This window comes from Pelecanus crispus, chromosome 5 (assembly GCF_030463565.1).
Source record: "Pelecanus crispus isolate bPelCri1 chromosome 5, bPelCri1.pri, whole genome shotgun sequence".
NCBI classification, from domain to species: domain Eukaryota; kingdom Metazoa; phylum Chordata; class Aves; order Pelecaniformes; family Pelecanidae; genus Pelecanus; species Pelecanus crispus.
The window spans coordinates 74,527,944-74,672,122 of NC_134647.1; the positions used below are offsets into that span (position 1 = coordinate 74,527,944).

Consider the following 144,179-nt stretch of genomic DNA (forward strand, 5'->3'; position numbering starts at 1 on the left):
CGCTGTCCACAATTATACAAGTAAATGATTTCAATATGATGCAAAAGAGTAAACAAACCCTTACCCTGCAATTGTTCTAGGCACTGTGAAAGAACAAATAATCATTTTGACAGGTAGACAGAAGACAGGTCAAAGTGATCTGCTGAAGGTCTGCCTTCAAGAAAGGTCAGCAATGTAAAGCTTCTTTCTCCTTTCTTTTCTTCTACCTCCTTTCCCTCCCCTCCCTCCCCCCCCCCCCGCCAAATTTCAGGGTGACCCAACAGCATTCACAGATATTGAGCTAAAATAATCACTGACGTAATTCATAGCAAACCACTTCATTTCCAAGGCAGGTGTTGCAGAAATATGTGATCTTTTCTGTATTTTTTAAAGTATGAAATCCCCTTGCTTTTGCATAATGATATAAAAAACCATTGCCATCGTATAAAAAAATTGCAATAAAATACACTCTGAAGAGTAACTTCTTAGAGGGGTGGTAATAAGTAACTTTCCTCTAAGATGGAAAGTTTGGACACTGGAATGGGCGGTCCAGCTCACCAACTTTTTCTTTCTGCTTCTCACTATTGCAAGAGGAGGTCCTGTGCTGTTAAAAAAAGGTACATGGTTTGAAATAATAATCCAGAGCCCTAAAATATGGAAGGTAGCTTAAAAAAATCATGCAAATACTGCAAAATATTTATAGAGATATCTAAATATATTACTCGCCTATCTTTATATAAATAATACATTTTTTATTCTTTTAAAGTATGTCCTGTCGCTTTTCTGAAAATTCATTCATGTTCTCAAGATTTTGTCCTCCCCTAGGCTATGAAGATTGGACTTTTCTCCCCTCTAATGGCAGCTGGCACCATGCTGCAATCATTGCTTTCCAGCGGCTGGCCTTTTTAGCTGGTATGTGGACCGCCTCATCCTGATCTGGGGACAAGGGGCAGTTGGGACGCTTGTTCTGTCACTCATGGCCTTGTGTGATTCATGGGGGATTGCAGCAGGAACCGTGACAGGGAAGAGGCAGCTCCTGGCCACAGCGTCCCGGGAGCAGGGTGGTGGCTGGAGGTCCTGCCGCCCTTCCGACCAGGGCTGCCACGTGGGGAGCGGAGGTGTCAGGGCACACTGATGGCCTGGTGCTGGGCACAAATGTGACACGTGGTCCATTTCTGCGTGCTACAGAGGTGTGTTCCAGGAGGCGTCACCAACCCACACTGGAGACCTTTGTATTCTCGTAGCCCTCAACTATACATTTGCTTGTGTTATTATTTCTCATGCTAGCTGGCTTAAACTAGCAAGGGTAATTCTAGGACAAGCTACAATTACAATTTCTTTATGCTGTGTAGACATGACCTTTGACTATTTCATTGCAACTGGCTTTGGATCAGGGCCTGCAGCCAAAGCTGTGTCGCTAGCATAACATGCAACACTCTCTGCAGAGCCTCCAAGTATAAGCCATCACCTCTCTGATCTAAAATACACATAAGTGCAATGAGCTGGGAGATCCTTCAGCATTTCACAGCATACAGAAGAGATTTCTTAACAAAGATTTTCTGTTTGCAGATACAGAAATACACAGAGGGCCAAGTTCTTAGCTTGCCTGAAGCAGTGAAGTTAATGTGTGAAGAAGGGACGAAACTCGGGGGTGTGTGCGCATGCCTGGGAACACACCATTTCCATGTGCCACTTGGTAGTTCTACGAGGATAGATCTGTGAAGGAGCTGGAAAAACCTGACGAAATGGTTGTGGCTTTACAGTCCAAATTAGGCTAAATGACAGCTATTAAAAAAGGTGACTTGAGCATTCCACATTCTGTTGCTAGATAAATTTGGGTCCTGCCTTTTACATACAGCTCGATGGCAAATTCTTATTAGTAATTCATACCTACACCAGAATTACAGTTCTGAGTTTGTGGAAGAATTGTGGCTACGACTAGTTCAGTAATCAGAGAAATTGTGAGGGCTATGTCAGCGTCTCAGCTTTATGCTCAACATAGAGCTGTCTGGATCAGCGAGATTCCGCCTTCAGCTCTTCTGTGCTGTGCAAACGGGGGAGCAGCCTACTCTGACTCCAACACAGTGGGTCTGGCAGAGGAGCAGCGCAGCTACCAGTGCATTGAGTATCACTGAAGCTATCGGCATCAAAAAAACAATCCCAAAAATCTCTCTCAAAAGCAACTGCCCTGTCAACCTCTACATAATCTGATTTATCTGTCACACACACATTGGAAAAGCATCAACCCATTAATTTCAACAGGGTCAACTTCACAGTCACTAAAAAGGGAGTGGGACACAAAGAATAGGTTTTGGTCAGGCACGGTACAATATTTATGACCTTTTTTCCCCACTAGTTATGCTACAAAAGCATTTTATGTGAGTAGATCTCATTAGACAAGCAGGCGTTTGCAAAACATTGCAAATGCAACAGAGTATAATGAGTACACTTCCAGAGAGGATATTCTAGTACCCTCCAGGCCTTGATTGGGCAGCTCATTTAAACATCAGGTTAAATCCTGTTAAAGTGAAGTGCCTTATAGAAGTTTTTCAGCAGTGCTTTTAATGGCTGTGAGAAAAATGACGGGAAACAGAATGAAGTCAGTTCTCATTTTCTCTCCCGTTTTCAGCTAGCCACCCTAAGACACCGTACTCTCAATTTTTTTTTTTTTTTTCCAGACACATGAATTCTGCGTGGACTCGGAGGGAAACACATATTTCCTCCTCCCTCTCCCGCCAAGCGCCACGTCCCCCCCATGCTGCCCCACCGCCATTGACTTGTACCATTTTTTTGGTGCCTCCGGCTGCATCTGGCCCAAACCTGGTGTCCCCTCTGCCTCCCCATCCGCTTTGGGCCGGGGTTTTCCGCCGGGACCCGCTGTGCCCGGCTCTCCCCCGCCGTGCCCGGGCCGGGGCCGCTCCTGCGGGCCCCGGCAGCGGCGTCCCCGGCAGGTGGCACTCGGGCTCCGCCGCCGGCCCCGGCCCGCCGGGCAGCCGGGCAGTGCCGGGGCCTTTGCAAACCCGGATTTCACCCCCGGGGTGGGGGCGAAGCGGCGTTTTCTGTGCTTAAATTATTAGCAGCGTCTGCTGCGAGCGCCTTGGTGCCGTGCAGGGGAAGCGACGCCGCGCCGGCGGCCCGAGGCGGGCGTGCGGCCGGGGTGGCCGCCAGGTGCACCCCGCCTGCAAGGAGCCGGGGCTTGCGTCTGAGCGTATGCAACATCACAGCAAACCGGCGCAGAAGCAGAATTTAAAACGTAGTTCGCACCCTCGGGGGAGATCTCCGCGTCAAGAGGGGACTATATGTGCATGCTGTAACTCCTGTTAGTGTTGATGGGAATTATGTGTGTAAATCCCCAAATCCCAGCGTACAAAGATGAGAGTGTCCCTGTAAGGGTCTGAAATACGCATTTGGATTAAGCCTGACGGTTGGGAAACTCATAATGCTGTGGCTGTTATAAATTTATACCTACCAGGACTAAGTTTCACCTGAAACAAGAGCCTGAAGTGTTATTTGTTCCAGCAAATGATTTTGTTAGATGTGATAATCAGCTCACAGCAGGACTGCGAGAGGCTACTCAGATTGTTGACAATTCTGGGTCCCACCCAGCTTCAAGCAGCTTCTGAAGCGGCTCCAAAGGCCACAGAGGGGGCTCCCAAAGCTAGCTCCTCAGGGAGACGTGGCCAGGGCAAGGCTGTCTACAGCCACTTCCCAGGACAACCCTTTCCTGGGGGCGGATAGGAGCGACTCAGCAGAGGTGCTGCTCTTCCCAGCCCCTTGTATTTTGCCAGGTGGATGAGATTTTTTTTCTTAGGAGCTAAGTGCCTAAGACACAGTCTGAGGTGGAGGAGGAGCTGCAAATCAGTTCTCCTTAACTTACTGGGCTACTCTGTAGTTTATTTCAGGAATTATGTGACCTAAGGGTACGTCTTCCATTAGCATCACCTTTGAATCAGGAAGGTGCCTTTCACAGGGTTTTTTGTCCCACATTTATCATCTTAACCTCAGATCAGATTTAATCCCAGGGTATCCCTCCTATCAAGGCTGCACATTTTCCCTCGGGGCTGGGAGGAAGGAAACCCGGTCCTGACCCTCATGTGTCAGCAGCTGCGTCAGGTGAGTAGTCGTAGCACTGGAGGAGGGATGCCATGGGGTTGGGGGGCTCCTAATGGGGAAACATGTCTAAAGAAGCCGCTGCTGTGGCTTCAGCCTGCCCTATGTCACCTTCATCACCTTATTATATGGCCCAACACCTAAAGGGACAGGAAAGCATAGAGGACAGGTGTGGAGGGCCGGAGCCAACAGTGAGTGCGTGGCAGGGAGGGGTCCCCTTTCCAGGGGTGTCCAGCTTACGTGTCGCAGGGATGCAATGGTGCTGGGTGCCAGCATGAGCCTGCGGGCCACTGTGTATAGGGACTGCCACAACCATGGTGGGAAACACCTGCCAAACAGCCCCTCACTCCTTCCCACTCTGTCATATTTTCTCCTCCTTCCTGTCTCTTTTCATGTCAGTGCCCAGACCCTTCATTCCCCTTGATTAGCCCACTTGAGAGCAGCCATGTGTGCCCTTTAATCCTTTGCAGTCCCGAGGTTAGGCTGAAGCAGACCTGCATGTAACACCACCCTTGATTTAAATACCATTCACAGAGACAGGGAGTTGCTTTATTCTGAATGATTCCTTAATCTATTGAGTTATTTGGAATAGCACAGTTAATTATTTTTAAACCCCACTCTCCTACTTTAAGCCTGGGTGTGACTCCAACAAATTCACTTTCGAATCTTGTAATGGAATAGAAGTATTGCCAGTCCTCATTAAAAACACTGCAAAAGCCACAGCAGCGGCGCTGCGTTCCTTGTAATGATTTGTTTCACTGATAGATCAAACGGCCTGTTGACAATGGTTGACTGCAACCAACGGCCTCTTCTAGTAAGATAAAGAAGTTGTACATTTTATTGATTATAAAGCAAATTAGGTTTTTGTCCCTTTAAATTTTTTATTGGCTACAAAATGGAGGACTTATGCCTTTGAAATTGCAGCTTGCCATGACATTACAATGAATTACAATCCTAACCTATTCACGCTTCCTCAAAGGCCTAACCCATTTGCCTGCCTTGCAAGCATGTTGTAAAATGCCCCGCATTTACATACATATTTTCAGGAGCTTTTTATTCAAGAACTGCAGCAGACTCAAGAAAGGGAAAGGGCCTGAATGGGCAAGAATTCTTGAGATCCTGGAATTTTAAGAGTCTTGCAATATCTCATCACAAGCTATGAGCTTGAGGCAGACATTTTTGGATAAGGTTCTTAGTTTTTCATTACACAGGAGGTGAATTTTTTAATCCCTTCTAGCTCTGAAGATCTATGTTCCTGAACATCCTGGGAATGGCTCATATTGCCAAAGTAAATCTAACACTTTCTAGATCAATACTTAGGGTCAGATCTTATAGAAGCACATCAAGATGCTCCCTAAAGGCCAACCACCGAAATTAGGACCCTCAAATCTTCTTGCAGCGTCTCTCTTGCAACCCTAGATATCTCCCTGCCTGACCCCAGGCTGTGCAGGCACCTCCAGCTCTGCCTGTGCCTTTGCACAGAGCCGAGCAGGTACATCCCCATCTGCGGTGATGCAGTGCCCGAATGGTACCTAAGCCCTCTGCGAAGTGTTGTTTGAAGGGGGAGGCCAGTGAACACCTACGACTGTCAGGGCAGAGTGCCTTAAAAACATCACAGTGTCAACTTTACTCTCCTAACATAATGAGAGAAAGAAAGGGAGAAGAGAGCAATTGCTTGTCCCTTCCCTGACATATCTTTGCAGATAAGAAAGCCAGAGGACTTGACTCTGGCAGTAAAGCTGCACAGTTGAGACAACGGCAGGGAAGTCCTGCTTTCTGGTCTCTAGTCTCAGGGCTACTTCTGTTCTCTCACTTTTTCTGCCCTTTTCCTGTTCATACCTAGCAGCTGGACAGTATAAATGGAGTGTAGGGTGGGGGGGAAGAAAAAGAAAAAAAAGTCTTGGAAGGAGCTGTCAGAGTACAGGCTTCCACCTCCTGGCTCAGTGCACTTCCAAGGGGAGAGACATTCAGGCCCCTCCTGGCCCCATGGGTTTTTTTGCTTTCAGTAGCTGAGATTTGTCAGGAAAACATGCCACTACCCTGCTGAGTCCCATCTGACGGGCAGGTGTCTGGCAAACGCTCCTGAGAAGTAAGAGATGTAGATCTGAACCGTTACAGGAGCTGGAGCGTGCCCTACCCAGATCCACCGCTCCCAGCTACTAGGCACTTAGGTATAAGTGGATCAATGTCACCATTGCTGTGGGCTATGAATTAAGAGGGGGGAAAAAAACAACCCTTGCTCTGTTATTAAGCAACTGGATGTAGGTTATATCTCCCAAGAAATGCTGGATCTAGCACATACGACGGCAGTTGCCTTCCTAGCAATCACCTCTGCATCGAGATGACAGACTATGCCCATGCTCCTCCTTTTTCAACATTGTTCTTATATATGAGAAAATAGTACAAAATGTCAGATACCACACCACCCCAAAAAACATCACTCTGGACCAAGCATTTTATACATGTGACCCTTTGCATGTTCTCATTTTCAGCCTCTTCCAGTAAGGGGAAAAGCGCACACGCACACTCAGACACACACACAGTCCACAGCAGGTGACAAGGGACACTCTGTATTGGAAACTCAGTTTCCAGCTACTTTAGGGTGGGCAATTCATGAGCTGCTGCCTGCAAAGTGGCGAGGCACCACAAATGGATGCTACCAGCCTGCAACTACTGCGGGGCTTTCACCTCCCAGGGACCTCCGTCCCCACATGGAGATCAGCTCCCAAATCAGCATGTCTGGTCTATCAGTCTTCATAGAAATATTGCATTCTTTCCTAGAGTGGAGGCAAAACAAACAGAAGTTTAAAGTAAACAGTCTCTACCAGCAGATATTTTCCCCTTTTATTACATGAATTACAATGCCCTTCAGCCAGCAGAAGGCAGAGAAAGTTCTGCCAGGAAAAAGAGTTATTTGAAAAAGTTTACTTTAAACTTTTGTTTGCTTTGCTGCGTGCACACACACATACACACACACACACACAAAAAACAACCAAAAAAACCAACCCAAAACAAAAAAAGAGAAGAGAGACCCTTTCTTCTTCTACTTTAGTGCTAGGTAGAAAGAAAATGGATTTCTCTTTATTGACTGGTATACGGCTGGCAGAAGTAAAAGCAAGTTTCCTCATGGTCATGCCTCTGTGCTCAACCACAAGCTGGAAGTACATTGTGAGATATAAAGCAGGACTGTGCGGTTCATCTAGGACATGCAGACCAGTGGAAAAAACAAATATGAGCATCTCTGATCATTCCACTGATATTAACAAGCACAAAGCTACCAAAGCCAAGCAGCATCATTTTATGCTAATAAAACCGCTCAATGAATATTTTTCTTCTAAATCTCTGTCCTTTTTGTTATGAAGACAAAAGTTGCGGTCTGTTTTCATTTGCACTCCTGCAAATCTAGAGTAACTGTACGTCTGTTGGAGGAAAGCTAAAAAAGCTCTGTCGTTGGTTAGGACAGAAATTCTACATAAAAAGTAAAGTGGTCTCAAAACAACAACCATCATCTTTTGTGAAAAATGTTTCTATTTCTGATCAGTTCTAATGTTTCCATTTGAAACAGACTCCTTGATCAGAAGTTAATAAAAGCATGTCATGTGAAATATGCAGAGCACTTTATAAAACATATAAGAAAAATAGGGTTGTCTCCTGAAGACTTTATAACAGGCGGAATAAGAAAGAGAAAAAGAGACAAAGGAAGATAAAAAGAGATTTCTAGCAATGTATAAGCAAAGCGGGATAAAGCTGAATAGCAGTTGGATTAGTGCAGCATGAGTTTGTTTTTAAAGTACATCCCTTTTCTTCGCTTCCACCCTCTCCCGTCTGCCCCACGGCCCTGACCTTGTTCCTCCCCATTTCAAAAGAGCCGTCCCTCCTTATTTCCCTTCTGACCTGCATTCCTCACTGCTGGCTGTAATGTGGCGATAAAGGCACCAGTAAACCCAGCCAGCTTGCCTAAGATCAGAAGATACGGAGGGTGATGTTAGCAAATTAACTGATGGGTATAAAACAAAAGGGGAAAAAAAATTGTCAGGAAGCTGAGAACTTTTGAACCCATTTAAACAAATAAGTGGCAGAGGAGCAGGCTTGTCTGTCACAGGAATATCATCTGCAAGAGCCAAGCCAGGGCTTGGAAGCTACGACAACCAGATGCAGTGGCCGAGAGCAGCCCCTGGTAGGGGAGCAGAGCTGTTTAAGAAAGGGGTGTTCCTGCCTTTCGAGAGGCAGGACGCAATGGGACGCTCCCCGCTGGTGTTTCCACCCCTCACAGACCTGTAGGAGATACCCCCAGGTTGCTCCAGTCTGCAACACGTGCAAGGAGACAATGAAGCCTCTTTGTGTGCTCCCCGTATGATTATGCTTTCAAGGGCCCTGGGCTGGTAAAGACAGTGTGCTGTACTGAAAATAATTGCAGTAAGGCTTTGAGATACACACAGACTCATTTATTTAGTAATATTAACTGGCTTTCCTGCTTTTCCATCAACACTAAGAGGGTTAATACCTTCCTCCTGGGCTGGCCTCCAGAGATTTTGCTCTCTGTGGCTCCAGATGGCTTTCAGAAATCTCTAAAGTTTTGCTGCCCTCATTAGTGACAGATGTGGGAGTTATAATTTGAAATTTAGGTTCACTAAAGTAAAGCATTGTGAAATCCCAGGAACCTGCAGAAGCACTCTTAAATGCACCAGTGGTACAGATCACAGAAAACATGCTCTCGCGTAATGCTGAACAAGAGACTTTGTTACCAACAACATCGCTTTCCTTTTCCCCCTCCGCTTTATCTCAGACTTCCAGCGCAGCCTTCCCTGGGAGCCTCCCGCTTGGCTTTTTGCTGCTCCCCTGAAGCAGCAGCCCCCGGGTCTCGCAGCTCGGCGGCTCACTGCGGTGGGCACTCCAGTGACCGGCCTGGCGGCGCTTTCTCCTGGGCCGGGGCTTGCGTGCCTCCCGCCATCGAGCAGCACGGCGCCGGCCTCCGGCCTGGTGTTCTCACTTCCTCGTACAGCTGGAGCCGGGCGCTAATTCGGTATTGCTATCAGCCCTGCTTTTTCAGTAAATTTAGTTCAACAGGCACCTAAATAACCTGAACCAGAACCCGTCTCAACCACTGCTTTTGTCACGAAAGCGGACGGATTTTTTTCATTACCTCCACACAGCACACTTGAGAACCACACCCAGAGCACGCTTTCGTTACAAATTCCCCTCCATTCTTCCTGCTATAGAAAGGGGAGATCCAAAACGTGGCCATGCTCCTGGAGAGGGTGTTTGCTTTGGCAATCAGCCCGTAACACTCATCTGCAGAACCTGACAGGTGAAGCCTCCGAGGTCAGCCTGCACCGGCACTGCACAGGGCCAGGAGAAGACACTGTTGCTTCACTGTCAGTACATAAAGCCCTTCACCAGCAGCTCCCGTATGCAGAAGAGACATGGTACAACTGCCACTTGTAGCATCCTCCATCAGTATTGCTAGGACTTTGATCTGCGGGAGGAGGCCGAAAATAGCCATGCCACACGCAACCATTTCTGAAAGGGCTTGAAGTAGGTGGTACATAGTTGAGACAATCTTTTGGTCATTCAAGTAGTTAAGGTAACATTGACCACTTGGAAGGACAGCTTACTTTAAAACCTGGTTTTATGTAGCTGTGTACACTATGTATAAGTACAGAGTGTATTTCTGCTCATCCTTCTCAGCACAGACGTACAACATGTGCAGAGAAGAGTACCTCTGAGATGGATGCACCCTGAGGCTGCCAGATCCAGAAAGATGCTACTCATTTGTGGCCTACAGCATATGTATTCCATGCACACAGTTTCCTTCTGAAGAAAGCAATACTTTTAAAGGAGAAAAAATGCAAACAAACAAGACCATTCATGCCATGGTATAAGCAAGTCTCATAGGCTTACATGGTTTCATGGAAGCTGAGCAGAACCACAGGATCTTTCCCTTTTCCTCTTATTGCAAACTTTTTCCTGCTGTTTCTCCAGCATTATGCTGTCTGATTCACTAGCCTGTAATATTTTGGGCATAGAAGTGTTGCATACAAATCATTCATTAAAAAGGTAGCATATAGGATATCATTGGGAGTTGCTTTAAGATTCAGTTGATTTTTTTTTCAGTTTTGTTTAGCTTCAGGGGAGATATTCTTGCAAACTGTTACCATTTGGTGTGTCTCTCATTTTCTTAATAATCCATAAATCTGGTTGTGGTTTTTTTCCCCTCCTTTAAATGCCACCATCTCCTATGACCCATCACTATTCCCCTTTTCTTTTGTCAAGTTCAATTATTCAGACAGGGAAGTGTGTGGTTCTATAGATTATAGCCCTCAACTATCTGTTATGTCCCAGAATTCATTATTTCATTTTTTCCCCCCTCTTTGAAAACTTTACATATTTGGGTTAGGAGACACTCATGCCTTTGTTCTGTTACCCACCAGGCATCACCATTTTCACCCTCATATCCCAGTTCTCTCTCTTTCTGCCTCCCTGTTGCAGCACTGAGATCTCTTACTCACTGCAAAGTCCAACGTTGCACTCCAGCCTCCTCAGCTGTGTGTTTAGACTTGGGGCTGGAAGGCAACAGCAGGCAGGCTGTGGGTGTTGGGTGCACCACGGAGAGAAGGGCCTCTGGATAGGTACATCCTCATTAGTACCTGCCAGAGGAGGGTGGATACGTGGCTCTGCCCCATCCATTTGGAGAGGGACTGTATGCATCACTGCTTCTGAGAACAAGGAGTCAACCCCCAAAGTCTTTAGGAGTTATATTATAGGCATTAAGTGCCGATCGTAACAGCGACAAAGCACAGCTGAGCATAAGAAGGAAGGTTATCCTTCACTAGGACGTGCACTATAATTTCAGTGAGGATATACTTCGCTTTTCTCTGCTTCCACAAGACCCACCTGCCAAAGAGGTGCACAAGCTGCCTCTCCCTTAGCTGGCATCTATACTAAATAGGTTGCAGCTGCTACTGAATTCATTTAGGGCCTAACCCCTTGATGACAGAAGCCATGACTTGTGCACAGGAGTCTGATGAGCCCTAGCTGGGTATTTGCACATGGTATTTCTGCAGCTCTTTTATACAGCAAGGAACATATTTTCAGCTTAAGAAGTGTGACCTGAGCTTTCATCACTAACATAAATGAGCTGATACTAACATGGTTAAGGTGGGCATTTGTAAGTGTGTCAACAGGAGGGAAAAACCCCCCACGCATTAAGGAAGACAGGGATGAGATGAAATCAACAACAGCTCGGGAATGGCAAGAAAAACAACTTTAAGTTCACCTTAAAAAAAATGAAAAAGGCTCATAACATCAGTAAATGAAAAACAGCTGAACAAATTTCACTATTGATAATGAGCAAGAAACCCAGTGCTTGGGATCATGAGTTTATGCAAATCTATTATTACTGGAAATTGGCATCCTAAGACCCTGATCATGCAACACTTGCACATATGCTTAACTTTATGCACATGAGCAGTCTCATTAATGCCAAAGACTTAGCTGTGCATAAAACTGAGCAAATGCATGAGTGTTTGTAAGACTGGGATTTAAACACAAGGGATAGAAAACAAATTTACTGTATCATCAACAATTATTTCTGAAACCCATCAGAAGCCAAGGTGGTGCCAGAAGCCTGTTAAGTGTAGAAACATTCAAAGACAGAGAGGAGTGGGATTTTGAAGATTTCTGCCTTTAACTCAATCCATTAGGCCCAATAATGGTGGGCCAAACACAGGAGGAAAACATCCCCGCCCAGATTAAAACACAACTGATTATGGGTATTAGAGACATAGTATTTCCCATCACATTTTACAAGATAAACTGGATTGCTTCTTCAAAGCACAGATTTCAAACTTGGTTATTGTAAAAAAGAACTGGTTATAGTCAGCTTGGATTTGACTAAATTATTCAGCAGTGTCTCACAAAAGTCTTACAAAATTAATTTAAATGGTGTTAGGTTTAGGTGGATTCAGAGCTGACTGCAGTGTTTTTATAAATAGTTACAATAAATACAAAGGCTTACACTGAAGGGAGGTGCCTATTGCACTGCAGTGAAGGCTGATGGCTAGTCTTAGAGATAGTTTTAATTAGAATATTCGGTAATGCTTCAGAAAACAGAAGAGCTCCTTTATATTATGAAACCTGATGAAAATATGCTATTTCCTTGGGAATCCAAAGGAGTAAATACAATAAAATTTGAGTACTTACCAGCAAGACAAGAAAAAACAAAGAGCTGTAAAACAATGTCTGTAGAAGTAAAGCTTCTGCCAAATTTAAAGGGATAACTCTGCAAAAGGAATTCTGGGAAAAGTGCAACACTTCATTGGAAAGATGTAAAAATAAGGCCTCAGTAAAAAAAAAAAAAAGATCTTGTTATCAAAAATATAATCAGTTAAAATTCATGTTTATGTTCCATGATAATATCTGTATGCTCTTTAAGCTTTTTTTTGTTCCAGCTTAAAAAAAAATGAGTACATTCTCAGCAGCCAGTTTTACTGCTACTTTTTGTTGTGTGGTTTTTTTTCATACTTTCTGTTCTTTTCACCCAGTAGAATTGCTGCTGTCAATTTTGCTGTGTAACAGTAAAGTTGACGGAATTATGGTACTTTCTGTATGTCACATCTTGCAGCTGGTTTCAAAGCAGCAGTTCCTGGACCTCTGGGTACCATGCGTGGCCATGTATGTGACTCCTGGCAAAGTCCGGGTATTGCAAGGGCTCTTGGCTCTCCGTAGGGTTTGTTTGGGAGGGTTGTCATGGAGATACAGAGTCTGGAAAAGGCAGTAGGTCTTTCACATGGCTGCAGTCTATATGGACAGGCTGCCCACCACAATGGCCATGAGAGCTGAGCCGGCAGGGAGCCAGGCAACTTGTGAAAATGCTTTTTTAGCACATTTGCACTTGACATTTTGGTTGTGGTTAAATGGAGTATCAGTGCATTGATGACCAGCTGTTTTCAAGTCAGCATCCATCTTAAATGCTTAATTTTGTATAAAAATAGCTTTGGGAGATGACTTTGGTGAGGTAGCATCTTCACTTCTGCAATCTCACAGCACAGTAATGCTGTGTGTCCTGAATGTATGAGAACAAAGTGAAAAGAGTAACACACGCTGGACCAGGTTGCTGGCTAGGAGCCCTCCTCCTATTAGCTCTTTTTACAAAGGAAAGAAAGTTTTAACTTTATTCATGGGTTAAGTTTTGGCTTTTTTATCTCATCTATAAAGGTTTCAAAGAAGGAGGCAGGACTCCAGTGACTAACTGGCATCTGGCAAGAGCGTGATTCTGGACTGGGCTTTAAGGGACTGTCATGACATAGATATAAAAAGTGGTATTATTGGTGAGAAAAGTGATGCAGGAGGTGTAGCAGCCAGAGAAATCAGGCCTGCAAATATTAGTTCATTCTGCCTAATGCCACCATGTGCAACATTGCTTTATATGGCTGGTCAATAAGACGCATGAGTTTGAAATTCCTGGCTTCGGGGCACCACCATGTTATGAACTGAAGGACTGTGACAACTGGAGAGTGGATGAAAGTCTGAAATAAATTTGAACAGTATCTATGGTGTTTTCAATGCCTACCTGCTTCATTCCAGTAGGCAAAGAACACAGACGATCTGCTCATCAGCACAGCTCTGGCAGACTGAGCCTCCCAAAGGCTGTGATGAAAATTAACTCCTAAATGTTGCGGTTTCTTTGAAATACACTTCCAATTCTTTGAGGAAATAATTATTCCAGAATAAACCAGTCTTTCTTAATCCAGACCTTATTTATTATATTCTGAAGCACACCTTGAAATGCAACATTGAACACAAATTTCTCTTTGATTGGTTTAATGGAAACAATTTCTCTCTTCAGCAAGCACTTGTTTTCAGAGTGAAACCTTAACGTTTTACTTTTTACCTGTCTTGTCAATCATTGATGTATTTTTTTTTCCTGCTGGCCCCACCTGGAGATGTCATATACCTCTCAAAGTATGTAAGCTGAAAAGATGCCAAACAAAGTTTTTATTTTTCAAACCAGTCAACTAGTTACCAGTTGAGCTGACAAATCTGTCACAAAATTTTTTTTTTTGAAAAACAGTTTGTTCAGCTGATGCATGGAACTTGAGTGCAAGTTTGCTTAACAAAATCATAACTGATGCTCAACTGTTATTTTTCTGATTTGATATTTCATATCGTAGATTCATAGAACAATTCAGGCTGGAAGGGACCTCAGAGGGTCATCTCATCCTCCTTCCTGCTCAAGGCAGGGTCAGGTAGGAGATCAGGTTGCTGGGTGCTTGATCCAGTCTTAAAAACCTCCACAGATTTTAATGCAGCCATCCAACCTCTCTGGGCAACCCTTTCCAATGCTTGACTATCCTCACGGTGAAAAGGTATTTTCTTCTTAACTTGCTGAAACCTCTCTTTTTTCAGTTTATGTCCATTGTCTCTCCTCTCTGCTGGGTTGGGGCTTGTGTTACTAAGGGCTGTGACAAATAAACCCTTTTATTTCTCGTCAGTATTTGTGCATGCATTAGGGAGGACAATTACAATATCCTTCAGGCTCTAAGGCAATGAATCTAAACAAAATTTTTCTGCTCCTTATGTGCTGTATTAAAAGATGAAAACTCATCCTTGCATGTAAGGAAAACAGAGTTTCAATGAAGATCTGACCTAGAGACTGGAGAGCACAGTTTTCCTATGAAAGATGTTCTTTCATTAAAAAGACTATTGTAACCTAAACACTTCATGATATATTTTCTTTCCAAGGAACTTTTTCAATCTGACTGAGCATGCTGAAGTCATTATATAGTTACAAGAGATGCTTCTTTGTCCAGGCCAAGTTACTATAGGTTACATTTCTGCAGGAGATTAAAAATGATGTATTAGTAGATGTCCTTCTAAAATACTCTTTTAAATAACATGTATCTGCATCTTCCCAAGCCTGGAAAAACATATACAACAGCAAAGGAAATACAGCAGATAATTCAGGGCAAATAATATATAACCATGAGAACTTTTACCACTGTATTTATTTAAATGAAGGGAAACATGTCAAAATGTGAAAGTTAAGCACTTCAGTTTATTCACATATTTTACATTCAAAGGACCAACAGAAATAATTTTTTTTTCAGGAAAAAAGATTCCTCTTGTGGTTTCCAAAATTTTGACAGAGACATGGAATATACTTAATGAAACATGTCACTTCAGTGCATACAATGAAAGCCTTGTGTATATGGAAAAAAGATAAAAACCAAACAATTTTGATCATTACCAAAAAAAGGATTCCTTTAATATAAATAAAATTCAGAGCAGTGCTTTATTTTAACAGACAACACAACAGTGGGATTTATTAACAACTACATATTTACAGTGCCTCACTGGTAAAAATACTGGGCTTCATCTGAGATCCTAGACACTTCCTGAGAAGGCAATGTGGACTGAGGATTGCTCAGCACTTCACATAAGCTAGGTGCTAAAAGGGTGAAATTAAAGCATACTTTTAAAATAAGTAAGATGGCAAAGGTGGAACTGCTGATGCATTGTGTTTATGCCCTGATCCAGCAAAACATGCACCTCAAGTACTCCCTTTGATTTCAGTAGATCTATGTATGCTCCTAAGGTTAAACACAGGATAAGTGTTTCAAAACCAGGAGCCTCAGAGGAAGACGACTGCTTGACTCAAAGATGCTATGAGTAGAGAAAACTGCTGTAATTACCATTTTACGTGGTATGGAGGCACACGACCTTGAATTTAAATCTGTATTCTTCTGCATGGGTGATTTCTACCACTTTATTTTTAATTTGATCCTACAAGGTCTGGATTCCAAATATCTCTGTCAAGTGACAAACTTGTGAAAGCATCTTCTTCCTACAGCCTCCAAAATCATAGTGCCAGTTTAGCAGATCTCAGCCTTTTTTGGCAATTAAATAAAACAAGAACCAGATCTGTTTTAAAGTATTCACAAAATAATCTTTCACTTATAAAATGGCTGCCCCACCATTCTTGTATCAGATCTGACCTCAGCTCTTTAGATCTAAACAGTTCTTTAAAAGTTATAAAAATAAAGAATTGATTAATATACAAATATATATTTCAGAGTGATAAGAGAATAACATTAAACAAATTCCTTTTTTAATCTACTTTAAATTAAAAGAAATGTTTTCAAAAGTCTGGGCTGAAGCAGATCTTTATCTATTGACTCTAATGGAACCCATTCCCTGCAGATGGCCACATACAACTTAATGTAAGAAGCTCATTACTACAAAAAGACAGTGAACATGTTTCCACTAGCAAAGCAATTAATAAAATCTGCTGTGCCAGTTGTTTTTTGATATCCTGCTTTCAAAAACTGCAGATATTTCTAATAATAGAAACAAAACCTAAATCATGAAAAGTCTTGAGCTTCTTTAGAAATTTGCTTCTTTTCCTGGTCTTCATTATCCGTTTTGCAATAATCCACTTTGTTTTGTATACTGTTTGTACACAGCATAATATCGATGCTCTGTGTGAATGTGCACATATGTACAAAACCAGTCAGTAATTCAATTAAGAGATATGCCTGCTCACTGGGTCATTTCATGCTTTCACAATGCCATATTTTTCTGTAATATCCATAACAATATCATCTAGGTTGCTCCCTTCTTCCACTGAGATGTTCACGCATGTTTTCCTTCCATTTATCTCAAGCAGCCGAAACAGCAAGGGACATTTTTGAACAACCTATAATACTCTTCCTGAATCTGAAATAAAAATATTGAATTCAAATATGAAATGGATTTATTAATAGGTCTATATGTCTTTTAACTCATTTTGTACTGCTCCTGTCACTAGATGCTTTAAGGTGGGACTGCTTTTGACTTTAGGACAGGATGCTGAAGGAAGTATCATCTCAGGACAGTGTGGGTAGCGTGCATGCTGCTGCTAACCACAAAGATCGGAAGTGAGTTTTATTGCACCCATTGAGTTATTTCACTGGGTTAATGGCACTATAACCAGTTCTGCAGTTTTAAAAAATGTTTTTCCACATTTCATACATTGTTTTTAAAACTGGGAGAAAATACGTGAGAAGGTAAGAACGTTCTGTCTCCACTGAAAGCAATAGCAGGATTTCCCCTCTTTTCTCCTCTCCCCCATCAATGGCACAAGGATTTCCTCCCTTGCTCTGATAAAAAGTTTGCACCGTGACTCTGCTTCAGGGCTGGGCACCTGCCTCTGTAGGTACATGTGACTACCCGAGTCACTTCCCACAAGGAATGGGACACTTACCTTCCTAGACAACACGCAAAGAAATATGAAGATGAACATCCCCTGGAATGCGTTGAAGATTGTAAAAAGATACGCAGTAACCACAGATCCCTGTACGACATGGAGGACCCCGAAGATCCAGGTAGCCCCAAGGAGGAACAGGAGAGCAAGAGCGCCTCGGGCACAGGACCTAGACAGGAAGGGAACATTGCGGACAACATGCAGCCACGTGCTCTTTTCCTTCCTTCACCGCTTTGGATGGTGAATGCTGCCTGGGCAACTTTTTTACGGTTGCAAAGGCCTGAGGAGTGCAAATGCATGGGCTGCTCTTTAGGGTGTGCTGTAGCACTGTGGCACAAATTGGCTCACATAATCACTGCAAAAGAGCAAAGGAGTAAAACTGGAGGGCCTTAAAACACTGGCTTCTTTAATCTTCAGATATGCTTTCTCTGGTGTGCTGCAGCACCATATGATTTGATTTAAATCTACTGTTAGTGTAATTCCCCAAGGAAAAACATATGTCTGTTATGAAGCATTCCCCCACTTTTCCACCTCCCCCTTATCCTCCTCAAAAAATAACCCAGAAAAATGTACAGTATGCTCTTAGGTCAGTACATGTGCATGACATCAAAGGGTTCCCAGGCTGCCTCTCAGGTTCACTGCAGAAGACGGTGCCAGCTGTAAAACTAGACTTTCCTTCTTTCATTCTTTCTCTTTTAAAAAAAATTATTTTTGTTTTTAGAACACAAATACTCCCAAATAGTTCCTGGGTCAGCATATTGATGCTTTAATATTATAGGAACTGATTGGCTATGATTTTTTTTTTTTTTTCCAACATGCTGTAGAGCCCTGCGCACAGACTTGAGCAAATTACAGCATGTTGTCTTGGAAATGAAGCCACTGATTACTTTCTTATTCATTCTCAGCCCAGTCATTGCAGGACTTCCTTTGAACAACCAACATTTTTAGCACTGTTCCTCTGAAAATGAATAATTTTCAACTTCATTAAAACCAGCTCACCACATGAAGCTACAAAGGGTGAGGAATAAGAGAAAGTAATCAATCAAACAATTGCTAAATCCTAACTATAAATCTAGTGCAATGCATTGAAACTGCAGGAGTGTTCCTAAGCAACACAAACAGTAAGTTGTTTTCAATGTTCCCTGTAGTACACTTCAGCTTTTCCTGCACAAACGGTTTTCAAGGTCCCTATATATCAGTTTTAAAGAGAGTGAGCTGATGGAAAAATCATAGCAGCATGCAAAGTAAAAATCCTGGAGAGAATCCCTGTACCCCCCAATGCCACAGAAACACAATGTCCTACTGTTGACTTTTTACAAATAACATGAATGGCGTGATTCTCTTATCACCGTATTACTTGTTACTTCAAGGCAAATATTTTGGTCCCAATTCAGGCATAAGTTTTGAAATCTGGTTTGGCTTTCACAGAGGCTGTGGAAGGTACTTAAGCAAAAAAGGGCGATTACTTCTTTAACCTTGCCATCAGGCTTTACCCTCTTTTTGATACAGGCCACTCGTATTCCTCGTACACCTCTCACACAACCCCAGTGTTACTGTACAAAGTATTGCTCAATGGAAATAAAGATTGCAAAATCTACCTCCAAATCTATATGAGGGATAACAGAAAAAAAAAAAAAAATCTTTCTTTTTCTACAAACCTTCCAGAAAATTAAATTGTTATTTTTGAATACTCACTTTCATCTCTGGCTGTATTTAAACTTACAGAAGGTAGACTTTGTATTAAATGGCAAACTTACCTTATATTTTCATAACAACTAACTTCTGGCTTTAACATTGCAGTGTGTCGAAATACTTTATAAATAATCACTCCAAAAGCCAACAAATTAACCTGGGGGGAGTGAAGAAAGGCACTTTTAGTTCAAACCAGGATGCTTTTGAATTTCGGTAACAGTTACACATTTAAATGAAACAAGCCAGATAAAGTTTCTGTGTATATGAAACCTACATAATTCAGTGCTGGGAGGGGAAAAAACCCCACGCTTTTCTGATCCACTTCTATTAAAAAAATATGAGCCCTGTAATAAACACTGATCAAACAGGGCTGTAACTCTACCTTATCTCAACAGTGTCACTACCAACAGTCTGCAAATGTTCATTGATTTTATTGGTAAATCTTTTTGATTTCCTGCTGAGATTTTTTTTCCTCTAAGTAGAGATGTTTAAGAAGAGAAGAAGAAAAGAAAAGACAGGAAAAGAAAGGAAAAGGAAAGAAAGGAAAGGAAAGGGAAATGGAGAAAACCAAAAAAGCCCCTCCCCGCCCCTAGATTTTCTACTGTACTGTATCACATAAATATTGACAAAATGTCTGTCTCTTGTTGCTCAGTAACATTAATAACATCATATGTTCTGAGGTCTTTGGGGTGTGAAAACTTTCAAGTGGCATAAAAAAATCTTTGAGGTTTACACAAAGAATTTTTAAAAAACTAACTTTGGTTGAAAGGCTCCTTGCTGCGTATCCTCTCTTATATTTTATGTTTGTTTCATGGGTGAATAATTTCAGTATGGTTTTTTTTTCCTGCTTTCTTTATAATGGCATCGCTTTATTTCAGTTTGAAACAGAAAAAAGCAACTAAAAGAAGCAGTTTTGCAAATGATGCTCAATTATGGTTCTGAACCTCAGTTTGCTCGGCTAGGCTTCGCTGATCTTTCATTTAAATTTATACTGCATTCCTTTAACAATGTGGATGGGTTTGCTTTCTTGCTTTTTTAAAAAACTCTTATTTTCCTTTGCAGAATTTAACATCAGAATCTATTAAAAATGTTAGTAAATAAACCAAATTTTGGCTGGATGTCATCCAGATACTATTTGTTGATCCTTGGTTGTAATCCCTTGGTTGGTTCCTGTGGGCTTCCAGCTGTAGAATGAATAGAATTAATGTATTCCCCAACTTGTTTCTCCAGAAAGACTGTATGGTTTTCCTCCCTTCTTCTTTTTCTTTAAAAAATATTCCTCCAAAATGAAAACAAAAAGCTGCGGTAGGAGCATAGCATCACTTTAAAAAGAATCACTTTCATTTGTTAACACTTGTTATGTATGTCCTTAAAACATGTTTGTTGTGTCGGGGGCGAGTATGAGATATTAAATGCAGGTTCTGCTTTAATTAGCTGCATGCTCATACTTTAATACAGCATAATGTATTTACAATTTGATAAGACAGGAGATAGAGCTGATTAGCAGTTTAGGGAATTAATCCTAATACCTTGTATTTGCGCTGATCGTGAGAGCTATTCTGAAGCTCCTTACATTTAAAATTGTCATCTATAATATCTCCTAAACCAGCAATTTTTCAAAGTTAATTATAAGTCAGTCAACAGTTGTGGGTAATTATATGCAGACTTACTTTTTATCTTATATTTGTTGGTGAATAATATATCAAATAACTTAGTGCACACACTGTAATCTGCATAACCCACTAACGCACTTATTAATCTGGAAAAGGTAGGGTGAAATGTGATCAAAGTACCACGACAACGGAGAATACATGCTGCTGCTTCTTCAGAAACTGTTATCAAGCTTGCAAGCACAAACCACACGACCAACCTTCCTCTCCGCCGGCCCGTCACCAAGATCACTAATGTCAATGAGAGCCTTCCTGTTGCCATTAATAGGCTCTGTAAGAAGCTCTGTGGGCCAACCCCCTTATCCTTCGGCCACATACACCAGCTGCAGAACTGGAGAGGTTTTGCTGAGCAAGGATGGGGCGGGCAACGGACAGATGTGGGGCCTCGCGGCAGCAGACTCCGTTTCTCTTTTTCCCAGCAGGGTTCCTTTACACAAATGCTATTTACACTGTCCGTTGCACAGGATAATAGGATTTGGCCCTCTGCATTAAAGTAATACCCATTAACTATGATCTTTTCATTCATCAATCCATTCTAATGGGAATAATCTGTACGTATCAGGGGAACGGGAGAGGTTAATGCCGGCTTCTCGGAGTCAGCTGCCAGAACACAATTATTGTACAATACGTCTCAGGTAGCCTCACAGGAGGTAGTGTTACAGGGTAATGAGGGTGAGCTTAACTTCTGAAATACCCGGTCATTTCCAAGATTTATTAAAGTCTTAAGTAGTTTTTTGCCCCATTTTGAAGCATTCCATTAATAAAAAATATCTATAGTAAAGTGCATAGACTGCCTTTACACAATGTTCAGTGTCTCAAAACTTTTTGCTCGGTAGCTTTTAGGCAACGTAGTGTTTTTGGTTTTGTTTTGTTTTGTTTTCAGCCTAAGTTAGAGGCTTCTGGAACTGCATTTTGTTCTTTGGGGGACAAAATAGGTAACCACAAATTAGTTGGAACCATCCTGTGACACAGAAATGCAGCAAAAATTGAGGGAAAAAAATAACATGAACTCATGGGTAAATCCAGGAGAAAAAACCTAGCTAACGTGAATAATGTGTCAAGTGTGGCCTTCAGAGAAAACTGGTAATCCAACAGGTATCCTAAATTTTACATATTCTGCTTCAACCTGATACTCTGCATGTTCTTTGCTATGAACATACTAGTAGCCTCAGCTGTTTCTGGGAAACGTAAAGTAAAAAGTTCACGTTGGACTGAGTAGGGATACTGAGAAGTTGGACTGAGTAGGACTAAAGGGGAAATGGCCTTTATATAACTGATATCCCCAAGGAGCCATACTTATTTCAATAAATGGGATGGGACGTCAAATCACCCAAAATGCCTGGCCAAAGATACAACTACTTAAGGCATTAGAATTTGTATCCAAAACTGAGCTTCAAATGAGCAGAAATGGAGATAGTAGGCTGTAAAAGTCATCCAAAATATAGATAGGCACAAGGAATCCTGGATCCCCAAATCTTCCAGCTGGGACAAACTGAAGGACTTCTGGATGAGAGACACTGAAACATCTAAAAAGGCTTCAGCTGCTACTTATAGGCAAATATTGTGTTTTATACTTACTTTGGTTGTAATCGTGTGTTTTCATTTTTTTAATTAAAGCACAATCTTCAGATCTTGTTGAATAAACCTTCGATGACACTGTAATTAAGGCTGCCTTAAGGTGACAGGCAAGGTGCATGAGAATGAAATGGCAAGCGTAAGGCACGCTGCCTCCGGAGAGGCAGGAAGCCGGAGCAGGGCGAGGCGTGCAGGCGGCTGTGTCACCAAGCTGAGGACGGGCTCCGCACAGACCTGGAGAGGGCCAGCCTGGGGACTGCTGCTGCCGCCGCACACCGGCTCTGGGGACAAGTTACCTGTAGAATGGGCAGAGCTGCTCTGCCGCTTTGGGCAAACCCAAAGCGTGAAACGTTGCGGCATGGCCACAGTTTTATCAAGTGAATAATGACATTACGGTGTGACGCGGTAAGTTCTTCTGCCTTTGTTTTCAGTGTTATTACATGGCTGAGCAGTCAGAGAAACTGCTGCATGTCCTCAGAGGGGCTTCTCAGCAATTGCATTGATTCCAAGCCCAGAACTGAATTATTATTTTCTCTTTATTTATTTAACAAACCACCCCAAAAGGCTATTGGGTGAACAGTGCACTCAGTCCTTGCTATTTCACAAAGGAAACCTCCGACTTTCTCCCTGCAAGCCCACTTCTGTGAGGTGCTGAGCATCCTCAGCCCTCCCTCCCCCCGAGATTCAGTGGGAATCAGGTTTCACTCAGTGCGCTCAGGTGCACTACAGGACTAATTTTAATAATTAATCTATTCCTTTTTTTTTTTTTTAAGTGGTTAATCAAAGATAAGGGCTGATATAGGAACAGCCTCCACTCATAGCATCTTCAGGGAATCATTTCTCTTTAAAGATATTTGTAAAAAGTATTTTTAGCTTTCTTAAATTCTAGAAACGTTGTGGTATATTTATGAGCAAATGGTAGGAAACTTAAAATATATTTACGTGAAACAGATGTTAAATAAGAGAAATTATTAGGATCTCATGAAATCAGGATTTTGCAGATACGTGCAACTACATTTATGTATCTGTGTAACCCAGGATAATCTCCAAGGAGCCACAAATCTGGGCGAGCTAGGTTTTATTGTACACTTGTGACTGAGTTTAAAGGGAGAATGGTAAGTGTTTGGTACATCTCTCTTGGGGAGATCATCTGTGTGAAGGGTCACAAGGATTTAGGTCTTCGGAGTGGCTTCTGGCCTCATTAAACCAACAGCAGAACTCCCGTTAAATGCCGAACTCCCATTGCCTCCAATGTTGTCAAGGCTTTACCTCTACAAATCATAGAGAGTGATAGTCTCATGGGATCCATGGGCAACAGTGGACACTGCTGTGGATTTCACTCTGCAGATTAGCACTTGAATGTATCATGGATGCACACTGTGGTGTAGGGCGGGACAGTGAAATTTTCCTGCAGCTTTGTTTTGGGGATCTCCACGGTACAGTTCCCATGTTCACAGCTGTGATGTTGGTGGGTAAGATAAAGCAGGCATGCAAGGAAGAGTTCAGAGCTGTCTGGAGTGGTACAAGTCCTAGGATCAGATCTGACCTGCAGCCACAACATCGGTCTGGATAATTTCCTCTTATAAAGAAATTGACAGGAGAGAAAAAGCAATTGCAAATTCAAATAAATTTCCTGGTGCTTTCCTAATCATCTTGTCAACAATAAGGAGGTTTTGCCAAAGGAATTAGCCTGGGGAGCTCTGTTCAATCAATCACGTGTGTTTTCGGATAGGGTGGAAAAAACTGTGTGTGGCGTTAACCTACCTCCACCTAGAGCTGGATGGCTCTGTAAATCCATTTGCAGATTCATCCCTCCCTCTGTCTTAATACTACCATGGCTGACTGAACAGAGTGCTTCTGCATAGGCTTCTGTACTGAAGGAAAACTGCCCAACAGTGGGCATGGGTAGTGCAAGATACTGCTGCTTTGGCTTCTACTCCCAGCAGCTCTGGGACCACCGCAGCAGAATTTCACCCATCCACAATTTGTAGAAGAAAATAATGGAGTTGTATACATATCAAATCATAATAATATTTACTTGGTTCTTTTCCCTAAGATGAGGATCCAGAACAGCACTGAGAAACAATCTCATCTATTGTCTAAGAAAATTACAAACTTCCCTGCTGATTACTAACTGTATTTTGCAAACTAAATAATAATATAAAAATGAGCACACAGGTCCTAAAATGCTAAATGTTCCAAGCTGTTGGAGTTCTGCTAATAGCACATTGCTTATCAACTGCTATATTTAAAATAGGTCCTTAATTCCACTGTTAAATGTAGGTATTTTACGTACTGGAAGAGTAACATAATGTTCTATCCTCAAATAAATAGGATGTTAGTGCTTCACACTGCATGAAACACTCTCTGTGTAGGTACAGAATGATGGTTATTTTTAGTTGAGCACTGAAAGGTATGAAATACACAAAATTTAATAAAGCATGCAAAACATCTGCCTGCAAATACAAATATTTGCACTCATGTTGAAGAGTTGTAGTTTCTTTCATAATTAATTACAATTAAATTGTGAGATACTGAATGAAGTGATACATCATCATTTTGCCCCATCAAGGTAGCTGACAGCTGTCAAATTTGGCAGTTAAGAAATCTTTTTTCCTTCCTCCCCCCTTCCCTTTTTTTAAGCAAGACAAAAGAGCACTTGAAAGCTCAGAGGGAAATGGTCCATCCTTCGTGGCGGTAGCTCAGTTAGCACCTGGACGTCTAGTGAAATAAAATAGATCGGGACAAGAGGCATTCAAGAAAATTTTGTCCAATTTTTTTGATTGAAAAATGTCAGTTCATTAGCACTAAAAGACATTTACTGTTTTAGACTATACTTTCAGCAGGAAAGGCTTCCTGACTAGGATGGCTTTTCTGATTAAAACCAGAAAGGACACTCCTGAGCAATGAAAATCCCTGTGGACAAGGCATTTATCCAGGATGTTGGAGACCCAGGCACAATTTTCTGTTATACTTAATATTCAGACTAGGCTATGACCCTTAGTTTCTCCAGCCTCTGTACCAGCTATTCACTGCTATTGCTCCGTCAGCCCTGCTGGATCTATTCCACGCCATATAAATAATCAAATATTCACTGGAGCAGGGAGACCTGGATCTCCCTCATCCCTCAGTTCCTCATCCAGGACTATCTAAAGATAGTTCTTTTTTTTTTTAAACAGTGGAGTAACTATTTAATATGAGACTGAGTTTTTGGGGCTATTTCCGATACCCATATATTTATAGAATGAAAAAGGAATTGGTAAATTCATATATGATATCCTTGTGTAAAAGATACACTCCAGCCTTTCAAAAGTTATTAAAACACTTTAAATACCAGCCTTTTAAGGCTCTCTAGTGTTACAAAGAAGAGAAGGTATAAGAAAGAGGCAGCTAATTCTAAAGATTCATACATACTAGTTCTGATTCAGTCTGAGCACTTTACATTCAAACTTCAAAAACGAACCCTCCAAATCATTCCCTTTTCCTTTCTTAGTCTCTGTCTCAATAATTGATGAAACCATCTATATGCTGATGTCAGATCTCACAAAAAAGAATGAGAAAATTTCTCCTGCTGCTCTCTTAGGCATATACTTGAATTTTTTACATATATCATATTGAATTTGGCTCTTTCAAAAAATGTCTGAAGTTCAGAGCAGCTGTATCTGTATCAGTCTTTACAACGACCCTCATTATGAGTGTTTGAATTAATGAGCTTGTGATGGTCTGAATTCTGCCACAGAGAGCAATACATTTCTGTCGCTCTGGCTGTATGGCTAATGGCTGGGTAAAATGACAACATTCAGTGGGTCATCGTTATTTCAGTCAGGGGAGAATGGAATTAAGCTATTAACAATACAACAGTTTAAGCTTCAAAATGAAAATGTATGCCATATTAATTGCATAAAATTGGACACAAGCTGGCAGTCAAACAGTCTGGGTTTGTCTCCTGACTGATTTATCTCATCATCATGTCCCCAGTGAATATACCTTCTCGATGCTTCAGGTATACACCAGCAGCCTTTTCTGGGAGTAGAAAATGTAAGAAAAAACCCCCAAAACCTCCTTTAGGCTATGTTTTCGGGAAATATTTTCAATAATGTAGGATTAGAATGTTATGATTCTAAGATTTTAATAATTTCACTTGTTTTAAAAATTAAAAGTTAGCTAAATGATTTTATTTCAAACCCTGTCTCAGGAAAGACATAGTTTTCACATAGGGTTGCTTTTTATATATAAATACTTCAAAGTTGTTCTTTTACGTACCTCAAGCTGTAGATTTAGACTCAATTAAATGTTTCCTTTATATTTTTAGAACACTTTTAGCAAACTGTAAGTAAATAAATAAATAGGGTTTCTATATTTTTCATCAGAGTAAACAGCTTCTCAGACTTCTGGATGCAATATTGTTTCGTATTGGATTGCGATGTTAAACACATACTGACCTAAATATTTTTATTTAACCTCAGTTCTGCAGCCAGGGGCAGGAGGGAAGAACCAATGGAGCTTTATCTGTCTTTAGCCATAAACGTTATCTGAGCCAGATCCAGTAGTAGGACTGGGGCCTATCTTGCTTGCAGTATAAGTATATATAGTAATTAATTACTAGATTTACTCTTCTTTTCCAAGAAACTTTTGAGAAAGTGTATTTATGTGGGAGTTAGTAATAACATAAATCAGGGTGTTTAATGAACGGATTCCAGGCACACCAAAGACTTCAGGCTACATGTTACACCTCTCCTACAGTTTCTTTGCATAAATGCAAACCTGTCTTAGGCTGCATTTAGAGCCTTGTGCAGGAGCCCTGCAGAAGTATTTTTACCTGGCAAAGAAGAGTGAAGTAGTTGTATATTATCTTTTAGCACAACTAGCTTCAGTGAATGGATGAGCTACCAGGAGGGAGGCAGCATCAGGAGCATGACTGAGATGTCGAATCTGACAACAGGCTATATTTGCCATTTTGGAGGTGTGAATAGTTGGCAGAAACCTGTGCATGCCTTCTACAGTTTGCCAAATCCTCTAAAGGATTTGGACCTTTGCTTTTTAGAAATATTCATGATTCTGCTGTGGATGTGGTCACAAAATCCTATGCTGTATCTTACGATCTTACTCAAAGCCACAAAAACTTGATTTCCACAAGTGAGATTTCCAGACAGAGTATTCCCATGCAATTACTACTGTGAATTTAAATTTGCTTCTCTAAATGCCTGCAAGTGATGAATCAAAGGAGCAGTAGAATAGTGGATGAAAATGCGATTTGAGTGAGAAAATATGTAGTGTGGATGTAATCATTATGTAATTACTAAGAAAGTTCAAAAGACATCATCAGTCTATGTTAACTATCTAAAGCAAACCTATGGTGTCCTTTCAATGAACAACTTAAGGTAAGCATATGTGTTTATAGTAATTGTGCTTACAGCAAGACAATGTAAAGGATCACCAAGAACATATTAAACAATTAAAAAAAAAAAAAAAAAAAAAAAGACTCGTTCAGACAGTTGTATGGCTTTCCTGGGGGGAAAAAATAAAAAATCCAAACCAAAACACTGAGGCTTAATATACATGGATCCATTAATATAATGGGTACAGTTTATCTTGCTGGAAAAGAAGAAGGATGCCTGGGACGTTGACCTGCAGCAAGCTGTGGGACGTTTCAGGAAGCCTGCACAGCCAGCTGGCGCCTGTGTGTGCTCTTCCCCTTCCCCTTGGCATCCACCTGTACTCCCTCACCTGCTATTTCTGCTTGCTTCACTCTTGACAACAGAGAACACACGTGGCTTTTCAAGTCTAATGTCCTTTCAGTGAACCTGAGGGAGAACTTCTTCACATGCTTTTTCTTATAACAGTACTAGCTAAGTTGATTTTTTTAAAAAAACCTTTTACATGGCACATCCTTCAAGGATCTTTGAGTCTTACGTGATGAGCTTGTTCCTACATAACAACATAAGAGCAAGTATTTTTCATATTGTAGGCTAATGGCCACAACCTCTTTTTCCAAGTATTTCTGGTGTCTTTAGAACAGGGGCTTTAATGACAGAGGGAAGGAAGGAAAAACCTTAATTTCACATGAAAGCCCTGGTCTTGCTGAGAAACTGCATCCATTGGGCATGGCAGTATGGAGCTGTGGCTTGGAGAATAAAGCTGGTCCTGTCCACTGCAGCCACAGAGGGGCTAATGAAAAGGGAACTATTATTCTTTCATAAAGAATAATAAAGCCATTGCTAGTCCCTGGAGGAAATTTATTTCCACTAAAAAGGCAGACTGAGGAACAAGAGTAGATATAAAAAAATGCTTAAAACAGCTGGTTTTCTGAAAAATGTACAGTAAATGGTACAGAGTATACTTTTCTCATCTATCTAAGAAACATAACCAGGCATTTATCACAAACAACCCTTTGGAAAATAACCCCACAGAATTTTCCAAAGCATAAATATTCACTAAAAAATGTGAGATGATGGTATGGTTTGTTGTGATGAAGGTCAGAGGTCAAACAACTTTTTTGATAGTAATCCTCAGAATATCAAGAAATATCAAAAGTAATGAACATGAGCTGCTCACTGAAGAACAGGAATAACAATGTAAAGAAGCTTGTAGAGGCAGTGTACCTGATTACACCAGTGTGGTGTGATTGACCTCAGAGGGGCTGCTTTTACTTTTTTTTTTTTCCTTTTCTTTTTTATGGAAGAAATGGACTGTCAGATCATGCTCAATATTGAAGTCTGGAAAAACATAAAACTTCAAACTCTTTGAATATCTACTTTTCTACAAGAAAGATGTTCAGCTTGAATGGCCTAGATTGAGTATTAAGTACATGAAATTTGTGAGTATATGAGAAAACAGCAGAGTAATGGATTTGCCAGGAAATTTTTCTGCATTGATTGCAGCAGTATTACTAATCCTGAATCAACCTAAATGTACAGAACTGAATAAGTATTAGAGCTGTCCAATAAGATTTGATGAATGAACTATTCCATTAATTTTACTTTTTTGTTGAATAAATTATTTGACAAAAAATGGTAAAATTCATCAAATAAATTATCTGATGAATATATTTTTTAAGTAATCGACTAGCTCTAATGAATATGCAGGCAGTTCCTTAATGAAAAGCATTACTCTACTGGTAGCCTGCTTTCATCACTCATATGTCACTTTTTTGTATTTTGCAACTGCAATCTGTATATTTTTTTCATTTACCCATTCATTTATACATGGGAAGTTGAAAACAGTATGCTTAATCAATCACTGCAATTCTTAGAATATTTTTGCTTTACAGTTGATTATTCATTATATTTATTACATACAGGAATGCTTAATTAAAAGGACTTGGCTTTTCTGAAGACACCTCTCCTAAGAACTATTCTTGGCTTGTATGTTCCAAGTCAAGTTTACAAAAATGCTCTGAAAATTGCAGGGTCCATTTATAAGCCATTTTTGTAGTTGCAAACACTACAATTACAAATTGTTTCAAGAAACCAGAGCTTGAAGCCAAGCCAGACACCTTCAAGGTCCCTGAAAACACACATTAGAGGAGTACAACAAGGAAGAGCATACAGGAGCCATCTCCTCACTGCACAGTGTTAGGATGTTTGGATAAAAGCCACAGAGAGGATTATTTGGATGAAGTTCAATTTTGGAAATGTTCCAACCTCAAAGAGCAAGTCTGTATTTTGTTATTGCAGAGGTGATCTCAACAAAAGATACTGATAGATTTATACTGTTAAACAGCAAATTGCACCTGTTAATGTTACAACCTGTCACACTTCTGAGTCCCAGTTCCTCACAGAGGTATGCCAATTTATTGTGGCAGTGACAGTGGGTACAATAGTCAAGCCTGCATGACTCTGTCAATACCGTAAAGGTGCAAATCATGCTATCATGGGTGACTTTGAACTTGCTGCACGAAGCTCAACTGAACAGATTTAATGGGAGAAGGTTGTGGGAGAGAGGTGTATTAGAAGGGTTGTCTATTGCTGCACTTGCAGTAGCAGTGCTTCTCTTCCAAATCTTCCTTTTAATGGCTTGTAGACTTCCATAAGTACAGTATTAATAGTCTTTGCCCAACACTTCCAAACGATGTCATTTCTGCTGCCAGCTGGACAACTAATATATAGCTGTCCCTCACAATAGGTGTAAGTGGAGGGACTTATCCTGCGTCCACAGAGGTTAGAAGATGAAGTTTCCACAAACGTCAGTGATGCTGAATAAAGCCCTTACATAGGTCTGCTCCCACTCAACATAGAGAGAGCTGTCGTGCCTGCGGTAGGGAAAGCCACATAGAAGTCTTCCACAGTGGGAAGGAGTTTGTTCTTGCCTGACATTATGTGTTCATCAAAACTGCAGCCGCATTACCCTGCAGACAAATAGTTATTTCCATTCTACACAGTTCCTATTACAGGGAGATTATTATTGTAAGAGTGTATTACAGAAGAAAAGAAAATGTTCTGGGGATTTTTTTTTTTTCATTTTCATACCTTTTATCTCTGGAGCTTATATTTGTATTTGCCTCAATCAGGCATGGGTTGTGGTGTGTGTGAATGTTTGTCCCTTAAAGCTTGTGATAAACTCACTTTTCTATTAAAAAGTTTAAATACTTGTTATAAATAATTTCTCCATATTTGTATGCTTTGATCTAATCTACTGCGTAGTTTTAGCTAAAATGGTTGTGGTTCTAAAGATTACAAGTATTAGGAGGAAGAAATAAGTTGTAGAAATTATCTTCAGCTTGCAGCTTGCTTTACAAAGGTTTAAAGTGCCCTTTCTTTCCTAACTCCATCTAAAGAGCTTCTGACCCACTCTTTTTCATGTACAGTCACCAATCTAATAATAATAATAATAATAATTTTTAGATGGGATCAATAAGGCCATTGCTTTACACTTAAGAATTCTAACAGAACTTTAATATTAATAAGCAAACACCTTCAGAAGTAGAGTTACTGCTTAGGCATTCAGAGAACTTAGTCTGTACTCCTGATAAACACTTGAGCTCCCTGTGCTTTACCATTACTGCAGATTTAAAGCCCAAGGATGTGTTTGAAATAACGTGTTGAAAATCCATTGGTACAGAACCGGTTCTGTTCTTCATTATTTATGTGCTGTCTCAAAGGCTTATTACGGTACAATCCAAATCACAAATCTCCTGGGCCCCCATTCACAGAAACTGAAATCACCATTTGGGTACCTGGGCATTTGTGCTGACAGTGAGTTTAATGTTGTTGTGCAAGAATCAGATTTGTAGTGGGCAGTTCTCGAGAGGTTTGGTATCCAAACTCTCCAGGCTATCTTGGAAAACCTGCAAAATCAGTGCTATTAGTAGACGCAGCTCAGGATTAAAAGTAAGCTTGAAGCTGCCAGATTTTGCAGCTTTCTATGTAAGGGTTGCAGTGCTCTAGCTGGTTACCCCAGAACAAAAATAACATTTCCTTTTCAGAGTCCTTAATTAGTAATTTTTTTTTTATTTATTTAGCTGTGGGCAGAATGGGAATCTTGGAAAGAGATCAGCTTCTGTAATTAAACAGACTTCCTGAGTGCCACTACTTTGGAAAGAGTTTAATCTTTGTTACAGTGGTGCCCATGCAGTATGCTGAACAGGAAGACTGGACAATGGAAGCAGAATTAGCACCACCAACGTGCCTTCCACAGAGCAGACATCTAACATCAACTTCATCTTCTGAAGTTAGTACCTGTTTTCATAAAGTTTTCCGTATTTTCCTTAAACAATAACCTGTATAGGGCATGTGCAAATTATCTAGCTCCCTGCACTCTTTGAAAACATCCCTTTTGCAGTTCAGGCTTCAATTTGCTATCACCCCATCAAAAGAAGCTGTCCAAATGCTCAAAAAAAACCAAAAAAATCACACAGCAGATGAAGCAGCTTACTGAAAGCAGGCTGCCTTTCCTCCCTGGTCTAGCAGAGCATGATTATGAAGAGACAATAATAGAGGTATGCGAATACTGTGAAAACAAGTTATCGTAAAATACTTCCATAAGACAAACAAAACCAGCAAAACAACCACAGTACTATTTGCTGGCCAGCTACAGCTCCTTGTGCAGCTTCACTTAGGCAAAGGAGTGGGAGAAAATAAAGAAACTGTCTGGCTGTTATCCTCATCAATAGGAGGACTGCGTTTGTGCGTAGGGCCTGTATCAACTTCTACCCCCTCCCCTGTTTCTTTTAATTTGCAGGGATTGCTGGAAGATCTGGAGTGCTCAAAGAACAGCTATGGGCCTCAGAGCCCAGCTTGCAGGATTTGCCTCTGCAGCCAGCTAGACGGATGTCAAGGCCACTGCAGTCCTGCTCTGCCTCTGTACTGTGTACCTAAGATCCCGCATCAGGAACAGCTCAGCTGGAGCTGAAAACAAGGTTACAGATGCATAAATTTGGGGCATTTTGTATATTTTGATAATGCAGTTTTCCTGTACTAACTGTGCCCTGATACATCACTGCCCATAAATCTTTACCTGAAGGCAGATGAGGAACAGGAATGAGCAACAACAAAAAAAATCCCAACCCTGCTGCCTTCATGGAAGAAAGAGATAAAGTCCAAAGAGGAAACAGGAAATTGTCAACTTAAACCTAAGAATTTTAAGAATTTCCTAGCGAAGGATGGTCTCTCCCCATGATTTTGTTTTACCATAGTAACCTGTCGGCTATCAGGGCCACCTGACCCCAGAATCACTGAGCCAAGGGAGGCTACGGTGCCTTGCCTCTCTCAAAGTCTGCTGTGCTCACCAGGAGTTTGAGGTGGGGAGCCATCACCCTGCAGTTGCATCCGGCATGTTGCTCCCAGCCTATCCCCAATCTACAGTAGGAATTTGGGGTGGAATTTGCCCAGCATTATACCTGCTACTTCAATTCAGCTTTGAAATGGCTAATGCATTGAAATAAAACTGGTTTTACTATCATCTTGTGTGTGTTAGGCACTGCCACTTCATCCTTTTCACAAATCCTCACATTTATCACCAAACAGCTTAAAAAGCAACAAAGGGTTATAACTGACTTGACCATAGATGTCGTGAGGCGTCACCATTATACCTTCTCCTCCTGTTGGCTCCAGCTATTGCCAGATCACTGTCAACTCAGTCATATACAATAATGCCCCATTACAGTTGGAATGGTTTGTTAAACTTTATAGCACTTAGAAATGCTCCTGAGGCACCAAAAATGTCTTGATTCAGAATTGAACATATAATACCTGCTAAATTTGCAGGTTTGAAACCACTTCCAATAAGAATTAAAAAGGCCCTCTTCACAGCTGAAATAGGGCTATCAATACTTGACTTGTCTGCCCATGTGAAATAGCGGGTTCTTTTCTCTGACGTCGCAATTTAGTTTAAAATAGCTTTGATGATGACAGGGTACACGCGAGTGATAAAACCATAAAGATGACAGTCTAATCTTACAAAGATGACCGATCACTGATAAGAGATTAAGTCACACAACATTTGAAAAACCAGATTATCTGTCTGCTAAGATAGTGTCTGTGTACACCCCCTGCCGAGCCATGCTGAGATGCCAACATATACAAAGTTGCTACTTCTTAAAAACCAGAAATGCTTCACAGAATTTCTCAAACCATTGGGTTAAAAGAAAGAAAGCAAGTAAGACAAAAAGCTCTGATCTTATATTGAGCTTTTTTTGTCAAACATTCATTTTTCAGGCTGGTAAAGTATTTAAATGTACAGCATATAAATAATTTAGAGACACTATAAAAAGGTCTAAATTAGCCAATTCTGCCCTATAATTAGCACTCACAGCTATGCTGGCAATGGGTGGGTGATTATTAAACACCTTTTATTATCGGTTTTATGTACTACAATAAAAAAATGAAAATTATACTTACAAGAATTATTAGACATGCTGGTCCTATAAAACTCCATATAAAGTTATTCTTTGTGCTGAGCCAACATCTGAAAAGTAAAGAGCAGAAAATGCCTTGAAATGTGCTATTGCATCCTTATGTGTGTTGATTAGGACACAGAAACAGTGACTTACACTTCTGTGGTGCCATAGTACTTGTATCCCAGTGCAGCGGAGATTCCAACGACCACGGCTGGACTGACGTAGCCAAAGACATAGAAATTCTTGTGCAAGAAACCCTTGTTGTAGATGACTCCCACAACTATAAGGTAGAGGTGAATACCTTCAATGCACATCCATGCAAAAGCAGCTAGAAGGAAATAATGGAGTAATCCAGCAGTAATTGAACAGAAGAGCTAGAAATTCAATCAGAGAAAGCAAGAGTCATAATTCTATTAATATGTCTCTGTTAATATAACAGCATATGCATAGCAACCTAGTGACTCTAAAGTGGTGGTCCAGCAGCGCAGATGTAATGCTGATTGACAAGAACTTGGCCTACACCCATGAGCACACTTGTTCATTAGCATTTTCTGTAGCAACTGGTAAAATAAACAGACTACATTTAACTTTTAAGATTGGTGCCCGTCTTCCCAGGAAGACTGTATAAACAAATTGACAAGGTTGATGTCATAGTTACAACTAAGTAGTCTATATGCTTTCCTGATCTAGACAAAGTTCATCTTTATGATTTTGATAACAATGTAATTAGGCATCACAAGAAATTATTTCCAAAATAACTTTTGTTACTACAAAATGTTTGTAAAATGATATTTCTCAATCAATCAACACTGGAGTGCTACCTCAGGGATAGCAGCTCATGTTTTTTCAAGTAATTTTAAATCCTATTCAGCTACTTATAGTAAGGGTATTTTGATAATTTATGTATAATTTAATTTCCCAAAACTAGTCTGAGATGCAAAAATCAACAGCCCAACTTGTACGAAAAGTTACAGGGACAGGTCAAGACCTCATGCATAGAAGGGAAAGGGGCCCTCCAGCCAACAGCGCAGTACCTTAAATGCCAGCTTGGGACTGCAGCTCTGACCTGGCTTTCAGAGAAAATTGTCACCCAGAGAGCCACCAGTGTGGCTTTGTACAGCATCCAAATGGATGTGAAAAGTGAACACGCCAGACACATCGAGACCACAGTCTCAGCTAAGGTGACAAAGTTTAATTGAAACCCATGGAGCAAAGTCAATATACACCAGCTGAGACGAAGGCCCTACTTCTTTAAATGACCATTTTATATTTCCTGTTACTAGACTGGGAAGTCAGTGCCACTAGAATATTCGTACTGATACTAGGAAATACTGGAAGTGGATGGAAGGTTGTATCTTATACTCTATATTTACTTTACAACGCAAAATCAAGATACAAGTGAAAACTACCCACCTTATTATTGTTCATATTAATTCCAATCAGAAAAATAAGTTCCGCCAGGAAAAGGCTGCAGCAGAGGTTTTTGTGAATTGTCGTTCTAGTGCTTTGAATTTCACTGAAGAACCAGAATGTAAAAATGCACATGGAGAGGCAAATCAACGAAATAATTATTCCTAGCTGAGTGATTCTTGTAAGAATGTTATAATTTGTAACACCCTGGGGGAAAATTATAATATAATATTTAAAAGAATAGCTTTGTACCTTCTCAAGAAAGACCTCGTTCTGTAATACAGTTCTTTTCTTCTTTTCTACAAAATATTAATCAAAACTGTTTGTAGAGTTTCACTGCAAATGTACACTTTGGATAATCTAAAAAGTATTGTTTTTTTGTGAGACTGATATAATTCTAGGGGAAATTAGTAATGAACTGTATACATTCCTGCTCTTGCATTTTCTGATATTCCTTAACAAAACTTTTTATTAACAGCAGTATCTCCTAATATGATTTTAAGAATCAGACCATTTTGCTGAATGACAAATACACTGGCAGTAGGACATATATTAATATGACAAGAACATTTTCTAATATAAAAGGACTTATCACAGCAGTGACTTAGATAAGCAAAATTGAATAACCGTCTTACTGAATTTGCAACATGATCAAAACAAGATTCTGGAATAACAATCACTTCAAACAAATGCTATTCCAGATATGTAACATGAACATTCTCCAAAGAAACACGGTCTATTTTAATCTTGGATGTAAATATTTTCTGTATAGGAATACAGTTACATTTGCCGCTTGGTATTTGCACAAAGAACCTCTGAAATACACGACTGTGCATCAGCATAAGGATAGTATTCAGCTGACCATAAAATGTATCTAAGTACTTTTTTTTCTAAATAAAGGACCGGAGATTATTCTCCTCAGCCTTCCTTTTCAAAATAACTATATAAGTACCTGCAGAGGTTTTAAATTTGAACTGAAGACTTAGGATGCTATTTAGAAGCCAGGAGACAGCCTCTATCAGCATGAAATTCACAGTGTGAGAGAACTGTCTCAATACAGTATATTCATGCTAATATTCTGCTTGCTGTCAGTTCCGATACCTTATAAAGCTGCCTCCTGAGGCAGGACCTGAGCTCCTGCAGATCCCCACGTAGACCCTGAAAATCTATGGGGCCTCTTAATATAAGGAGGACATAAATTGAGTGGTCATTCTCATGATTTTGTGCTGGTCATGAGTGTCCGTGTTTAATAGTCATAAACTTCAAATTGGTTATGCTGTTGCAAACTCTCAGGAGAGAATTTAAAGCAGATTTTTAGATGCCAAGGTTAGACAAATGGGTGGCAAAGTTTTGTGAGAGAGAAATTCAGGGCCATATGTTTACTGACCACCAATGATTGCCAGTTAAATCCCACAGCAGTCTTAAAGTGGGATTTAAAATTAAAAGCAATGCACCAAAAATAAGCACAACAGACTGTGTATTTGGAACAAGATACTTTGCTGCATCACTGCTCTGTAATACTGCGGAAAGGACATAAGGAAATTCAAACACATATGGGAGGAATTTTATTTGCTCTGTGCACAATAAATTGTGTGTTTGCTGAACAAAACCAAGAAACAACCTAAAGGGGGAAAAGTACATAAGTTGCACTGAAATAAAAACATAAGGAATGAAGACAGAAGAAAGTATCGGGTAAAACACTAAATTAAAATAGCACTTACAACAGAGCCACCTGAGGACATCAAAACAGCAAAATGAGTCAGATGATTACATTTGCATGAGATATGAGTGGAGTTGGAATGTGTCAGCTCACAGCCTTCTGTAGCCCAGTTGCCATCCATTGTGTCTGCTGAGTAGTTCCAAAATGCACATTTAATATCTTTATCCGCAGTCTGGAACAGAAACAAGATGTTTTACTGATGGCAGAAAGGCAGGATATTTCCCATCAAGAGACGTTTCTTACATTAGCCAGCACAATTCATTAAAAATGGCTTGTTACCATTGGAAGGCTGGGAAACAAAAAGCACATTCTGCAAGCCCTATTCCTAGCGATTAAAACACGGCTGCGGATGGAAGCATTTTATCCACGCAGCTAACACCCCACCAAACATGTAGGCTAATCAGATTACTGAACCCTTCTGGCACTTGCAAAGGTGTTGGAATTTTTACCTACTTTATAGATACTATACCCCTGCACCTGCTGAACATGGACTAAACCCTGAGGTTACAGCCACATTGCTTGTCCTGTTCATAGTCCCTTCCAAACGAGTAGTTAAAAACCTGAGACTTATTCTGTGCATTTCACAAAGTAATCTGGGATAAAGCCAGGGTCATATCACACCTGCTGTATCAGGTGCGACGAGAGCGATGAATAAGACCATTAGTATTATTTATTACAATGAGTGCTTACTGACACTAGTCAAAGATAAGGTCCTCACTATACTAGAGGCTGTATAAATATATGCAAATTTATATAAAGGTGATCTCTAGCTCAAATATTAGAAGGCAAGTAACAAATTTAAAAGCTGCACAACCAAGGTTAACACCTTGTCCCACTGCCCACCTCCCTACAGAGTCACTTTCTTGTTATGTTTCTGATAATTCTTTGTTCCATGTAAGGTGATTCTTCACATATAAGTGAAGTTGGCAAGATCTATATATACTGGAAGTAAAACTCTCAGTTTTAAACAAATGTGTTGAGATTTCAGAAATAACAAAGTTGCAGTACTGTAGGTTCTGCAATTACCTCCTAGCTCCAGGTTAACTTTTTGCATTAACTTTGAAGCATTTCTTCACTTTTTTTAGTATGCATGCTTAACCATCTGATACACTTTCAGGAAAAAACCCACCTAAATACAGAATAGTCAAGATCCTGTAATATTCTCTGGTTCAGGCATCTACATTTTATTCATGCTACAACCCAGCAAAGACAGCATTGTTGCCCTTGCTTTAGTTCCATAGCAATTTTCAGCTGTATCATATTTAGTATATTGCACTTAGGATGTCACATCTGAAGATTAATCTTATTAGAGAAATAAATGACAAACTCGCATCAGCAAACAACAGAATTATGTCTCAATATATCATACACTGCAGGTATGGTTACATCACATAAAATGATTAGCTATTGTTTTGCTTTATTTGAAGTTGATAATAAAAAAACCCCTTACCTTGGCATACTTTAAGGTAAATGTTATTTTCTCGAGCTCATAGAGTGTAGGTGGATTTGAGCTAATTGCAACAGCTATAACTGATGAGCTTACTGTCTGTCTCTGCTCTGAAGTATCTTTTGAGGAGCGGTTTTTAGGCGATGAAAGCAAAGAACCAATATTGCTATACCGCAGAAAGACAACTGCAATGGTGCCTATCAATCAAACAGACCATGTTTAGTAGTTTGTGGGGTTTTATAGAAGAATAAAATTGAAGACATTAAGGAAACAATAAACAATAGACATTATTACTGCTATTGCATAAAATATGCAAACCAGATGGAATCTTTGTGGAATACTTATAAAAATGTTTTAGAGACAATGAAATATAGCTTTATTTAAAACAATGTAACTGCCATTAGAAATAAAAATGTGTGTTCGCATTGGAAATTCTAATTAGATATATGCATCTATATTTTTTCTAGAGTAATATACGCTTGCTGCTGTTCTGCAGTTGGCTACACATGTGGTGTCAGGTCTCATAAACTAAAATGTCTCAGACCTGAGGTAAATACTGGGCCTCTCTGAAGTACCTGGCTTGCTTTGACTTCCGTTACAGTGGAGCCAGGATGGAAGACACACAGGGGGAGCTAAAAAGAAAAGGTATTTTAGGATGCAGTGCTGATCTGAAAAAATGTTGTGGTGCTTCTCCCTGGTACCAAGATAAACCACATTTTTAGCTACTGATAGATGGTGAGATTCAGATTAGCTGGAAGATCAAGACTTAAAAAATCTTTTCTATGTTTTTTAGGTTAGGTGGTTTAATTCCAGAGCTGTTTAAACACATTTATTTATTTTTAGTGATGACAGTAGTTGTAAGCCATTTCTGTAGCACTCTGAGATCCAAGCCAAGATCTGGGCCCTGCTGGTTTTGGTACTGAAGAATACATGTTCTTGCCCCAGTGAGCTACTCTCTAAATAGAAAAGATGCACCGATTTTTACAGAAGGTTTAACAGAGAGTTGAAGGGGCCAGTCCAAAGTCACACGGCAGATCTATGGCTGAAAAAAGGATAAAGCTCAGGTTTCTGGTACCAATATTCCGTGTTAAAATTCACTGGATACTCACTGTGCCACTGAAAATGTTAGAAATATCAGTCTTGAGACAATAAAGGGGTAGCAGAGGTGGTGACAAAAATACTTTGACTCCTCTGTAGTTAGCAGGGCTGAAGCTCAGTCTTGGTAAACTGCACATTTAGTTATTTACTAGTGGGTACAAGCATCCAAGGTGTTTATTAACCCACCTACTCTCTAACCCTTGTTTCTTACCATTAGGATGAGATTCCTCTCTCTTCTTTGGAGAGATCTTTATGTAATCTCCCCCCGTGTATACATGAGGGTGAATGTGTTTCATGTGGTGTGAATCAAAAGCAAAAACCTTGAGTGCTGCAAAAGAAGAAAAATACTGTACAAATCACAGCTCCATTACAGTCTACCATAATTTACAGTTGGGTTAATAAATGTGCTATTGGATTGCATAATTACCGTGAATTTTAGGAATATATCATTGTGCCAAATATTTCAAGAAAAATGCTATTAATATAGCATGTTTGCTTAAACCTCTATGTTTTGTTATTTTCATGCATACATTTTGCTCTCATACTTTTTACTCTTTCCATGAAAAATATGGTCTTTTATTTACCTTGCATTAAATTAGGCACTGGAAAGAATAATGTAGGTTACTTTAGGAAGAGCTATTGCTTTATTAAAAATGCATTTCTGAAAGGGACCACAAATCACAATTATAAAAAGCAAAGCATAAAATTCTCTACTGAATAGTAACATTTGATAAAAGCCAATTTTTGAAAAGTATATATTTTATAGTTATCTATCCATGCTACCAAATGCACATTGCACCATGAAATAATGATGTGTCTTGTCAAAAAGCAAACAAACAAGTATCACCCCTCAGGACAAAAACTACATTAGAGGACATTGAGCTCTTTACTTCGTTCATTATAGTGCTGAGTTTCAATCACCCAGAATGGGAACAAAAAAAAAGTCAATCAGGCCTTTTTTTAAAAACAAAACAAAACAACAACAAACAAATCTAAAACTTGACTGATGGAGGAATATCACTAAGCTAGACCATCTGCATTGCTTATAGCATGGCACACAAAAATAATATGAGCTATTCAATAGACCAGCTGTCAGAAAATGTTTGTCAGGACATAAGAAATAGTTTTCTGTGGCTGGAGTTTTGAAAAGCTTGTAGTTCAAGAGCTTGCACCATAAAAAGCAGTGGAGAGAGAGGGGTAAGTTGTAGGTCTTGTCCCAAAATAGATGTGTGGGGCACATATGAACCCTGTGGAAAATATATTCATGCTGAAAAACAATAACAAAAAATGTTAGTGTTTGGGGCCAGTTTGGAAAAGAGCTCATGCAGTTTCCCATTTTAGAACAAAAGCAAGCCAAAAAGGCATCGACCTTTCAACACGGAAATTCCTCCCCATTCTCTTTATCAGCTTTTTCTGTCTCCTTGGTCTGACGTCTACACTGCAACCGGAGGCTGCACCCAAATCCTCTCTTCTCGATCTTCATGGCCTCAGCTCTGGAGCCACGAGAGCCTCAGGTCTGCAGCCAGGGTGGTGGGGAACAGGGGCTCTACAGCCAGTTCCTGACACTGCTCTGGATCTGCTGCAGACCCAGAGGTACTCTGCACTGACATAAAGCTACTTCCACAGAGTTTGTGTCATGGAACAATTCACTGCCTATTTTTTCATCACTCTTGCTAATTTAGTTTCAGAAAGGTGAGGGCAGAACAGGTGGTTTGACCTGCCTCGGGACCAAAGGAGGAATCTTTCTCATCAAGTCATCTTATAAAATGGCAAACCAGCAAGAAGCACTGAAGGACTGTACTGAATCTAGAACAAGAAATCAGGTCACATACAGTTTGGGTATTTCCAGAAAAACAAAAATGAAAGAGTGGCCATTGCCAAAGGAATCAGCAGTGCTTTATTAGGATTTTCAAAAGCTGCTGGTATCAGCCTTACTCTGCTCCCCTTGAAGGAATGGTAAAACTATTATTACCATAGGGAATCAGTAGGAACTGGTGTGAAGACACCAGCACACAGGGAGAAGGTAGGAGAGCAAAATAGTGCAGTTGAGACTAACCAATTCTTCTCCTCTGAAATTCCTCTTAAAACGAGAAATTTCTCTGAAAATAAAGCCACGCAAGATTTGACTCACTAGGTACAATCCCTATTCCAAGTTCTTTTACAATAACTTCACTGAACCAAAAAGAGTAAAAAATCTGTATAGAGCAAATCCAAATTTCATTCCACTGGTGTTTTTTATGCATATAAGATGCATAGGATAATTTTGTGCATGTAAGATGAATCTAGATTCACTGTGACAGTGTAACTATAATGAGAGATTGAAAGAGAATCTGAAAGGGCAACTTCCCACAGCCTCTCAGGTTTTTTCTGGGCTCAAATTTTTTTGAAAATTATGATACCTACACTGAAAGTCAGCTGTTAGTTATGAAACTCATACAAATTAACACCTGTGTGTTTCACATAACACCATTTCTAATCTTCATAATTGTGCTGAAAAACTCCTCAGTGTAATCCACATCTAAAGTATACCTTAGATTAATTTTCTTTATTTTACCTATGTCACTTGCATTAGCATCTAGCTGTGTTGTCTTTTTGAAGTTCTGTGACATGAGAAGCATCGCTTGTTCTGCAGTATGCAGCAGCTTAGTCAGGCTCCGTCTTTGGTTATCTACAGGAAGAGCTTCCCAGACCGCAATTTTGTCTTTTTGTAAAAAATTGTTCACAGTATTAACCAAAACCTGTAAATAAAAGAAATTTTTTAAGTGGAAGAGTCATAAGCTATTTGTAAAATAAGAAAAAGCCCCACAACTTTAAGGCTTGATCCACTCACGTTAATAGTTGTATTACGAAGTGCTTCATTGTCAGAAACAGAGTAATGCATGGTATTCAGTGATGAATACGATAGTGCTTCAACATATGAAATCACATCTACAGGTAAAAGCGGACCTGAAGTATTTTTATTAATCTCTTGCAGCATCTCCAGTGGTGTTTTTAAATGACTAATCTGAAAAATACAAGAACTCGCATCTTAATGAAACAAGTAAGGTCACATTTCTTCAAGTGAAAGTAAACCCAATACCAATGACTGATTTCTGTGAATTAATACACTGGCTTCTAAGATGCTTGTGCATAAAAGGAGACACTACTTAAATCAACAGTTTGACCTATGAAGTAATGGTGTTACACGTCTTGTATAACCCTAACAAGCAACTATGATTATAAAAAAAGTTATGTGCTATGATTACACCTTTTTTTTTTTTACTACTGCAGCTCAGTTTTGTTTATCCTAAAGCTCCAAAATGAACTAGTAAATGTTCTGTGAAAATAATTAAATATCAGTGATATGGTTACTCTGTTGACTTTTTTCTGTTAAATTTTAGCTGAAGAGGTGGGAGCAGATGGGCAGTCTTTGTACATTTTGCGGTGGTGTTTTTTCAAATGCAGATTATAAAGCATGTAGTTTAGTGAAACTGTACTGTCTATTTCACTTTCTCTGCTTCAGTTTATGAACTGCTAAATGCACTTACATAAAACACTTAATTTAAAAAGTAATGGGCTAGAGAGGGTGAGATGAAGATTAAGATTGCAAGTTTCAGTCTCATGGCTGAATAAGAAAAGGATTCTTACTTCATGATACTGAAATCTAATGAGATTTTATCAAAACCCTCCCCAACACCTGATTTTGTAAGCTCCGTAGTCTCTGCTGCTGAACAGCTTTTATGGGGCCTGCTTCGTCTTTGACTGCAGCTGAATAGAACTAGAACACAGGCTAAAAACTAGGCTAAAATCTGACACACTGTTATTTACATAGAATTGAGGTGTTTTGACTTATTACTTTGATTTAAGTTTAGTTTGACGATGTACTTAAAAAAAAAGATCTCACACTAAGATCCTGCTGTGGCATTTACCATGTCTTTGCACATAAATGTGCATGTATTATATTTAACATAACGTATTACATTGCGCGTTAACATAGAAAGCATGTTAATACAATGTATATCTTACACTAGGTTAATAAAAGCCTTTAAATGAATAACTTTCTGAATCTTGTAACTTCGGCAAACTGCTTAATATAAAATGCAAATACAATTGGTTTTAATTTATTTCTGCTTATGTTTCATTTATCCTTTTAAATTAGACAATACTATAGCTGTAGACTAATGACTAGTGAATCTATTAATATTTTTTTAATTTGCTTCAGGAATCTCTGCTTCTGGTGAAAAAAAATATCTTGAGTCCAGAGTCTTTGAGTCTATAAATTCTGTACCACTTTACATACTATGCTTTGAGGAGTAAATATACTAGCATACCAGGATGTTATTGCTCCATTTTTTTTATTGTCACTTGTTGACATGACTTATCTTGCTACCTTTCACTCTGAACAAGCAAATAATTGCACATCAGTAAATGCAGCAGTGTGTAACTTCAGAAATTACAGAAACAGTTGAGTGATTAGCACACTTCTGAATTTTTCATGCATCATGACTCATTTTGCTGGAAACAGAGCACACAGATTCCCAGCAAGTTATTATCATGATTTGAACACACAACCCAGTTCAAATAATTTGAAATTATTAAAAAGACTTCTGTAAACATGCTTAAGTTCAATTGTATGCTTCAAGCATTTGTTAAAAGCTCCTTAAGAACTATTATAATTGAAATAACAGTTTCAAACAGAAACAATTAAAGGATTTGGAAATTAATCTATAAACCAATGCTACTTACTCCAGCTAAAGTTCTATTAATATGTTCAGTTATACAGTCTTTGTATAACTCACACTTGGCCTTCGGATTTTCTGTAGAAATTAAAAAGAAACTAATTATATATTGCAGTTTAATCAATATTCAAACACATACTCATTGTAAGAGCTCTTGTCTAAGTCATTCTGCAAACCACCAGCATTCTGAATTTATGCACATAAGATGCAGCACTCCATTCTCAAACTTCAACTAATAAGACTTTATCTTGGCCAAAGTTACAGCACTGGATTGGACTCGGAGCTTTTGTTTTACTCGGGTAGAGAGTTTGGCCCCTTTCCTTGGGACTTCCACAGGTGAAGTTAAGAGACAGCTCAAGTTTACAGAGAGGAGTACAGATCTGACAACTATGGAGAGGTAACCATTATTTCAAATGGATTTCATCACACTGTTTAGCAAAAATACATTTACGAAATGATTCTATTCTCAGAAAATGCAGATGCCACTGGCTTGCCTCTTTTTCATGTCTCGCTGATTAATCTAACTGAAGATAAAGAGGCACTGGTGGGTTTCTCAGAAGATGTAGCTCTATAATAACACATAAACCTTTATAATATCATGTACCTTGGCAGGAAGTGCCATCATTTGGCTTAAACTGCAATTTTCCTGTGGATGGTTGATAACCTTCCTTACAGAGGCAGTTAAACCCTCCATCCACGTTTTCACATTTTGCATGATCTCCACAGGAAACAGTTCCTTCATTGCTGCACTCATCTACATCTGCAAATATCGTGAGAAATTGAATTTTTTATTAAGTATTTACAGACTAACACCTTGCTGCTTTGTTGATAATAGCCTCACACACTGCAAGCAGTTTCATAATAAAATTTCATGGAACAAAAAAGAGCAAAAACTAAAAAGGCAAACTTAATGGCAAAACACCTGCCAATTATAATACTTAGGGATTAGAAGGATAAATCATAATTGATCATATTTTTATACCACCACTTTTATTACTGTATAATACTGCATTGTTCATGTTTTAAAACCATGAGTGTAAACATTAATTCTATGATAACAAAATGCTCGGCATGATGCAAATCATCTGAAATCCATTTTCCAGAGATTAGACTAAATAGATTTTCTCAGCCTTATGATTCAGTTAGAAAAGAGAAAGAATACTGCAGCCTTTTCTTTTAAGTCACGGCTTTAAAAAGATGCTACAAAAGATCACTCTATCCATCTCGTTAATCTAAGATTTAAACTCTGTGCCCTTTAAAGTGCTTGGCATGTCTTTTTTTAAAGCCACATTTAAATTACATTTGCCTAAAATGCCTTTTGTGCTTCTAATTAATTTGCCATTAGGTAGACAAGTTCAGTAACTGGGTGCGGCACAGTCCAAGAGTAAAACTGATGAATTCCGGTAAGGGAATCCATGAATTGATCAGTTTAGGAGAGGTGAGTGCTAACTCTCTGGCTGGAGTAGGGATTATTTTGCATTATTTGGTTGGCTGAGGATAAAGATCAAATAACCTAACGGAGAAAGTAAACTGGGAACAATACCAAATAATTCTGAATAATGAAGTAATGGACTATGAAATGCTGTGCTGGAGAGGAGAAAAGAGTGAACAGCTTTGAGACAGGTATATCTGATGAAAAGAGTTGAAAAATGAAGAAGTGACACATGAGCAGATTTAAATGAACAGCCTAAAAGAGAAAAGGCTGAGAACTGAACTGAAGGACAGTAGAGGGGGGGATGGATGAGCCAGAGAGGAAGACAACCTAAGTTAAAAACCGGCATGACACTGGATTTGGGAAAGAAATTGGTGAAAAGAGAGAACTGGTTAACTGATTAGTGGAGGAAAATAGCTACCTGAATTGATAGGAGGCCTTTGTGCAGCCAGATGGGTGATAGGAACAGACAGACAGAAAGCAGATATAGGGGGCTGGCACTATTAGCCTATAGGAACTATTTTTGCACTCGTATTTTGATACAAGATTGTTGGTAGTTTTCAAAAAGGAGTAGAACAAAAAATGAACAATAATACATGTGAAATAAGGTTTCTAGAGAAACGGAAATTGTGGCAGAATGGAAAAATATACTGCATCTGTGTGGATATACCTAGGGAGTGCAGAAATATGTCTGAAGGATACCTGGGGGCCATCTGCCTATTTGGACAGCATTTTTGGTAACTTTGTAGAACGTTGTTTACTAATGGCAAAAGAGCCTCCATAAATAATCAGATGAAGACGGTTTTGTTTGTTTGTTTGTTTTTTTAAATACAGGGTGACTGTAAAATGCATTTAAACTTCTAATGGAGTGTCCCAACAGTTTCTGCATCCACTCAATTTTTGCTGTTTTGTGCTTAATTGCCAGCTCCCTTTCTTCTGCTCATAATCCTAGAGGTCTTCCTCAGGCTCAAGGAGATGGTTGAGGTCCCACCTAGTTTTCACATCCCTATTATCCTGACTGAGCAGTGGCTCTGATTTGCACCTGAAATGCTGTGGTTTAAGCCTGAGGTTCAGAAGCTCCCACTGAAAAGCCATTCAGACTCGCACACAGCACAGGTGGAAAGGAGAGGTGGGGCTGGAAGCGCATTTGCCCTCCCCAGCACAACCACCCCTGCTCTTCAGGGAGAGCTGCCAAGGAGACTGTGTGTTTGAGTGCGTTGGCGCAAGCACTGTATTTTAAAGTATGAGGTTAAATTATAATTATCTGTATTAGGGCAATAGTTTGTTTCCGTATTTAATGCCCCAAACTGCCAATGTTTCTCTTTAATGAGCTGAGTTTTGCATTATCTGTATTTGTACGTTTTCTGTGACCTTAGTATTCATAGTCATGGAGCTAACCACGTTATACATCAACGAATCTGGCAAAAGTGAAGAAAAGGGGGGAAAAACCCATGATATAGTGCTGTACACAGACTACCTCATAATTAAATGCTGTCATTTAAAGACATGAGGCTAAAGTTCTTACTCTTGGCATCTAAATAACCTCTCACATCAGTAAATTATAAAGCTCTTTTTGAAACAAGTGGGTGCCTGTCAGTGCCCTGTTGTGTGACTCTGTGTCAAAGACAGAAAAAACTTTGAATGAATTGAAGTGGCAAGGGTGAAAACCATGACAATACTGGTTTGTATAACAAGAACACACATCAGCCTTATACCAAAGTTTTCTTTGGCCTTGTCAGCTACATGGAGAAGGACACGTACATCATATCAAGATATTCAGCATGTAATGCAGTGCTAAAACACCAGTAAATGACAACAAGCTTCGCTAAAACTTACGACTTATAAATAAATAAATATTGAACACTTTCCAGACTACCATTGCTAAGTATCAGGTTTCCATGTGATTTACCAATGCAAATATTTCAAAATTATTATGATATTTTGCTTTTCATAAGCCTTTAGTTTGGCAAGTAATTTATTTGTCATTATTGGGCACATATATTACCCTTCCTTTTTTAATTATGTCAGATATTAAGTGTAATGGAGATTTTAATGACAATTAAGGATTATCCAAAACAACAGCAGAAACTCAAGCACCAAGGCACATCTCTGGCAACAGGATGGCTATTTAAAGTCTTACAGAGATACCCTGTTGAGTATATGCAAATAGACTTTCTACAGTTGAGTTGTCCATATGGAATGAGTCCATATCACGCCTGTCTAATTTACTGTTTCCTGGAGAAAAAAAATCTCCTGGATGACAAAATTAAAAGGCAATATGCCTGATCTTGCAAGGTACTAATCAGCTTCATATCCCTTTTAAATCAATGAGATTGTCAGGGCAGCCAACAATTTGCGACAGTTGCAAGAATGCTGCTTTTAAGTTCCTGCTTTGAAATACTGTGTGCAGTAGCTCTAGGGTTTTGTTTCTTTATATTTTGTAGTTATGCCTTTTTTAACCAAATATGCAATTGTTGGACCACACAGGGACAACAGCTTGTCAGTGCTTTCAGCAATCCAGTTTTACTGGAGCTTTGGGGCGAGGATCTCAAACAGTCCTCCTTGATCTACTATGGGAGCGGGACTGGGCTGCCAAGGTTCGCGTGAGCCGTCTTCACAGAAAACATTCCTGAGCAAAGGTTGAAGAACAGCAGCTTTTTAAACAGAAGAGCATTTGCCATAGCTCTGCAAAAAGCCCTGGTCTTTTAGTAAATATTCAAAACAAATCCTGGAGCTGAACTTTGAAGCTTTTATAATAGCTCCCATCAGAAAAATAATATCACCAACACCACTTAGGCTAGTGTGAAAATAGATTTATAACCTTTTATTTTATTTCTGTGCTTTGTCACTCCTCATTTACTGCAGCAGGCAAGGAAATTCCAATTAAATTAAAAGTACTGAGAACAGTTATTATGTTCGGTCTTGCCAATTACTGGATTGTACCTACATCGCTTTGATTCTTCACCAGTCAGTCAAGACAGCTTGATGTCTACATTATACCTTCTGCTTATTAGTAGCTTGCAAGTGATTGAAAAGTCCAGTTGCAAAGGACTAGATGTTCCCTCCCCATGTCTCCATGCTGTGGAAGGCAGCAGCACACACAAAGTAGAAATGAAAAAGCCTAAGAATGGCACAGGTAAAAGAAAAGTTAGCAATGTGGCATAGTGCCATATCCTATCCACTGTACAACTCCCCTGTCACAGAAGAGGATGTGATGGTGAATGGGTGCCTTCCCAGTGCTCTCATAAAGCCTGAAGAAAACTAATAGCACGTTCCTGGAAAAGGCAGAGTGGCACAGATGTCACTTTTGTTTTACAGATGGCCATTTTCACGTTTTTACTCCGTTGACCGGCATGAAAAAAGTAGGTTTATATTTCACCTTTTTATCTGCAGCCAAACATTCAATAAATGTGAAGTCTAAGGAAAAAGCATAGCTTTTACACAGTAAATAGATTTTAATAGCTCACATTCAAGACAGCAGAAAAATATCGTCTTCAGAAATATCACATCTCTGTATTCCTCTTTCTTCTCCATTTCCTTTCTCCTTCTCTTTTTCTCTCTCTCCCTTCCTACCCTCCAGTTCCTCCTCTATCCGTATGTTTCATTGTCATCTCTTCACCTACTCTGCCTGATAACATGGATGAAATACTGCTGACCCTCAACTCAAACCTCAAAATTCTGGTTGGATTAAGGGTGAACTGACATTTCCCAAAGCCATTGTCTCAGGTTTTCTTTTGATCCACTACCTTGAGAGTTATAATCACTTCCTATTCAGAAGTTTAGTACAGTATCCAAAGAGGGGAGGAACACACATGCATATGCACATGGACTTTGAAATGGACTCACACACACACAGTGATGTACCACACTTGCACCACTAGGAACTCCAGATAGGTTTGATGGCATAAAAAATATATATATAATGGCATACTCTCCAAAATTAAACCACCGTATTTTTAACGTTACTACCATAGACATTATACACATATATTAAAAAGAAAACTTAAAACTTTGCAGAATCTGAAAATATTTTGGGGCCTTATAAAACTGGGTAGGAGGGATATTTGGTAGCTCTGTCCTCCGATTTGTACTGGAAAACTTGCACTGTATTTACAATGACAACTTTGGTGCTTGCTTCAGCTGTGTGTAGTACATCCCGAATACACTACTGTCAGCTGCTTGTGTGCAAGTCATCTCTACTACCTGTAGCAGCAGATCCATTGGGTACAAAATATCCTATTATAGTTTCCCTGACAGATAAAGTAGAAAATTAATTGTGGATCAAAAGGTTGTCTTTAGGACTTACTGCTTGGTAAAGTAATTGGTACACTTGTTTAATGAGAAAAGGTGCCCACAGGTAATTCTTTATTTCAGTGTGAGTTTTGGAAGGTCTCAGCTCCTCCCATATGGATTTGCAAAAAGGAGAAGAAAAGTGGTAAAGTAACCCCCAGTAGAGGATAAAAAAAGATCAGCCTGCCCAGTAAAGAGGGCAAAAAAAAAAAAAAAAAAAGAAATTAGCTTTTTACCATTAGCTTGCTAAAGTGACACAAGAACAGTCAGAGAAATAACTGTGAAGACAAAACTTCTGAAGCTCAGGAAATGTCATAACATAAAAATCAAAGCCTGGACCAGAAACTGCAAGAATATTTACAGCTCAATGTGCTAACAGTCTCAGTCCCAGCTAATTTAAGAACGATTCATAGCGGCTGGATAAAGCAGAGCTCTTTTAGATGGATGTGAGCAATGGGCAAGAAATGTTGATTAGATCACTTTCTGGCTTAATATGCAGCCATTCTGCTGATATTAAGAGCGGTAAGAAGAGAGGTTGTCAGCACTCACAAGCTCACAGGAGACATATCTAGAATGAGACACAGTCAGCATAAAGGTGTAAAGGGCAATGGATTTATTTCTCATTTTCCCGTTCCCTGAGGACTGTTGCAACATACAGACAAAATTACCAGGAGTTTGAAAAAAGAGAAATAGTTACAGTTCTTCCATTCAAAGAAAATCCTAAAGGATTGCATAGTTGTTCAGAAATAACATTTTTCCAGAGAACTTTTCCTCTCCTGTAATCTTGAACATGTTCCATCCAATTGCTACAGATACAGAGGCTGATGGATGGCACAGGACGTAGGATAACTACTCAGCTTGCTCATTACTTTTGATCAGACTTGAAAAATTACCAAAAATATCCCAACCAAAGCCCCCAAAACTAAAGATATTTGGAGCACAGTAGGTCAGATGTATAGGGAATTTTGTTGGTCTCGAGTGACCCAAATGCAGAATGCTTAGTCACGCTGCTTTGTTTTAAGAATATGACCACCTTGTTCACAGATCAGTGAAACAGAGGCATAATTGGGTGGATTAGGGATTTCTGTGTTACTTTAACTACATATTCATCACCTAAAACTGTGACGTGGATTAAAAATATTGTAAGCAGAGTCAAGACTGAAGTGTTACTGAAAGCAATGGCAGCTGCTGTGTTATCAGTGAGAAGTGTGGGCCTGAACTGGAATATTAAGTCTGTATCAGTCCAAGTTGTGGGAATTTTATATCCAGACACCAAACTTCAGAAATCTGAAAGCATTTTGTTAGATTTCTATAATCAACAGAAGCAATAAAAGAAGAGTGACAATGTAAAGCTAGCTGGCAGACATTAATAACTTACCCACGCAGGAGGTTCCATCATTAGGTACAAAAGTTTGTTGACCATTGCTGGATTTGAAACCAGGTGCACACATGCAGAAATAACTTCCCACCGTGTTTGTGCAATTGGCATGCTCTCCACAAGGCTGAGTAGCATTTTCACATTCATTATCATCTGTCAAGACATAAATTATGGAGAAATGTATTTGCATTTGCCGATTGAAGAAAACAGTAAAGTAAAAGCTTGATTTGGCCTCTGGTATTTTATTTATGTAAGTTTTGAATGCTGAGCTGGCACTCTTAGTGTTTGTCTATATAGTTTTCCCATTGCCAAGGATGTAATCAGGTGTTCAGCAGCACTCTTCTGCCCTCATCCTGCGTGAGTCAACAAATGAGAAAACCAGTGGGATACTGAAGTGAACAGTTTAATTGGATATTCACTTGGAATAAAGGATTGAGACAAGTACGTGTTCTGCCATGGTTTTATCTGATAACATTTTTTGCTACCCAAAAAACTACAGATAGAGAGTCACCCCAAGGATGCATCTGGGAATTTAGAATCATAGAAAACAGAGCTCAAAAGGATATCAAGAAATCACCCATTTCAGTCCCTAACACCAGAGTAGGATCAATAAAGCTAAACTGACAGGTTTTTTTTCTGTCCTGTTTTTGAAGACCTTCTGTGGTATTTCTCAGCAGTCCCAGACAACAAAATTACAAAGTTTGTCCTACTGACTGACCCGAGTCTTCAAGTATATTGTCTTTTTGTAATTATCCCGAAGACCTTAACAAACAGATGAGCAAAATTCATGGCTTAATCTTCACCTTTTAGCAATTGCTGTGCAAGTCATCAGTTTTGTACCTGCAAAATTACATGATCTATTTTACAGGGCTAATCCCATGCCCCCAGTGATACATGAAAAAGGAACTCTATACACAAGTTTTAAGACTACTTCCTCCCTGCAGAGCCTCTGCATGTGCTATCGTTGTGAGCATGGGGATCCAGCTAGCTTGATCAAAGGTCAAATGAAATCATAAACTCATGCTCTGAACTGTATAGTTGATCTTCTGCAATGACTCAATAAAACTGTTTCCTCTCCAGAATCTTCCAAGGTCCCTGTTGTCTATTAAATAATTTTCAGACCAAACTTGAGAAAAATTTTAAAAAATATCCTTATCCAGACAGCCTACTTAGGAAACTAAGAGTAACACTCACAATATTGATCATGCCATCTTTCCAAATAGCCCATTTCTCCCAAAGCACCCCAAAATTCTGAACAAACCAACCAATGAAATTCTCTCAAAAAAGAAGACACTCTGAATGGAATTCCCCATTTTATACATCGTGAGAAAGGAAGAGAGTTAAAGGCTTCCTGAAGTCTACTGGGATTTTATTCCTGTTCTCAAGCAAAAGGTACTCATAACATGATGAATGACAGAAAAGAATTCTAACAGGGAGAGAAATAACAATTTATTGCAGAAGAGGAACGATTAAGGAGCGTGACAGGGAGAAGAAATATGATTTCAGAAAAGACGTCCAGGGATGAGTTTCAGAAAGGTGCTTCTGCTTCCTGATGGTCAGTGTCCTCATAAGGTGTTTACCGAGATAGGGTACAGATAAGTAAAGCGTCATGTAAGTTAGGGAAGTGGCAAGATTAAAGTACACCAAGAGCTGTAAAGCATTGCAGGAATACATTTCTGCAATATAACTTAGTCACAACCCCTAGAATAACATTAGAGAAGGACATTTTTCAGATTTGAAGTCTGACGTGATTTTGAATGTTACTCAGTTGACTCAGAGAGGCAAATATCAGTTCAGAACTGCAGCTTTCCTCAGGGGAATTTGGGTCAACAGTATCAAATGGATTATCCTCATTATAACTAAAATTGAATGTAATTTAATGAGGAATCCAAGTATAAAAGCACTTTGCCAACACATGTCAACAATATTTATTCTACAGCTTTGGTATTCATGAGAATACCGCAGAGAAGGTGCATGATTTGGATCTTACTTAAAGAATGCCGAGGTAAAACCAAATTAGTCTAAGTGAAATTATGATAGGGAGGAAAAAATGTGGTGTTAATCCAAGTTCAAAAGCTAAGCATAAAAATATGAAAAATCCAGTTTGGCACTTGGCATTGCAGAGACCAGGGCCCAGAACACTTTACAAATCTTGGTAGCAAGGTACACTTGTTTGAATATCATTAGTGTGTGTGTTTGGCTCTTTTGGAATCCCAGTTTGCTCCTGGACCCTGGCATTTCATGACAAAAAGAAGTGGACTACCCTATTTTCGCTGTCAAGCAAACATGCTCTTGGGAAAGTAGTATAGGTCCTAGAAATAAAAATATGTGTTGACTTTGGAAAGCTCATGAGGTAGTAGTCATGGAAGATGAGAAGTAGGACACTGATCACTGCAGGACTTCATTCAAAGTAGAGGAATAACAGAGCTGATGAGAGGAAATTTACAGGCTACATACAAGAACGTTTCTTTTGGGTTTGTCTTCTCGTAGCTCCACTATAGCCCTCAAAATCCAGCACTAGTACCTTTTTCAGGTGGTCCAGAAAGTTTATAAGCAGTATTAAAATGACTCATGCAGTGGTCATCAATAAATCCTTTACAATTATGCCTCATTATCTCCACTGGATTATTGGTATTTTTCCTCAATATTTAGGATGCTTGTAAGGGGTTTAATGGTGACTATGTTGCCTTAGAAGGCTTGCCTATTGAGAGAACTTTTCCATAATTTGAGAAACCTTTAGAAAATCCAAGAAGAATAGTGGTAACTTACATTGCAAACACAAGAATGGATATTTTAAAGACTTAAATTGATAAGGAGCTTTCTTTTTGCTACTCCCATGGTCTAATGCAATACTGAGCAGACCATGCTGGGCGATAATTTACTGGATGACATCCTGCTTCCATTGAAATTAATGGCATAAAAGTCACTGACGTAAGTAGGCCCAGGGTGGTGCTTGCTATGGAAAACTACTGGGTTAATGAGAAAGGCAAGTGAGGAAGAAGTTTTCAAGAAAAAAAAAAAAAAAAAAAAAAAGGAGTTTCACGTACAGTTTGGCTAGACGTGTTTAAATAATCAGCTTAATTTCACACAAAATATTTTACATCAACAATGATGGCAAAAATGTCTTCTAGTTCTCTGTATAAACAATTTGAACTTTTTCTTCAGGCAGCAGTTCAATGTGAAACCCAGGGGCTTAAACTAATTTCCCAAATTTTACATGATTTATAACATTATTGGATTTGTGATTTAAAGGACATCAGGGGAAAAAAAAAAAAAAAAAAAAACAAAACACCAACAGGATTTAGAGATGGAAAAACGTTTTGAGGTTTTTTTGTTTGTTTAAGAAAAATTTCTGTCTACACAGAGAGGATACTTTAAATGACAGCAAACATATAATCCATGTGCTTTGTTGCTACCTAATTTAATTATGTCATGTGCATTCATTGCTGGCAAAGATACCCATTACACACTACAGGCAGTATTTCAGGAATGCATGTTCCTTTAAAGATTTTTTTCTTTTTTTCCGGTAACTGATGAAAAATCAGGAGACTTTTAGAAACAAGATTGGCCAAATGACAAGGTTAATTATTGTGGCTAAATGGTAATACTGGAATCACTGCATTCAAGTCTGTTTGATACACAAGACATTTGCTGAATAGCTGAGCTGTCTTGAGAAATGGTGTTTATTTTTGGGTGGTGGGGAGCAGGTTGTTTGTGGGTTTTTTTGTTTGTTTGGGGTTTTGTGTTTGTTTTTTACATCGCAGTTCTATGCTTGTTCTATGCTTGGGTTGCTCTAAAATCTTATCACTAAAATCTTATCATTAAAAATTACAATGTGAGGAAGGTCATAAATAGTTTCCTAGGAAGTGTGTTAAATAACCCAAAGATGGGTGGATACAGGGCTGTGTATGTATGTGCACCTGAATATCAGTAGGATGCTTACCTGATACACATGTAAAATAAAACTGATTCTCCATTTTCACTTTAAAAATGCAGCTAGTATGTATTTTACTGTACATAGACGTAATTATGGTTAGTGGGAATCAGCTACTACTGCATGTAATAATTTCTCTACTAGTCTCTTGAAAATTTATAAGGATCTTCAAAAGCAAAAGAAATCTGAAAAGCTGATATATCCCTTTCAAACTCAGTTTGAACGGAGGATGGTAATTCTGTATTAAAACTGCATGTGTTCATTAATATGAGAACACCATTGGTTTAGGATTGAGTAGCCCCCTCAGAAGTTTGAGCGTTGATGGAAATCTTCCCCTGTGACAGAGGGCTATAAATTGGATCCAGCATTTGAACAATCGCTCATTTACATCAGGTAACATTAATGATTGTTAAGCAACATGTGTATTAATTTTGTTTAGCATTGATATAACACATTTTTGTATAAAGAACATTCAATTCTTTTAGAAATTTTAAAACATATGAAATACAAAAAGGAGGAATGATTTGTGGATTCTAGGGCCATGATGCAGTTGGAAGCTAGAGGAATCTGATAAGATTTTAGGAAAAAGGATAGAGGAAATTTCTTCTATCATATTCCATATACTTTCCAAAGTGCAAGTTTTATCCTGTCATGTATCCTGTTCTAATACTGGGTGGTTATAAAATTATAATCTAGAATAGGAAAACACCAGGGCAACTACAGCTACAAAATAACATAATTTGTTATTATTGTGACAGGCATGAGAAAATGCCTTGAATTATCCATTTTAGATATAAGATTTTTATAATACTGTTTACATATTTTACATGAAAAATGTCACGAAGGAAAGTCTTACGGCAGCAAATTTATCAAAATAGCTTTGAAGGGTTTCCATTGCACTGAACACATCTCCATAATAGACTTTTTGATGATATGACATATAATACGAAGAGTTAGTTTTGGGGTGAAGCTTGTCATATTGATTCACAATCACACAGAAGTTTGGGTTTTTTTTTTCTTTTTGTAAATTTTGAAGTACACTGTTTCTCCCTTCACTTTGAGTAACAAACGAGGTTGGAACCACCCAAATTAAACAGAGTGATTTGTGCCTATTCAATCCTTGCCAATCCATGCAAAATGAGATTTTTGTAGAAGTGAAACTTTGTATTATAGAATATATTCTGGGTGCTCTGGCATTGATTCTGGGTGCTCTGGCATTGAATTAAATTGGTATCAGTCAGGCTGATGGCCTTTATTAATTGCTAAGTGACCTGATTGGAAAACTAGCAATTTTGAACTTAGAAATGGGTCATTGGCAATAGCCAGCTGGAGGACTCTTGTGGTGGGATGGCCCATGGCTGTAGGAGCTTGCTGCCTGGCATCCCACCACAGGGAAAGTCTGCCCTGGAGTTGCACAGCCTGTGAGCTCAGCCCTTGACTTCCATGCTCCCAGCTCTTCTGCAGAAGAGCCTGAAATTCCCAAAGTCTTGGATCAAAATCTGCCCGTTAGACTTATATCACCCAAGGCTTTCTACTGGGGCCTTGCTACAGGTAGAGTCCTCAAGGCTCTTGTTCTTCTGCTTCTTTGGAATGGGCCACAGCCCTGGCTCCCCACACAGGGTAATCTGTGCTGTGGCCAGGGTGCTTTGTGGGGTCTGACCTGGATACCCAACCAAGCTGGCCAGAGAGGCAACAGGCTTCCCAGGGCAGCAGAAATCTGGCTGTTGCAGGTAAACCCTTTTGACACCTTGACATTCCAGAGAAGGATTTTAATGAATTAAGAACTCCTGACCATAGCTTGTGTTTGATAATGTGAGTTTTCCCAAAGCCATGCCTGCACAAGCATAGGCATGATGGTGTGATTTTCATAAGTTTAATGAATGCTTGATGTTACTAAGGACCATAAGCAGCTCATACTGAGGCCATTACTGTATACTACAATACATTCATACTCTATTCAGTACCTTCCCCAGATGACATAAAAAGAAGCAATTAAAACATCAACAATTAATTTTGCCCCAGTCCAGGCCTTTTGAAACCAAGGTTGGAGGCCTCCGGGGCATACCAGTCTATCAAGAACAGCAGTGGCAGCACAGGGCTGGGGACCAGTATTGGACACTACTAGAATAGTGGACAGCACTGGGTAGGAAGGAAACACATCCGGAGTGGCTGGGGAATACATTGATTCATTGCATCCGGCTGTTCTCTTTCAACAGCAGCCTCTGCTGCCAAAACTGCTATGGAGCCCCTGGGGGAAACTAGAACTACCCTTCCCTAGAGTAGCCCTCATGGGAGAACAGTACTTGAAGTGCCTCACTTAACCCCTCAAAAGCAAGGAAATGAAAGGCTTCCTGTAAAACAAATTCCAGTGCTACTCACCCCGCTGTGCTTAGCTTGTCTGGAGGTCTCAGAACAGTGGGTGATCTTACATACATTACTTCTGTGCTGCAGGACTGTGTCTACAGCCATCACAGCCTGATACCGTTAACAACCTTGCCTTTCCTTCCTTGTGATGTGTTTCCATTAATGGTAATTTAACACAATTTGTTTATGATTCTCCAAAGATTCAGCATTCAAGTTTGGTCTAAATCAGCATGAAAGAGCAGATGCTTAGAAAAACCACTTGAGACTGCAGAACTGGGCTGGAAATCTCATTTAAATATGAATTGCTTTCATAATGGGCCCGATTCATCTTTGTCCTACACTGGGGCAGGGGACCATGCAGTTGCTGCATAGGAAATCTTGCCGCTGCAAGCTCTGTCTTGCTAAAATTTTGTAACTCTCTACCCTCCTTGCAAGAGCTTTTCACAATGCCTTCTCAAGATATTTTTACAGCTTGGCAGTAGTTTTTAAATGGTTTGAACTTGATGGCTCTGCAGCTAGCTGGACTCCTAAAAGTCCTTAGTTCAGCAAACAAATATTTTCTCTCACATTCTTCACAGACTATGTGTATATACAGAGATGATTTTGGATTTGATTTTCTTTCATGTCTGGATGAACTAAAAGGCCTCACAACAAAAAATTCCTGTAGTCCCAGTTTAAGGAACAGGGCAGAACATTCTAAAAGAAGAAGGAAAGGCATATTGAAAACACACTAAGATTGAGTTTCAGAGAATGGACAAGGTTCAGAGAGGTTAATATATTATCTAAACTGCTTCCCTCATCTCTTGCTGGTATTTTCAGACATTACAAATTAAACATGAAAAGCATTTGTTATTGGGTAAGTGCCAATGAAGAAATTGTCATTTGTTTAGCCACACAAAACAACCTGCCTTTTCAACACTTGTGAAGTATCAGAAAAAGAAAATCTATAATTTGTGATCACTCATATACAAAGAATAAGGCAGGGGGGCGGGGGCAGGGGGAAATCTTTAAAAGTGCTTAGTCCTTGACTGGAAACAAACCACTTACCCAGACAAGCATCTGCAGGAATTTGAGAATAAAAAGGAACAGGGTGCTCAAATTAGTGAAACAGAGGGAAAGGGAGGAATAAACAGCTGTTGAGTGGCCCTGTTCCACCTTTTCCCCAGCACTGCCTCCGCTCCTCTGGAAAGCAGCGGTCTATGTGCACTGCGGGCAGCAGCGAGGGGCCCCCACTGCTCCCCCCCGGAGGAGACCTTAGAGCTGCACTGACCAGCAGGGACTCAGCAAGAAAGTTTCAGAGCTGTGCAGCTGCAAGTGGAGAGCTTCAGTTCAGGTGTCCAACCCCCAAATTAGTTATATATTGTATGGCTGACACCCCTTCCATGACCAGATAATGAGGGGGAGACCTGCGAGTGCTATGAAGATTCACCCCTTCTATTACAGGCAAGACTCAGAGCTGGTCAGGCATCCCCTGCTGATGTGGTGAGCGGGGTCTCAGGACACCTGTCAGGGGTGCAGGTGAAGAGCGCAAACCACACTGCAGCTCAGGCACAAGGGACACGGAGCTGCCACTCACTCTTCAGGGAAGCAGACCGTGACCTCCTTGCACCTGGAGCATTCCAGGCTCCCCTTCTGCCTTCTTCCCAGGAATGTGGCATTAATTCACCAGCTGAGCACCTGGCCTGATGAGCTGTTAAAATGCAAAGCTAAAGGAGGAAAGAGACTGTAGCGGAGTAATGTCAGAGACCGTAAAACGGGGAAAAAAAAAAAAAAAATCCAGGATGAAGACGATCTGCTGGAGTTTTCAGACTGGCTTTGGAGGTTAGGAGTGATGACCAGACGAATTGTCTGGAAAACTGGATTATAGACACTGAGTAGGAGGGGATAAAACAATAATCCCATTTTTAGTTCCATCACATGCAGCTCCCAGTTAGCTATACCATGAATTCAAACAACCCAAGGCCTCCCATCTGACAGGATGTGAATGAGCGAGACGTCACCACTCAAATCTAAACACTTGGGTCCCAAGCAAGAGATAAGACAGAAGGAAAGCAGCTTAGCAAACAGTTTGATTAAGGGGGAAGAAAAACTTCTAGGCCACACTTTCCCAAATTTCAAAACAAAAAAAGAAAGAGATTTATTCAGAAAACACAGCTGGGAAATGCATCACCACTTTACAGCTTATATATGAAAACCACTGCGGCACCACCATCGTATGGGTAAGCAAGATGTCAAAAAGGAGGTAAGTGAGAAACAACATGGCTTGAATGAGGCAGAGGAACATTAAGCATTATCTGATAAGCTTTACTAAACTCACTACAAGCATGCAGGAAAGGCTGTGATAAGAAATAATGCTGTTCTCTGTCAGGATATGGACTTATCCTTCAGTCACACAGGACTAAGTCCTGGGGTCTTGAATGCCACGTGGCAACAGCAGCACTGCATTCCCACCGCGGCAGGGAGCGGGGCTGGAGGTACCCAGGTGCTCATGCAGGATTGTCACTCTGCTGCTCTGGGAGCCCTCCACAGAGCACAACGGGCAGTTTCAAATAGTTAATGCCTGCGACACCAAGGCATGCGAGTGCCACGGCACTGGATCCAGGCACAGAGCTAGTTGTATGTTAAAGGTACTTTAAATTGGAGTTGATGGGAACTGTTGACTGTCATTTTGTTTGGGGTGGTTCATATCATACATTCAGTAGCCAGAAATTAAGATCCAGTTGCTGAATTCCTCCTTGGAGTGGGCAGATGGGTATGTATGAACTAAAGGGCAAGCTCAGGTTCAGCTCAGGTTCATCTCTAATTCTGAAGAAGGCTTTCCCTCAGTGGTGACCTGCTCCATCACTCCTTCTTGTGGCAGGCTCTGAAACAGCAGAATTGTTTCTGTGTGTATTTCTGAGCCAGCAGAACAGCAGCATGCTCATGTTTGGTTTAAGTGTGTGAAAAATCTGTTTCCATAACAGAGCCTGATTCATACTCGCTGAAGTCCAAGGAGTGACTTCCATTAACCTGTATCTTTGCTTTTATAGAAGCAAAGGGGCAAAACATGCCAAGACCAGAAGTCAAGAGTGAAGACCACATTGTTCTTCCTTTCCTCACCCCACACAGATCTAATTACCAAGACGCAACCTCAACATCCTGGCAGGCACCCTGTGTCAAGCTTACTGCTCAAGGATTAGACAGAGTGTAATGGAGACACATCATCAGTTTCTTGGTTTACCTCCTTCAAAAACACAGCATTAAAACAAGGTTAAGTGCAGCTGAATGGGAATATGCTGGATTCAAACTGCCAACAGTGTGCAGGTGTCAGTGTTTTTCTCGGAGCTATCAGCAGAAGAGTTTTAGAAACTTCCCTGTCATTGAATTACATCATTCCCAATCCAGCTTTCACTGTTGTTGCTAGCTTGCTTGTTTTCACTGAAACTCATCCTTTACCTGAGAAGTAAAGCAGCACATGAACAATCAGAATATTTTTGCTTAAAGGAAAGTGAGCAGCATAGAGTCCCTTAACAGAGAGGGATTTGCCAGTGGATAACTACACCCCCTGCAGAACTGAACAGGCAGCCCAAGTAGAAGTTCTGTTTCAGCACTGCTAATAGAACTGTATTTAAAAAAGAAAACAAAAAACCACAAAAACAAACAAAACCCGAACAACATATAGCCAGATAATTTCTGCATTGTAATTTCTTGCAGACTTTCCATTGCATTTTCCATTTACCATAATGCTGGCATAGAATCGGCACCATGAAAGAAGATGTATCAGAATGTAAGGCTGAAATTTGATTAAATTTTTTAACCCTTTCTTTAGTTTATATAAATAAATGCCATGATTTATGCTGTGTACACATATCCCCTCAATACTGCAGTAGCCACTGTATAATGGCATTCAGCAAAATAAGACTCAAAGTTGTTGTTCAGTTCCCAATGCACCTGGTTCTTGTTATTTCCAACACTAATTTCTGAAAACTCTGTTTACAGAACTTTCTGAACTAAAATACATAAACTCAGTATGGCACGTTCTGGTATTTGTCTACATCCAAACTTTTTGCATATTGCAGCAGAATCTATAAACCGTCTTCTTGTAGACTAAATAGTTTCCCAGTAGCTGCAAAGGGATTGCCCACTACCATGCACCAAATCTTGGGATCCATCTGAACTGCATCCAACAGATGTTAAATACTTCTAAAGAAAGGCAGTATAACCATATCAGGATTACTCTGTCCATATCTAATCCCCAACAACTACCAGACAGATGTGTTCTACAGCCTCTTACACAAGGGCCATCACTCAGAGGTTGTGATCTCTTTGGCTTCTTCAACAGTGCCCCATCTAACAGCAAATGAAACACAAGGCTGGAAGTCAGGATGAACATGAGTTCCTATGCCTCACATTTCCAGACTACTTTCCTGTCCCTGGGGAGATAAACTCTGTCAGTTTACATTTACCACTTTAGCAGCATTTTTGGAAGGGAAAAGAAAAACTGAACCCTACCAAAAAGGTTTTAGCTAAATCATGATATGACATGATTTAAGAGCTTTAGTAGGAAGGCTTTATTTGGGCAACAAGGACAAATCCATATGTAGAAAGGAAAACAGGGCTCATCAGTGTTTAACTAGAAGTCCCTCTTCATGCTTTTGAATCTGCTACTTAAAAATAGGTGGTACACTATGAAGTGCAGGTGTCATTGTACTACATTATCTTCAATAAGTTTTGCCCTTTGAAATATAGTTTGCTGTAACGTACCTGAAACAGTATTAAAAACATTTCTTGCTTTTAGCTTTGAGATCTGTATTATGTTCCACTTTGGATTCAAAAAGCAGAATACAATAAAAGATGTGGTAAAATGGCTTTGAGAGGAGTAATAGCTCAAATAACATGGAAGGCCATAAAACAGTGACTACAGGAGAAGCTATTTTTTTCCATTGTGGAACAGTATTCATTGATTTCTGAAGCCACAGGCTAATTATGCTCTGAGTGGACAAAGTACTTTAAGTAGTCTAGTCTGGGCATCACAGACATTGAGTTCACAAAGTACTTTTGTCAAACGCAAGTTACAATACTCAAGACAAGAGTAGCTTGATGAAATTTGATTGCCAGTACTATTCAGGAGGTTAGATGAGGTGAACTAATGCTAGTCTATGAGATGCATAGACCTATATTGCTCTAAGTTAATATTAGGTTAGGTCATTAGAAGAAGTTCACACCAATAGCAAAGAATAGTTTTTTTGCGGTGGTGGTTTGTTTTGTTTTTTTTTTTTTTTTAAGTCAATACTAATTCATTCTCATCACAGATTACATGTGAACTAAGCGTATTCTACAGTGGTCCACATAGCTTTCATGTGGCTTGGTGACAGTGTGTTTTTTATATTAGCTCTGTTTGCAAGTTATCCTGTATAAATGCTCTGGAATTCAATAGCTTCTCTACTGGATAATAGACTAATTCACAGAAGGAAATAATTTCAATCTATAACCGAGAAAAGCCATTAATTACTGGAAAACATCCAGTCTCCAAACCTGAAGATATCAAATATGGTCTGGCAAGGAGGAGACAATTAGGCTGAGGAATTCTACCCAGAGGGAAAACATGCCAGTATTACTTCAGCTAGACTAATGACTTCAACAATAACCACTGAAGTATTTCCAGCTACTGTCAATGCTGTAAGTATTTAACTCCATGGTGAAAATATCTTAACTACTGACAGTCATATTCTTAGAGACTGACCCCAGCGGTTCTTTTCTGATAACAAAAATCACTATAAAAACATACAGTGTTCCCCCCCCCCCCCCCCCCCCCCCCCCGATGTGAATTAAAGCTACATATAATGATGCAAATGGAATAAGAGGTTATAAAACTTGGGGGAAGTTAGGTCTATGGTACTGCTCAGGCTCAGTTAAAGGGTTACAGATTTTGGGGTAATCACAGTCATTTTCCCATATAATAGTCAAATATCATCTTAGTGGAATTTGCTCATTTGAAAATTATATAGCCTTCCTCCTTTCTGGAGGAACTTTTCCCAAAAACCAGACTGCTCTAAAGGCCAGATTTCTTCTTTCATCTCTCCCTCCTGAACCCTACAGCTTTGAAGTGATGGAGCCCATGGTCTCCTCATGCCAAATGGTCTTGATAGCTCTTTCTGGACTTTTCTTTCTAAAGTATACAATCTGGAAAACTTTAGCTCCATGTCAAATGGCAGAACGAGTTAAGTCATTTAGGTTCCTTAATGAATTTTGAATGTGAGGGGAGTATATAGCATCCTAATTCAATCTAAAGTGACATTTCCCTTGCTGACTACACCAACAACTCTGCTTTTCAATAGTTATTACATACTAGGGTGAAGTTTTCTGTTTATTCATAATCACTGTTGTCTACATAACTCTGTCATTTTCTAGTGAGGGTGTTTATTCTTAGATATGGGAGCTAAGGGCTTTATCATCCCAAAGGTATGAAACACACTTGGTAGGCAAAAATATAAAAGTTCCGTTAAAAACATATCTACAGTTTGGACAGAAGTAATAGCTATAAGAGGGAATAACGTTGAAACGTGGCACAAGTCAGAACTGAAAACATTTTCAAGTTTGCCTACCATAATACAACCTGCCACACAAAGTGTTATTATGTGCGTTTTATGCCTGGGAGTACTGACAGGCAGGAGGGTGTAGCTATGTTGCATGAACGCTGTGTATCTTTCAGCAACTGGAGATACGCCTGCACACCACACTGGAGGGTTGCACGGAGCTCAAAGGCAGGTCATATCACAAACAGTGATGCTGCATTAGTGCTGCTCTCTAGCCAGGCTAATTAGCCCTTTAAACAGAGTCTCTATTAGCCTGGACTTAGCACTGTGCTGCACAGCCACACTGCTTGCTATTGCTTGACTTGGTTTATCCAGGACTGCACTGTGTCAGCTCAGCAGACACTGGGAGACAAAGTCCCAATTACAAAACACAGAGAAAACACTGCTGCCACTGATTAAAGTGAGGGGTATAATTTACATACTAAGAAGGCAGAAGCCACAGAAAAGGAGGATTGTCATAACGTGCTGAATAAAGGCATGTAAAACATAATAGATTTCCACAGGCTGCTATGCTGGGGATCTGTCAGAGAGGGAGGCACTGCACAAATCTTCACTACTATTTTTCTAAGTATTACTCAAAGTTCTCAGTTGGAAACACTGAAAACTTGTTTCCCAATAAAATCACTCCAAAAAGCCCCCACCCCAGGGTAGCTTCCCTTCATTTATTGAAATAAATCCCCTCAAAGTAAGTGCCTAAATCTAGGTTCAGGCAAATGTAATCAAGATAAACCTCTTGATTATCAAATAGACTGAACTTGCAGAAGCATTGAGTAGATTTCTACAGCGTGTTAAGCATCCCTGAAAATTGGGCCATTTATTAGATACATGGAGAAGCACTACGAGCTTCTTTTTTGAAAGTGTTGGACAAGAAACTGGTTTAGCAAAAAGCAACAGTAAAGACAGTTACTTTATTTTTAATCCAGGAAAACTATTACATCATGTATCAAATGTTTTGTTCATTAAAAAAAGTCATTGCCTTTTGTCCTCTGCACCCATCTCTGGATGTACCAGCACAGGCAGTTCTATAGGATATCCTTAGTTTTGCTCCAAAAGTCCCAGCTCAGTCAAGATACTGAAGATCCCAGAATAGTTTGTTGGGAAAGGTTCTCTGTGCTCAGATTTGTTCCAAACTTCATGTTATAGTAAGCATTAAACATTTATTTTGTTTATTCGGTCAAGTGGAGTAGGTTTACATCTCCAACATAAATACAGACTGTGCACAGAGAAAAGTAGCATTTAAAAGACATCTATTTTCAAATGGTCAAGCTGTTAAATATGAAAATACTGGATTAGAGCTTAAATTCTTACTCCAGCTGCCTTGGCTTCAGATCAGGCACCATAAAGTCAACCTCCAGGATTTCCTCCACTTACTGGAAGATCTGGGATAGGGGACAGCTGGAGCCAGGGAAAAGGGTATGTTGGGAGTGGGACAGCAACACACACTGTTGCAAAAAGTCTAATGCTGTGCTTTGGAAAAGCTGACATTTTACAGAGGGCTGACTATTGTTCAGAGGAGGGCTTTACCAGTCCTCAAATCTACCCAGAAATTTGAGTAAAGGAAGGGCATTCCTTTCCTCTTTACTGGTGACATCCATGTTACATCTGTTAGAGGCAAGTGGCAGAGTCACCCTGTGAGTTAAGGCCCAGGAAAGAAGGAAAAATTGTTTTCAAAGCAGGTCCACTTTTAGGCCATTAAACTGCAAGATAATGATGGGTTTCTTGAGGAGCAACAAATTTCTTTAGAACTTCATTTCATGCCTGTTTTAGCCAAAGGCTGCACTGTTGTGTTATTTTATGTTTAAACATATCCCACTCTGACAAGCCACTGAAGTCTTTTAAGTCTTCTCATCTTTATTGCAGAGAGTGCTTTGATCTCAATGCCAGAAAAGGTCAACACAAGAACTTCAGAATTAGACTTGTTTACATCCAACATACAATACAAATAAATGAATGTGGCAAGGACATCCCAGGCAGCTTAAATGAAGCCATGTTTTCCTAGTTCTACTTAAAATGTTTTTGGTTTGGCTAACCATTGTGCAAGCTATGTCATCATCAAATCCAGTGAAATTCACTTATTGAAGCACTTTCCCCTTCAAAAGGTTTCATCAATCATAGCCCAGAAGGGCTCTGTCATAGGATAATTGCAACTTGGCATACCAACAAAGAGCATCCAAACATCCTCAGCTTCCTTATCTATACAATGGGCAGGGATGACAGCCATTTTATTAGCTGAGATATTGTTACCCCCCATCAGATAAAATAGTGTGTTTTGTTGCTTTGATGTTTTCTGTCACCATAGCAGAGCTGTTGTTTTCAACTCCATGTTTAAAGAACAGCTGCGGTGGCAGCTTACGTTCCTTCACAATAACACTGCCTACAAACATCTCGCAGAAAGACGCAAGGGGAGTACTAACTGCAGTTTATCAGAAAGAGATGGGAAAAGCAAATGGAATTTCCACTGCAGTTATTTCTAGTCAAGGCGTAATTGTGGAGTCATCTCTCTTCTCTACATTTGTTTCCTTGAGGAAGAAAAGATCACTGGAGAGTGAATTCCTTCTGAGTGGACAGCCAATTGAGAAGCCACCCAAAAATGATTTCAACCACCCCTGTTCTCCTGCCTCCACATACAATATTATTAATCCACATAATATTTAGTGGATAAAAATAACATTTGGGGTAACTACTTATATTTAACACTGCTCCACAATAACTACAACTATTACAGCACTCAAATATGTTTCTTACTTCCACATGCTTGGTTAGATCATGCAGACTTTGAAGACTAACAAAAAAACCTGTCATGCAGAGCAGTATGCAAACACATTTAATTTTCTATTTAAATCCTTCCTGACAGAGTGGACTTTTCTTGAATTTCAAAACAGCAAGCCTGTTAACCAAATTCCAAAGGTGGAAAAGTCTGCTTGTTGACATCAGGCTTATCTCACTCTACTATCACTTGGGCAATAATTATATGAAGTGCTGTAGACACAATTTAAGAATTCAACATTTGCCAGCTGCTATTGAAGACTTCCCATCTATACTAAGCACGGGGAAGGGCTGCGGACTCTGCGATGGACTGCATAACAAATACTGTCCACATCTTTTATGTCAGCAGTGCTCTAGCACACCAGTTTCTGCTGAGGGATGTTGTTGGGATGATAGTTGGAACAGCATCATTAGAAGTCATCATCCCAGCAGGAAATCTTATCTTTGCTGGCTATTCAGCAAGAGGTTGGCCCTGATAACAAAGGGCAAAGTAGGCAAGTGTAAACTGTTCTGGCAAATACAGGCATCTTTGTTGACCTTCATAGTTCTACATATGCAATATCCGTCTAAGGCAGTCAAGAGGCATTTTCATTGGTGCCGAATCCAACAGCCCTGACATAATGACACTTTCCCCCCCCAGTAATTCCCAGATACAAAAGGTATGTTCTGCCACATTTTTACAGCTCCATGTTGCTCTCTGTTCTCCTGGAAGGCAGATCCTACTCCTTCCTTTACACAGTAGTCTCCTTTCCCGATTTTCCACCTCCACCCATGCTCCTGAAGCTACACCCACAACTGGAGGTTGTGAGCTGAATGCACCCTTGGAGGGGTGACCTTGAGATACTTACAGGTTTCATTTTCATTTATTGACTTTGCTACAGACTGTGAGCGGAAGTCTGGGGAATCACTTAACCTGCCTTTGTCTCAATTCCTCATCTACAAAATCCTTTCTTCTACCTTGTCTGTTTTGATTTAAACAAAACAGACCCAAACTCCTAATGGTCACATGTGCTTCGATAGCAATATGAACTCATTTGGAACCTTGATCTTGTTTGGGTAAGCGTAAACCAATCCTAAGAAATGAAACAAATTTCAAGCACTACTCTCCAGAATTTTCTTTACTTTGAGCAAAGGATGGTGCAAGAATAAGTTGCATAGTTAGAAAGGTACCTTGTTTCCCTGCTAACAAGCGGAGCTAAAAAGGAAATTCTGTCATGGATTCAGGTGGTTGGGAGATTTAACCTTGAATACCCTTTTGATATCACAGAGAAGTTACACATTGCACATACTTGTTTCTAAGCCCTGAGCTGTTGTTTCCATTGCTGAGCACTGGAGATGGTCTGGAGACACAGAGGGAAGGTACTCCAGCCCAGTCAACAGATGCCCTTCTTGCAATAACTGAGTAATGCTTCTCTCTCAAGCAGACCAAACCCTTCCCTAAAGCAATGTTTCTTCTCCTGTGGAAAAAATTGCCTAGCATAGAATTTAAGATAAAAATTGTGGCCAAAAAAGAAGGTTGTGGTAGTCTATTTTGAACAGAATTGCTTGTTATTTTTAAGCATCAATGGGCACCTCAAGGCTACAGTGCTCAGTGCTTTAGAAGTGCCCTCAGTATATGAAATTAATATTTTTTAAATATTAATTGTTTTTTTACTTAAAGTTTTAACTCCTGAAGTCATATTAACAACTCTAATACTCAAAGCTTATACAAGACAAAACAAAACCCAAGTATCAAAGTCTTAGCAACAAAAACCATCTACTTTAAATAAAATCACATATTTTCCAGTTTCCTGGTTTGCAGGGTACATGCATACATGAAATCTGATCCATAGACACTTAACTTGGCAACAAAGCTTTTGCAGATCCAGAGGTCCTACCACTTCTCATGAAATTCTTTGGTTTTCAGATTCTGCTTGCACACTCTGGATATACCACATACCAAACCTCTTGAAAATTAATAAAATATTAAGAATTACATAATTACACTGCCTCATTTTATTAATGCATTTTAAAAACCCTCCTCACAAGAATTTGACAGATGACAATCGAACAATAAAAAGAACAGATACTAGCAAATAGTTACTGGGAAAGTCCAGGGCAGAGAATTACTCATTGTAATTGAGTATCTGCTGCCACACTTCAGACTTACAGCTCTGACTAACACCTACTGACAGACTTAGCTCATGCCTGCCTACCTGCTTCACAGAGAAAGTAACTATGTAAGGGTCCCACCTTGCTGTCTGCATTTAAAAACATGGAAGCGCTTACCCTTGCCTGCTTTTTCTCCATCTGCTGCTCATTGCCATGATGTCTGCCTATATCCTGAAGCAGACTGTCAGTGGAAATCTCAGTGCTGTTTCCACTTCCTTCCCTTTTAACAGCTAGTTCAAGAAAGAGGTAGTAAATTGGCATCTGGAGTATTGGGGCCCAGGAAACTACTCAGCTGCAATTGAAATCTGGTCTGTGTCAGGTGTGACGAGTTCTGGGAAAAAATCAGAAACTTCCACAAATGAACTGCAACTGCCAGAATCACAGCACAGTGATGAAAGGGACTCTTCAATGAATAGAGTGCTCCTTGGTCACTTACAAAGGATTATGCGATTATCTAATAATTAAACCTTTAGATAATGAATTTTTTTTTAAAAAGGAGGAGGAGAAAAAACAGCAACAAGGACTTTGATTCAGCAGATGTAAAACTGACACATCTGCCTCCCTTGATACTAGCAAATTGGCTCTTTCAATACGTTTTATTTGTTCTCCTGCCAATTCCTGATCTCTTGTCAATTTACTCTCAAACTTGGAAGAAAATTAAATGGTTTGATGACATATTGGTTTCTGTATTTTATCTTTGAAATTCAAAATATATATTTCAATGATCTTAGAAATGTTTCACATCTTTAAAATCTTTGCAATTGTAAGATGTTGGGCTTGACCCCCATCTGGAACATAAGGGCGTAACTCCATCTAACTAAATTAAGCTAGGCAGTTTATCACAGCTAGTAATCTTGTCCACAGTTTTTCCATAGATTAATATGGAACATGTCTTATACTTATTTAGAAATATTCAGTGTGAAAGGGGGTGACTCCCTATATGCTTTAGGCATGCTTGAAAATACCTATACTAGATGATTGCCTAAAAATGCTTCCTAATAGCTTTAAATACTCAAAATGAAACGATGGAACTGTCATCACAGCAAATCACACAAGGAAAGAAAAATGATAGCAGCATTAACTGCATCAGCCACCTGCTCTATAAAGGTTATTAAGATGATGGAAACAGTATGTTGGTTATGCCATACATGCAGGCTAAAACCCCCAGCAGGTCCAATATCCCATGCTACAAGTTGTAATTTATATGCCTATAATTTATACTGTACTATAATTTATACAACATTTATCAAAATGCCAGCTGGAAAGGACTGGCTACTGACTGGGGTACTCATTTAATTCCTTGCTTTGTGGCTACTTACTTCTTTAGTCACAACTTGACAAAAGGATTTTGGCACCAAAAGCAGGACTTTGACAAATGCCTGTGTTGCACTCCTTGATATGCTTGGGACCACCTTGACCCTGCCAGCAATAAGCATCCCAGTCTGTACTTTTTAGTGGTGCCTAAATTCCACTGGGAACCCTTTGCCAAGGGGATGGGGTCCTATAAACATAATATGCCTAACACACCTGTGGGAACCTGCTCCGTGCTCAACACAGCAGCAGCCACTTTTATTCAAACATACAAAGAAGAAAAGGAGAAAGAGAAGGAGGTAGTGGCAATGTCCTCTTCATAAGCAGTGTTTTACCATGCAGGAGTTTAAAGGCAGTCCTCAACAAACCTGCTCTCCCCTGGTGCTGAAAAGCACCCTAATCACCCAGCTGCAGGCAGTACCTGAGCAGAAATGCACCCCATCCCTCCTGCTGAAGCTACTCCAGTTGGCAAGAGCAATTCAATCACACTGAGCCCATGAGCACATCTCTCCAGCTGGCCAGGTAGCGTCTTCATGCGGGAGGCTTGATTTCAAGTTCCTGCCCTAGGGATGCCTAATGTATTTTATCCAAGAATTGTTTAAAGTAAAATAATATGTCATATAAATGAATGGAAAGGGGCTCATTTTCAGAGCCACTGCCACTATGGATGGCCAAAATAGATGAAAGTGCTTACACTTAGGCATTCTTGACTGAAAACAATGGCTTCCCTCTCTTTATGCTAAGTTTACCCATCTGTAAAGCAGACACATTACAGTCTACCTAACTCAGAGAAATGGGATAATACAACTTTGGCAAAAGAAAGGCTCCATCACATTGCTTTACTAGACATAGAAAGGTAATATGAATATATGATTTTAAATCACCATTAAGATAGTGTAGACTCCGGGACATTTCTGATATTGCTTTGGCTGGATAACGTAATTCATTTTCTAACAGGTCTCTTGCCGTGCTTGATATTCCACAGAGCCAGCCTGTGTTACAAGATGTACATAGCTAATCTGCTGAGAAAAGGAAGCATAAACAACACTTTATCCTGCATTATTTTATTCATGAGATCATTATCCCAATCGGTGCAGTCTCAAAGTATGGGTTGGATCCTGGGATCATATAGCCATGCTGACATACTCCAAGTTAGTCTGCTTTAAATATTCTTTAATTCCAGAGGAGGAAGGTGGTGCAAAATCTTTAAGGCTGTCATATCTGGTTTAAAACGTATCATTTTTTTTCCTCTTTTTTTTTTTTTCTTTTTTCTTTTGTTTTTGCATAGTTGTATAAGGAAAAAAAATCTCATTACACTATTACCCATAATTTCCTAGGTGAGTAGACTGAGAAGGGTATTAACTGCATTAGCAGTTAGTTTCCAGGGTGGAAGTGACAGCATCTGCCTCTGCTTGTCCCCAGCACAGGTAGTTTGGCTTTCGGGAGCTCCCAGAACAGGCACTCAGCACTGCAAGGAACAGGAATCTCTTGAGCAAGTTTATGTTGGTTTTTTTTGCAGGAGCTGGACTGAATTTTTTGTAATATGTACAAAGTGTCCACACACTTCTTACAAGTCAGCCATCACATATTTTCAGTAACATTGTTTTCACAGGATAATCCTGAGTGATATACAAAATGAAACCTGTTATCTCTTTGATGAATGCGCTTTAAAGTCCAAGGATAAGCATGGGTAAGTGACACAAAGAAGACAGTGAAGATTTGCAGAGCAGTGACAAGAGCTGGCAGAAAGGAAAACTAGTTTCTTTAGGAGTGACTTCTTAGGGGTCCTCTCCCAGTGTAATTTAACTGTACGAATCCACACTTGTGCAGTATATATAAATTAGTACTAAAACTTCATTAGACACCATCCCTAGAAATTATTTGAGAGACCTGTTTCCCAAGGTCATGCAGACATTGACCAGAAGATCTTGCTAGATCAGATGCTGAGAGCTGTCTCCCATGACAGTCCTGGATACTAAGCCACTGTTAAATGTCTGTCTTGTCACAGATTTATTCTGTATGTGCTTGAAACTGAACCATGTCACATATTTGGCAGGAAATGTAATCCCTCCACAAAGAGGATTTGATCCTCGGTGTGATCCTGCAGTTCTCAGGCAAGAATAGCTCTCAGTAAAGCCAGTGTGAGGGCTGCCTGTGTTCTGTTTTGAGTAAGGGACAAGCCCCAAACATGGGGTTACAAGAGCAAAAGCTCCTGTCCTCAGTAATCCACATGGTCCAGATGGCATGAGAAGAGATGGGCTACACATACAAACTGCACAGTGCACAAACATGATACCTACAATCTGAATTCATACAGAGAAACTGGATTACTTTTTAAATTGTTTTCCAAAGCCCCAAGTGGCATGTGATGCAAACAGCAGCACAAGACTTACTGCGAAAGAGAGCAAGACATGGCTCCTGGTTTGAACAGCATCAGACAAAATCACTGAATGAATGACAGTTTAGGGATCCTCCCCTAGAGCCAACAGCTCCAGAATTCCCCCATCAAATGGACTGCCAGTTTTGAGACTGTCTTTGACTTCTCCTGCTCCTTTCTTCTGTTCAGACCATCATGGCAGTCCTCCTGTCTCTCCTAACAGCCACGCCATGCCTTTCTGTCCTTCCTCTCTGACTGTATCACCTAGATTACAGCTAGTCCCATCTCTCTGCCACTCTTCGTGCTCTGGTGGTACTCCTCACATGTGACGCCCCATTGCTGAAGGGTATGCATTTGGGACGTGCTGCCCCCTTTGCCTTAAAACCCTAGGTGTGAATCTCAGCAATTGCTGAAAGTCTTGAAGAAAAAGGGGAAGAGAGGGAGAGCGAACCTGTGGTTACCTTCTGGTATGATTGCTCTCAATCTCTTCTAAAATAATGGAATAAATATTATGAGCGTAAAAATAATCTGGAACAACAGGGGAACCATGACCAATAAATAGTTTGTGTTTTCAAAGAACAGTTCATGCCAAACAAATGTAATTGCTTCTTCACCATTTTCTGGGTTAGCGTACAGAAGGAACAGAGTGGCTGCAATATATCTGGGCTGTAGTATAGCATTCGATAGTGGCTCACAAGATCTTATTAGAAAAATAATTTATAATGTCTTGGATAAGAGCGCTGTCATGTGGATTGAAAACTGGCTGAAGGAATGTAAACAAAGGATAATGAGTCATGACAAACGGCACTGCGCTGAGCTGTGAAGAGGTATCCAGTTGGGTTGCCACAGGAGTTGGTGTTAAGCCCAGTTTTATTTTACATATTTATTAATGCTCTGGAAAAAGAGATGAACAGCCTGAGAATTAAATTCAAAGATGATACTAAATTACTAGATGTTGTTAACACCAATCAGGACAGAGATATTATATAGAGGGAAAGCAGAGAAGTTGGGAATAGGAAGAGTCAGTCACCAGATTTACCTATACAAATATGTGAGGGAGGGTTTTATGTCTCAGCTGATAATAATGGGAGCCCACTGACAGACCAGCCAAAACCAGCTTACTGTCAAAGGCAGAGAAATAACAACAAAACCAGCTAGAAGATAATTATTAATTATAACATTTCCCCAAAAGATCCCAGAAAATGCTTCACTCTCAGTTTCTAGTTTCAATAAGTTTGAATGTTTGGGATTTTCTAAGATTTTGTCTGGTTGCATGCTAGAGAGAGGCATATAGCAATGTAATACAGAGTCATCTGTCTTCACGTCACTATATTACGTTGCTTTTCGGAGGAGAAATCAGTGGTAAAAATCTCACCGTTCTCCTTGTATACCTTGTTTACCTGTACTATTAACACAAAGAGAACAGAGGCAGTAAAAACTGACACAGAGGTAATAAGCTCTTTCAAGAATTTCACTCTACACAAGACACTCAACCCCCCAGATTGAATCTGCTTAGCGATGTTAAAGCAAAAATAAATTCTCTAGCTATTTGCAGCAGCTGCCTAATAGATCCCACATTACAGAATGAAAAAAAAGATTTTTTCCAAGCAGTATGTTCTATGTGCCTTCAAAAAACCTGTGAAAGTATTCCATTGTCCTAATCTATTTTAATGAAACTATGTGCAGAGTGCTTAACTACAGTACGTTTTTTATTTATTTATTATCCATTTATAGAGCACATTTGTATGATGAATTGGATATGGATCTAAATTTTGTAAATTAAGTTTTTGGACCTTTTATATAGATTAGAGGAATTCAGATGGTTTCAATGTTTTTTAAATTTACACAGACTGTACGGTCTATATACATGTGTGTATTTATAAAGAATCTTTACTTACTACTTTATATCCCAAGGAGTAGCAAAATCTAAATAGACTACTGTAGGTCTAATGAGACTCTTCAGTCAAACAGAATTTTACCTCTTAAGATAACTTTATATTACCCAAAATGAAGCCAAGCAAAATAGATAGGAACATCTCACATAAAAACGCTTCTGAATACTTGCAGCAAACAAAACATTCCACAAGACCTGCACCTGTTGAGACCTGGCATCCTACCATTTTATGTCTTGATTTTGCTTGACTTTGGTGGCTAGGGAAATGCAAGCTCAAGGTCAAATTTTTTTCATGGCTCAATACAAAGCAAGATTATCCTTCCATGTGGATTCTTCAGTATATGTGAGTTTACAGTGTAACTTTTCACGTCAGGTTATTTACACAAAACTTCCAACTTTTTAAAAAACTTTCTTTTTTTTTTTAAATTTAGTGGAAGACACCTGAGTTCAAAAGGTACTGAGGATGATCACAGTTCAATGTCACTCCCACAGAAAACCTTAACACATCAGTTAAAATAAAGCTGCCCATTAAAGATTTTATTATTCTCTACTTTCCTTCGTGGCTGGTAAAGATTGATACGGAAAACTGGAGAAAAATCAACCTAAGAGGGTGTAAGTAATTCACAAGGAGGTGCCTTCAGGTTGCTTCAAGTTATGACAGGACAACTTCAGCAAAGGAGTGAAAACCATGTCTGGCTCCAAGTACAAATCCTGAATGCTTGAGGATCTGATTTCAGACACTTAGCATGGTACAGAGCAGAGTCTGTCAATGAGTGCCATGAAAGATGAAATGAATCAGCCTTTTGAAATATCTGTCACTGCCAGTGGCCACTATTTTTTTCATATAAGTATCCCCAAAGAGACTACTAAAGGAGTAGGGTTAAAAATTTCCAGGAGTTTAGTTGTAGTAGTATCCAAGTAAATGTAATTTTTGGTTTTGTGCAATGCTATTACTTGCATGACATAAAACAGTAGTGTGTGGATGCTTTATTTTTTTAAGGGAATGTTACATCTCATAAAATTCTTAGGACTAGCAAGGAAAAAAATAGCTGGATCTGAATCTCATTTCATGAAAACTGGTGTAGTTACTTTGAATTTAGAGAATGCCTTTCAAAGATGATGAAAAGTCATTTCAGTGGGTTCTATTATATTACAATTTTATCTTTTGTTTCAAGAATTGTACTTTTCTGTGGAATATTTGCAGAGACTTTTCCTTCCACCAAAATTTGTACAGAAGTTAAACACAAATTTACCTAAAAAAGTTATGTTGAGCTTGTTTCTGGCAGTGATCTGGCCGTATCTTTATATCTGCACAGCACTGTGATTATCTCACAAATTCACAATACTTTAATTCTGAACCATACTATTTTCCATAGAGGCAATATCCTCAGTGCTGGTCTGAATGCTCTGAATGTTAAGTGTCTGGCTCTGGCTGGATTCTCTACATTTTCTGTCCGTGAACACGTAGCACATGGCCCTTGATTACTACTTTTAAATTGATCTGTGTCTGCTATGAAAATATATCGCTTCATAAAAGTCTTTCAGAGTATCAGCTTCCAAATTAATGATTTTTCTCTCAAGCTCTAACTTTGAGAGCTTGCAGTACAAAATTGTGCAGTCCAGCTACTGTAGTCCATCCATGAAGTCCATCCATCTGCAATTCAGATCCAAATTCTTTCAGTGCTGTTGGCTCATCTCTGGGTAGGGAGCAGCTGTTGTCCTGTTAAAGTGACTGTAAATAATTCTAACTTCAAGCTTCAGGAGTGAAATTCACCCTGCTTCACTGGGGACCACTTAATCCCCAGGATGTTCCTGGGTTTGATCTTCAGCTGGTGAGAGCTGCATAACTCTGCTGTAAGGAACAGAGCTGTGCTGCTCTACACCAGGTGAAGGAAGATCTGGCCCTGGCAGCGTCAGTGCAGAGAAGTGCAGTGCTGCATGCCAGCTCTGCAGCCAACAGGGCAGTATGCACTTGCTGGGTACAGAGGGATGTGGAGTCATTATTGTCCTGGTTTCAGCTGGGATAGAGTTAATTTTCTTCCTAGTAGCAGGCATAGTGCTGTGTTTTGGATTTAGTAGGAGAAGAGCGTTGATAACATGCTGATGTTGTAGTTGTTGCTAAGTACTGCTTATGCTAGTCAAGGACTTTTCAGCTTCCCATGCTCTGCCAGGTGCACAAGAAACTGGGAGGGGGCACAGCCAGGATAGTTGATCCAAACTGCCCAAAGGGCTATTCCATACCATATGACATCATGCTCAGTATAGAAACTGGGGGGACTTGGCCGGGAAGCAGCGATCGCTGCTCGGGAACTGTCTGGGTATTGGTTGGCAGGTGGTGAGCAATTGCACTGTGCATCACTTGCTTTGTATATTATTATTATTACTAGTATTAGTATTAGTATTAGTATCGTTATTATTATCATTATCATTATTGTATTGTTATTATTATCATTACTTTTTACTTTATTTCAATTATTAAACTGTTCTTATCTCAACCCAGGATTGTTTCTCACTCTTACTCCTCCGATTCTCTCCGCCATCCCATCGGGGTAGGGGGAGTGAGCGAGCGACTGCGTGGTGCTTGGTTGCTGGCTGGGGCTAAACCACGACAATTATGCTGAGCCAGAAACCCTGACCTGTTATACTAATTGCACAGGGCAATATACTCCAGGTGAGGAGGTGAAAAAGGCTAGTGGTTCTTTCTTGTGCTCTGACCATCTCCCATTTTTCATCCCCAGTGAGCCTGTTACTGTGCTTTTTTGGGGGTTACATGCATTCTGTAACACAAACGGTACCACACCAGAGAAAGACTTGTTTGCAGCAGAGATTCAACAAAGTGTCTAAAGGAAGAATTTTCCAATGAAAAGAGATGGGCCCTAACCAAGAAAGAAGGTACTTGTTGTTAAAGCAACTATATCAGAATAGCAGATGAATCATGATGTGATAGCACTATTTGAAAGGATGTTTTGAATGGAGCTGTCAGCAAGTATTTTAATAGCAAGTCTTCAATTTCTGCTTTATGGGGGTTTTAACCACCAAGAAGAAAACATAAGTAACAAGGAGGGATTTAGGAATTGTTTAGTGTTTGGCTGTTCAAAGAAAGAAAAAGAGCCCTCCACATGCATTGCAGCTAATGAAAATTGCCATTATGGGTTTTTTTCCTCCATTTGCGGATGTTAAACACTGTAATAATGCAAAGTCCTTATGATTTTCTAAATCTTCTCAATAAGGAGGATATTATCTACTTATTTAATTACCGAATCTCTGACGGCAAGGAGCTGCTACCACCAGCAGCTCCAGCTCATTCACATAGTTCCCCTCCCTAATTAAAGGGTCTTTGCAGTTAAAAGTAAAGTAATAAATCAATCAAAAGCCCAAACTGCCAACAGATGATAGGAAAAAAAAAAGCCCTTCAGGGACAGATTTTCAATTGCTCAGCACCCACAATTGGGATTATTCTTTTGAAACAACTCGGTCCTCCTTTAGGCACCTAGGATAGAGCCAGACAGTTCAAAAGTGCTCAACAAATATTCCTCTGGAAAAATCCACCCCTAACTGTGGCTTTGTGTCCTACAGCCATTGTGGCTTGCAAGAGTCAATCGCAAGTCACCTCCCTGTTGGAGGAAAGTCATCAGCATCACCCCTTCTGCAGGAAGCTATAATAAAATACATTAGTGTAGTCATCCGTGCTCTTGCCATCGCTTACTGCAACAAGAACAGAGGCAGCAGGTATATCAAGAGACTATTTTTACCACACTGCCAGCAAAAGCAGCAATAGCATTGAACTTGGATTTCTGTTGTAACACTCAAAACCAGATGTCCATATTGCAGCACAGACCCCTTACTATTTTGAATATCAAGCTCAAAATTGAATGCTGCTCTCTCCCTGGCATTCCTTGAGGGTAATGTGCCATTTTCAGGTTAAAAGTTTTCTGAATGTTCATCAGTCTAAGGCCAAAACTTGAGTAATAATTCAAGAGCACTTTACAGCTAATAAAAGCTGCAATAGCTTTCTCTGAGAGCAGAGAATACAGCCCAGAGGCCTTTTAGCACATACGTCCCCTCCAACAAGAAGCATTTGGCAGTATTAGTATACTACCTGTTTATTCAAGAGGATGTACAAAAAGTTCAGTTAACAGTTCTTTTCTTCGCGGCTCACAGCTGTGTAAATATTATCACAGCCTCTCCTTTGACATCCATCTGAGCCTGAGACCTCATGTACGAAATTATAGAAATGGAGCTCAACACTTCTCTAGCCCACCACTGTATCCCGACACACCCAGGACTGAATATGTAGCTTCTCCTAGGAGAGCAGTGATGCTGTATGATGCACCCCTGAAGCGACCTCCTTTTCTAAAGGTGGCTTTACTAAGAATTTCCTAGATTTTAATGATGGAGCTGAGCATGATGAAAACTTTGTGGAATCAACATAGCAAGATTTGCATGACAACTCTAAAAAAGCAGCCAAATCACAGCTCTACATCATTTACAACTGCTACCCCACATAGTTTCTATTTTGATTGGCCCAGATGAAAAGCTGTGTTAAGATTTAGAAACTTCTCCCCATCTCTGGTTTCAAGGCAATACACTTTTGAAGGTTATTTGCCCTTCCCATTTTCTCTGTGGTAGTTAAGGAGATTAAATTCTTTCTGTATGTACCAGAGTATCCCTTACATAATGGGACAGAAATGTTGATATTTTTATATTGCACAGTGGGTCATATTTATGAATTGATGCATGCTTCATCATAGTTCTAAATAATGAAACGTTTTGGATAGGTACAAAGGGCCCAAACCTGTTTGCCTGAGCACCTCCAGCTTCCACAGATCTCCCTAATGAACTTCTTACAGGCTGATTTTGTAAAGGTAGAGCTTCCTCAGGATCAATGCTACCCACCAAAATGATTTATTCAAGACAAAAAGTAAGGCAGAGCCCCCATTGTAATATGATTTTCCACCTACTCCTTTCCTATCACCACAAAGAACTAATGAAAGGCTCAGAACTCCTATTTAGGCCCACAGACCTTAGCCGAATTTCTCTTTCAGTTCATGCCAACATCCTGAAGAATTTCTCCTGTAATTTTTTAGGGCCTCTGATGTTACAGACATCAGTGATGAAGACCTTCGTGTGGTGCAGATCACTGCTGCAATAACTCCCTGCCCCACAAGACACTCCTGATGCAACCTGAGAGCCAGGGCTGTGCTGCCCTCAGCCCATTTGAACTTTGGGGATACCCAAAAAACATTACAACATTAGGAGGGCAGTGAGGATCACTGGACTCTCTCCTAACGTGGGACAGAATATGAGAAGATAGTGCAATGGTCATGGGAACGGACGCGCAGTTCCTCTGCATGGAATCGGCAGGAGAGAAGCAGTGGTCTCCTGGTGTAAGCTGAACTCACCTTTTCTCTTAGTCTTCCTTTGGTAACTTTCTGGGAATGAAAACTGCAATACCTCAGCCTAATTTCACATTCTTTAAAATTGAGATCCAGACACTGTGCCACAAATAAATATTAAAAATATAAACGTGCAAGTCACCATCTATGCTTATGTTTTCCCTCAATGTAACTTATGTAGATTGTTGCCTATGCGCGTAGCTTTCATTACAAATAAAACATAAAAGCCAATGCATATCCCGAAGAGCTGTTTTTCTTTATTGCAACACCATTACATGAAGCCTACTAACATAAACAAAGATTGGACTCGGCTGTTTTTGAACAAATAACCATTTATCGTCAAGGCTTTTCAGGGGCTTTCATTTTCCTTTTTGAAAAACACGATCCTGTGCCAACCTAACAAACATGTAACATTAAGTAATAAGCAAAATAATGGGACACCCTGCCACACTAGTTTATAGACAACTTTAGACTGTCACAGTGGTACAAGTCTAAGCTAAGACAGAAACCCAGTTACATAAACCAGCCATTTTAAATCAAAAACCCACCAGCGGAGTCTCTTGGGGCATAGCTACTGCACCTAACTGCTACAACTGGCCTTTCAAGCGAGAGGAGGAGCAGGAATAACAGTCTAAGGGCAGAGCAGCCCACGTGCTGCTCTTCTCCCCACTGCTGGAACAGCATGCAGGAGAGCACGACCAGAGAGCCTTTTCCCTGTACCATCTCCTGGCACGGCAGCAGAGAGGACAGGACAGAGGCGTCTCAGCCCTCACTGAGCAGCCACGCTTGCGGTGGGCAGATCAAAGGAGAAGCCCCCGTGCCTCCGCTGTGCAGACCTGTCTGCTTGCTCCATCCGCTGCGTGGCAGCAGGTGAAGCTCCGGCCCCTGGTGCTCATTGAATGTTAATTCCACCAGGAGTCTCCAGTTTGAAGTTATCGTGAATCTCTTAAATTTAGCCCGAAGTAATCACACAACAACCTATCCATTAGACAATGAACAGCGATTGTTCAGCTTCCTTGTACCACAGCGAAACAGCAGCTTCCTTCCTGCCAGTGATTGTGGTTGTGATTAACTGCGCAGTTCAAGGTGAAAGAAGAATGCGGTTCCAGGCATATATGGCTTCCTTTAACCTCAGCAAAACACAGTGCCAGATATTTCAATTAGTGTGTACCAAGGTCACAAAATCAATTTCTTATCGCCGAAAAACACACATACTGTAAATTTCATTTTCAAGCCATAATCTCTAAATTAAATCTGTGTACCTAAAAAATATACAGTGTAAAATTGCAGTCCTTCAGCCCCCTCCTCCTCCTGCAGCCGAGCAGCATTTTCACAAACATCGCCTGGCTTTGTGCTCTATATTTAGAGCACAATATTTGGTTAGATTCTAATCTTCTTGGAGAACATCATTATCTCTTTCTTTGGCAAATAGAGGCCCAAAGTGTCAATTACCTTCTTAAACTCTTTCATACACACAGGGCTGAGCAGGGTTTGATATTCTGTCTGCCAACAGCTCAGTCGGCAATTTTTCACAGTCATACACAGAAAAATTGTGCACCAGCAAATCATCCTAGATAAATTACACATTTCAAATGAGGTTACAGACAACTTCACCACTCCTGGCTAGTTTATTCTGGAAGAGGAAAACAAACAAACAAACAAAAAGCAAAAACAATCCTAAAGAAAACACCTTTCTACTATTGAACTCTACGAGTTGTTGAACAGAGACAACAGTAAAATCAGTATGCCAGATTGGTGGAATATTGTATGGAAATCAATGTAGCTGCACAGAAATGACGTTATCATCTCTTCTGTGTGTAATTCCTTATGATACTTTCCTTGTTACATGGGTAGCTCTGACTTCATAGCCCCAAAGGCAGCTGCAGAATCTGGTAGCTGTAACAGGCTCTACCATGCGCAGACCTAGGTACAGAAGATGTCTCAAGGAAGTGGAATTTATGGAAGGAATTTCTTTCCAATAAATCCTGCCTTTCCTTAACAAAAGCTAGTTTCAACTATACAACCACAGAATGAGTAAAACTGACAATTTTGAAATGGCTTTAGATTTTTTCCTAGAAAAGGTTGCTTTTTATTCACATACCTACTTGCACATAGGTTCCTGCGTGCACATTTGTGCACATTTAATATACATGTGTGAGTATATGTGTTCTGGAAATATCTTCCATCCTTTTACTTCAAACCAGCAAGTGAGAAGAATGTGTTGTTACTGTTGGACCTTTTGGGACCACTTCAGATGCTAGAGATACAGGAAGTGAATCATATCTCTGGCAGACACAAAATAAGCAGACTGAGATAATAAGTTTAAAGCTCCTTAAATGAATTTTCCCACATCCTCTAAATATGTAACATATTGATTGATTCTTAGGACCATAAAGCAGGATGAAAAGAGTATTTTCTCAAGAAAGGAAATTAGCATTATTTGGCAAAGGTTAAAACACATTTTGAATTAAACAAATAAGAAACCGTCCATGTGCAGCTGATCAGCTTGAAAGTTTGGGTACATTTTTGAGAGCGACAACTAACTCTTTTCTACCACATCATCTACACACATTTTAAAAACTCTTTTTAGATGCAAACAGGACTAATTTAAAAGAGAGACTGGATATGATTAAAAATGTAACAAGAGGAAGTTTTGTTTCTTTCTGGCCCATTCAAAAAAATGCATTACTGTATTTTAGTCATGCTCAAAGTACCGTTTCAAGAAAATGTAAACAAAAAAACATGGAAAAAAAGATAAAGCTGCCTTTTTCCCCCCACCTCAAATTTTCAATGTTATGAGTCTCTCACAGGCGCGGTCCAAGGCTTATTAAAATGAGGGTCAATCTTATAAATGATTATAGTGGGCTGTATCTCTGGCCCAGGCAAACTGTGTTTTCTGGCAGCAGGAAGGACAGCTAACCCTCTGAAGCTTGCTCTCTATCTCATTCAGGTGAGAAACTGTGAGGAATTTTTTTATATGAGTGAGAAAACTGGATTTGGCACTTTGAATGCATAAAATGCTTAGAGTCAAAATTTTATGGACTCAGCCATTTACAGAGGTAAGACAATTGGAGTAAGACAGCCTCCACTGTGTCTTATTCAGCAGGATCATATTGTTACTTCAAACATATTGCACTGCTTTCTATCTGACTAATGTTCTCATGCATCACCAGGCACTGTTGTAACACATTCTCCCCTTTCAAGTTCCCGATCTACACTTAAACGCTTCAACTAAAATGTACTTTCAACAGTAGCTAGTTACAGTAAGTAATTCCAGTTATAAAAAGTAAAGTCAACTCTACAAAAAAACTGTTTTGACTAACAATGTTAGCCAAGGGTATGGCTATTTTCAGGAGCATAAACATAACTCTGTCCTTTGCGACTGGAAGGCAACCATGCAGCAGCTGGTTAGTCCCCAGCAGTCTATGTACATCACAGCCATCAAACCCTTCCCAAATTCACAGAAAAGTGTAACATCTTGCACATGAAAAGGCAAAAGCCATACATAAAGCCGTAGGTCCCCAAATGGCCAGGAACCTGCTATGTTAACCTGTCCAGTAACACCCATGCTTTCCCAGGCAAGCGGACCATCATGCACCAGAATAACAAATCCTCATGGCTATTTTGTTCAAGCTTTTCAATTCCATGATCTGCCTACAGGTTTAATCCGGAATGTGTGATCAAGATACCTTGGCTGGGTAACATCGCACAGCTCAGCAGTCAGTCTCTGCACTTCAGGAAAAGGTGAAAAACATTCAGCTACATTATGACCGATGAAGACTTGGAAAGGAAGAAAGCTTTCTGTCCCCCGGAGAGGAACCCTGAAGGCATGGGCTTAATTAAATATAATACCTACATATGCAACAAACAGGATGGTGTCTGCTAACACTTCTTGGGATCACCAAAAAGCCAGACACCTAAGCCTGGAGTTGGAATTCTGAATTTGAAGAGGACTTCTGCTGTTTCACACAGCCCTCACTCTGGTTTTACCACACTCCAACCTGAAACCGTGTAAAAGATCCAGCAGAATTTGGAGGCAAAGCAGCAGAGATTGGGAGACTCAGGAGGAGGGGTGAAGAGGAAAAAAGGTAAGGAAGAGTGAGAGATGAGCCCAGAGGCTATGAGAAGCATGTCAAAAGGGCTGGGAAGCAGCGGTCTGCTTTGGCCTCCTGCGTAGCACATCCCAAGTTTTCCAAGCTGTCACCCACTGTGTTGAGCCTTGTTATTTGTGTTTGGCTAAGGCATATCTTTCTCCTGCTGTGCTATGCTAGAGCAGCTGCAATTTGCCTTTTTATAGCTTGTGGTAACTGATAGCAGTGAAATGAATTTAGGAAGTGTGTGGATTGGATCTTCCGTATCAGTGATTTCAGACTATTTGGTAAACACAGAAGTGACATCCAGTGATGTATGCCTGCTGGTAACAAAAAATTCTCCTCTGGTGAACCAGCATTTGGATTAGATTGTTTTCTATTGAAGGACACTTCTGGATAGAATGAAATGATTATACACAGTGGTTTTACAGGGTCATGTTAATTTGAAAGGAAAGAATTCCCTCAAAACTATATACCAATTTGGTGCTGCAGAATGACAATGGTGACACCAGTGAATCAAAACAAATGCAGTGACTGCAATAAAAGTTGATGGTGGGACACAGCGACATCACCTTAGAGCAAGGAGCTGATGTCTCACAGGGAAGCTCCTTTTGCGGCTGGCAAAAGCCAGAGAGTTGGTCGTATGACCCTCAGTAAAACAAGAAAATATGTTTGTGTTCAGATATTGAGTAGGCTTTCAATTTGATTCAGCTGAGTTTACACAAATTGCCCTGTGTTCTAACAGGGATTCTGTATTTTGATATAAAATACCACTTTGCACTGATGTATTTTTTGCCTCCGGAAAATGATAAATCCTCCTGCACTGCACTTCAGAAAGAGTCAGTGCCTTGCTTCAGCACAACGTTTTCCTGATAGCCTAAGTCCATGCTCACTATTTCTGGAAGTGCTGTAACTATTTCACGAGTAAGACTGATTAGTTTTGCAGTATAATTTGCAAGTGACATTTACAAGGGAATATTGTGCAAGGATATCTGGGAGGGATATTGTGTTCAGGCTTTTCCTGCTTGCTTGCCTACCCTCCTGGAACAAACAGCACTGCTTCATTTTCCTTCCGTATTTTACAAAGTTAAAGTAAACACTGTGATCACACTGTTTACTTTAATTTCCTGCAGTGTGCCAGCAAAGCAGCAAATTGGCAGTCAGCAATCAAGAAGCAGCCAGTATTGAAACAGCAGAGCTGCTTAGGAAAGCATCAACGATGCCAACTCATTTTTCCCTGTTTTAAAAATAAAATATTGGCTTCTATGAAGTTTTATTTCCACTCCAATCTTCTCTAAAGGATCTGAAATTTTGTTTGTTTCCTTTAATTTTCTTTTGGAAGAAAGCTGGGATTATGAGCAACACCTAATTTATATGGCTGACTTTTAATATAAAGAAGTGGATTTACAGAAGTGGCAACTATATGCTATTTATCTGTAAAAAATCCATGGCATTTTTGCACAAGAGGAAGTTAACTTGTCTATAAATCAGTCTTATCTGGATATATTTTTATTTTTATGCCAAGAGCTCTAGCTGTGCTACTTCAATTAGGTGTATGATAATGTGAAACTAAAGCCTCATGCATTACATTCAGAATACACATCTGCCCAAGAACTGAGTCCTAAAAGGCAAATAGTTATATTTTCAGAGGCCATTCTCTTGCATCTTATACTACATAAAGCAAGGAATATAAATACAAAAGAAGAAGTAAGAAGAATGGGATAGTATTTTGTACCTCAGAGGTGTAAAGCTTGACAAGGTGACTCATTTATGGCTTTCTGGAAGATACTGTACAGAAGGAATTTATTGCTATGTAAGTTATAATTCCAATATACAAAAGAGGCCAGACCCTACAATCAGTTCTTCTCCTGACTATGTGCATTCCTGCACATATTCTTACTGAAGACAATGAGATTATGAAGAGGATTAGCTTTTTGTTAGACTGGCCAAAATATGCCTTCAGAAAGTCCAAAATATGACCTAATTTAAAGTGGTTGAAATCTTGTGGGAAAGATTGTAAGAGGATAATTATTTTAAAAGCCATGACTTTGACACCAGGAAATTAAATTCATATCTATATGTCTTTATCTATACACAGCAAATCCAATAATCTTGAGCTCTCTGCAGTCACTTAGCCAGCTGGCAAAGGGAGCAAAGTAAAAACTAACAAACCCCATTCCTAAGGTATGCTGACATCAGTGATTCATGATTCATCAATAATGGTGCTAGGAAATAAATGTAACAGAGCATTATTGCCTTTTGCAGCACAGTAAACTCAAGGGAAAATGTCTAAGTGTATCACACTGAAAAGACAGAGCTAGCAAAGAAATAACTTTTACAAGTATTTAAGAGGTGTTAGAAGCAAGTGAAAGTAGAGAAACAAATGTAAACCTTTCAAATACTGTGAGAATGTACCTATAAATAAAAAGGGACAGTTTTCCAGCTATACAAGCTTAAGAGGACTAACCTGGAAACTAGCATTATTTGTTGTTCAACATTTTTACAGGGAGAACAAATTTCTTGTTCCAGAATAAACCCTCAAAACAACCACTGTTCTGGTTTAATTGTTTACTGGATAAGCACAATGAAGAAGTTGGTTCTACGCTATGTGAAATTATTAATGTTGTTGACAGTAATTACGACTCTCACAACCTATCTAAATAACTAAAAGGGCAAATATGTAAACACAACGTACCATATATACTCTTTAGAAAATGCCTGTATTAGCACATAATTGATGATCTCCTTTGAAGGTGACTGGACTATCATTGTAAAAGGCCTAAGATTATTAACTGAAGAAAAATGAGTAGCTGTCTCTAGAACAGCAGATACACCTGCCGCTTTCGCCACACAGAACAGCAAGATATAATACATCATTAAACAACTGAGGCTTTGCTTTACGTTTTCGTAGCTTTAAACTATTTATAGGGTTTAGCCTATATTTCTAATCCTTTTTTCAGCCTACCCAATTAAAATTCAGGTTACTTGTTTCTGCTATTAGAGGACTACTGCACAATGTTAATAATGCACTGTGCAACATGCTGCCCGAGAGAAACGTTCTCTCCCTTTCAGGGGTAACAGCCACACAGTTCTGATACAAGCTTTGCTGCTTAGCTGAAGGGTAAGTGACTTTGGTGGTTGTTGAGGTATTTTACCAGAGAAAACACTGGTCTCCTGACATGAGGCTTGCTTTAAACCATTGCCACTTAACTGCAAAGCACCACAAATACATCTAGTAGCTTGTTTGCCTGGACTGACATTGGAAATTTTATTTTGAAGAATGAGTTTCCAAACACTTAGTATAATTCTTAATAAACAACTAATTGATTCACAACATTTGTGAATGTATATTTCACTGTACTGAACTGTCTTTAAATGATCCATAAACGTTTTTATGGATTTCGAATGTAGATTTCTCTAAGAAAATGCAGGCAAAAGAAAAGTAAGAAAAAGATACTGTATGAGAAAAAAGAACACGGAAGGTAAGATAAATCCATCCTTGCAAAAATGGATTTCATAACACCAGAATGGGTACATATATAATGGACGGATTTAAGAAATCAGTAACGTCAGTGAAGAACAACAGGTATCTTTACCGTAGATTTAATTGATGATTCATAATCACAACTTTCTAGAAAAGTACAGACAGTGTAGTGGATACCAGATCATGGTAGATAAGTAAATGCTCATTTGATTTGTTCCAGGTAAATGTTTGTTTGGTAAAATTTGACTTGGTTTTCTTCTTCCTCTACATTATTCACAAGTGTAGGCCCTTGACTCTGCAAATGTAATGTGCACTTAACTTTCAAATCAGCCATCTTGTTCATGGTAGTAAAACTGAATTAGTGCAAATACAGCACTAGTGTGGTGAAGGCCATTTCTTCTTATTTTCATTTGACCAGGCTGATAGATAAATAATGATTGACCTATATTTAGGGCAAGTTTAGCATGAAATTCAAGAGATATGTTCAGTGACTACATGACGTGAGGCTAAGAAGAGGCTGAGAGAACAGTGCTTGTTCAGGTTTAAGAAGAGGAGGCAAAGGGGAAATCATATTGCTGTCTACAGCTACCTAATGGAGGGTCATGGGAGGAGATGAAGCTAAACTATTGTTAGAAATGTACAGCAGTAAATGCATGGGAGAGGCAAAAGTAATAAGCTGCAGTAAGAGAAACTGCAACCAGATATCAGAAAAAGGTTTTCAAAATTATGGTAGTCAGACACTGGAACAAGGGCCGAGAGAGGTGTGCAATTATCATCCTTGGAGATACTCAAAACTTGGCTGGACAAGGCCCTGAGCAGCCTTCTCAAAGTTGGACCTGCTCCAACTGGGGAGCTGGACCAGATGACCTCCAGAGGTCTCTTCCAAACTAAATTATTCTACCATTTTTGTGATTCCATATTACTTATTATTTTAGCCAGCTATATTTCTCTCTAAGCATTCCCAGCTTATAAAAGGGTATGCAGCTTTCATAGGAAAAAGGTCTTTGCATTCTAAATTTTCCTAAAACAAGCACACTTCCAAGTACATCATGGCAAATAAGCTATAAAAATCCAAACTAAAGGTGGGCTGCTCACCTGTGCTCATACCAAACTGAAGTGCTTCTGTTACTGTTAAATTTCCCAAGATGCATGAAAGACAAAAACTGACCAAACGGATGGTTAGTATTCATAACTACTTCTCAGGATATTGAAAACTGACAAGATTCATAAGAATTTCAGCCTGCTTGCAGCTGGGCACACCTAACAGTGGACATAAGTACTAGAGCTATTCATAGTGGAGGACAACTCAGAAATGAGGGCAGAGAAAATATCCTTTTCTTTGGATGGAAGATAGAAGCACCCAGAGGCAGATCCCTGCATAGGATTTCTGGCACATTTCCCTTGCAAGCAGCTTTAGTGGAACAATTAACATTGGCCTCGCATGCAGACATGTCTCTGTGGCACACACACCTCCTTGGTCTTCTAGAGTAGCCCAGGAGCTGTGTTATTTGATCATGATCAGCTGCTGGGAAGAGTGGCCTAGCGCTGCGTGTGTGTGGGTGAGATGTGAGGGCTGTAAAGTAGCAGTCATGCCAACTCCAAGCTTTAGAAGATCTGAGTCACAAGGGAAATTGCTGAAGCTAAACCAGAGAAGCTACATCAGCATCACTCATGGAAAAGGAAAGCTGGAAAACAGGTCATATTCAACCGAGACGCATGCTATACTATATTAAAATACTAGGCTGAGAGTAAGTTGTAGAATTTCTCAGAAACTGCTAAAGTTTTGGCTTTGAGAACATGTTAGTGTAAGGTGTTGTGACATAAAGTTTAATCCTTGAGCTAACGGGTCCTTCAGTAAGTTTTTCAAGCAAGCACATAACAGAAATGCATATAGGTAAAATCTGTTTACCGTAACAGAACGTTATGCCATTTCCTGTATATCCTTGGGAGCAGTAGCAGCCTGTTGTCCCACCCTGAACTTCACACCTGGCGTCTTTGTGGCATGTCATGTTGCAGCTTGCAGAAGTGCAGCCATAGTCCAGCAGACTGGAAATCAGAACTGGGACAAAGGAAAATCAGACTTGTTTCTTTATCTAAAAACTTCATTCTGAGCTCTAAAAACAGATCTGGGCAAAAAGTATCTGCAAAAGTAGTGTATTCCAGTAAACTTAACATCATCACAGACTCAGCTACATTGCAGGATGGGGCAAGAGCCACCAACTACAGGAACTTCTTTGGTAAAACTACCCAAGGGCTAGAAACAGCAGAGACTACATTAAGAACTTGTGTATGTGCTCAACCAGTATAAAATTGGTAAACATAGTAGAAGTTACTCAGTGATGTGGGGAAAACATTTGAAAGGCTTTCAAAGCTCTCTAGTACTTACCAGTAAAGCACAGACATTTATTTGCACTCTGAATTATGTATCGAGTGTAATTCAAACTGCCCTACACCTATTAAAGTGAAAAATACCAAAGAGGGTTCCCCTGATCGGAGTTTTTATTTTTATAAGCACTTTCATACTTGTGTAGCTAACAAATATGCATGGTCTGAGACATTAAAATGACATGTCATAGTATTTACAACATTATGACATTAGGGTTTAAAAACGTATCCATATTATTTGAAGTTAATCTCTTAAAATACCATTTCCATGTTATGGAAGTATTGTCTTCTTTTTTCCATCCACTGGATGGAAAAAAAATCACCTAAATGGTATAACTACTTTCCCATTGTATGAATGCATATGGTTTTCAACACAAAGAAGGAATCTCTCCCTTTGAGAAAACTAACAGCTCACTGAATAATTATACACACTCTGTAACAGGTTAGAAATGAGGCAGTTAACGCAGAAGGGAAAGTAAGTTTTTTACTTTGTACTTTATAAATTGTTACCAGGTCTTAATGAACACAAAGACCCTTTTGGATGCTGTTTTCCCCTGCGGTTCTGCTTTTCCCTACCCAAATATTATTCTGGATATTTGCTAGCCTAGTGTTACAATTACAGGTTTCATTGCTTCAGGAAAGCTCACTGAGGCATTGTTTTCTTGGACAAATTAAAATTTCATGAAAAATTCAAGACTAAAAATTACACATAATTTTTTAACAATTATACATAATCCAAATCAATTTAGGTATCACCAAGTTTCATCTTTTCCCTCTATTTTTGAGAGAGGAGACCATCTTCCAGAGATTGAAACAGAAACCTGTGGGATTCTGTTGTCATTTTACTGTTCATAACATGTGAAATCTAAAAATCTCCCAAGCAGACGGAGAGAGAGGGGAGGGAAAAAAACCCAAACCCACGGAAACCCACAATGTTTCTGTTTTTTACAGAACAAAGCCCACAATGAGCTAAAGGCTGGCATTTGTGGGATTTGGTTTTGGGATGATCTTAACCATGCAATTACTGAATCCTGTAGCAGCACTGATCAAAGCTATGGGGACTTTCCGTCCTGCGTACACAGCAGCTTTCTACCACCTCTGACACATTCATTTCTCCTTGCCAGACCCCACTCCCTTCCCACCTGCCACTCGCTCCCGAGGGAAGGAGATTTCACCTACCTAGGAATGGAAGCAGTTTCATTGGTGATGCTGTTGTTGTGCGGTGCCTGGTGCAGAGCCCCTGTGTCACAGAAAAAGACTCCCTGCCTTAAAATGTATGACTATGTGCAAAATACGCACACATGCCTATCAAGAAAGTGACGTCCTGGTGCAGGCGCAGCCCTGACACTGCCCTTTGTCCTGAGCTTCGCGTTCCCAAAAGCTCCTGAGACTCACAGGCAGGACAGGGAGGGTCAGGAGGGGCTGAGGATCTGGTCTTCTGGCAAGTAGGAAATAAATGAGAAGGGAATAAATGAGAAAAGAGAAGCAAGAGCCTGGGTCTTGCAGGGGATATCAGAGAAGATTCAGGGGTGAGTGGGTTAGAGGAGCATGGGTTAAAGAAGCTGCTTGGGAGAGTGCCTGGGGCAGGGGGAGGATGAAGATGGAAGGGATGAGCCACAGCCTGCTGGCAGAAAGAGTAAAGGAGCAGCAGAAGAATGGTGGAGCGGATCAGGGAGAGTGAGGAAAAGGTGGAGGAGATTAGTAACTAGTTCAGGGTTTACGAGCGCGGAGGTAACGGTCTACATGCTTCCTTCCACCTTTTCCTGGTGAGCTGAGTATATGTGAGCCCCAAGACCCATTTTTTTGGAGACAGTCTTGGCTGACTGCAATCTTTCTTCCTACTGCTTTCTTCAGTTTTGAGATAGGTCCTTACTCCAGCCAAGCAATGTTGCTTTAAGGGTAATGGCCTGTGAGGAGGTACAGGAAATCCACTGAACTCTGCTTTGTGAGGAAAACAAAGACGTATAGGCAGGGAGGAAAGAGGCAGGAAGGCAATTGTATGGCCGGGAATCTCAGGAACCGAAGGAGCTGAACTTTCTATGGGTTCGTGGGACTGAAACAGGGTGTTGTCTAATAGGACATATTTAATATAGCCAATTTGGTAAAGCATTTGGCATGTCTTTGTGTTAAATGTGAGAGCAGTTCTATCCTCATCATAGCATCCTAATCAACAAGACTTCAGCACGTACTTATATTATGCATGGACATGGCAATATTTTCTCTAATCTTGTTATGGGTGATGTGCATACTGTCATTTCCCAGCTTCCTGTAGATGACGACTCACATACTGAAGCACTGTAAAAGTGAAGTATTGATGTATGCCTGTCTTTATCGATGGAAACAGAGGGACATGCACAAACAGGTATGCTGCTGGAAGAACAGAGAAATCTCTAATCTAAACAAAATGGACATGAGGCTGTGGAATGTCATTGTGATGAAATATCTGATGTCTGACTAGAAAGTTTTGAAGTTGGGACTTTGGTAGGGGACTGACAGGAAGGCATCAGCCTGCTCTTAGGAATTATCTGTGGATGTGGATGTGGCAACATTTTTTCTAAACTTGTTAGGAACTATTTGCTCACCATCATTTTCCAGCTTCATGATTACTGCTGGCTGGAGTTCAATGGGTTAAACTCTACTCAGGCCAGGGAGGTGTGAGGCATTCGGAAATGGCACATAGGTGTCTGGTTGGCACAAAGTACTTCTGTAGCGTCTTGGCAAGGAGAGAGGAAGCTCCAGTAACCGGATGTTAATTTTTGATGAACCGCAGAATAATGAACAAAGGGTCCAGGTGTAGGAAGACTTGTTTTTCTCGTGTTTGATTTTGGGAGGGGGAGGGAGAACTTAAAGGGGAAGAGAGGAAGGGACTAGGAGTTAGTTCGTTTTGTTAAGTTTTCCCGTAATCTAATGCACAGAGACACAGAGGAACGGAAAGTCTAATGAACTGAGGGAAGCTTTGATCTGCATGTCCCGTCCTTCATGCTGACATGCGCTGTGTTGTAAGCTTGGCTTGTCTGACCTAACTTACAGATCCTGCTGCTGAATTTCAGCAGACTAATAAGGGCTGGGTTTGAAAAGCCTATAATGCAGAAATTATATCTTATTGCCCTGTGTCTTTTTACTCCCCAAAATCAAGCTAAGAGATGTTTAATAGTAAGCAAGTGAAGAGAGCAAGAAGTTACAAACTAAAATTCAGGTTTTAAGAGCTGGAAACATATTTTTAAAAAGTCAGAGATGTACGTTTCAATTTTGTCTAGACGTCAGCTTTCTGCAAGGGGTGTTCAGATAGACTGGTTGGAGAGCAATTTCATGAATCATAGTGACAGTAAATTTACAGTAAAAAATTTAATTCCTTTTCTGATTCAAGGCCTAAGGACACTGGAGAGATTGTGGATGACTCAGAAAAAAACCCAGATCTCACTATAAGAAGACAAATGCCTCTTTTCCTTTTTGCTAGAAAAGCATGATAACTTGCTTTTTTTAGTAGTCACTGTTTCAAACACATCAAGGGGTGTACGCCAAACAGATCAGGTTACTTTCCTTCTGGAATAGTATGGCCGAACTACTCCACTCACAGGTATAGTGGACGACACCAAAGGTGGTACACAGGTCTGACTGGCAAATGGTTTACATTGTGACTGGCAATGGGTGAGGAGGGAGAACGTAAGGAAGAAAGATGTGGAAGAACAGAGCAAGGACAGCAGAAGGAAAGTTAGGTCAAGAGGAACTCTGGGTGATAAAAGGAGCTTCGATCAAATTTAGAAGGGAATAGGGAGACAGTGAAGAAGGGGGATTTAGGAATATCTTAATGAGATCTCAATACTGGGAGCAGTGGATTACTTTTGCATTAGACTACTTTAAAAACTAGCTAATGTGAATGTCAGTTAGAGGCTGAAGACAGCAAGGTCGCAGTAGGCATGGATGTGGAGAAGGATGGACTTGAAAAAGATTTTATGGGGAGAACGAAGAGGAAAGGGGAGATTTCTGAGACATTTTGGAGATTAAACCAGGAGGGTTTACTGATAATATCTATTGGCATATAGGGATAAAGAGTTAAACAAGTGGAGATGAGCAGGTGAACACATGAGAAAGCAGGCACTTTCAAAATTGTGCTGTCAAAATTTTCATAATATGCTGAGAAAAAAATATTGAGGTGTCATAAAACTGAAGTATTGATGGGTGCCTGTCTATAGGCAGGGAAGAGGGACATGCACAAACATGCATATTCCTGGAAGACTGGAGAATATGTCTAAACTAAATAAAAAGGGTACAAGAATGTGGAATGTCAGTACTTCAGAATCCACCCCTGTTCGCCTCGAAATAAAGAAGCATTAAAAATAAATGGTTTGTGGAAACACTCCAAAAGACAGCCTTTCCATTCTTACAAATGTGAAGCAAAGCCCCAGTTCTATGCTTAAATATGTTGTTCATTTTATAAATGGGCTCATTTATCTTTGAAAGACTGAGTTAGGAGGGCATAAGTAAATGAATATACACAGGTTAACATACTTGACTTCAAATCACATATTTTTGATTACTGATCGCTGTGATTACAATATCTTATATGTAACTGTAGAATTCTCAAGTTGGTTTTTTTTGCTGGTGAACTGATAGGAAGACTGCTCTTAGAAATTACTGGATATTTTCCAAGCTTTGCATTGTGAAGAAATGTATTTATTCACAGTGGTTTTAAAGGTAATTGGGATGCTGATTGTGCAGACAGTGCCATGAAACTAACACCTGCAGCTGATGAGGGAGGGAAGTTAACACTTCCTAGAGCTCAGTCTTAGGTAGCTTTCAAAAGATAAATATAGGTAAATATAGAGCAACTGCTTTCATTCCGGAATGAATGTACACCAACAAAGGAGCAAAAACTGAAGTGAGCAAAAACTGAACAGAGCTAGTATTAGGTGTATTTCCTTCAAATGAACATAAGCATGATCTACTGTATTAAAGTTATTTATTCCTTTGGTGTGATCAAATTTGGACTGCTAGCTGGATATATACCAAAGAGTCTCACCACGTTCACAGTTTTATATTACAGTAGGGAAAACCACAGGACATGTATTTATTTCTCAAATTAGAAGTTAAGTATGTCAGTAGATACTTAGCAAGAGCCAAAAGATGTTTGATGGGTTACAAATGTATCTGCCATAGGTTGCGGACCCCGCTTTCAGACCACTATGGATCATCCTGAGAGGGAATGATGAGAGTGTGTATCAGACTGAGAGATCCTGAATGCTCCAGGTATGGTTCATACATCTTCAACCTCCTTGCTGTCGAGTCCAAGATATATTCAGCACCCTCAGGCTCCAGTATCTGACCCATCAACGTTGTGCTCCAATATAATCCACTCTATGTGCAGAACAGCCACATGCATGTGCATGCACACACTCACACATTTATCTCTATCACATCAGCACATATATGTATCTGTTACTGAATTGGGCTGATAAATATTTAATGCCAATAATAAAAAGATGATCATGATCTTTCCTTTCAGCCTTTGCTCTTTTTTTGACAGATGACTGTTCACTTCAATTACCAAGTTTGCTGCCAAAAGGAGAATGGGATGTAAAACAGGCTGAGGATGAACAAATGCCTTGGATAAAGTTTTTTCTCTGATGCTTGCTGTTTTTTTAAAATACCAAATTAATTTATTGGTTTCAAACCAAATCCTGTCACTTCAAGAATTTAGCTGGTCTTTATACTACTTCAGAAATGTTTCATTTATCCTAGTCACTAGAGCAATTACAGTTTTTTTTCCCTAGTCAATAAAATCTGGATACAATTGAAAATGTACTTAATGTCAGATCAAAATAATGAATTTCCATGGTAGGTTAAAATTAGTTTCAAATAAAAAATCCAGGAAAAACATTTTTTAGAACACAGACTAGTCTATCACAGAGCAGCCTACCTCAGAGGACTCCAGCACAAAAGTAGTGCTAGCATCTGTTTTATAACTGCCTCACCTCACCTTCCTGTCTGGGTGCCTCACGAATCCTTATCATTTTATGTGCAAACATCATATTCCATCTGAGCATACAGGGCTGAATATATCTCTTGGGATGATGTAACTCTAGGCAATTCTGAAGCAATATACACACAAACACACATAAACATATGCATGCACACATCCTACTAAATCTGCGTAGCTATGTCCATCTGAAAGAAATTGCACATTTCAGTGTTCAGAGCCAGTTTCTTTCTCCTCTTTGCTTTACCTTGGATGAAGTCACGAAATGAGGGAATTTAAAGTAAATGCAATGTTTCTGAAAGCCAGATTAACTGCTCTGAAATTGGGCTCTGTTTCCGCATCTGCTATAATACAGAAGAGATGTACAGACTGAGTATAAAGATCCTCACAGCTAAAAGGGATAAAGTAATTCAGTTTCCATGTCTATTTATGTTCTCCTGGGACTGGTCATGCTATGGTAGTGCTAATGATAGGCACATCTCTGCAGGAGGAATAGAGTGAACCCCATGAATAATTACATCAATGAAATGCCAGATTACCAGTTGCTTTTAATCCACACTCATTTTATACCAAAGCGTTAGACGTGAAGGGCTCTTACAGTGCAGTGCTAATAGATAAACCACCAGATAACCAGACTAGCTCTTAGAAGACCACAATTACCTCTTCTTTGTTTTACTTACAATGGAGAAGAGTTCTGACACTTCTTGTTCTTCTAATGTACAATCTTAAGACTCCAAGTGTAGCAGTCACTGTCCTAACCTGTCCAGGTGTTTACCCTCACAACACTCCAGTCAATATTCTAGTCAGGCCAATATCCCACAAAACCATCCTGGCTTTGTTCTCCTCAGGTAGCAGGCTTAAAAATGCTTAAATTACGATATAGGTTTTGGTCCTTATTGAATTAACTTCCATGTCTGTTGAGGAATCACTAGGTGCTAAGTGATGATCTTGGGATTTGGTCCTACACTTCCCAGGAACCTCCAGCTCCTGTGGCATTGCATCTTGCAGAGATGCAGGCCCACAGGGAGCAGAGAAGGAGGTGTGACCAGCTAGGTGTGGCCACAGGGATGGAGAGGACTGTGGTCAGACAAGGTATACACAATGCTGGAATAGAAGCAGCTCCTTTCCATCCTCTCAGTCCCTCACATTTACAAGTGTCTTGGTTAACAGCTCCTGGAAGTGTTGTCTATCTGCTGCTTTTGTGCTCTGCCCCCCTTCTCACTGTCCTGCCATGGCCAGAGCCCTCTTCCCCCTGTCCCCATTCCTGCCTCACCACTTCCCCTCAGCTGCATCTCTTCCTCCTTTCTCCCAGTGGCTCCTCTGGAATTTGTGCACTTCCTATCTGAGAACCCTTGCAGAAAGAGAAATGCTTGAGGACTGTAGCAGTGAACAAAATAATACTCAGAAGAGGAAAATATTGGACGATCATTTAGGACTTAGAGTGGAAAGTTCATTCAATGAACTGCCAAGAGTGCTATAAGTCAAAACAAAACACCTGCATTAAAAACATTGTATCACCACTGACTTTTTGCATTATCCCTTCATAAGCAGAAGGTTCTCTGTGATGTATGGGCCAAGAAACCAATTACTCTGTAATATTCTTTCTCTGTGATATCAGCTCCTTCATTCAAGGTTTCAGGAACATGGTAGTTCACTGGGAAGCTGTAAAGTTTGGAGAAAAGTTGGCAGTAGCCCACAGAGTGCAAGTGAAGACCTTCCACTCAGTGACAGCATGGAGAATGCTTTGACAGAGACAAGAGCAGAAGGAACAGGTCCTCAGGCATCCCTGCTATTATTGATCTGATTGCTTTTCTCGTACCCCAGTCACTTGGCAAACCATGTTATTCATGTGGACTGACTCCAGAGAGATCTTCCTCTGGACCCTAGTACTACACAGCAGAGTTTGTAGCAGCTACAGAAAAGTTCATGCTTTGTTGCTGCCCAGGACAGTGAATTAGAGCCATATTCTCACCCACTTCTTCATGCTAAGGGCTCATGTTCCTGCGGTGTTATGGCACTGATGGTTGAGCTCTGGCAAGTCCTGTTGTAGCAGTTTAAAATTAAAGCCTGTAATATGCTGGTTTGACCCTCTGCTAGAGACCACCGCTACAACAAATTGTCTCAGTTGCTTCAATGAAAACCTTAGCATCTTAATTTAAACCTAATTACTCATTGCTAAACCTTTCTTTTTGTTCTCTAATGCTAGCTGCTGGGTTGCGGCATATCTTGAAGAAACTCAAAATATGCCCGTCGCAGAGTTTCCTATTATTTTGTATGATGCTGATGCTCTTTTGACTCTGAAAGCAAACTGTTTACATTTTTTTTTCCCCAGCTTAGACTCCTGCACAGAGGTCTAGAGGTCACTGTTTCTATTTTACATTACACCTGCTTATGGCTGAAGTAGGATTCAAGAGATCCTTTTGATCTGGACTCACCCTTCCCCAGAAATAGATTGCAGTCTTTTTTCCTTCCCCACTGCCACTGGACAGTATGTCCATCCTAACCCAGAGAGGTTACAGCTAATTCACGCCCCATCAATATGTACAAGTAGTTCAAATGATTTCTTCTAATGTTCCTTATCTTGTACTTGTCTGCATTGAACTTCATCTGATATCTTGTTATTCAGTCACTCAGGTTTTATTAGCTCCTCCTGAAATTCCCTACTTTGCTCCATGGTTTATATTAACTTAAATAATTGTGTATTGTCAGCAAATTTCAGCACCTTGTTATTCATCCCATTTCCCATATCATTAAATATGAGTGGTGAGCAAATAGCGGAGGAAATTATTCATGAATATTCATTTGAAGTTGAAAGCAAATCCATTTTGACAGCATTCGTGACTACTCCCTGTTCACTTTCTGCAAACAGTTGAGTGCTAAAGATTTACTAGTGCAAATGCATACAGGAAATTCACATTTTACTCCCATATACAAATAATCCCTCCAAACAAAATTGAACCTGCATGTTTCTAGGCAACTCTCACATTTCAGGGCTAGGGGGATATCTCTAGAGAGGGGAGAGAGTCCTAGAAGCTAAGAGTGTGTTTTGGAAGACCTCTTCCTTTCTTATGCAGAGACAATCTGACACAAGACAAGTAAGGAGAGAACTGCAGTTCTTACACATCCCATTCGCCATCTGTATCAGCGCCCACCCAATGTCAAGCAAAGACTTGCAGTCCTGACCAGCCCTCCATTGCCATCTGCACTGGCTCCTGAGCAATCCCCTATTTCCAACTGTTTTGCCGTTGTGGTTCAGTCCCATCTGGTAGGGGATTATGAGCTCCCAGCAGGTTTGGTTGTACAGGTGCTACCTGGTATTGGTCAACTGAGCCATTCACAGCTCCTGCAAACAGGCTGCTGGCCACGACATCTCTGCCCTCCTCTGCAGCTACACACCCAGCCGAAGCCCCAGGCAGGCAACTGGACTTTGGGGGACCATGCTGATCTTAGCCATTTCAAGAAGTAACAGTCTTCCTCACCCATACAGCAGAGATTACACTGCTTACACAAGGCACAGCTTCTTTTAAACGTGACCCCGTGTATTTCTAAAACAATGCCATAAGATATGTCATAAATCAAGATCATAAAAGAATGAGATATTTTATAATGGCAGTTAAGAACTGGTCCAGCCTGGTACCACTTCTGTTATGCATTGCACAGCAGTGCTAACCCAGATCAAGGTTATCTCTGAAATCCGCACAGATGTTAGAAAGGGAAAACAGAGAAGCAAAGCCTGTGAATAAGGCAGGGAATTTGCAATACTGTGACACAGTGCATGTGAAACATTGCTATAGCAGAGAGATTAAAATGATTTGACGTCCATATGCCAAGAAGAGGTTGAATGGAGGTAGCTGGTGAGCGGTTTAATTTGATTCTCCCCATCCTTTATTCCTTATTATTTTTAAGTAGCATTGATACTGTGTTAAGTGCGTATATAAGGACAAGAAGCCTCTTCAGTCACTTCAGTAAATTCAAATCTATGCTCCACATTAAGCTCTGCATGAACGCAGTGTCAAAGTTCTCACACACACACTCACAGAGGACCACTTGGCCTTTTGGATGATTAGCCTAAATTGTTTTCAGGTCTGTTCTGCACATTAGTATAATGACAAAAACAGAATGGAATATAGTCTGCAATGCTCAAAAAGCAGCAAGAAATATGTATTTGCCTCTGTAATATATAGTTCATTATGTGAACACCCAGGTATGGCAAACAGTTCCTGAATAAATTCTTGCTTGCAAACTAAAGTTAGTGGAAATTTTGCTTATGCATGGCTATAGGACTTGTTCTTTAAAACAACTGAAATACGAGCCTATTCATGTACTGCTTGAACTGGTGCACCAAAGTCTTCACTTATTAATTCAGATTTTTCAGATTAACTGTTTTAAGTATTTTCAAAATACACTGCTGCTCTATGTATGTAGTATAGTCAGTGCTCATTACAACATATGATACAGCTTTTTTCATAAGGTTGCAGGAAAGGAGACGTGCAGATATTCATATGCAACTTCCTTCACAGAAATGCCTGTATTTAAAGTAAAAGGAAACTAAAATGAGATTCCATTGTTTAGCTGAGAAAGTGCAAAGGTTCATGACTAAATTAATGCAATTATGATTCTGACATTTAGACAAAGCATTTAAGAGCTTTCCAATAATGACATCATATTTACTTGGTGACTGTGCCTTAGTTTGCACTGTTTTAATTACTTAAAGAATACAACTATAGATTTATAGTATATGCATGATATATACATTATAACCCTAACACTCATCACAGTTGCTTTAATTCAAATGATGATATGCTGGACTTCAGCTCACAAATCTCTTCCCTACAGCCTTACAGCCATGATCCTAGAAACACCTGGGCGCACAAATGGATGTGCGTGAGAAGTTTCAGTGCGTTTCAGGGAACTACAGGGATGTGGAAGGTGCACGTGTACATTTGCTATTCTATATTTCACATTGTTTGCCAATCTCCATTCTTTAAAATTCTCCCTTAGGTATCTCGAATTACCTTTTATTTCAGTATTTTCAAAGCCTCCCTATCAAGAAGAGGGTTTCCTTGGAGATTTTGAGAAGATTTTGAGCTCACTGAAGTCAAGGGAACTATGCTGCTTTATGCAAGCTGAGGATCTAGTTTGATAGTCTCATCTTTGTGAATACAGAGCAGAATGAATTTATTCAAACTTATGAAAGCCACATGAATAACTTTGTTTGAACAATTCTGTTGTATCCCCTCTGCATTTACAGTGTAATTTAGCAGACTGAAATTAATTTTTCTTCCCTGATTATGTTTTCTACAGACACTGGAAAGGTTGATGAGTACAATATAGTTTTAAATGATGTGCCTTGTTTATGCTTTTTTCTTTATGGTCCATTACTGTAGGATTTGAGTGGAACCATATGATTATAGTCTTAGGTTGTCATGCAAATGGACTCATTTTGCTCCATTTCCCATTCCCCTTACCGTCCTTGTCAATGCAATGGATAAATCTTGCTCTGTGTTCTGTTCCTCATAGGCTTGCAAGGCTGTCGTCAGAGTGGATTAATCTTCTGCCTGTGTTATCACAAAATTCTCTGTCCTAACAATGACTTATCACTGAATTTAAAGCCTGATATACTTTATACTCAATCTGTAGACTTAGTCTTGCAACAAAAATTGTAATGAGAGCTAAAAATGGTACAAAACTAATCCATTCTTATCACAGTCTTTGAACTGTAGTTTCATGGATTTCCTTGAATATGGCATTTCACTGAACAATACCAAGGGAGAACATGGTAGAATAACGTACTTGAAATTTCAAATTTAAATTTCACCTAAATTAAACTTCCAAATTTTTCAACTAAGTGACCATAACTGTATTAGAGGTTATTGACAGCACAACTGCTGCACAAGCAGTTCCTTTGATAAAAGCCAGGATGTGGACAAACTATTACTCAACGGCATATAAAAATACCATTAAAAATAATGATAATGGTGGGACTTAAACCTAGAATAATACAAATTTTAGAGTTACTGTTTCCACATATAATCCCTTAACTCTCCCTTTCATGCTTAGCTATTGCATGGTTTTTAAACTGACATGTGGTTGTTATGCATGCTTGTAATTTATTCTTTTCTCAGGGTTCTCACACTGGTCTACATTATGAGAAAAAGATGTTTTAAACATTTCTTTAAAGTATATATTTATGTGTGTGCTCAAGATGCTAGATGAAATAAGAAATGTTTAATATTTCTTGCTCTCTGATGTAATATATAAAAGGCCAAAAGAAGCTGATTTAAGCTACTCTGGATGAAAAAAAAGTCTTCTAAACTTTAAGCTATCTTGATGTTTTATTAGCATATTAGGCTTGTCTACATGGCGATTTTAACATGAGGAAAAGAAGTCAGTGCTAGACTATGTTAAACGGAAGTAAGGGCTTCCACACCACTTCCTAAAGCTGATTTACAGAAATTCCCATGTTAACCATTTCATTTACAGATTCTGTTTGTTTGACTTCATAGTTGGTAATTTTGGCCAGGAACCCAGTGCAAACTTTTGCATGTCAGCTCTGTGATTTTTCTCACCGTGCTTTATGAGATGCCTCATAGAACTGGCAGGAGGCCTGAGACTTGCTGTGTTAAACTGCAGTGATGCTTCTCCCATAACTCAGCTGTGTTTTGCCAGCTCCATTTCTAAACTGCCATGAGAGCAGCCAGGAAGACACACTGCTCACTTACAGCAGTCTTTAATATAAACAGGATAATGTCTTGTATTGGCACTCACACAGTCAGATGGATTTGGCTTTGTAGCTTTGGAGGAGTAGCATTAGGGTTTCAGGAGAAGGAAATCTGGAGGATGAAGTAAAAAGCAGTGTGTGGTGGGTTTGGGTTTGTTTTTTTTTTTTTCCGCTTGGAGGCATTTCTCTGCAAATGCTTTCGCTTTCACAGAGTGCAACATTGCTGCTTTACTTGGTGAGCTGTGAATGCCTGCTAGGATGCAATCCTGGGAGGAAAGGCAGTGCTGAAGAATTTTATGCTGGAGAAGGTGATGATCCTGCTAAGCTGTTTGATGCTCATTTGAAGTGACAGAACATCCACGCAAAAACCCTTTTCCTCCCCCAAATTTAAAGTGGTGGGACACCCTTGTTGCCTACAAAACTGAAGGAAGAAAAACTTGAAAGGCGGCAGCAGCAACAAGCAGGGAATGTACGGGGTAGTTTGGATGTTCCCTACAGGCTTTAAGCAAATTCAGCTAGGCCCGTAATATACAGCACTGCCACTGGGTGAGAAATGACTGCCTCAGAAATGGAAGACGACGTGGTTGGAAGGACAATTCTAAGGATAAAACCTGTCTTGAAATGAGTATGCTAAAACAAACTAGCTGCTTTACCATGAGCTCTCCTTTACGACACCCGCACCGCACATGTCACTTTGCACCCACAGTACAAGGTAAGTTTTAAAAATTAACATTTCTGAAGAAATGTTCCTAGTTCAAACATTAGCCCATCAATGCCCACACCTATACATTCTGATTTGTGGATGCCACGCAACCGTTGCTCACTCTGCACTGTAGCGCTGACGTACAGCTCAGTCTTGGGACCCAGCTTCCATTCCTGCCTTTTACAAGTTCCACAGCACAGGCTCGGAAGTGTCTGTGCACGAAGAGCTCTCGCTTGACTGCTAGGTCATATAGTTCAGACTATATATGCTGGTCAGACCTCAGCATGTCTGTAGAAAGGGTTGCTTTCTTCCCTTTATAGTATTTTGGGAGCCTGTCACCTTTTATTGGATGCCTGTTGGGTTACAGCAATTTGTGAGAATCTTTCCAGTGTGTTGGTAGAAACGCTGTATGTGCGTATTGCTAGAAGGACTTGCCAAAGTACTCTCTGTTTCCCAAGAAAACGTGCGGGTGTTGGGAGCACTGACTGAGGCTTAGTCCTGTCCTGTCTTCAGTCACTATCACAGAGCATTCTTCCTTTGACTTGGCACTGGGAGTAGGAACAGGAATTACCATCTCAGTCTTACTTACTCCAACAACATCTTGTAGATGTTTGCTTTTGTGACACTCCTCCAGATGGGACTGAGCATGCAGCTTTTTGAGTCCCAGAGCTCTACAGATGTCCAGATGGAAGACTAGGGAGTGCAGCAATCAGTGTGTAATTGGGTAAGTGATAGACCTGCTGCAAAGCAGCATTACCTCAGCCTTAAGGAGGATTAATTACAAAAGACCTATGATGACAATTAATTCTCTTTAAAAAGTTGAGTGTGGATTCAAGGCACTTTAAGTCAAAGAAGCTGTAGTTAATTCAACATAATGTGCCTACATAAATAAGCGAGTGTTGCAAGATATTAGGCACTTTATATATCACACAAATGGAAGTATCTGAGTTATTTTTTTGTAAATGTATTCTGTAAACAGTAAGAAACTGATCCCCCCTGCCACCAGAGATGGTCTCCCTAAAGCAGACTGTAACCTCTAGTTTTGTCTCACATACAGCACCCAGTGCTGAATACTGAATGTGAAGTTTGATCCCAAAGTGCTGATAAAACACAGCTGATTTCTCAGCTTAGGCTGACAAGATTTGTTCATGCTTAAAAAAATAACATCTCAAGTGACAAGCCCTCAAGATTTCAAAGGAAACCTAAGAGAGTTTTGTTCAATCAGAAGGTAGCAGAGATGCTCTTCCTGACACATCGCCACAGTCTCAATGGAATAAGATAGACACTGAGGAGGGGGAAATACTACTGATCAGGTTAACATGGAAACTTTCTTTGCGAGCACTAATTGGAATGCAAATCTTTGTACCATAAAAAACCTGAGCTATGAATAGAGCAGTGGAGTTTAATTGATTAAATCTGTCAGTTTCTAAAAAAGCAGGAGATACATGCTCTGATATACTTGACTCTCAACAGTTTTATTAATAGGTATATGGTGCTTCAGCTTCCTTAAAGATGCAGGTATAATACACTGTATATTTTTACACTTAAGTGGATTTCCAGTGAAAGGCACACAAAAAAGAGACTGATTCATAAGGTGAGCTGGAATGTGCCTGGCAATGGGGCGCTGACACTGCCATCACCAGCTGAACTGTTGGGGCAGCATACAACAGCAAGAGATGGGGCTGGCAGCGACTGGATAGCATTGAAGTACAGAGGTTTGCCATTGTTCCATGAAAGAAATTACAGTAAAACATATTATACATAAGCTTGTGAAATACCAGGAAATCAAAGCGAAAGACAAAAAAGAAAAAACACTACCTTAGGCTAATTGTTGTTTTAATTTCATTGCCTAATAAGTTTTAGCACTCATATGATGATATTTTTCCAAATTTTCTGCTGTAAGAAGTTAACAAATTTATGAATCACATACTGAGTGATGCACTCACCTTTGGATGGGTATGACAGACCGTATAGGTATATGTGTGCAAGGAGAATGTTGGCCCATCTGCACGATGCTTATCTGTATGCAACGTGACAACTTCCCCCGCAGCTGCTTTCTCATTATAACTCAGGTGGGTTAGTTTCAAAAATCATATATCCAGTAAGTCACTCTACAGACGTTCACTTTCACCTTATGAATCGTCTCCTTTATTTCCTCAGAGTGAATTATATTTTTCTCAAATCCTGGACCAACATTTATCAGAGCATGAATCGGAACTTTTCAAAATTACTGTAATTAATGGAAAGCCTGTAAAATCCTTACCTATCCAAGGCCACGTATAAAATCCTGTGAAGTACCATTAAAAATTATGGTATAAATTAAAGCTGAACTAGAATGCATTTGTTAATCTTCCCTCCAACCCCCAACAACAACAACAACAACAACAAAAAGACTTCATGATCCTGTAATCCAAAATAAGAAAACTCAGGTATATAGCATGATATATGGTATCAGGCTGTTTCATTAATATGACTGCTATATGACTTGTGTTTTATTACTGGAATAATATTTAGTAGATTATGCTTGCATTTTGTGTTGCATACCTGGTCTCACATTATAGCTCAGAGATTTATTCTTTAAAGAAGAGAATACGAAAAGAGGAAATAAAAAAGGTAAATCAATAGGCTTATGTTTCTACTCTGTTTATAACCACATGAAGCTTTTCCGATTTTCCAGCAATTCCAAAAAGCCTGAAACAGTTCCAAAAAACCTGAGTCAAAATGAGAAAACATGAACTGCCTGAAAACATATCATTTTAAAAATTAAAATAGTAACGAAAAAAAAAATTTCAGATAGAAAAATCCCTTCAATTTAAAATACAGAAATATCAAGATATTGAATCAGAGCAAAGCATTTTGACTTCTGTTTCAGTTTTTATTTAAAATTCCATCCATCTCTTCTTGACATAAACAATTCAGAGAAATTGAAATGGAACCAAGAAAAAATTCATTGCCACCCAATCAGTGTTTTCCAACAAAATTTGACCTACCTCTAGCTTTCTTCTGATACTTCGCAAGGAGTTTAATTTATTTATGAATTTTTCAAGTTTACTTTTTATGTTGTTCTAGAAAAAAACAAGCACGATTGGGGAAGAAGTGCCAGCATAAATATGAGCTCATGGGGAGATAAGTTGCTGCCCTTAATCCTGCTGAGTAATAACAGCATAAATTTACCCTGTACAGAGTCCTCCTTCTGAGGGTACGAACAGTTAGGTTTGGAGAGATTAAGTAACAAGTGAGAGACTTGACACCAGGCAGGTGCATCGAGGCTTTGTGGGTGCGGGGAAGGTGTGGGCTACGTCTTGGGGACCAAAGCCCAAAGCCACGGTGGAGCTGTGGCACCTGAGGGTGGGTGATGAGGGGCTGGCCCCAGCCAGCGTTTCATGGCCAAAGCAACCGCAGCAACACAAAATTTCTGAACGGCCACACACCCAGCAGCCCATCGCTGATCTCGCCCAAACGAACCCTCCATGGTCAGGGAAAATGAGTCCTGTGGGGAGGTGGTGGGCAGCAAACCTGGCTGCCCACCCATCCTTGCAGGGCAATGCACACTCGGTGGGGACAGACAAACCAGAAAGGTGAAATGTAAACCATCCCTCCCGGGCGAGGGGAATCTGGGCCTGCAACTTGTATAGTGTGACTTTCTTCAAAATGTCATAGCAGCCAGTTTCAGGGCTCAGAGCATTTCAGTAGAGGAGCAGAGAATAAATATTGCCATTTAATTAACGTTATACAATATGTTTCCTATACAAGCTGACATAACTGTCTATATTTCAAGTGGTAGGTTTATACAGCAATGGTTGGAAATGAGCAGATTTACTGCAAATACTACCATAAATAAACTTTCCCGAACCAACATCGGTAACACAAACAAACGATTATGTCTGTTGTCTGAAACACAGCAAAAAGCAAAATTGTGGCAGGTGTGACACCTGATAGCTAAATTGAAATTTATAGAATGCATATGGCAGAATTTCATTTTTCTTTTCCATTTAGTGATCAAAAACTAGATGACAGACAGTGTAAAATGAAAACAGATGAAATGAATTTCCGCATGGATCCTGCCAAGTTTCATTTTCTCCACAAGTTCTTGGAAAGCCCAGAACCTATTCCCACGTGCACGGCCAGAATTTGCAGATTCTGCGCTTTACCTCTTCATCCTGCCATCTGACAGTTTGCCAAGTCCTGTGTGCTGCAGAGTGATTGCAAAGACAAGTCTGTTTATTATGGTACCAGGATCTTTCTGTCAGACTTGATAGCCTAATTTTTATATGGAGCACAAATAAAATATAATAATATATAAATATATATATGCACACATGCACACATTAGTTATAAAACTTTTCAAAGTCACAGTCATTATAATGCTTTCTCTGATGAAAGACTGGATAATAAATGAAGTGTAATGGAAATTTGATATGAGTTTTTAAATGTGTGCTGAGGTAAAAGGTGAACCTAGTTAACTAAGCAACAGATCCTTTTACTCGTCCGATATGAAACAAGATTCTCTGTGGAATAAGTTTCAGACAGGCATGGAGAATTTATTTTTAATCAGCTCTAAAATACAGTCTATAATAAGCATGCCCTTAGGCAGTTATACTGTGCATGCCATCATAAAAAAGAAAAAAACCCAAAACTTACAATGAGGCTTAAGAAAAATGGTCAACTGGATGCTAGTTTCTTTAATCCATGTTGTCTTTGCCCCTGCTGAGGATTCCTAGATCATCTTTTCATCAGGAGAATTTGGCAAAGCCACTCAGCGGGTGCTGTACGTTGGGACCCACAAAAATCAATATAGGGAATATGAAGGCAATTTTTAAAAGCTAATGTGTGAAACATTAAAAATCCATGCAATATAAACCATGTATAATCTTACCAACTCCACAGCTCAAATGGATCAAACACAGCAGAAATTGTGGTATATTGCGCACTAAAGTGAAATAACCTTTAAGGCTGAAGATTGATTCTTTTGGGAAAGTTTTTACAATATGGTATATGAAGCAGTTCAGATAAAAATAACATGTCTTCTCATAACAGGGAAATACACTTTTGAAAGAAAACACTGGGCAGTGATCTTATGGGATAAATGAAGGGAATTAAACTTACAGGGGAAAAGTTCAAAATTTATGCCTTTGCTACAAAGTATAAGAAAATTATCAGATAGTTTTCTTTTCAGATCATAATGTCATTCAATTCCAGCTTTGTAATTAGGACGTAATAGTTAGAAAAACGTTTAGTGTTTTCCTGAAGACAACATAATTCATATAGCATTAAAATTATTTTGGTTAAAGCTTTATATACCTTTTAAACATTTTCTAGTGCTAGAAAAAAAATTGCCTTTGACAGAGTTTTCATGCACTGAAGTTATCCCACTAAAATCAAGGTGACTGTTCTGGGGAAAAATCAAGCAAAACACATAAGCATGCTACAGTCTACCCCAAAAAGACAAAAGACGGGGAGTATATCTCTTGGCTGGGTAACTGGGAACCTGAAGAACAGAGAGATTGAGGGGACATGCCAAGGTTATGTAGGAAGTCTTTGTCAAGGCAGGATCTAAATATACATCTTGGGAGTCCTAGAGGGCACAATATTATCTCATTTTGAATCTAAGTTCTCTGTCTAATTCAGTGCAATCTTCCAAAACAATTATAGCCTACAGCATATGCACAATATGCTTGAAAAAATTTAACATGCATTTTGTATACAATTCCTAGCACAATTATGCTCCTACTACACTAGCATGAAATCAATAATAAATAAAGAGGTAGGTAAAAGGAATCAGCAATATGCAGGAAACATTAAAAATGGAAAATCTTCACCAAACCCCAATCAGAGAATTAAAGCAGCCATTCCTGCACTCAACCCTACCAACTTGTCCCTGTACTGGCCGACTAGATTAACGGGGCAAAAGAATCAAAATATAGGCCTACTTGGAAATTATCTGAGTTCCTGTACAAATACATGCACAATGCCTCAAAAGAGGTGTACTTTGTAAGTTTGCCATAGAAATAATATATTTCATGTTTCCTTTCTCAATTATTTCATTGAGACCTATGGAAGTCCCCTGTTAAAACTTTTGCTCTGATGTGAAGTCACACTTTTCATTATTTAACATTTTAGTATTGTGAATTTGGTATTTGAAGAACTTCAACTAAATCATTAAAACCCTTCTCCATCAGAACAGAAGTGTATTAAGCATAGAACAGATTTGCATAAGACTTCTTAAGAGAGAGAGAGAGAGTGCGATTAATAAATGCCCCTTACACCCCTGTAATACATGCTAGCAGTCAAGAACTGAAAGAGGAAAATGAGATGCTTAAAACCATAATGAACTCCTATGTGCTGCAGTAATAAAGCAAAAGAACAGAATTTTCAAAAATATCCAGGGGAAAGCAAAACAGAAGTCTTAAGTAAGATTTCTGAACAACAGAGAAGGGGAAACACCACCAAGGACTTAGGCATGGCAAAATTCCTGTGTAAATACTTCTCTTCATACTTTTAATAGGAAAGAATCAGAAGCAGAGATGTATTGGGAGGAAAATCCAAGAAAGCAAAAGGAAAATGTAAAACTAATCTTCAGTAAAGGGAATGTAAACATATACTTAAGAAAAGTTAAGTAAAGAAGACTTCAGGATCTGATGGGCTTGGCTCCTTGGGGACAAGGCACTAGCAGAGACGTTAGCAGGGGGCATCTGACAGATTCTGCAGACCAGGCTCCACTACCCAAATGTTGAACAGAATGGAGTGCTCAAATTTAAACAGAGAGGAAAGGATGAGTGACCAGGACATGTAAACTTTTAACCTGGCTTTTGTTCCAGGTGAAGAACTTGAAAGGATCACAAAGGAATTAATTTATGAGAACTGATGGAGTGGAAAGCACCTCAGTGGAGTCAGCCTGGGTTTGCTGAACTCAGGCTAACATTACCAATCGACTTTTTCCACATACTAAATTGGGCAAAAAAGGATGAGGTAAAATTAATCTGGACTTCAGCAAGATGTTTTGATCTAGTTGAAATCAGAAGAGCCACTGAGATAATGGAGATGAATTGCTGGCTCAAGATGAAGTTATGGTGGATGGTGATTAGTTTTCAGATAGAGTATTATCGGGCTGAGTCATGGTTCAACTCAGCCAGCACTGTACTACGTAATCTCTAATGATTTTAAGGCAGTGATTAATTTGGTCTTGATCAAATCTGTTGTTGGAATTGGGAGCAGCAATAAATAATTATTTCCTTAGACTTGATGTTATATACATTAAATGTGTTTGAGGAGGATTCTGGGTCTTGACAGAGCAGCAGTTATGAGCTCTTATGTCAAGAAATGGAAGAGGTCGTGAGTCACAATTTATAAATCCATTTTTTAAATGTTATTTAGAAAATTATTACAAAGATAGCGATGGGGAAAAAGCAGTGGATAAAGTAGGGGAAGAATACACATAAAAAGACCATTGAAAAGCCAGTTTTCTCCTGGGATGAATACATGGGGACATAAGTTATGCTTATTGCATGGCACTGTGTTCCTGCATGAGCTGAGTACAAAATGCTACCAAGCAGGAGTCCCTGCAGTTTCTCACCACCTTCAGGAGCATGACAGACTGCTTGCGATACCAAGTGGGAGAATTCAGGTCAGCAACATTCCTGATCCAGAGAGAAGGTTCAAAGCAATTATAAATTGCCTCAATTATATTTAGAATACCACAAACTATGCTTTTTATGTCCAAGTGGATTTTTTTGTAAATGATATCACAAAGGGAGAAGCGGTTCATGAAATGGAAATTTAACATGAAATGCAGATTTCCCTAGTCGATATGGAATTGAGCCTTCCTTCTCCACAACAGCCCTACAAAAGCTCTACTTTGCCTGCCAATAACACCATTCCGCAGAGCCCCATCCTTTATCCTCCACTATAATGCCCAGGCTGGGATTTAGAGAAGAACAAAGTGTATTACTACTTGGAGAGTGAAATAATTAATTTGCACTTGTGTAGGGGGAAGGTTCAACAGTGCCTCTTGCAACACCCTGACGTTGTCACTGCTGTGGTGGGCTTCAGATGCTTCTCCCCAGGTAGGGAACAGCTTTCTGGGCTGTTGGACTTATTGGTTCCCACGCTGGTCTCCTTTCTGGTGTGCAGGGTACCCCCAGAAGAGCAGATAGCAGCTCACAGGAGACACTGATCATTGTATGAATACTCTGAACCAGCCCTGCCTTCTTCCAACAGAATTGGTTTGAAGGGGGAAAAACCTTTCAAAACCAGTAATGTTGGCAGTAGCAAACCTATGCTGATTTACCTCAATATGCTCATTCAGAAATCAATCATTCTGGTTCCAGTTCAGATCTGCTGGAACTGGAATACTAATATTTGTTGTCCGATGTTGTCTTGATTTTTCCTTTGTATATGCAAAATTTTGTATTCCCATCCCTCTAACAGGATGTGTTTTTACTTTTTCCAGTCTTCTCTACCTGGCAGGAATCCACATCAACCTCTCTGTATTTAGTGTAAAAAGAGATTAAAGACTGTGGCTTTGGCCAATATTTTGCCATGACTTACATTCTCAGAGGTTGCTACACCACAGTAGGTACCATTTCCAGAGTATTTATCCCTGCTTTTTTAGTGTCTTTTCTCCAGGAAGATGAAGAAGAATAACAAGATTTTCTTTTGGAGTGTCTGCCATCCTGACAACAAAAGAGAAAGAAACCAAGCTGGCTTTATTTTAGCAAATTAACCATATGCCTGACATCAGTGGGAGATGTGCCCCGTTGAGAGAAAAGAATAGCCCCTGATTTTATAGAGATCTTTGCCAGGCTATGGGCTTGGCTTCTCATCTGAACACAGAACTTTTATGGATGCTTACAGGTTTGTTGGAACTTTTCCTCTATGCTTATGCTGATAAATACCAAAGCAGATGAGAAAAAGAAGAAACATTGCTTTCGCCTTACCTCCATAGAAGGGACCTATAACATAACATAACATAATATAATATAATAAAAATGGAATAACATAATATAAACATAATATTACAAGATTATGGTCCAAAACATGGTAATGTTCCATATTTCTTGATACGGTTGAAAGAAACATCTCCTTTTCCTACACATTAGAATAGACAATCCAAAGATTCTGACCCCAGAAACATTTTTGCCCATGTTTAACTTCTGCTACTAATAGTAATCAATCCTTTCCACTGGCCTCATCACATATTTAAAGCTGAGTATAAGACCAAAGAATTCACAAGGCCAGAAATATGAGTCAGCTTTTACATGGAGAGAACTGAGGTCCAGAGGGATTAAGTGAGTTGCCAGGAAGTGACTATATATCAGAAGTAAAATTGAATTCAGACCTCTGAGACCCAGTCATCCAACTAAATCACAAGAGCACATTTCCTCTATTTAATCATTAGATAAAAAGTGAGATTGAAGAAAAACTTAACTTCAATTTGTTTGGAAACATTTTTGCCTCCATTTTTGGGCCAGATTTCAAAAGTAGTATCTTTTTTCTATACTTAGACCTATCAAATTCAGAAGGGTAAATGCCCATGGAAAGTGCCAATGGAAGACTGTGATTTTCTGCCTGCTTGCTGGGTTTTTTTTCTTCTCTAAAAAAAATTCCTAAATGAATCTAAAATGTCTATTGTTTATATCTCAAATAGACAACAGTTTGAAATATGCATACCTGTTTCTAGTGAGTTGGAATCACAATGTAACTACGATTTTATTACCATATCTTTTGTTCTCTGGGTTTCTATTTCAAGGGGTTGATCAAAATTAATGTGGTCTCTCTACCCAATGGCATTTATTTTGGTTATAAGATTAGAAATGTAAATTTGCAATAAAAGAAGAAAATAGGAAGCTGTTTTTAATGAATATTTTACACATGACTAATTAACAGAATCCCCTACAGGAATTTGGAAGTAATAAGGAATTGACTGAAAATAAATTAAAAATTAATAAAGGGTTCTCCAAACAACTTTGTTTATGAGCATTACCAGTTGCATTCTTAGTTATGAATATTTCAAGCTGCTTTGTTATTCAGGATGCTTTATTCTTGGAGTGTTCATAATTTTAGAGGTGATTAGACAAAAAAAGAAGAACAACACAAACCAAAATGTCTTCAAATGATAAAACCTACCTGGGGAAAACTTGGTAATGTACAAATAATGGCTTAATATCCATTGTTTTTGTCTAGTAATACCTGCAGTATGATGTTCCTCTTAATCTTCAGCTTCTAAATGGAGTGAACAGAAATGCTCACTAATTCATTGAAAAAAATGAAAAACTTTTCCAAGATATTATCTTAAGACAAGAACTGCAGACACACAGCTGAGCATGGTCATTAATAATTGTTAGCTGAGCCTGGAGAGGGGCTTTGGTGTATGCACAGACTGTTGCAGCAATCAGAGCTGGCCCAGCAGCAGTTTGCGGATAAGGGTGCAGCATCAGAGCTGGGATGCCAGGCAGCCACAGACAAAACCTGCTCAAATATACTTTGCTAATGGCAGAAAGCATGGCTACCACTTAGCTATTCTGTTCACATTTTCTTTACTAAACCTATACGTCAAAGTGCATTACAAGACAACGGGACAAAAAAAATCTTCCCTTGTTTACAGTATATCTTTATTTGTATCAGTATAGCAGAAGTGTTAGAAGGGGGAAAAACACATGAATGTCAAGTGTTCTCATATATCTGTAATACTTTAGCTTGTTAAAAATCTTTGAAATAAAAGGTAAGTGATTTGAATTCTGTGGTATTGCCTCTGATACAAAAACTGATATAAAAACTTCCTCTGAGAACTTAAGCTAAACCATCCAGCACCTTTAGCTGTGGAAGGCCAGAACATAAACCTGAAGAATGGAAAAGGAAATAAATGACCACTTCAAAATAAATAAATAGATCCACTTCACTGTTAGATGATTCGAGATGATCTGATCAATCTAGGTATCTTAATGCCAAAGACAAATAACAGCAAAACTAGAATAAAATAATAAGCATTGAGTGAGGTTTTGGTTTTTTTTAAACTCAAACCAAAATGGCAGATTTTGCAGAGCTGGTCAGTTCTTTCTCTCTGAATTTTAAGGACTGACACCTCTTCTGGGGTCATATGCTATCACTGGGAACGGAGTTCCAAAAAAGCAACACAGAGGATTTATTTGTTTAAAGCAATGGTGCTTCCTGAAGAGATCAAATGTTCATAGAGAAAATACTTGGGAACCTATCTTAAGAAGTAAAGAACCAACACATTTAGTGTAATCTGTGAAGACTGCATGAAGTTCCCTTAATGAGATCTTGAAGATCACTGCCCAGAAAAACATGATTGGCACAGTATTTTTGTGAACTTATCCCCCCAGAGTAAGTGTTAGTAAAAAATGTCTTTGTTGTCATTGTGGTAATATTAATAATATTAATATTAATAATAATAGTAGATTGGGTCACACACAAAAAAGAAAAAAAGTCACACACCTTGATGTAGGAAATTCGAACTCTTCACATCAGTGGCACAGTTTCTTTGTAAAACAGAGCTAAAAGACCTGTCCCAGTGTGGCGGGTTGACCCTGGCCGGATGCCAAGTGCCCACCAAAGTCACTCTATCACTCCCCTCCTCAACTGGGCAGGGGAGGAAAAAATATTACAAAAGGCTCATGGGTTGAGGTAAGGACAGGGAGATCACTCAGCAATTACTGTCATGGGCAAAACAGATTCAGCTTGGGGAAAATCAGTTTAATTTATTACTAATCAAAACTGAGTAGGGTAATGACAAATAAAAACTAAATCTTAAAACACCTTTCCTCCATGCCTTCCTTCTTCCTGGGCTTAACTTTACTCCCAATTTTCTCTACCTCCTCCCCCAGAGCAGCGCAGGGGACAGGGAATGGGGGCTGTGGTCAGTTCATCACACGTTGTCTCTGCTGCTCCTTCCTCCTCAGGGGAGGACTCCTCACACTCTTCCCCTGCTCCAGCATGGGTCCCTTCCATGGGGTGCAGTCCTTCAGGAGCAGACTGCTCCAGCATGGGTCCCCCCCAGGGTCACAAGCCCTGCCAGCAAGCCTGCTCCAGCCTGGGCTCCTCTCTCCACGGGTCCTGCCAGGAGCCTGCTCCAGCACGGGCTTCCCACAGGGTCACAGCCTCCTTCAGGCACATCCCTCTGCTCCAGTGTGGGCTCCTCCCCGGGCTGCAGGTGGATCTCTGCTCCACCATGGGCCTCCATGGATGCAGGGGCACAGCTGCCTCACCATGGTCTTCACCACGGGCTGCAGGGGAATCTCTGCTCCAGTGCCTGGAACACCTCCTCCCCCTCTTTTTTCACCGACCTTGGTGTCTGCAGAGTTGTTGTTCTCACATATTCTCACTCCTCACTCCAGCTGCAGTTTGTGTCCCGTTGTTTTTTTTTTTCCCCCTTCTTAAATACGTTATCCCAGAGGTGCTACCACCATCGCTGATGGGCTCAGCCTTGGCCAGCGGCAGGTCCATCTTGGAGCTGGCTGGCATTGGCTCTATCAGACAAAGGGGAAGCTTCTAGCAGCTTCTGACAGAAGCCACCCCTGTAGCCCCCCTGCTACCAAAGCCTTGCCACACAAACCCAATATACCCAGCTAGGCCCCTGTGAAGTGTTTGGGCATGTATCAGTCCCATTTTGCTTCAGATTCCAGGCAACCACACCTGCCAGAGGGTGCATGTCACTAGCGTTTGATGGCTTTCTTCAAAAGCTGTATCAGACAAAACGCATTTGCCATCTCAGCTTTCCCCCCGCCACCTGGTAGACAGATGAATAGCAAGAGGATGCTGCTACCTCCCATGACAAAATTACCTTGATAGCAAACAACACTAAAAAAAAATTGTGAAACAGCAATTCCACCTTCTTTCAATTCACTAATTGCTTTTACACTTTCACTGCTACCTGAGAAGTATAACGTAGCTTAAATCATGAATTAGCATATAAGGTGTGAGCTGCTGCTTTGAAAAAAATCTGCAGATCTCTTGGGAATAAAGAAAATGATGACACCATCATGGTTGTCCTGGTTTCGGCTGGGATAGAGTTAATTTTCTTCCTAGCAGCAGGCATAATGCTGTGTTTTGGATTTAGTAGGAGAAGAATGTTGATAAGACACTGATGTTTTTAGTTGTTGCTGAGTACTGCTTATGCTAGTCAAGGACTTTTTCAGCTTCCCATGCTCTGCCAGGCGCACAAGAAACTGGGAGGGGGCACAGCCAGAATAGTTGATCCAAACTGACCAAAGGGCTATTCCATACCATATGACGTCATGCTCAGTATATAAACTGCGGGGGGGTGGCCAGGGAGCAGCGATCGCTGCTCGGGAACTGTCTGGGTATCGGTCGGCGGGTGGTGAGCAATTGCATTGTGCATCACTTGCTTCGTGTATCATTATTATTATTATCATTATTATACTGTTACTATTATCATTACTATTTTACTTTATTTCAATTATTAAACTGTTCTTATCTCAACCCAGGAGTGTTTCTCACTCTTACTCCTCCGATTCTCTCCCCCATCCCATCGGGGTAGGGGGAGTGAGCGAGCGGCTGCGTGGTGCTTAGTTGCTGGCTGGGGCTAAACCACGACAATGGTCAAATGCAAAACTTCCCTTAAAGTCAGTAAGAACCTACTACATTTCAGGCATGGCAGTTCTCATCATAAGATTACAAGTTTCTGCTCCAATGCATGGAGGCACTAGGACTTCTCTGTCACATAGAGGAAAACCATCAGGGAAATCCTGACCAACAGCACAGACTAATTAATTTTGTTTAAGCTTTCTAAAATAGAAGAACTTCCCTGTGTCTTTCAGGATGAAGCATACAAAAGTCATGGACATGTTGCAATAAGATTTGGCCTAAGGCACACTCAGATGAAACCTGGGAAAGCTCCTAAGCATCTGAATTCCTATCTGAGCATCACAATCTTCAGCTTTCATGTGTTACTAGTTTAAAATAACACTATGTACTCTTGAAAAGACAAGGAATTTTCTCCAAGTCTGAAGACAGTGGTTGGTCTCTGATCTCTTTTTCCAGTGCCCTCATCTAACAAAGAACCAACTAAATAAAGGTTCAAAGAGTTTTCACCAATCTATAAATGTGTTGTGTTTCTTAAAAATAAATAACTGATTATGATGATTTAGCTATCACTAAAAGCTTTTAAATAAGACCTAAAATATATGCTCATTGTAAAAAGAAATTACAGTTTCCGAGGTTTATTGATAAGGCCATTTATTAAGGACTTCTGAGCTGATTTGCTCTTTTGAAGATAAGCTCCGAACAACATTTGTTGGATATTCATTGTATTCTCCTCAGCATCTAGTTCATTTTCCCCCTTCCTAATGGAAATACTTTTTTTTTTCTTTTTCTTTTTTTAACGTAGAAAATCACCTTGAGTGTTTCCGACTGGTTTGCAAAGACTGGACCAAAATATGGTTGAAATTTAAATATCAATAGCTGCCAGTAAACATTGGCAAGAAATCCAACCACTGGCAAGAACTTTTTATTGAAAGAAATAAGACTTGTCTTCTTGTTGGGAAGTAACGCCTGTAGCTGCAGTAAGAGTGGAGCTGTGTGGCAGGAGCTCACCAGGAGTGCGGTATAACCATCAGCATTAATAGGGCTGCGGTGCTGGAGGAGTCGGCAGGTAGTGAATGAACAGCTGGGGAACAGTTTGATTCACAGATGCTTCAATATTGCTAGAAAGGCCTGTGGTGAAATTCATGGATGTTTTACAAATAACAAACCCATAGCTATTCCAGCTGTGAATAGTCAAGTTGCAAATAATAGTTTGAGGGTCCAGGCCAATTTTCCCCAGAGCTACAACATATTGTAGCAGATCGCGATGTGGCTCTGCAATATATTTTCCCCACTGGAGCGGTGGAAGGAAGGAGGTGCAGCCTCTCCTCCCCTCCTTTTAGCACACCAGCCCATGCACAGCTCCCATCACATGGCAGGGAAGCACCAAATTCAGCTGCATCTTTACACAACCAGCTGCCAGATTGTAAAAATGTTGAACATCAAACCTTTCAAACCATTCTACCAAAGAAGTAAATTTTTCCTTTACGTAAAGGGAAAGCCAAATGAAAAGATCAAATGCAGTTCCTCATTGACACTTTGCAAGAGTCCTTTTTTTAAAAAACAAAAGAGCAATTTGTATATATTTTCTAAACTTTTGATGTATAAATTCCTGAGGAAACTCTGGCAAAACTTTCTCACAAGACACGGGTAAACAAGGAAGTAAACTATAATAAACCAGACTTCTCAGGTCATGTTGTTTAGTCAAGAATATTGGAAACAAACAGAATAAACAGTGAAAAGTAAATGAAATTTTTGAAGTCTCTCAGGTGTAACTTCCTCAGGTTCTCACCTTACAATGAATCTGCATAGCAGGTATTACAGGGCCAACTCTGTAATTTGTATTTATAAAACAGGAACAAGTAGGTGATCACTAGAGATAGTAATAATTTGCACTAGCCATTGTGGAAATACCTAAAATTATATTTGAAATGTTCTCTTATTATTAAATAAGAGAAATTATTAAATGCTGGAGAATAGCACGCAAAACAGGCTTATAAGAACATGCTAACCATATATACACTGAGTCATGCTCCATGGAAGCAACACAGTTCCCTTCCTAAAAAAATAAAAATAAGGACTAATAACAATTTGAAAAGCAGAAGTCTGTCTGTGTACAAAGAGCTAGAGATTATAAAAAACAGATTGAAAAATGTCTTTAATTGACATTTCTAGCATCTGTTTTATTTTCATCTTCAATTAGGATCCAAATCCAAAGAAAAGAAGTGTTTTGGCTCCGAGTCAAGTTAAATTTTTCTGGCTTTAGTTCATTTTTATCAAGTGCGATTTTACTGACTTCTATTTATTTATTTATTTCTATGGCCCAGTGTTTTTGTAGCACATTTTTATGTTGCATATGTGGGGGAATTTTATATAAGCAATATGCATTAATATTTCCACTCAAAGCTATAGAAATGCCATGGAAGTCTGACATGCCTTCCTCCCCTTCCCCCTGCCCATCCCCCCCCAACCCAGCAGTAATTTATGGCAATTATTTGGATCCATTGTCTCGCCAATGCATAAAAAATTGTGAGTCCTGGCACAAGCAATGATCAGAAATAATTTAGTCTTTTACTTCAGTCTCCCAGTAGAACTCTGCCTGCAACAAAATGAACACGATTTCCTTCCCTATCACGAATCTAACCCCTAATATGTTTATCTCTCTGCAGACACAGCCCTATCTTCTGTCCTTTCCCCACCTTTCCTACCTGCATGCTGTCAAGACCAACAACTCGGGCTATTTTTGACCTGGTGCGTACATCACCTTCCTCTGGCTCGTTTTTTGAAGCCTAGTCCACTCACAGCCATCCCTCTCAAAACTTCTGGGAATGCAGGTGGTGAAGTGCCACTGACCACAGCAATGGCTATGGTGGATCGTGCATCCCATTGGAAATATTCCAAACTCTCTGGAGCTCTACAGATCAAAATTCACACCCTAAATCAATTCAGGGGCCCATAAGAAACCAGTAGCTATTATCTACTTACTACCTGGAAGCCTTGCTAAATGGGCAGCATCCTGCATACAACAGTTTAAGCATGATTTAGCTAAGATGCAGCTGTGTGTTGGTTCCTTGCAGAAACTAAGGTTGGGATCAAGAAACAAGATCCTTATTTGAAAAGGAAAGGTCATAAGATGTGAGCAGACACCAAGCAATTTTTGCCTTTAATGAGAGTACAGTGACAAGGACAGAGCTTTTTAAAACAAAACCAACTATTCACTGTAGCAGTGAGCTCGAATAAGGTGTATTTTATCACTTATTTTCCTTGTTGCATTACCCAGGGACTGTAAGGTAATTTGCTAGTGCCACCTGCCCTATTCAAATACATTAAAATAAGGATTTTTTGCTGTTTTCCAAAGAACATAGCCGCTTTGTCCTTTGATCTCAAACTTGTATTAAAAATCATATTTGGGTGTTTGATTTGTTTTTACAATGAGTAGGCAGGCAGTGTTTTGCAGTGGGTTTCCATAATCAGATATTCACTTCTATCATTCACTTTTAAATAAAGTATAAAGTGTTGGCATGGAGGGAAAGTACAAAGCTATTTTAAAATGAAGCACACTGATTAAAAATGAATAAATATGTTCAAATAATGAATCTGACTATAAAAGAAGCCAAAATCTACATTCCAGTGCAGGCAATGTATGGGGAACACAAACATTTACCTTAAGTTTCTATTTAACTCTATTGACAGCTATTCTCAGTAACATTGAAATAACGATACACCCCTTTCATTCTCTCTCCCTTATATATGTGCATGTACATATGTATTATATGACGACAGATACTAGTACTGGTGTTTCTTCTGAAGACTTACGTCTGATTCAAACCTCAACCCAGCAGCCTGGGAGACTGAATTACCTCATCTCAGTGCTTTCACTGAATGGTATTTCTGTGCTCGCATGAGCTGAATCCCAGGAATTAAACTGAGAGTGAGGTTAAGTGCTTACACCTGTCTTGCATAGGACCATCCCCCTTTGGTACCATATTTAGCTCCTTATGAGAGATAATTAAGCCCTAAAAGCACTTTCATGGAAGACCTCTGAGCGTTCATGTACATCAGATCAGGGCTGGATGTGTAGCTTGCTGACCAAGTCCCTTCTCTCATAACATTAAAGTATTTCTTTTTTATTTCATGAACAGTCCTTGAAACTGCTCCTCTATCCACTAAAAACCATAGCAGAGTCCATTAGACTGTCATATGAAATTGATTGGACATTAAACTGAAAAATCTATTTTTAAAATCTTGCCTTCATGCAAGCTGGCTTTACACCTGGACTGACCTATAGCAAATAGCCAAGACCCTCAGAAATGGTATGATGGACCATTGTATAAATGGAAACTTGCAATCGATCAGAAGAGTTTGCACTTCATTGATCAGCTAAGATGAGAAAAAAGATCTGTAAGTGCAATTCTGAAAGTCAGGGGAATTCTTACACATCTTGTTTACCTGGAGCAGAAACTACAATGCCTGGATTCCTCAACACTGTGGAGCTGAATTTAAATATTCAGCAAACCATTGAAATACTGCCCTAAACCAAACTGTAGCCAAAACCTCAGACAAAAGATCGAGCTAAGCATCTGACTGTCATGAGCATTTCTGAACTGTTAGTACATAGCAAAATCAGCTTGTATTTCACACAAAGAAGTGTATTACTTTTTGCATAAATATTGGCAATTGTAAAGGTACACAGTATGTATAAACGCTGCATACTTGACAGCATGAATAGCATGAATTATGCTATCAGACATATATAGCAGTTAAAAAGATATCTCTCAAGAAACAGGAGAATTTCATGTAAAATCTATACAAATGATAGGATTAGATTTTGGCCAGTAGAATCTCTTATCCAACACCTTATCAAGTAGAAGGCTCTCCTTCCTGGTGAATGGTACACTGAGGGAAAAAGGATGGCAGGAAAACTGAGCACTGTAAAGACACTGAATGTTTTTTTTTATAATGGCGTGCTGCTAATGACTCCTGAGTTAAGATTGGGTTGAGATTTGCATTTAAATCAAGGCTGAAATCCCCTTGTTTCACACTTTAATGGTTGAGTAGTCTCTAAATTTGGCACAGTAAACTTCAGAGGAGAAATTTCCTCATTATTTTCTTCAGTAAATATTTACTACATAGTTATTAAATATTTGCAAAGGAAAGTTGCAAAGGAAACAGCTTTTCTTTTGTGTCTCATTTGCTTGGGTTTTACAGTCCTCAAGCCCAGCAATCTTCACAAATACTTAAGTGCATATATGTGTCTGTACCCACCTTACATCCCTTCATGTATCTTTTACCTGGTAACTTATTATCAACGTAGACCATCTAGAAATTCTGAATTAAGCACAAACCTCTATTTTGCTAAACCAACCAACCTATTGGAGCTGTATGTAGAGGAGACCCTTCATGCAGCTCTTGTTCTGGTGAAGATAAGTAACTTGTTCCTTGGGTTCACTAGCCCTTATTTTCTGTGTGGAGCCAAGCAGCTCATCACATATATGATATTATTATTTTTGTATTAAAGCTTGCTATTATAATAATGCATTTTCATGATTGCATACGTTGATCCATAAAAATGGTGCAATCATAACAGTTACGGGAAAATAACACTGTGTTTTGTTGTAGAGATGCATAGCAATGGGACAGAATTAGAGAACTGACCCACAGCTAATCATAAGGACTGGAAAAGCGGGTTGTGAAATTGGATAGAATCTGAGTCAATTATGTAGTTCATCCATTCCCGCTCTGAAGCTTTTCTTTGCATACCTGCTGTTAGCCTCGTAACTCCTTCACTCATACCTCTTTTTTATTCCAATGGCCAAACTCCCCACTGCAGGACAGCCTCTATCCAAGGGGCTTCATCACTCTCATGCAAGTTGTCTCCTTTGTACTAAGCAAGAAGAGATTCACCAGACTCAAGCCAGGCAAGAAGTGAGGATCTGAGTTAGACTAGGTTAAGAAATCTAAGGTTTAAGGAGGGGAGGGTTAAGGATGAGGCCAAGGAGAAAAATAATAAATCAAATGTCAGCAGAGTATTAGGTAACTTCAGAGCTTATTTGTCTTTCACAGGTTGCATTACTGGTATGTACAGTCTAATAACCCCATCCATGGAAAAGAAAACAAACAACAAACCTGTATGGACTTCAAACAGTATAGCAACTATTTGGCTTAATGTATAATATTACAATTGGGTTATGAACGAAGGGTGGAATTTCTCTTTGATTAAGTAGAGATGGATTAGTAAAGGACTAGACTCAGATCAAACAGCTTGTGGAAAGAATTAACACAGTTCTTGAGAGGCATAGCAACTAGCAAAAAATGAGAGAAGAACATTTAAAGAGCACAACAAATATTTCCCAACTTTGGAGGGAGAGCGAGACAGCCATCCTCCAAAGAGCAGTGAACCTAGGGTGCAAGTGAGAGGTTGCTGCATCCTACCCCATGAGAAGGAGCACTGAAAAGCCATGTGCCGGAGGGATTTTCTCCTGTGTCCATCATGTTTCCTCCAGTTCCTCCACTGTTCTGTGTGAAAGACCCTTTTTTTCAATTACATAAAAGGACAAGAAGAGATAAAAGCTGGGTTCAGGAAGTTATGCTGCCCAGATAATGACCCTTTCTTTGTTAAAATTCCTAAATGTGAAATCCCAAAGAGAACAAATTCAGCCTCTCATCTTCTATTTCCCTTCCTCCTTTTGTTCATGTTGCTGTCAGTCTCTTTGACACATTCTTCTTCAAACACTCCCTATCAACTCTAGTATTTCCCAAGAAGGAGGCTCTTTTATGTTCTTCATCATCATGAAGACAACATACATTTCTTCAGGTCAATGAACAACTTTCTCTCTGACCATTCAACCTAACAAATAAATTACACTCAGACTTCAGAAGAAAATAATACATCTGTGACCAAGATCAAACAAAAACATACTAACAGTGTATCATTCACCATGGGCCCTTTACTTGTTTCAGTGTTACTGGAAATACAGCTTATCAATGTTAACTAACCTAAATATTTCTGTGCTTTTAAAATCAAATAAAAATCTTAAGATAGAAGCTATCTCTAATCTGGAAAGCCTTTGATTATTCGTCATAGCTTCCACTGATACAACAGCATTTAAAGAGAAAAGCTGCCAGGCCAAGCATAGACCACATGAGTAATGTGTAAATTACCCATCTGGGAGCCCTAACTGGCTGCAAAAGAGACACCACTGATGCGCTTTATGTGAGCACAAGTGACAAAGAAGTGCTGCAGGTCATGGAAAGGAAAGCAAGTGACTGTCAGAAAAAAGCCTGATGATATAGATAGGCAAAGTAGTAAACAACTGAAGCAGTGAATAATTAGACCCAGGACTGTAAACAAATATTTCCATGGTAACTTAATTTAAAATTTTTTGATGGAAACACTTGAAAATTATTATGGCTGCAACAAAAATTGCACTATAGGTTTGTCTTGAAGCCTTTATTTAGGTAAGGGCTCACAATTTAATTCCTGTCTTGCATCATATACCAAAGAGACAGCTAAAATGAATAAATGTTGCATGGCTGTCATAATATTTGAAGGATTAGGGCCATAAAGGGTGTGGCATAATCAAATAGGTAAATAATATGAATTTAAGAGACCAAGGTGAGTTATATGTGGGATTTTACAACCCGAAGAAAATTTCACTGAGATGTATATAGCTTACCCAGCTATTGCATAGTATGTACAGCAAAGAAGTAGAAGTTAGGAGGAGATAAGAAATTACCTGTGAAAAACAACAGTGTCTCTTCTAAAGTACCTAAAAACTAAACAAATTTTTAGATGTAATTTTTCATAGTCTTATACAATATTACTGATAAATAAACATTTTGTTTGTTTTACAAGAACAACCGTGTTAACCTGCAACCTGAAAAAGTTACTATTAAATAATCAATATTATAGAATTCCTGAGCTGAACCAGAAAAACTGTCAGTTAAATACAGGCATTTCACACAGCTAAAAACAGGTAAGTGGAACTCCCAAAACACAAAAAGGGACTTAGCATCAGATATTGCATCTTCCCTCAATAAAAACAATAATAACAAAATAATACCAGTGGTTCATAGTCATGCAGAGAGATGCTCATCTGCTGAAACATGCTTTACTGCTATTTTTGTCCCATAAGGATTTTGAAGACGTAAATCTTCATGAAACTTTATCTCCCAGGGATTTTTGAGTAATTTGTACTTTAAGGAGATTCTTTAATTTTTCTAATGTTTCCCAATTTCTGGAACTTCTGTTTTTCTTTTGTGAACAGAAACATTAGCATGCTATAGAATCTGTGGGGTAGAAATAGTGTACAGAATATAGATACTTTGTGGGCAAATTATGAACTACTGAGAGACGGAAATTCAAATTTGTCAAAGAATTAGTTGTTTGGCAGTATATGTAGGATAGTTTCTGCTCATACTTCAATAATCAAATCATTCTGTTAGCACATCTCACCTATTGTTTTTTTCAGATCAAGCTTTCTACCTTGTGATAGTGTATTTTTTTCTTGTTAAGTAAAATAATAGTTTCCACACCAAAACCCACACACATGGAATCAAATCTGGAGTCAAAAAAAAAGGATTGAATAATAAATTTGCTAAAAAAACCCCCAACCAACAACAAAAACCCCTACACCCTTCTTGAGTAGGAGGAGAGGACCTATTAGCAAATTCAGGCTTACGCAAATAGTTTCAGCCAAAAAATGAAACTTTCTGTTTGACATTTTTTGAAACTGAAATGTTGCATTTTGGAAATGCTAAAAGCTTTCACTTTGACACTAAGTGAACCTTTTTGAATTTTTATTTTGAAGTTAATTTTTAATTTGAAACAGACTCAAATAAAAATGGATTAAATAAACTGGAACAGGGGGCAGAATATTTTGCTTGAGGTAAAAGAAAAGAAATTTTTTGCTTACCTTAAAACAAATAAAAGGAATATTTTTCAATTTTCAGTATTCCTGGACCTATGCTTTTTCTATAATTTTTAGTTTGCTGTTAAATCTGTGGCTTACTCAGTTATAGTCAGAACTTAAAATAAATATGACTGTCCATTCACTTTCACTGGCTTCTATCACTTTACACAGTGTTTATCAAATGAGTAAAACTTAGGATCCTCTATATTCTCTTTTTAAAAAGAAGACAACTGTACGGAGAGAAAGGGAATGCTGTCATCAGCAGTGTGTGTGTGTGCACGTCCCTGACTGTCCGTCCATCCATCCCTCCCTCATAGCTGATTCCCCATTTTCCATCTGTTTAATTTGCTTAAGCAGTTAATTAATTTATAGGCAGCTTCTGTCAATACGTTTAGTTAACAAGTAGCTGTCACAGGAGTATCCCATCTTACTAAAGAAGCCAAGGCAGCCAGGGACTAGTGGGAAGATGATTTTTAGTTGTCAGATGAGATGAGAATTTAATGATCTAAATGTTGGTATTTTGTCAGAAATCCTGCTTTACATCACGGGAATAGGCACAGGACATTATATCTACCTTTTGCTTGTAGTGAAAGGTTAGATAGTCATGTCCTTGGGGGAGCTGCCCACCGGGGAGGGGAAGAGCAATTTACTCCAACATTTCCAAGGTCTGCTCAAAAAAAGCATACCTGGGCAGGTTTTTTGCTGTTTATACTTTTTAGAGAAAAGTTCTAGAAACTGCCAATGTCCCTATGAACTATGAGTTGTTTTCTTTATGTTTTTACAGCCAAAGAGAAATTCCCTCATCGATTCTCTTAAGACCTTTCCTCCTGCTGAACTCTGGTCCCAATTGATATTCCTATTTCCTATTTCACAGGTACTTTTGGTTCTCTCACTAGGTGGGCCATTCATGCATGGAGACATTTATTACCAAATCAGGCTTGAAATGCCACTGCGCTTTTGCTTTTATTAACTGCCTTTACATGATGATCATCAGCTCGTTCACTGTGACTCAGCACTGAGCGCTAGCGATCTATGTGCAGCAGATCACTGCGGTTGGTGAAAGATTTGGGCTTTTTCCTCTCCTCCCTGATAACTGAGGCTTCACTCAGATGGAGAGAGAGAAAATATTAACACCTGGAAATGAGGGAAAAACAAACAGAGCATTGTTGAGGTTCATTATAACTAAGAGCTTTAGTAAAGGGAACATCAGTGCAATTAGGGTGTAATCCAAAGCCCATTAAACTCATTGGGAATCAGTCCACTGACTTAAATAGGCTTTGGATCAGCCCATATTGCATATCAGAAGGCAGTGCTATCTGAGGGAGACTGCATTTCCAAGTGTGAATAACGCTGCTGCACACAGCTTTGCTGTTAGAAATTCCAGCTCTGTCACATTTTCTGTTGCTTTCATCCTCTTTTCATCAACATTTGTCTTGTAGCAGATTGTGGTTATTATTCGAAATCCAAAGTGCTTTTTGAAAAAGCATCATCATCATCCAGGCAGATCTGTTGAACAGTTCTATAACACAGTGGGCATGGCCACAGCCAACACAGCGCAGTAATAAAAAGACACCTTGGAAACATGTCATTTTAATGTCCTATCAATTTTATAGACTTTTTAAATGTTTTGTAGTTCTGACCAAAACAGGCCCTGTAAGCAGAAAAAAAGGATGATTGGGGTCAGTTGCTCAGAATGCCTGAATGGTTGTAGAAGCCCAGTGTCAAAAGGCCTCGAAATAACCATACATTTCTCCCTGTGATGCTGCCAAGAGAGAGAAGGTGGCAGGAGGTATTCTAATCAATAGTAACAACTTTGTACCTCAATTCATTACTGGTATCAATTGCTGGCCCAGCTAATTATGGTGAGTCAGGACAGGACAGAACGTTGCATTTGATGAATTTAGGATGAAAGCAAAGGGAGCGTGTTAAGGCAGCTGGTGGTAAACAGTAGCTTCCCCAGCTTCTAGCACACACCAGGGTGATGGCTTTCTTCTTTTTGTTTCCAGGTGGATAAACTTTCTTGTAGGAATTACCCCCTCTATCTGCCAGCTACACTTATCATCGCCCATTGGTAGGGGACCTGTGCAGAACCATCATGCCCAGGAGATGCTCAAGGTACCCCTGTCCTGTTGTGCTGGGAAACTTTGCTTTCTGCTATATACCTCTATGGCTAATCCTACTTTGAACATGGGAGTCATTGTGGGAAAGAAGATACAAGTCTAGATGGACCAGAAGGAAGGAATTTTCTGAGTTCTTTCTATGTTCCCACCTGAGTTGCAGGACAGTTGTTTTCTGATTTCCCCTCACTAGGCAAATTTCTAGGACATTTCCAGAAGCTGTGTTTGTATGAGAGGTGACATAAAGGTATGAGAGTGATGCTCATTGTATGCCTAACCAGGGACTAGGTGATGAATGAAAAAACATTTGTGAAAGAGAAGCAAAAAAGCAAGTAAGGTAGCTACTTAGCTTGACATAGGAGGGTGAGAATATGCACTCTGCTCCATATCGCTCAATCTAACAGGCAAGCAAAGGTGGTGGCTCTCTGGGGTTGAAGAAGGCAGTGAGTGGAAGAGCTACCAGGCTAACCCAAAGGAAATTGATGCAGTTCACAAGAAGAAAAAGTTCTCTGGTGGGGGAGGTTGTACAAAGCTTTGAACAAATTAGTCTTGATATTTCAGGCCAAATGAGGTGTTATTAATATTGCCAAGTAATCTTCATTGTTGTCTTTTTTCATTAGTAGCTTTCAAAGAGATTTACAAAGGAGGTCTGTATCAATATCTGATGTACAGACAAAGCAAAGAAACAGTACATGAACTACACTTGAAGAGCCCGGACACTCTTTGAACAAACCAGGAAGAACAGATAGAAATAATGGGGAACAGAAGATGCATTTGTTTTTCACCCATTTATGACACAATTCAAGATAACAATTAAATTAATTTATAAAAGCAGGGGAATATTCCTTTATCAAGTTCCATGACTAGACTATTAACTCTTGGATATGAGACTTTGGAAAAAAAACCCCCAAAACCTCTAGAAATGTTGTTGCTGAGAGCATGAGGTTTTGCTACTGGTAGCAAGTAATAAAATACGGGAAGCCAGGATGTAGAGAGTTTACTATTCGTGTTATAAATATGCATCCTCCTTCACCCGGCAGAGAAGATAAATTTAAATTCTCAGTTCTTCAATCCAGCTGCATCATTTAGAATTAATTTCCCTGAAGAAAAAGCAAGGGATCAAACAAGGTTGATCTCTGTTACAGTCACTGAATAAAATTGAACTTGATGCCAAATATTAATAATCCTTGGGCATAACCAATGGTAGCAACAGCAAATTTCTGAGTCAAGGCAAAATGTGTTAAATCTTATAAAAAGGCTTGGATTAAGTTTATGATCTGATTTGCAGATGAAGCATCTAACACAATTATATTCTGATGAACGCACATGTCAGAAACAGGCCATCTTTTCTTTTCCCAGATTGTTTTGTCATGGCACCCAGTGTCCGTTCTGGAAGACGATAAGTAGGAGTTTGCACTTCTGTAGCTACTTTCTTCTGAAGACACCAGAATGACTTACAAACATTACTTCACTTATTCAAACAAATGAAAAATGGATAATTACAAACTGAAATAAAACTGTCCCTGGTGTGAAACTCAGCAACAACCCACTAAAACGTAATCAGGCTGGAAGATTTTTCTCCAGTTGAAACAGCAATAGCAGTTAAGAGATATAGTCTGGACATACTTTTATGCAAAGTGGTCAAGACCTCCATTTCACATTTTGCATTAAGATTCACATTCAATAGCTTATACTTTCCTGTATCTTTAATTTAATGATAACCAAATACTGAAATGATGCTCATTGAATAACCAGTACCACTTCCTACAGCATGTTTCTTTGCCCATTTAGAAGGTCTGATAGGATTACAGCAGAAAGTGGCATAACAAAGTGTTATCATATTGTGAAGGAAATCACATCAAATTAACACCAATTTAATTTTGAATACAAGTGTCCATAATAAGTTCTTAAAGTGATTTTGCTCTACTATTTTAATGGCTAATTCAGATTAATTTTTTGGTAATCACATACATAAGCTCTCATCCAATTGTGGTTGACTGATAGTCTTCTCATTTCTGGGAAAGGGTTTCAATGACAATTTAGAAACAGGGAAAGGTGTTCATTACAAATGTGACGTGAGGAAAGTTTGGTTATGTTTATGGTAAAGCTTTGGAAAGAACTGCTTTTTGCTACTGACAACAAAAAAAAAAAAAATCAGCAATTCTTATTTTATGGGCCAAACCCATATATTTACGAGAAAAAAATCAAATAAATCACTAGAGAGTGAACAAAGCATTTTGTTTCTATTGAAACAGCATTTCTTATTCTCAATTTTCTCTTTTTTAATAAAGATTTTTTTTCCCCCTACAGAACACTGACATTTTATTTTAAAAGTCAAAGTGAAATGATACAGCTTTCTTAGAATTCTGCTCTTCTCAAAACACAGAAAATGAGTTTGCCAAATATTTGGGTTGAATCTGCAACTTTTCAAGAAAAAAGTTCCAGCCAAAAAAAAAAAAAAAAGCGTGCAGCTTCAGGTTGTGAAAGAAGTGCCCATAAGAGTGAGCAAGGCTTGCACCGGTTACCTGTTTTATCTATTAACTGGATAATTTAACTAGAAAGCGACAACAAGAGGATTACATCCAGAATACTTTAAACCAATACTAAGTTCAACAGTCATGGGCACTATAGAAGGAAGTGGATGAATTATCACAAGCTTCTTGAACTTTGAATAAAAATAAGGGCAGGAACTAAATGTATCAACATGCAAAGCTTTGAAGTATGGTGAAGTCAGAGAGTGATCATTTTGCCATTTTAAACAATTTTGATTTCCATTAAGGGCAACTTTCATCTTCTATTTTATCCACTCTGAAACAAGCTGTTTGTATCATGGTGTCAGGCATTGCCCTTTTAGAAATGAAATTTTATCTGTCAGATGTTAGTGGAATATTAGTATGTACCAACATTCTCGCACCACATACGTACTGGCATTCTCAAAATGATTTTGTGAAGAAAATATTTTAAGCCATACTTAAACAGAATAAAATAAAATGAGCTTGTATCTGTTCTCTGTATAATAGAAATTGATTTTAATGTTACTTTGAAGCACATACATCACTTCTGCATAGTGCTTCCTTTGGATTTTCTGCAAACTCCATCTCCCCTCTAGCAAAACCAACAAATACAGAATATTGCTACCCAAAAGCACATGGATCATAAAATGTTGTGTCCAATGGACACAGGTATCGTATGTTGAATGGCTGAATCGGTATACTTCCATAAGCTGGTTTGGGTAAATCTTTTTATTCACTGTGCTTTGCTATTAGCATCCTGTCTTCCCAGCATTTTGTTTTTAATAAAGTAATTTACCTACACTTATCTCCAAAAAGACATGGTAAAGGGACTAAGATGGAGGTGGAGGAAAAAACAAACCCGACACCTTTCGTTTGTTATTCACCAGCATTTCTATTTAAGAGGGCTTTGCTGTATTTCAAAAAGGACAACTTCACCTTCCTGTTTTCTTAAAATGTTTTCCCAAGGCAGCTGAAGGAAATCGGTAAAGATAGAAATATAATTGTTTTGATTTCAATGAAAGTAACCAATTTCACCTCTCAGGTCAGGTGTTATGGTGTGATAATGCCATTTAGATGCAGAGTCATTTGTAAAGCAACAAGCATTTTTATAGCCTAAGGAACAGTGGTCCAGGTCTTTAGCTGGCATAAATCAGCACAGTTTCACTGAAGCAAATGGAGCAACTCTGATTTACATAAGCCGAAGACATGGTCCTTTATTTCTCAGAACTACATTTCGTAATATCCCGAGGATACATTTTGAAATAAATAAATAATTCAGTGCTGTGTTATTCACCTGGCACTCGTCTTGCTTTGTTGAGCTAACACTTGAGCACACCCCTTACGGTAGGCAGGCGCTGTTAGCTCACAATTTCACAGCAATATTGACAAATCTTCAGTTTGACTCCAGAATATTATGGAAACCATTTCCCCACCCCAGATCTCTCTCATGGAAAAAAAAACAAGCTGCTACTTAACACAAGAGTTTCTTCTGAAGAAATTGGCCATTGGATCGACATCTCATGCTTGTAGAGAGCATAAGACTCAAAATCCTACTGTAATTAGTGTTTGATGAAGATGGAACACCCAAAGCAGGGAAAAAGCAAAGGAAAACAGAAGAGCACTGTTATAAATAAAACTGGCTTATGCTGGTTATCAAGTGCTATAATTTAACAATATGAGAATTTTCTAAACTAAACACCAGGAAGTATGTAGGAGCCCTTGGTAATTCCCCTCAGGCCCACCTATATCCCATACTTTAAATTAAGGAGAGAGAAAAATACATTGGTTTAAATTTTACAACAATTTTGGCCTGAAGCAAACCACACATTTTTGCCAACACAAATCAGCTGCATTTAATTCCCCAGACAGCTGGCATGAACACAGCCTCTCCACAGGACACCTGAATTACAAAATTAGCACATTCAGAACTCTAAATCACATTCCATTACATTGAGCCCTAAGGTCCAACATTACGGAGAACGAGAATAAATTGCAGAACTTCTCCTGAATTAACCCTCTTAGCACACTCTCAAAGTTAAATTGCTCTTTCCTCCCCTTTAAAGAGACATGGAAACTTAAACACTTCCTCCTGCCCTTTCTCATCTATTTCTCTTCTTGCCAAGTGGCACAGTTTATGGGACAAAAATTGAATGTCTTGTCAGAAACCCACATTTGTAAATTAGTCCATCACAAGCTGTTTTGACTCACTTCAAAAATTTGCAGGTTAATGTTTACGCCTGTTCTTTCAGACAACACTGACACATCTACTCTTTAGCAGCACACTTTATTGCAGTGCGATGGCATGCCTTGCTAAAACAAATGTGTGCCAATCGTTTTTTTCTTGTGTGCAAGCTGCTGCCAACAAAGCACTAATTCCTGGGAGAAGGGATGTGAGTTTCTGAGACAGTTTTGCTTACAGCTAACAACACTGACCTGACCTGATTAATGTAAATTTGCCAGTTCTTGCTATATTATGATTGTGTTATTGTTCTGTTGCAATTAGTATGAATTTTGATGTTAGATATTGTACACTTAAAGACCAGTGTTTTACAAGCTCAGCTTTTAAGCCAATAGATGCAGATGATTAAAAAGATAATGAAACAGTAACAGCAGGCCTTCAAGGAGGAAGAATAAGATCAGAAAAAATGACACTCGTGTGCTCCTGAGCAAACACAGTATTACATTTGAAAAAGAACCTTTTCCAAATTTTAGAGATTCTTCTTGACATTAATTACCAAATATCAATACAATACTAAGATATCTCAAACAGGTATAAAAATGTGTATGTTTAATCTACATATGCATTAACAAAATGTTGATGTGTGCAATTTGGTGCTTTCACCTGTACACTTCATCACTGCAGCTACTGGGCAGTTCTATGCCAAGCTGCCTTCAAGGACTTGGCGCATTCACAAGTTTGAGTGTGCCTTGAGCTGAAAGTACAATCAAGATTCACTGGTATGTGCAGGGAAGTTTTGCCATTTGTCCATTCCTTGCTTCCAATGACCTCATTTTGCGGTGTGATTGGAAAAGGACTGAGCTGAATCATTACTGGCACACCCTGTACTTGTTGCTTGAAATTACTTCACATCAGAACATTAGCACTATCTGCACGGAAATGCCTCTCTGCTCTTGAATCTGCTCTCTTCCATTTTTATTACACTGAATTTCCATTCTTTCTTTGTTGACTGTCACACAGAAGATAATTTTTTAATGGTGACATTTATTCTTTATCTACCTGAGATGACTTCTGCTGAGCTAACCCCAGTCAATGCCATCCCTGCTCCAAAGCAAGATAAAGCTATGCATTGCTATTACACTATTTCAACTTCTTTAATCACTTAAACCAATTATTTCTGAGGAGTTTTTTGACTATGTGTACATACAGTGCATCTTTTCCTCTTATTTCTTGTTACAGGTACTAAATTACTATTATATGGGATGCCAGAAATCCATGACAGCTATGGCAGTGGGTGCTGTACCTCACAGAAAGTTTCAGTGCTTGGAGAATAAGAAATGAACCAGTATTTATCAGCAAAGCCTTCCTGGATCTATCTTTGAAAATGTATTTTATAAGCAAATAACCTGTGTAGTTTAAATTCTGTTTTAAATAGTAGATGTAAAGCTTGTGATAAACAGACTGAAACAAATTGGTTATGCTAAGAAAAAACCCTGGCAGCTGAGCTGGGAATTTTGATCTTTTATAAGATTGGCAAGGGAGTTGCAATAGTTAGTGGAGTAATTTGTTTATAGATGTCTGATTTGAGGAACCAATTCTTGTGTTAACACAGCCTGGTCTGGGGAGACTCCTACTTAGGCTGAGAGTTACAGCTACATTTTACGATGCAGGGGGACTTGGCAGGACCCTTGTCTTTTGCTAGTTCAAGAAGGTGAGACATCAAGCTCTAGAAATCAAAGTTTGCTGAGACAGAGACTTTTGCAGGTAGGCAGCAGGTGCCTAACAGCCCACTGTACTTCAAAAGCAGATGGAACAGGCTCTATAGACGCAGCCATTTAGCTACCAGCACTCAGAAACAGTTATCTAAGGGAAGAGGACAGCCATAGACAGCCACAAAGGTTTATGCATCTCACATACCTGGGGAAAAATAGAAGATCCATAGCTGTTTCTACATTGTTTGTTGGGAATGCTATGTGGTAGGCTCAGAAGGGATATTGCTTTGCTTGAGGGTCTTTTGGAGCATGGTTTATGGCTGAGCCCCACATTTGCGTTTCCCTGTTAAGGGAACTAGATGAATTTCTTTGGGCTCACGCCACATTGTAAGCAAGAGGTAGGTAATGCACACTTAAAATTTGCATGAGGGGGTTAAAAAAGAAGGCATCACCTCCAAAATTAAGAGGTCATATTGTAGCAGAGGAGAAGAAAAAAAAATAATTATGGTGGAACAGTTGCATGAGGAAGGTAGGCGACTCCCCCCCAGTGATGTTTAAGGAAAATAGCTACTGGGTATTAGTTTTTAAAATAGAGGAATTAAACCATGTTGTCATTTGGGCTGTGTTTTTTGCAGTGAAAACTGAAGGCATAGAATAACTAGTGAAAACAGACTTAGTTTAAACATGTGCATCGCTGGGTATTCCAAGAAAGGATTCATAGAATTCAAAGAGCTTAATGGAAAATAATAACAACCACAGAGAACAATTTGCAATAAGTGGAACAAATAAAAAATAATGAAAGCAAACTGGATTCAGTCTAATCTACTGAAACTAAACTCTTAGCTGAGTACATGATAATGGAAATAATTAAAATTACTGATTGTATGGGGGACAAGAAAATAGCAATGAAGAATACTGAGCTGAAGAATGGTAGAAACAGATGTTTTTGCAAATACTGTGTGAGTTAGGCTTAGTAAGAGTACAAAAGTGGCAGCATATTTGAATATAAATAAAATATCTATCGTAAGCAGTGTTTCCAGTTTTTTCCATGGCTTTTGCCGTCCTGTTAGTCAATTTAGTAAGAAATTTATCCTTGGGCATACTTTTTTCCTTCTCTGTCACACTGCATCTATTATACTTCACACTGTACAGTGACACTGGCTTGCAACATTGTTTTATGCCCTATTCTGTTATTATTTATAAACAAAATCCTATAAAACACATTTCAGAGAGAAAACAACTTTAACACATTTAACCATGAGTTCTCACTCGTGGTGAATGTTAATGTCCTATGTTAGTCGCTGCTAAGGACAATGCTAGGTTGTACAATTCCAACATCTTTTCCCTCCACTCTGCACAGATTCAATCATTGTATCTTCAAAGACCATGGTGTGTGTCAGCTTACACTCAAGAAGCCAGCAGTGACAGAGAATTGAGATGTGCTGCCTTTTTGCATTCTTTATCAGCCTTGCCTGGGAGAAAGAATATTCTTTACTTCAGTCCAGTAGCTGTGAAAACACAACTCAGTATTCAGTAAGAATGTAACTAACATTATTTATGAAAAAAATAATTCAAAGAATGCCTACGAGAGGACAGGGCTCAGTGGGAAAACTAAAGGTCAGAAAGCTTGGGTCATGTAAGTGATTCCACCATCTACTGTTCTACTCCTACCTTCTCGTTCTGTGTTAGGTTCCTGACATCTAGATGAGTATAGGGGAAATTATTCTGAAGATATATGTTGTGACAGATCATTATTGCCATCAGTGTATGACTTAGATAAGAACACTGCAAACCAACTCTTTTGTCAGCTGAAGCATATTTTACCCCTGCAAGCTGACTTTGCAATCCATCTCTTATTCTTCTACTCTTTGGAGGGAAAAGTACTTTCTTACTTCTAAAACACAATCACATAAGGTATTGGTAAAAATATTGCCTCATCTGTGCCACTTTACTCTGGGGGAAGCATAGGTGAATTCATTTATCAGAGTATAGACCATGGTTTTCTGAGAACAGTATTTTCATGGAAATTGTTAGCAGAAAAAACTTCCCCATTCCTATGTAGAAATTCCATCCTCTGCAATATAAAAAGCTCCAGGAATGTCCCTTTCTTGCCAGAGAAAGACATAAACTTGCCTGGGATGTGATCTTAACTGGTCTCCAATTTGGTAACACATAGATCCCTAACATTAATAAATATCAGCAAAGAGCCATGAAGATGATTGATGGACTGGGGCATCTGCTATATGAAGAGACACTAAGAACTAGGACTGTTCAGCCTGGAGAAGAGATGGCTCGGGGGATCTAACCAATGTGTATAAATACCTGATTGGAGGGAGTAAAGAAGGCGTAGCCAGACTCTTCTCAGTGGTACCCAAGACAGGACAAGAGGCGATGGGCATGAACTAGAACACTGGAAATTCCATTCAAGTATAAGAAAACTCCCTTTTTTCCTGTGCAGGTGATCAAATGTAGGAACAGGTTGCCCAGGGATGGTTAGGAGTCTCCATCCTTACAGATATTCAAAATCCAACTTACCATACCCTGAGCAACGTGCTTCTAGCTGACCCTGCTTTGGGCAGGTGTTTGCACTAGATGATCTCCACAGGTCCCTGCCCTCCTCAGCTATTCTATGATCCAGAGGCCCGAGCTTACCATGCATTTTTTAAAACTTCCCATAAATTTTCTAGGTGAAAAAAAATTAGATTTATTGCAACTGTAAACTTTTCTGGTGCTTGATGACCTTTACCCTGATCAGGTCCTCAAATTCATAATGAGAGACAAAGACCACATTAATATCCTTTTCTTAGAGATAATAGCATCTCCTAAAAGAACAGATCTGTCAAATACTATTTTATATACTGAACACCAACTGAGTTCAATGAAAAGGTACAGAAAATCTGGATTAAGATGATGAATTTTGCTGATGATACAGAAATAGATGTATTAGCAGGAAAAAATCCACATTAATTCACTCTTCCTTTGCCAGAGAACTCATGATCTGTCTTGAGGGAACCACTCGGAGATCTGGTGTGATCTGCTCAGAGACACAGGATGGAAAGTTTCTTCTTTATTCCCACAAGGCAAGAAAGGATGAGAGTGAGACTGAAAGACAAGGTGTCAAAATCCCACAAAATTTGCTATCACAAGAACAGGAGATAACTGAACAGTCTAAAACCTGACATCCTAATGTGTCAGCTTCTATGGGATGTGTTACAGGCTCAGCTTACAGAAAGCTGTGTATCCTATTATTTTAAAACACTGCAACAGTAGCAGCAAAGCTAATTCATCACATTTACATAAGGCATGAAAAGAGAGCAATGGTGCTGGGAAAGTGATTATATTAGCCTAGAGTATTCAGAAAACAACTGGTTGTTGGTGCAGTGGTTATGCTGTGTGCAAGACCATAGAGATTCCCTGGCAAGAACAGACATAAGAGATGCCTTCTTTAGGATGCCTTGGGCAGCACCTAGTTGCATCAGATGGAGTCAAGATCTGCAAATAAAACAGTTTATTTTGCTCTATTTTTGCAAAATAGTCTAAGATCCTCAGATAAGCCTGCTGTACTTGCATGAGCTGAGTGTTAGTGTGAGAATATTTTTCAACACAGTATTGAAGTTTGACCCTGGCTGTCTCCTTTGTACTGTGCCACCAATGCCAAGAGAATGAAGAGCTATTTTAACAGGACAGCTGGAGATTTCTTTTATGTAAGCAGTGCTATGCCGCCCACAGTCATTGGGAACATTGCAGGGTGGGCCCGAAAGAAAGGCTTTGCGTAGGTGCAGAGCGAACGGCGCTGGTATAGCACAGCAGGCTCAGAAGGGTCTCTCCCATGCAGCATATGTTAAAAGAACCCTTAGCTTCCCTATGTGTTTTAGGGATCATATTCATTTGAAGCAAGGATCTCGGGGAAAGTCAGCATGAAGCCCACTTTTTTATTTCTTTGACCATGCGCTTAATACATTATGTCTAGATCATTGTCATCCGTTCACATGAACTTTCCTTGCAGGTACTGTACAAGACAATTAATGGACAATACTAATTCTATTGTCAGAAAACATAGAGTACCCCAGATGTTTGAAGAGGTTGTACACATCATTTGATAACACATTCAGATGAAGTAATATTTTTTTTCTTATTTTATAAAGGTAAAACAGAACAAATCCTTCATGATCATTGTGTAACACAACATATGCTTGTACATTAGCCACAGGATACATTGGAAACAGCTAGTGGTAAAAATCTACTCCTCTAAGCTTTTTTATTTCTGCTAAACTTTAAGACAGGAGCCCTGCTCTTTTTCAACAAATGAGTCCCATAAGACTACTGGGTAAAGCAGTTCAACCAGAATGATGTAATATGCAGGATGTTTGCAGGCATAGGTTCAATATGACTACATTGTTCCTTATTTATAAACATGTCACTTTTTACTGGCACAGCTTCACACATTTTTGATGATGAGAGCTGCTCTTTCCTTGGCAAAGAAACGCAAATCCATTACAGCAGGAGGAACCAACATCATAAGATATCAATGAATAGAACCATCTTTGCATGACTCGAAGTTCTTACTCAGAGATAGGGCAGATCGGAGAGATAAAGCAAGGAAAAGCTTGCCTGAAATACAGGAAACTAATTGCGAAAAACATGGATTTAGAGGAAATGGGAAATGTATATTTTCTGTGGTATATCATCTTATTTTGGAAAGAGTCATAATTCTCTTGTGGGTTTGTCTCTGATCCCTTCAAATTATTTTGATGTATACTTGTATGCTTAAAATTATTTCTCCTCCCTTTTATTGTGCTGTCACTTTAATGGATTCATGTGTCACTTTCTATTTTCATTACAATTTCTGTCAGGAACATGAAAAACCCAAATGTCTTAGTAATTTGTAAACTACCACAATGTACTCTATTTGGCCTGACCTTGTCATTACTGTATAACTTAATTGGCCAACTATTCCTCTTCTTTTCCTTTTCATAGCCTTATTATAGTCGAAAATGAGAAGAGACTTGTCATTGACCAGTCAATCAAAAATACACACCATTTAGAGATGAAAATAACAACCTCTCAATTAATTTCATAGAATTAACACTCATTATGATAAAAGTCTCCTGAGATAAAGATTGAGATCAGGACTAATAAGCAGACATTTAGCCATTCCTCTGACAAAACCTGTAATAAAATTAGGAAATGGAACAGTTTAATTCAATCACAAAATTACAGTTCCATAGTTTCTCCCTCAGACTAGAAGATATTTAAGAGACCTCCATTTTTCTCTGTACAAAGAATCAGAGTACATCTCATTTTGCCAGTTCTGTTGGCTGAAACATAGATCTGGCTGTAATTTCAAAAAATGTCTTTCCCAAGATACTTGATGACATTTTCACATTTTGGACTACCTCTCTGATGGGAAGCATAATCATTTCACTATTATGTTGTTATTTCTTGCAGTGGTTTTAGTTTTCCTCACACAGTTTCTATCTTCGGATGGAGTCATTTTACACTTGCCAAGGAAAGGACAGTCTTTTCTTTTTTTTGCCCATAGGGTTTGCAACAAGATAGTCCATGCTCTATCACAACAGTAACAATGATATAAAAGAAAGAAAATAAGTAATAGACATGACAGAAATCTGTGCTCCAGAATTGGCCATAAATCAGTGAGATCTGAGGAGGAAGAAGCCACTGGGGAAGGCTGCTTCATTATTACTATGGGAAAATCAGACACTAGTCATTTAGTACCTGATTTAAGGTAACACAGGCTTCAAAATGAAAAAGTGTTCAAGACAGCAGCTTTTTATTTCTGTGAAAAGGAGCACTGTTATCACAGAATCAGTGGTTATCACAAAAAAGTATAGTCAGATATAGTTAGGAATATTTGTTGGTCCAGTATCCTGGACAAATGTTTAAGATGAAATATTCTGGCTCATTGTATAAAGATTGCATCTCTAACTTGAAACTAATGGATAAAATTGATTAAACATTACTATCATTCAGTTAACGTTTTCCCCTAGTAACTTCAATCGAGACAGCTTTCTCTGCTGCCTTGTAAAAAAACTCCATCCAGAGATCCTTCCCAAGATACTCGCTGACACTTTACCTACTTTTCTCTGGTCTTCGCAGGCTACCTCTGCAGAAAGCCATGAGCAAGAAAGAGAAAACGGGTGTAGTTTTGAAAGAAGTCACCTGACTCTGCTGGTTGCCTGATGGACACCAGATTAGAGGACCCAGGATAGGGAAACAGTGATCAGGTAGAAATTACCTTTCCTTCCCCTTCTTTTTTATTTCAGGTCAAAGAGCACAGATTTGAAATGAGAGTGTGGGCTTTGGAAAATAGGCACCTAAGCCTTTCTGTCATACACTACAGTAGTTCAAAATTATTAGGTTGCACATTATTCTCTTTCTCACTCGAACAAATCAATTTACTGCTTGACAAATAAGCACATAATGCAAAATGCCAACTTACAGATTGGTATCATTAAAGAGAGAGCATGGTTTTATTGGCGAGGGACCATATTTCGCCTACATTGCAGATCTCAGGGCAGAAAGCTTTGTTTGTACAGGATATGTGACCCATTACATCTGGTACACTACAAAGAAACTACAGATGTGGTCAAACAGGACTGAAATGAAAGTGTAAGTGTTCAGACTGTCATACCCATACCATAAACAAAACTGATTCTTCATAGACACGTCAGAATTGGGAATTGATTTATTATAATGGATGCATAACAGAAAAATTGAAAAACATTTTGCATGAAAAAGGTTTTTAATATCTTGAAATGCAAAAGTCTCCAGTGCTCTGCATCTAGAAGTTTTAAATAACTAGCCAATTTTCATTGTAGTGCTGAGGACACATACAAAAATTAAAATCTCATTGATTAAACTCATTAAGTTTGCATTCCAGAAATCTAACAATAGTTTAATAGGAAGATAGGGAAAATGTGCCTTTAATATAGAGGTTCTATAGCTGTTTTGAAGATTGTAATCAAAGTCTGGGAGGAAGAGGATTAAGTTAAGCTGTGTCTTGAGTGTTGTCTTTTCTGTTGTATTGGTATAGTAAGGTTCTAATATAGAAAATGCAGTCTACATTTAAATTATTCATGCTCTTTTTCATTAGAAACCCAAAAAGTCAATTTAAAAACTTGGTAAAATTTTTATGAAAGCCAGAGTCCTACAATAACTTTGACTTTGCCTTCCAAGGTAACAACCTTTTCCTCAACATTCTTTTTCTCAATAAAAGCAAATTTTAAAATTTACATCTTTTGGGAGTGATGAGGCCCTGTAAACAAACATAAGTATGCATAGCACTGTTCCAGGTTGGATGTCTGTCACTCAAATCACTGTCATGCCGCAAGCTACCCTGATACAATCAGAAGGGAAAATGGAGTTAGTTAGATGGGTTTACAGGATGATGTCTGTATGAGTGACAGATGTTTGTGCTCTAGCAACATTATGTTTTATTATAGAACAATTGCTTCTAATAGCTTTTACGTTTATGTTCAATGTGTTGCAAATTCACATCCATACCTAAAAAAAAAAAAAAAACCAACACCAAAAAAACCCCAGAACAGAGAAATATTACGAATTGGTTCCTCCCCTCCCCCAAATAAAAGCATTTTTTTTCAATAGAAAGTAATTTGGGCAGCTGGTGAACTGTGGAGCTCACCAATCTATGAGTTCTGAAACACACACAAACTGTGTCTTCATGGTTCAAGGAAGAACCGACATTACACCCAAAAGGATTATCAATCACCGACTGCACAATATCATCTGTTGTAAATTGGGAGCCTGATTAATAACAGTGATTCAAGCATGTTCCTTGAAAATTGTGATGTTTATTGACTAACTGGACTGGTGACTTTCTCTTTTCATGTTGCTTGCACTCAATTTGTGCTGCTTTCGGTTACTGATACTGTATATTACTATTTCTGTTATGATTGTTTTCCACATTATATAAAGTCAATAGTGAAGTGTCAGGTGAAGCAGGTAAATTTTTCATCAATTGTGCATAAGACTTGTTGCCCTATTTTTGATTTTCTTTCTCATTCATCAGTGGTTGTACTGCACCTCTGTTTTCTTCTCTTGTGATTGTGGGAATATCTAGAAAACAACTTTTAGCCCCAGTGGTTAAAACAGCCTTTGAAGCTGTTTACTTTTTTAGAATTCTGTATTTTTCCCAAAGTATTGAATCAATATTTTTGGAGGAGTTTTGTTTTCTAAAAAAGAATAGTTTCAGAAAATATGATTTCCATATTAGCATACGCATATCAATTATTTTTAATTTGACTCCAATCACATTGAACTTTGTATATTTTTCAAGTGATAAAGTCAACCTATGGCTGAAGAAAGGGACTTTGGATTTCTATCCTTCAATCACCCATCACGTTTTAGGAGCTCTGTGAAAAAGAATAGGACCAATTTAATCTGTTTGGGTTTTTTGTTGCTGTTTTTAACTTGGTAAATTGTTTTTAACTCTTTCATCTTAATCCTATTTCCTTAGTCTAGTCTTGGGAGTGTACCAAATTTCTCTCTTGACTGGCATAGATGAACTAGAGCTTGAGTCCACAGGATTCCCAAAAACTGTCTTTCACAAAACTGGCAGAGCTGACCCTTTGCTCCTGAGGTAATGTGCTCAAACCTGCATACTAACCAAGTTAGTCGTCACAGACTGGAATAAACTGAAGAATAAACCATTTCCTGCAATTTACTCGGTACTGTGAGACTGACAAAATAGTAAATAATATTGAGACGTGGAAACTATTTAACCTGCAAAGGAAGTCACACACTCCGCAGAACCTCCTGTAATTATGAAAAGTGCAAGCCTATTTGTTAGATAGTGAGAAACAGTAAATCCATCCTGTAGCTACTTTACTCTCCAGATCAGCTTTACACTAGCCCAGCTGTGGAATTTTCATTTTTTTTTTACATGCTTCCTATTTTCAAAAGAGCATATCAGTTGATACTGTTATCTGATGCTGCATTCATCACCGCATTTTTTCAAATCAGTAAACATAACATGATATCAGCAGTACCTTGCAGTGAAAAAAAAAACCCAAAACCCAAACCAACCACCCAACAAAAAAAACCCCACCAAACCTATTTTAGCATCATAATAATTAAAGAAATATTGACAAATTCAGGACATTCTGGAAACTAGACTTCATGAATGACAATCAGCACCAGTCCCTTGAAAATCTTTAAAACTCATGACCTTGAGGAAAAGTGTGTACCCCAAAAGAAATAAAACAGATAAGTGAGCAGAAGCCAAAGACCCATGTCATTTTGTGCTGGAAGGTTAATGATAACTGTCCATTAATGGCTTTTATGAACCTAAAATTGATTTAGCATAGATCACCTCTGTTATGTTCAATTGTTGGATATTTTCTTACTTGTAAGAACTGAAAGTCTCAAACTTCATTCCAATTATTTGCAAATGAGATTTGCCTTTTTCTAGTTAGGCCA

At 39.4% G+C, this 144,179-nt stretch overlaps 1 protein-coding gene across 1 annotated transcript; it reads right to left on the minus strand.

Annotated features, from left to right (window-relative positions):
- Positions 1 to 16,743: 16,743 nt before the first annotated feature.
- ADGRL4 (adhesion G protein-coupled receptor L4) lies at positions 16,744 to 92,125 on the minus strand. Its single transcript, XM_009486657.2, has 17 exons — positions 92,084 to 92,125; positions 91,506 to 91,566; positions 89,851 to 90,000; positions 51,599 to 51,751; positions 45,103 to 45,258; positions 44,506 to 44,576; positions 42,611 to 42,784; positions 42,335 to 42,518; positions 39,992 to 40,108; positions 38,686 to 38,879; positions 37,237 to 37,407; positions 35,519 to 35,722; positions 34,259 to 34,479; positions 34,107 to 34,173; positions 19,090 to 19,181; positions 17,333 to 17,501; positions 16,744 to 16,806 (listed from the first exon to the last, which is right to left on the minus strand). Exons 1-17 carry the CDS (start codon positions 92,123 to 92,125, stop codon positions 16,744 to 16,746), a joined length of 2,289 nt encoding a protein of 762 aa, XP_009484932.2.
- Positions 92,126 to 144,179: the final 52,054 nt, after the last annotated feature.

Coding starts and splice junctions, on each gene's coding strand:
- ADGRL4 (XM_009486657.2), bottom strand. CDS start 92,125: ATGGGTCTTGGGGCTCACATATACTCAGCTCACCAGGAAAAG. Junction 42,785..44,505: donor TTAATAGAACTTTAGCTGGA/GTAAGTAGCATT, acceptor TGTATTTTTCAG/ATTAGTCATTTAAAAACACC. Junction 34,174..34,258: donor TACTATGGCACCACAGAAGT/GTAAGTCACTGT, acceptor TTTACTTTTCAG/ATGTTGGCTCAGCACAAAGA.